General features: G+C 58.5%; 5 protein-coding genes across 5 annotated transcripts; 3 read left to right on the forward strand and 2 right to left on the reverse strand.

Moving 5' to 3' along the window:
• Positions 1 to 19,465: 19,465 nt before the first annotated feature.
• UPP1 (uridine phosphorylase 1) lies at positions 19,466 to 31,014 on the reverse strand. Its single transcript, XM_081147388.1, has 8 exons — positions 30,877 to 31,014; positions 28,125 to 28,188; positions 24,188 to 24,305; positions 22,576 to 22,734; positions 22,177 to 22,291; positions 20,889 to 21,098; positions 20,539 to 20,685; positions 19,466 to 19,937 (listed from the first exon to the last, which is right to left on the reverse strand). The coding sequence occupies exons 2-8, from the start codon at positions 28,166 to 28,168 to the stop codon at positions 19,798 to 19,800; spliced, it is 933 nt and encodes a 310-aa protein (XP_081003514.1). The 5' UTR covers positions 28,169 to 28,188; positions 30,877 to 31,014; the 3' UTR covers positions 19,466 to 19,797.
• An 879-nt stretch (positions 31,015 to 31,893) lies between these two features.
• LOC308561585 (uncharacterized protein C7orf57 homolog) lies at positions 31,894 to 40,412 on the reverse strand. The gene is made up of 8 exons (XM_081146941.1): positions 40,342 to 40,412; positions 40,019 to 40,198; positions 37,253 to 37,441; positions 35,473 to 35,581; positions 35,052 to 35,205; positions 34,324 to 34,421; positions 33,723 to 33,946; positions 31,894 to 33,058 (listed from the first exon to the last, which is right to left on the reverse strand). Exons 2-8 carry the CDS (start codon positions 40,071 to 40,073, stop codon positions 33,012 to 33,014), a joined length of 876 nt encoding a protein of 291 aa, XP_081003067.1. The 5' UTR covers positions 40,074 to 40,198; positions 40,342 to 40,412; the 3' UTR covers positions 31,894 to 33,011.
• A 5,799-nt stretch (positions 40,413 to 46,211) lies between these two features.
• Positions 46,212 to 56,040, forward strand: SUN3 (Sad1 and UNC84 domain containing 3; the record flags this gene model as incomplete). Its single annotated transcript, XM_081146989.1, has 9 exons — positions 46,212 to 46,254; positions 46,352 to 46,455; positions 47,826 to 47,866; positions 49,120 to 49,291; positions 50,426 to 50,510; positions 51,299 to 51,414; positions 53,538 to 53,705; positions 54,725 to 54,817; positions 55,921 to 56,040. 9 exons carry the CDS (start codon positions 46,212 to 46,214, stop codon positions 56,038 to 56,040), a joined length of 942 nt encoding a protein of 313 aa, XP_081003115.1.
• A 2,097-nt stretch (positions 56,041 to 58,137) lies between these two features.
• Positions 58,138 to 65,764, forward strand: HUS1 (HUS1 checkpoint clamp component). Its single transcript, XM_081146515.1, has 8 exons — positions 58,138 to 58,358; positions 59,352 to 59,479; positions 59,555 to 59,731; positions 59,996 to 60,103; positions 60,971 to 61,045; positions 62,698 to 62,797; positions 64,234 to 64,353; positions 65,448 to 65,764. The coding sequence occupies exons 1-8, from the start codon at positions 58,307 to 58,309 to the stop codon at positions 65,528 to 65,530; spliced, it is 843 nt and encodes a 280-aa protein (XP_081002641.1). The 5' UTR covers positions 58,138 to 58,306; the 3' UTR covers positions 65,531 to 65,764.
• Positions 65,765 to 69,256: 3,492 nt separating this feature from the next.
• Positions 69,257 to 113,558, forward strand: PKD1L1 (polycystin 1 like 1, transient receptor potential channel interacting; the record flags this gene model as incomplete). Its single annotated transcript, XM_081146990.1, has 48 exons — positions 69,257 to 69,359; positions 69,625 to 69,744; positions 70,144 to 70,312; positions 70,768 to 71,007; positions 71,626 to 71,758; positions 73,677 to 73,883; positions 74,421 to 74,602; positions 75,140 to 75,361; positions 76,234 to 76,394; positions 77,003 to 77,209; positions 78,025 to 78,090; positions 78,305 to 78,481; positions 78,663 to 78,740; positions 79,715 to 79,857; positions 80,391 to 80,511; positions 81,147 to 81,258; positions 81,639 to 81,834; positions 82,104 to 82,160; positions 82,597 to 82,794; positions 83,116 to 83,343; positions 83,971 to 84,081; positions 84,182 to 84,339; positions 84,930 to 85,030; positions 85,184 to 85,376; positions 85,999 to 86,082; positions 87,552 to 87,759; positions 88,037 to 88,143; positions 88,463 to 88,682; positions 90,193 to 90,366; positions 91,492 to 91,628; positions 91,692 to 91,761; positions 93,092 to 93,263; positions 93,795 to 93,933; positions 94,447 to 94,531; positions 94,833 to 95,006; positions 95,794 to 95,912; positions 96,662 to 96,772; positions 98,732 to 98,855; positions 99,624 to 99,707; positions 100,285 to 100,436; positions 100,725 to 100,959; positions 102,893 to 102,997; positions 103,107 to 103,349; positions 103,577 to 103,711; positions 104,465 to 104,695; positions 106,631 to 106,792; positions 107,301 to 107,447; positions 113,526 to 113,558. The coding sequence occupies 48 exons, from the start codon at positions 69,257 to 69,259 to the stop codon at positions 113,556 to 113,558; spliced, it is 7,134 nt and encodes a 2,377-aa protein (XP_081003116.1).
• Between the last annotated feature and the right edge of the window lie 942 nt (positions 113,559 to 114,500).

Below are 114,500 nucleotides of genomic sequence, written 5' to 3' on the forward strand. Positions count from 1 at the left end.
GTTACGTTCCCGGCCGCGCCTGGAGAGCCGCTGATGGAATTAATCTGGACGCTTTCCAGAAGCGACGGCGCAGCTGAGGAATCCGCCGGCTGCTCTTGGTTTACCGGCCGAGCCAGGAGGCAGGCTTGAGAATCGCCTTCTCCGGAGACGCTGTTGATTCGCCCCATGAAGGCGGCGATACCTTCAGCGAGGGCCCGCGGGCAGCTCCGGGGGATTCCCGCCTCCATCCCCAGGTCACGCAGAAGCTGGGTGAGGCCCACGCGAAGGGCCGTGAAGACGTCCGTGTCCAGCTCCAGCGCCTGGGCTGCTCTTGCCCAGATTTCCGTCCACGCCCGAAGCCACGAAATGGAGCAGTGAAGGGCCCTCCGACCGCTGGACACGCCGCCGTCCGCAGAGAGGTTTGAAAGAATCTGCGCCCACGGGGGAGTAATCGGGGGCCCCCCACCTACTGAGCAATTCACAGGAGAGGAGCCGTTATCACCCCAAGCGAGGGACCCGTCACCCACGGGCGCTTCGGCCGAGCTGTTGAGGAGCCGGTTCAGGTGCTGAAACAATGACCTGCGGGCACCTCTGTCCACGCGGAGCAGCCGCTTGAGGCCGGTCAGGGCAGCGGGGACCACGTCCAACCCTGGGCCCTCCGAGGGCACCGGGGACCCGGCCTGAAGCTCCACGAAGCTGAAAACGGGGAGCAGCTGTTGGCAGTGAGACGCCTCAGGAAGCCCCGCGAGGAGCTCCGCCGTCTCGTGTGAAAACGCAAATGCTCTGCTGGTGTTTTGAGCGTTAAACTGCGTCGCGATCTCCAGGACGTGCTGCGAGATTTGAGCGACGAAAGACAGCAGAGAACCGCCGCTCGGGGTGCCCGAGGATCCCCCGACGGACTGGTAATAGGAAGAACAAACCTGCAGAAGAAAAGCCGGATCTCGGCCTTTAAAGACATTTCGATATATGTCGGTCAAAATGTCATCAAAGTCTTGCCTTTGGGGTCCAGGGAGGGCTGAGAAAAGGCCGGAGGCGTTCCTCACGGCGGCGACCGCGCCCAGGGCGCCCGAGGCCTGCTCCGGCCGCAGAAGCCCCAGGTCACAGAGGCCCCGGATTACAGCTTCGCTCAGATGAACAAAGCCCGTCGTCACAGCCGGGGACTCGGGCCGATGCGGGCGGAACACCCGGGAGAAGCTCCAGGTTTCCCCCAGGCTCCTCTCATGGCGCAGGAGAGACGGGTTTGCAGGCGCAGGCGGGGGCTCCGGGGGCGCGCGCTCCCCTTTGGAAATGCCGCCGGCCCGCACCGCCAGGAGCCGGGGGCTGACCGCAGAAAGCGCCGTGTCTGCAAATCTCGAAATAGCGCCCGACGCCTCCTCCCCGAGGGTCTGCGTGTGTTCGGTCGTCTCTCTGCCAAGTTCCCGAAGCTCCTGAGGGTCAGCGCCGGGCGGCTCCCTCTCTGAACCCCTCGAGCGGTGGTCCCCCGAACGACCCGCGTTCAGAACGGTCTCCGTGGGGTCGCCGGGGGAGCGGAGAGGGTCAGGCAGCAACGGCTTCCCCAGAAAGTCCACGGAGAACAGGAGAAAGTCCACTTGCCCGACCTCGAGGGCCTGCGACCTTCCCCCCGCCGCTGGACGGCCCCTCGGGGAGCTGAAGACCCTACGGCCGTAGCAGAGCTGTTAGCGTCAGGAAGGAACAAACAAACTCAAGGAAAGTTCCACCTACCCATTTTCAGAATAATACTCAGATTTATTTAGAGGAAAAGCTGTGAAATGTTTGCGAGACGACGTGTCTTCCCAACAGGGATTAAGTGAACGTGGGCGTTTGGAGGGTGTCGGGGCCCAGTGGAGGCACATGCGCCCCTGCCCCCCGCAGAGCTCGCCTTCCTCCCACGAGCACCTGCGTTTGCCACGGTCGCCCGCGTGAGCCGTCAAGTTCCTCTCGCCAAACGCAAAACCCTAAAACACTCAGTGCGTCCTCTCACTAAAATAAAATTAGAAATCAGCGTTTTTCAAGGAACTCGAAAAGCCCCCAAATGTCCGTGGAAATTGCGCAATTTGCTTCTAAACAACGACCAGTCGAAGGAGAAATCACAGTGAGTGCGAGAAGACTTTCGAGTTAGAAAATCTTAGAAACTGCTGACAAAGCTGCGACTATGACCCTGGCGGAGGGAACCCAGGGCTCCGTGTCGCGGGGACGCCGGGGCCTTGGAAGCATCTATTAAAAAGGAAGAAAATCTGAAAACCAAGAAGCTAGAAGATCCAACTAAATTTAGTAGAAGGAAGGAAATAATACAGATAAAAGGAGAAATTCATGAAATAAGAAAAAAATGAAACAGAAAACGCATAAATGAATTTGTCTGTCTTGAAGCAAACGTCAAAGGCGTAAAACCTAAAATCCGGGATGCTGGCCCTTCAGGCATCGTCCCCACTAGCGGGCCCTCCGCCCACGTGGTTCCACGTGGAATATTACGCAGCCGTAAACACGACCACTGGAGGCTGTGGGGGCCCATGAACTGTTCACGGCCTCACGTTAAACGACTTAAATCGAGGAGACCGTGCTCCGAACAACATTGGCTCAGGGGCAAGAGGGCCGAGGGCCCCGTGGAGACGCAGGAGCTGCGGCCACCTCAGGACGACCTCCTTCTGCACTTTTTCTGGCATCAAACAACTGCTCAGACGCATACATTTCCCAGTAAAAAGTGAGGCGGAAACGCCCGCACCCCCACCCTCAGTCCCGCTTTCCTTGCGTCTTACTTGAGGGCTGCCTGGAGGAGGCGCTCTGCACCCCGGGGGCCCTCCTCCGCGCCGGCGCCGTTTGCGTGGAGCCTGGGCAGTGAGAGTAGAAAGTCCCAGACCCGGGGCTGGCGGTGGAGGCTTTCCAACGTCGAAATCACCTCCTCCGTCGTGCTGAGGTCTGCCTGGCGGAAAAACACCAGGGGTTCCCCTCTTCCGTGTTGTTGATCAATTAAATGATGGGGGGGGTCGCCGCAAAGGTGCAAGAAACTAGAGCCCCTGGGGGGAGGCTGCCTGATACGCCCGTCGGGTGGACAGACAAGATTTTTAAAATGCTTCTGCGAGGCTGGGTTTTAAGTGCTGCGAAAGCTCAGACAGGGACGGAGACGCGGCCGTCTGCGTTCGTAATTTTGGTATTTTTTGTGGGGTTTTTTCTGTTCTAGCAGCTGAACCGAACCCTGAGCGACGCCGTGTCGGTAACTGAATGCTTCCTGCACACACACGGCCCCACCACCCACCCGAAGAGCTGGTTTTGGTGGCACAACCACTAAAATTTCAGTCTGGAGAAACGTTCATAAAACACGACGCCTAAGCGAGTGCTTTGCCAACACATCCTCGGAATAGGAAAGGTCAGGCCAGGTTTTCTTTGCCTAGGGGGGCGGGGAGGGAATGAGACTCGGAGAAGCAGAGATGCCCCTTCTAATGGCCACGGGGCGCGGGTGGCGGTGGCAGGACCCGCTGGCCGAGGGCAGGACCCCTGGCCGAGGCCACGGAGCTGCTGCTCCCAGCCCGTCTCGTCTCCCCGGGGCGTGCGCCCCCCCAGGCTCAGGGCCCGTCTGCTGCTTCGGAAGATAAACCAGGAGCTGAAACCTGTTTCCCGCCTCTGATGACCACGCTTCAAGCCTCCGTGACAATACTTACCGACAAGAAACCGGAGCCATGAGGAGAGCCTACGATAAAGAAGATTTCGGGCACGTTAGTTCCGCCGGCAGCCAGAACGCGTCCGCCGGGTGCCTGTTTCAGCTCCGAAATCAAACGGCTGGACACGGGGTCCCCGCCCCGTCGGACGACAGGCCGGCCGGGCGTCAACAGCCTCTCTCCTTCCAGAGCGCGTTGGTACTGAGAGAAGTCCTGGGGGAAACCGGCGACCCAGATTCCCGCAATTTGGAGGAAAATTATACTTCGATGAATCTCTCATTCCACCGGCACTGTGACCGCTCGGGGCGGACGGAGAACGTGAAGGGAAAAGACAGGAAAGCAAAGGGAGGAAGAAGCTGAAGGGGCAAAAGCGAAATTGTGATTTTTCAGCCCCGGGGGTGTCTGCGGAGAACCGGAGTCGCTTAGTGTAGAAAACGCAGGCGCGTGTTGTGAGTAGAGGAGATTTTCTCTCACACCGAGCACGGGAACTGGCTCGAATGGTGAAAACAAAAATCAAATGAGCCCGGCCGGCGTGGCTCAGCGGCTGAGCGTCGACGTAGGGTCTGGGAGATCGGGGTTCGATTCCCGTCAGGGCACAGGCCCGGGTTGGGGGCTCGATGCCCAGTGGGGGGCCTGCAGGAGGCGGCCGATCAATGACTCTCATCACTGATGATTCTCTCTCTCCCTCTCCCTTCCTCTCTCTGAAATCAATAAAACATATTTTCTTTAAAAAATCAAGTGAGATTGGCTCTCAAAACATTACTCCCCCTTTAATAGGATGCAGAAAATCTCATATGAAAATCAAATTTTATCAAACATTTCGTGTTTGAAGCTAGTCCGGTCTTTGGGAAACGCATCTGGCCCATCGTGGAGTCGGCCGGCCCCACTGCACCCTGGACAGAGGTGCCCATTTCTCCCTCAGAGATAACATATAACGTCACCTCCTTCCTTTTCCTGCCAAACTTTCTATTTCTTGTATTTCTCCATAAGAGGAAAACAAAATTTTGTAAAAAAAAAAAAATTGGAAGGGGGTTCTCAGGGTTTCCAGATTGAGCAAATAAAAACATACTCATGCTAAAGAAGTATTTGTTGTTTCCCTGAAATTCAAAGTTAACTGAATGTCCTATAGTTTACCTGGCAACCCTGGATGGGGTTGTGCTTAAAAAGGTAGAGGGGACAGGGTCACTGTGACCCCAACGCAGGGACGGAGTCTGCAGGCAGCAACCGAGCCATGTGAAGAGAGGCAACGACCTGCCCCCCTCGAGGCCCCAGCATCAAAGAGCACAAAGTGCTGCTCACACAGAAAGACCCACCCGCGTCTACAGGAGTCAAGTGATCAGCCTGCGTGTGCATGTGTGTGCGTGTGTGTGCATGTGTGCATGCGTGCACGCATCTGTGTACATGTGTGTGCATATGTGTGTGCATGCGTGCACGCATCTGTGTGCATGCACGTGTGTGTGCATGTGTGTGCACGTGTGTATGCATGTGCGCGTGTGCGTGTGTGTGTGTGTGCAAGGCGGGGTCAGATTTAAAAACAGAGGGAGAGGGAATGAGGAAGGAAGCTGGCAACAGAGGAAGGGAGGGCAGAGTGGAGGGGGCCCTGCCCAGATGAGCAGGGATGGGCTGCAGCCCCGGAGGCTGTGCCCCAGGTGCCACCTGGGGGAGGTGGCGGGAGTCCAGCCCCGCCCCCCACAAACCCCCTCCGCGCTGGGCCTCACACGTGGAGGGTGCGCCTTCTCTAGGCCCTACGAGGACAGCCTGGGCCACCCTGTCAACAGGACTTTAAGGACACTGTGGGTCCCCACAGCCCAAGCCTGTGTCCGGGTGAGGGGCTGACAGTGGGAGACATTCACTTGCCTGGAGCCTCGGGTGTTTCCACCCAAAGTTTTTTCAGGTGAGTTGCCTTGTCCATCGTCTCACAAATCTCATCGGCCAGGTCCTGCATCTCTTGTAAGAAGTCCACGTCCTCGATCTTGTGATGGGCGGCGGTGGCTTGGAACCTAGAAGAACTTAAAGCAAACAGAAGAAACGTCGCCAGCAGAACTCCTGATGGGAATAGGCGTCCTCGGCGTTTTTAAGACTCTTGACACCAAATATCAAGTTGTCTTCCATTAAACTTGCAGAAATGAGGCCCAGAGAACCCAAGAGAATGTTCTAAAAGCCACAGGATGGATACGGCCGGGCCAGGGCCAGGCCGAGAGAGCCGAGCACGGGGCCGTCCCCTTGCGCCAGGCTCCACCCAAACCAAACCTTTGAAAGTGCGCGGCCTTCGCCTGGAGGGGTCGGGATTCCAGAAGCACAATGAAAACGTCAGTCATTACGTCTGTAATGTTCAAAATAACCATTTCATAAAGGACCCCCGGGAGCCGCGGACGGAAACGCAGGCCCTGCTGCTTCACCCACATGCGGGACTCCCCTGGAGCCACGGAATTATCAGAGTCCAGACGGGAGGCCCCTCGAAGGGAGGTTTCCTGTCAAAGGAACTGGTTTCATGTTCCTTTTCCAATTATTATGTCAGGAGGCCCTTCATTTGTCCCGAAGATGGGATTAAGAACTATTATTACTAAAATGAAGACAGTGGCAGAAAAAATACACAGGAAATCCAGGGTTAAACACTGACGCGTGAGAGACTGTGAACCGGAGAAATTCCAGGGCCGTAATCGGATTTGGAGGGAGATCATTTCCTCCTTCCCAGGCCCGGGTCTTTGGTCTTTCGCTGGGCAATGAAAGGAGTTGTAAAGAAGAGGCAGGGCGAGGAGATTAGGGTGAACAGAGGCAAGAAAAGGCCCCCGGGCCGTGCCCACACTTCCTCCTGGGCCCCGGGCCTCGCAGCGAAACCTCACGGGGCGGGATCCAAATGCAGACGAACCAGTCAACTCGAAATAAGAGAAGGAAACGCACCCAGGCCCAGAGGAGGCGGCGAGACTGTCTCTCCCGTGAGGTATCGCGAACGTGAGAAACCCTCAGGGGTGCACTAAAAACCACTAGGCCTGGTTGTGCATATTTAAAATTTTTTAAAACAAATACCAGGACACAGGAACCACTTAGACGTAGATTTAACAAACTGTAAAAGTAGAAAATGAATCCCGAAAGGCAGGAAAACGTAATTAAATGGAGAGCTACGTCGTGCTCATGGCCTAGAAGGCCCGAGGCTGTGCCCCGGCCGGTGTTGCTCAGGTGGTTAGAGCGTCGCCCTGATACTCAGGGGCCGCAGGTTCAGTCCCCGGTCAGGGCACAGGCAAGAATCAACCAATAAATGGGAGGGACACCAAACCCATGTGGTCCCCCCCCTCCCCGTCCTCTCTGTCCCTCAAATCAATAAGTTTAAAAAAATGTAAAAGACTCAACGTTGTTAAAATATCAATTATTTCCCAACTCATCTGTACATTAAATGTAGTCCCCGGGGAACGCTGGACGCCCACAGGCCAAAGAATGGGCCCCCCCCCCTCACGCCACCCCCAGAGGACAACTCACGGGGACCCCAGGCCCAGATGTGGAATCCAAAGGGCAAAGCCGTTAGAAGAAAACGGGGGTAAACCTTCACGGTTGGGGGTCAGGCGAAGCCTTTTCGAGACGACGCCGAAACACGGGCAACCAAAGGAAACACATGCCTGAGGCTTCCTCAGAATTAAAAACCGTGCGCTTCAGGGGCAACAAGAAAGAAAGTGGGGAGACAACCCAAACGCGGGGAAAACACACGCAAATCGTTCATCTGGTGCGGGAAGAACCCCTTGAAGAAAACTGGCCTAAATACAAATTTTATTGGGGGGAAATCTACAAATAAAAAATATATAGCAGAACACACCGGATCCCCCATGTTCTCATAATGTGCCAAGAGGGAGGCAGCTGAGACTCGGCTTCGGGGGAGAGGCCGGCCCCGCGGAGCTGGGCGCTGGGGGAGGCAGCCTGGGCGGCCTGCTGTGCGTCACGCACACCTGTGGGTCCCTCCCAATTCCGTCTCCACGGTCAGTCCCAAGGTCAGTGGCCCCCGATGTCAGAAAAGCCTTTCACGGAGCCAGAAGCCACCCCAGCCGGTGTTGCTCAGGTGGTTAGAGCACCGTTCTGTGCACCCAAAGGCGCTGCTGGGCTTGACTCCCGGTCAGGGCACGTCCCCGGGTTGCGGGACTGGTCCCCAGTTGGGGTGCCTGGGGGGACACCCATGTCTCTCTATCTCCCTTCCTCTCTCTAAATCGAAACCAGATGAGTAAATAAATACATAAGGAACAAGGAACACGTTCTTTGCTGCTTTGGGTGCAGAGAGAGGATTCTGCTACCTGTAAAGAAGCCGGTCCCTGGAATCGGGAAAATTATAAAACAGAGACTGAGCAAGAGGGTGAGAAATAAAACGGGGCCGCCGTCAAACTAAATTCCTCAGATCCCGTGGGCTGGGCTGTGCGCGGCCGCTCTGCTCAGGGAGCTTCGGCGCCTGGACCCTCCGGTCCTGCATCGAGGCCTGTGCTTCCACCGACCCTCAGACACCCCCCGTGAGTCACGTCTGAGCTCAACCCCACCAGAGCCGGGGGGGGGGGGGGGGGGGGGGAAGCTCCGCCGCAAAACCAGGAAGGAGGAAGCGGATTTTCACAGCCGCGCCCAGGCCGGGTGAAATCTGGGACTCCTGCGAACCTTCCCGGGGGGTTATGGAGGGCGAGGCGCTCACAGGCCTAACTAACTGTGAAAATGCTTCAATGGACTTGGACGGAGACCGGCCTTCACACACCTGTCGCCCAGACACAGGAATCAGAAGCGGGCGTTTGCTTCAGGCCTTGAGGGTCAACTGAGCCAACACGAGAGCAGGTGGGAAAGGCTGGGGGGCAGGGTCAGAGCCAGAGGCCAGCTGGCCCCTGCGCGAGCCCCGCTCCTTCCTGGCCCTTCTTTCTCTCCCTCGGTCCTCGGTCTTCAGTCCTTGGTCCTCGGTCCTCGGTCCTCGGTCCTCGGTCCTGGGCCCTCACAGGTTTTCGCTGTTTCACCCGGCATTTCTCACACCCGGGCCTCAGGCACTGCGAGGCCCCGGGGGAGCACGGCTGTGCCATTCCCTTCCCCCCTCTTCCCTCCGAGGGGACCCCGCAAGGCGTGCAACCAGGGGAGCAATGGGCAGCAGCAGCTCGTCCCGGGCTCACCCCCGAGCCTGTCTCCCAGGCCCCTTCTCCCCGGCTTCCCAGTGGCCAGAGCCGCCCAGCCCGGCTCTCCCGTTGCCTCCTCTGTGACCTTCCTTGTGTCACGGTCCCGAGTGCACTTCTGCTGCCATCCTGGACCCAGTGCCCTCGGGCTCAGGGCTGGGTAGCCCTTCCCTTTGGATGCCCCATCCCCTTTTCTTTAAGTAAATTCAATTTTTCTTTTTTATTTTATTTTTTAATCCTTACTCGAGATTGTTTCCATTACTCTTCAGAGACGGAGAGAGAGAAACATCGATGTGAGACAGACACATCCGTTGGTTGCCTCCCGCACGTGCCCCGACCAGGGCCAGGGATCGAGCCTGCAACTGAGGTGCAAGCCCTGACGGGAAATTAACCCATGACCCTTCGGTCAGCTGGCGGGTTCTCCAACCCCTGGGGCACAGCGGCAATGCCCCTTTATTCTGGCTTTTCTTACATAAAATACCTCCCACTCTTTCTCTTGTTGGTCTTTGATCCCAACTGATGCCACAGGCAACCCCGGGTGTGGCTTAGATGGAGAGTCAGAGCTGGACGCCTGTCCCCTAGGGCACCAGGAGTGGCCAGACCGAAAAGAAAGAGCTAAACGATCCCTGTTTTCATTTTATCTCAGCTGCGGAACAATAGGATTGAGGCCAAAAACAACACAGTAGGAAAACCCCAGTGGGTGGCCCCAACAAATACTTGGCACCAACATGAACAGTTGGCTAAACAAGCCATTCTGAAGTCAGATTCTTAACCTAAGAAAACAAACCATTATATGCAACTAGTATCTACTAGTCAGCAACTGCTTTTTGGTCCTTAAACAGTAGAAAGACACTATCATATGAGTCTGAATTTAATAAAACTGATTCCTTGTAACTCTACGTCTGTACCTCTCATGGCTTCCGACCCGTCCCAAATGATAGAGGCGTTACTAAAAGCATCGCTCCTGTTCTATGCCCTGGCTTCCCACGGATTCTGAAAGGTGTTTGTGCTTCTTACTGGAAGTGGTGCTCCTTGGGCCCCGCATAGCTTGTGTTCCGGCACCTCGCCCCGGTGTTGCAGAGAAGGCCTTGGATGAAGGGGAAAACGCCCCCGCTGGGCAGGTCCCGGGGCTGCAAGTAACCTGGATGCAGGTGCAAGGAGGAAATGAGTCCATACACCTGGCCGCAGGAAAGCAGTACCTACTGAGTTAGAGCAAGAACGGTAACGTGGGTGTCACGCTATTGTATCACTAATCCTCTCTTATGTGTTCACATGGTCCCCCATGGGTGCCCCACCATGACACTTCTCCCGCTGTGTTGTCATAATCCGGCCTTACGATAAGTTCTGTGAGGACAGAGAAAACACCTGTCTGCCACTCTATTCTCAGCAAGGCCCGGGACACAGAAGGCACTCGATACGTATTTGCCAACTGAATAAGTAAATTAATTCACCATTTGGGATAGTGACATACTGTTTTAGATGAAGCCCGCCCCTTAATAATCCTTCATTCGTGTCACATTTTCAGAATCAGCCATATCTATAGTTCAAGGGGCATAAGTCTGATAGAAACAAAACAGGCCTTCATTTCTCAAGGAGTGATGCAGCTGAGGTTGCAAACCAGAAACACAAAATGGTCTTTCTGAGAAGCCCCTGGAGCAGAGGAATTTATCAATAATGGTTTATCAGTTACATCACCATCATCATCACCATCTTCACCATCACCATCATCATCAACATCTTCACCATCACTGTCATCATCACCAGCATCACCCCATTATCAACATTATCATCAATATTACTATCATCCTAACCACCATCATCTCCATCATCACCATCATCACCATCATCACCATCACCATCACCATCACCATCATCTCATCATCATCTCATCACCATCATCACCATCACCATCATCATCACCATCATCATCACCATCTTCACCATCACCATCATCATCACCATCATCATCACCATCTTCACCATCACCATCATCATCAACATCTTCACCATCACTGTCATCATCACCAGCATCATCCCATTATCAACATTATCATCAATATTACTATCATCCTAACCACCATCATCTCCATCATCATCTCATCATCACCATCACCATCATCATCTCCATCATCTCCATCATCACCATCACCATCTCCATCACCATCATCATCTCCATCATCTCCATCATCACCATCACCATCTCCATCACCATCATCACCATCATCACTGTCACCTTCATCACCACCATCACCATCATCTCCATCATCTCCATCATCACCATCACCATCATCTCTATCATCTCCATCATCACCATCATCATCATCTCCATCATCACCATCATCTCCATCATCTCCATCATCTCCATCATCACCATCACCATCATCTCCATCATCACCATCACCATCATCTCCATCATCACCATCACCATCATCATTGTCATCACCATCACCATCACCCTCATCACATTATCACACCATCATCACCTTTTCCTTCATCACCACCATCAGTACCAGGTGGGTGAGCTGATGTGCATCCACCTTTTACCTCTTCCTCTGCTCTTTCTGTCCCTATAAATGGCACACATACCGGTGCCCACGTTGAGGCAACTTTTTAGGAGAATAAATCTACCTTTGAATATTATTCCTAAAAGGAAAAAATGTAAATCGATGCTCACAGACACGTGCCCCAGAGCTACAGCCATCGTGATATTACAGCGGAACCCTGCCCAGGCCTCCCACTCAGAACTCAGCGTTTCTAAAGGACAGAAGAAAGAGTGCTGCACTTTTCCTCTGGAGGTTTGTCATCAAAGTGACACTTACAGTTGTCCCTATGTCTGGGAGGTTCTTGAACACGAAGGACTATCAGAATCGTGAACAGGATACATGGCCACAAGAATTCAGCGAGGGAAAGGACCTGGGGAAGTTGTCCAAAAATAATTAGTGCTTGAATAAATCACAAAGCATTACTGTCTCTCCATCTGTTAAAAACTGGCACACTGGCCAGGCCGAGCCTCCTCTACCAGAGGTCATTGCCATCCCTACCATGGGGCTCTGAGAACAATTGTGGGAGACGGGGGCCCACAGAGGAGGTCACTCATGGAAGGAAAGGAAGCAGAGCCCGGAGGCAGGCTCCCCTCAGGATGCACAGGCCCCCTCGTTTACAAGCTCTCGCTCATCCACTGCTCCACCCTCCCGACGGGCAGGGAGGGGCCAGCTCTGCACACTGGCCTCCAGGGACCCGGCTAGTTTGCCCCGTATCCTTGATCCAGCTGTGAGGGAGCCTGGACTGAATCTCAGGCCTGCAGACGAAATGAGTGAGTTTCCATCCACTCAAACAGAGCATCGTACACACTGAGTTCAAACCCATTTTTTAAAAATATGTCTTCATTAATTTTAGAGAGAGAGGAAGTGAGAGAGAGACGCATCCATGAGAAACGTCAACATCGATCGGCCTTCTCCTGCACGCCCCCTACGGGGCATCGAGCCCGAAACCCTGGCATGTGCCCCGGCGGGGAATCCAACCCGGGACCTCTTGGTTCCTGGGTCGACATTCGACCAACTGAGCCACGCTGACCGGGCTGAAACCCACTTTTTAATCCTCTGAGTTGCTCAGGTAGCACGTGGTTTGGGTTGCAACTGAAAACCACAAAAAATAAAACATTCGATACCCAAAAACAATAAAATTGTAAACGAGTGAAGAAGAAAAGGAGCTCTTTGGAGGGAGGAGCTGGTGCGGAGCCTCACTGGCGGCGAGAGAAGGAAAAGCTGTGGTGGGTTTGGAACATCCAGGGAGCCGGGGGAACCCGTGTAGTTAGCCCGTGGCCCCGGGTCCGTGGAAACAAGGGCTTTGCGCTCAGCCTGAAAGTCTGTTGTGTCCTCAGGGCTCTGTGGATGCCGACCTCGCCCGGGAAGAGACTTTCCCAGAGTATTATGAAGCACGAACTTCATACTATGGCAAGAAAAGGGGTTCGAACAACATGAGTCTGACCCGAGAGCCGTGAACCTACGGCTCAGCCTCCCTGACGGGGGAAGGGGTGCGGGGGCAGGTTACAGCTGACCCCACGCTGAGCACAGGAGGTAACGTGATCTTAGGAGGCCTTCGGGGGGTTCCCTTCAGTTGACTCAAGTGACACAAGCAGCGTATTTCTCCCTGGGCTCGGGGTGGCCCCTGGGGTCCAAGCCACCCGGGAGAGCTGTGCCATTTAAACGTCCCAAGCGGCCGGCCGGTGTGGCTCAGTGGTTGAGCATCAACCCAGGAACCCGGAGGTTGAAGGTTCGATTCCCGGTCAGGGCACAGGCCCAGGTTGCGGGCTCGATCCCCAGCCGGGGGCCTGCAGGGGGCAGCCGATCAATGACTCTCATCATTGATGTTTCTCTCTCTCTCTCCCTTCCTCTCTCCAAAATCAATAAAGATATATATATTTTTTTTAATTGAGGGGACATGAGAATTCAGCAAAATGGAATTCAATGTCAATTCCAGAATTTCTTCACACAGGGGAACCGGTCGGCAGAAACCCCCGTGTGCTAAGCGTGGACCTGAGTCAGAAATTATGTGCACGCCACGCAGATCTGCCTCCCCGGAAAGGCGGCGTTTTCAGGGGTTCGTTTCAGCCCAGCAGCCTCGGAAATGAAGGCCGGCCCGTCGTCATCATTCGTAAGCACTGACTGCCCCCTGGTTGGGGCGCACGCTTGCGGGGGGGGTTCACCTCGCGCTAGCCCGAGCTTGGCCTGAGCGACCCCCCTGCACTGAGGAGGGTGCTGCCCCTCACCTGGTACAGTGTCCACAGGAGGTGAACCAACGCTAACGATGGGACAGGAAAGAGCAACCCCGGGGCCCTGCCACCCTCCCTGGGGACCCACACGGCAGCCTCAGGCGCTGGGGTGGGCGCCCAGGACGCCCGTCTACGCGCTAATCTCAGACCTTGTCCTTTCGGCCGAAGGCACAGTTTTCACAAGGAGCCGAGAACAGCCACTAGAGCTGATTTTCCCACCTTTATTTTTATAAAGAGTTTTTCTGAATCAGCTCTTTTCTGACGATGCCACAGCCCCAGTCTCGCTCTGGTCCCGCGGTTCGGCTGCTTTGGCCCCGAGGGACCCGGCCTCCCCGTACCCTGCAGGGTGGGGCGCAGCCCCAGCCACCCCGAGGGCCCACCCCGAGGACCCACCCCAAGGGCCCACCCTGAGGACCCACCCCGAGGTCCCTCCCCGAGGACCCACCCCGAGGACCCACCCCGAGGGCCCACCCCGAGGTCCCTCCCCGAGGGCCCACCCCGAGGGCCCACCCCGAGGGCCCACCCCGAGGTCCCTCCCCGAGGACCCACCCCGAGGACCCTCCCCGAGGGCCCCCCCCGAGGGCCCACCCCGAGGGCCCCCCCCGAGGACCCACCCCGAGGGCCCACCCCGAGGGCCCACCCCGAGGGCCCACCCCGAGGTCCCTCCCCGAGGGCCCACCCCGAGGGCCCACCCCGAGGGCCCACCCCGAGGGCCCACCCCGAGGTCCCTCCCCGAGGGCCCACCCCGAGGTCCCTCCCCGAGGGCCCACCCCGAGGGCCCACCCTGAGGACCCACCCCGAGGTCCCTCCCCGAGGACCCACCCCGAGGACCCACCCCGAGGGCCCACCCCGAGGTCCCTCCCCGAGGGCCCACCCCGAGGGCCCACCCCGAGGGCCCACCCCGAGGGCCCCCCCCGAGGGCCCACCCCGAGGATCCACCCCGAGGGCCCGGGGACAGGCGGCCTCGCTCACCGGGTGCCTGCGTCGGCACAGCCAGTCCTTCCAGAGCAGGGCTCCCAGCTGGCGCCCGGCCGGCCCCATGCCTCTGCCTCTGGGTGGGGAAGCCGGAGCCGGGGTTTATATGCCCAGGCCCGGCCCGGCGCCCGCGCTCATTGGTCAACCCCAACGACGGCAAGTGATGCGAGAAGGATCGCTGGCCTCTGCAGGCCGCGGATCGGGTGTCCCTCCTGCTGAGCTCGGGAGAAACCTCACCTCCCAGCCGTCCAGGGTGGAGGCTGAGCCCGGGCGCACAGAGCACACACCGCTGAGCCTGCGGGGAGGCACTGCCCTCGGCCCGCCCTCTCCCGCGATGCTGACCGAGCGGAGTCACCCCCCCCCCCCCGCTGGACCCTCGGCCACTTCGGACGAGGTCCCCTGGCCAAGAAGGGCTGGAAAGGAGAGGGAAACCGTGTTGGTCTGGGGGAGACAGAGGGCCCGTGGGTCAAGGTCACAGTCAAGGTCGTGGTGCTGCTGCACCCTCCCCCCTCCCCTCCTGCACCCATTTCTCCCAAAGGGCTGGGACCCGTGCTCAGGGACCGGAGGGTGCAGCGGGCGGAGCCGGCGTCTGAGCAAACCCAGCCCCTCTCCCCTCTGCAGCTCGCCAGCGGCATCCGCGAGCCTGTGGGCCCCAGGGGCGGGTGATTACCGCGCGCGGTCACCTGGTCACCGGCCTGATGGCCTCAGCTGGGCAGCTGGGGCTGCACCATCCCCACGGCTGGGCTCGGGGTTCCTGTCGCCCCCCAGCTGTGGTCGGGGGCCCTCAGGCGACCAAGCCCCTGGTCTCCGCGTCAGAGCAATTTCCACAGCTGCCAGGCCCCCTCGGTGGCTTTCGCAGTGGGAAGTGGGGCCCAGGCTCCAGCAGAGGAACGGCCCCAATTACCCAGCCAGCCTGGTTTTTACGAGAACGTCATTTTTACATTTTATTTTCTTTTGTGTTACATGCAGGGCATCCCAAAAAATGCACACACACTATAAAGGCAGTGTTTCTTAAAATACATTTCATGCCCGGCCGGGTGTGGCTCAGCGGTTGAGCATCGACCTGGGATCCAGGCGATCGGGGTTCGATTCCTGGTCGGGGCACATGCGGGGGTTGCGGGCTGCAGCCGATCAATGACTCTCATCATTGATGTTTCTCTCTCTCTCTCCCTCTCCTTTCCTCTCTCTGAAATCAATAAAGATATATTTAAAAAAATAAAATAAAATACATTTCATTTTCAAAATGTAATAGAATCTACAGCGACCAGCTGTTAAAGTGTGTGTGGTTTTTGGGGGTCACCTATACGTACAGTGCTTCACCTCGTGGGAGACTGTCATTATTTCTGAAAGCTCCTGGATTAGGAAAACCCCAGCGTGGGGTGTCCCCCTCTCATTCCTGTAGCAGCCAGCTTGCGCGCGTGTGGTTTTACCCGTCAGAATCCAACTCTGCTGACGGCTCGGCCTCGGACGTCCGGCCCCCGGAACGGTGGGGACACAGACGTCCTGTTGAAGCCCAGCCTGCAGGGCTGGAGCGTGGCCGCCCCGGGAACTGATTCCACGGCCGACAAAGGGGAGCCCAGCTGCCAAACCGGCTTGTGAGCACCTGCAGGGGAGGCTGCGGCTGGGCAGGAAACGTGCAGCCAGCAGGCAGGTGTTGGTATAAAGGGATCCTGAGACTGGAGCTCCCTGGGGCTCAGCTCTGACGTGGACGCTGCCCCAGAGGAGAGGGGGCCCCTCCACGTTGACCGTGGTCTCCCCGATGCTCTGCGCAGGGCAGGCGGTCAGAGCCCCAGAGCTCCTGGCCTGTGGGCTAGGACGTCCCGTTCGGGTTCATAAGGGGTCACGGGCTGGCCCGTGTCTGCTCCTGGCTGCCCTCCCACCCCGTCCGCACTCCCCGGGCACTCAGCCCGATCCCCGGACTTCAGGTTGTTTTCCTTCAAGAGGTGGCCAGGAGGAGGGGGATGGAGGGGACTGAAGCCAGAACAGTAAGGCCTGTCCGGCCGGCGAGGCTCAGTGGTTGAGCATCGGACCGTGAACCAGCAGGTCCCTGATTGGATTCTGGGTCGGGGCACGTGCCCGGGTTGTGGGCTCGACCCCCAGTCGGGGGCGAGCAGGAGGCAGCCGATCAATGACTCTCATCATGGATGTTTCTCTCTCCCTCTCCCTTCCTTTCTCTGAAATCAGTAAAAACATTTAAAAAAAAAAAAGGCCTGAGGACCACGGCCCTCCGAGGGCCCCGCCCCGGCCCCACCCAGGTCCAGCCCCCCTCGGATGCGTCCCCACATAACTTGCCTCACTCAGAGCTGAGTCCCTCAGGTGCAGAAACTTGAAGGCAGGTTATGACACACACTCGGCGGGTCCCTCTGGGAGGCTATGCTAATGCCGTTTGAAAGTCATAATGTAATTATTCATTAAGTTCAGGTAAAACGGCCTCGGATTCTGTTTAAAGTCTTTATTAAAATTAGGGGCAATAAGCAATTGGACGCTTTATAGTTAAAAGAACATTCATGACCCGAATGTTTCTTATTTGTCATTTATAAAAGCTGAGAAATAATCTCTTGGGTGATTTAAATACGTTACTTTCTCTGACACCGAAATTCCACCTCGCTAATTTCCATAATTTCTCACAAATCTGAATGAGTCTCTCTTCTCTCTCTAATGGAAAACCATAATTCCAACTCGCAGCTCAAGCGTATTTGCTCAAAAGACAATAAATGGATAGAAACATGTGGTTCCATCTTCTAACGCTGTCTGCTGCCCACGGAGCTGAGAAAATTAAAGGAAACCCCCACAAATCTACTGAGAATGTGGACAGCGGGTGGGTAGGAGGCGGCGAGGACCCGGCTGCCCTTCCCTCTGGGCACTGAGGCGGGCATCCCGCCCTCGGGCCTCCCGTTTTTGTTGAATTGTTTCTCCGGGTGAAAACATAAAATGTAATTTGTTTACTCCAAAGCCAGGGCTCGCGTCTGATGTGGAAGCGAAGGGCAGCAGACCCAAGTGCAACGCCCCACGTTCAGGTGGGCGGCCGGACTCAGGGGTGACCACGTGTTAGAGGACGTTTTCCAGGTCACCTCCCAAGTCATCTTAGAAACCAAACTAAATTCTGAGCTCAGTTGTCACGATAGACGTGCAATTATTTTCCCATCAGAACCACCCCCTTGGCTCAGAGGGTGTTCCCTGCGCTGGGCCCCGTCCAGCCCCTCAAGGTCATCCCTGGGGAGGGGTCACCGACGCAGGGGAGGGTCACCCGACACAGAAGCAGCACCCGCCGGGCGCGTGACGTGCAGTCCCGCCCGTGGCCAGCAGAGGGCGGCGCAGGCCCAGCCGGGAGCCTCAGCATCCCGGGAAACCTGGCCTAGGGGAGGCCCTGGCCCCTACCCCCGGGGTCCCCCCAGGTTCTGCAAGGACGTAGCTGAGGGACCCGGCCCCTCTATGGCTGGTAGCGGCCTCTGCAGCCTAAATGCTGCGTTGCCGGTGCCCTCAGGAAGCAGCGGGGTACCCCAGCAGCCACGCTTGCCAGGGAGGGGTACGAGGCCCTCCCCTCCCACCCCCGGCAGGCCGGGTGATGAGCCCCTCACCCCCTCCCAGGCTGGGGCCTGGCGAGAGCACCCACAGACAGGAGCCTCTGTCCCTGGCACACTGGCCCCAGGGCCCACATGGCGGCCTGGCCAGCTCAGAGATCCAGAGGCCTAAGTGACTCTGGGCCTGAGCTGAGGTTTGAGAGGCAAAAATGCCCCCAGAGGGGCCCGGCGACGACGTCCAGCTGAAGTCGCAAAACTCAGGAATTGGGGGACAGACGGGAGTGCAGGTGAGCAGCCTGCGGACAGAGCAGAGCCCAGGTCCTGCTCCGTGTGCTGGGTTGTAAGCCTCCTCCGGGGGGGCTCTGGTCGGGCCCCTGCCCTCCTGGGCCCTTCCTCCCGGTCAGCCTCCTGCTCGGTGCCTCAGGCCCAGCAAACAGCCACTGGAGGGAGCTGAGGGAAGGACCTCGGGGGACTGACTCCGCAGGACGGCCTCCAGGTCTGAGAAGGGGGTGGGGCTCCTCTCAGCACCCGGGGGTGACCTGATTCTGACCCTCAGTGGCCTTCTGAAGGGGATGAACCGCACCCATAACTCCATGGGGTCCCTACACTGCCCTGCCCTCGGTCACAGCTGCCCGAGCTGAGCACTGCACAGGGTGGGGGTGGGGGCGGGGGGCTCGGTGCACGACCAGGGAACACCCCTCGGGTGCTCACAGCAGGATCCAACACCAGAGGACGGCCCCTTTGCTGTAGGAGACTTCCCAGAGTGGGCCACTCCAGTCCACGGGCGAGGACCCAGCTCCCTCTGGCCGGCCGTGTGGAGAACAGACGGGACTATGGCCGTGTCACTGGGCTGACACAGAAGGTTCCAGAAGCGTGGCTGTGTCTGTGTAACTAGGGAACCGTGTGCACAGCGGTGGGCCCGGGACCAGCCCCCGGTCGGGGGCACCGACCTCCCACAAAGTTGAAGATCTGCGTGAGCTACAGCCGGCCCTCCACAGACACAGTCCCGGCCCCCGGTTACCCTGAACGACGTGGGATTGAGCTGCGTGGACAACTGAGCTGTGATCCATGGAAAAAAATCTGCGCCTGGCCCTGGCCGGGGGCTCGGTTGGTTAGAGCATTGTCCCAACATCCCAAGGTTGTAGGTTCAAAGCCCGGGCAGAGCACATACAGGCAGCAACCGGTAAGTAAGTGGACCAGCAAATGGATGTTTCTCTGTCTCTGTCCCTTCCTCTCACCCTCTAAAAATCAATTTTTAAAAATTCTTTAAAAAATAAAAGAAATGCTCTGCCTCCGAATGGACCACGCAGCTCAAGCCCCTGCCGCTCAGGGTCAGCTGTAACACGCGTGTGCTCGCGGTGCATTCACGCCTCCGTCTCCCGTACCCGCCTCCCGTGTCCGTGGCCGCCTGTCACGGGCGTGTGCAGAGGATCTAAAACTACCCCAGGGGGTAAATTTTCTGCCATTATAATCAGGTTCCTTTCTCAGTGATGTGAAATGTGACAACCATTAGAATTTAAACATCTGAAATTTTTTTCCCCAGAAATATTTCCATTTTCAGAGGAACATCTGTTCAGAAAACCCACATCAGGCTGGTCCAGGCAGACGGGCCCCACTGGAGCTCAACAGGTAAGCTCCGCGGGCTGAGTGCGGGCTCAGCCTCGGAAACGCAGTCCACCGCCGCCTGCCTCGGCTCCCAGCTGTCACCAACGCGCGGGCCACACGGGGACTCGCACGTGGCCTCATCTGCAGCCACGACCACGCTCGTCTCCGGACGCAGGGGCTCAGGCCCCGGCGAGGCGCTTCTTGATGAAGCAGCCGACCAGCCTCTGCGGCCGCTGCTGGTACTCGGCCAGCACCTCGTGGGGGCTGCCAATCTGGTCCCCTTGCAGGCGGTTGAGGAGGGTGACACACACCACGGCAGCTGCAGAGGGAAAAGGCGAGACGAGAGGAGCTGGCCCCTGCCGCCCAGTGACCACGGGCCTGCGGACAGGCAGAGAGCACCGGAGGCCGAGGCCCCTGCTCCCGCCACCCCGCCCTGCCCTCTCCTCCTCCCAGCAGGGCCCCCGGCACATCCTGGGACCTGCTAGGGGCCTGCACGAGCTTGAAGGCAACTGAGGTGACAGGGACGCAGAATCCTGGGTGGCAGAGCGGGCCCTGCAGGGAGGCCAGGAACGTGGGGCAGATAAAGCCTGACTCGAACTGAAATCTGGGAGCCAGGCCCAGCGCAGGGCTGGTGGCAGCCACGCCCGAGTGGAGCTGGTGGCCCTCAGTGACCACCTGGTGGCCCGGGACTCACGGCAGGGACACAGAGACACTGAGAACCCTGCGCTCGGCCACGTGGCAATCACAGGTCTGAGCACGGGGTGGGCAATGCCACCCCATCCAGAGCGGGCCTCGGGGACAGGGTGGGCGGAAGGCAGACGCTGGGGGTGGGGACCCGGGAGGCCCCGGAGGAGGTGCCGAGGTTGGGCCAGCCGGGGGTGCCGGAGAACGGGGGGAGTGACGACCCAGCACCTGCCTACCTGGGAGGCCACAGGCGCTGCACATGGCGGCGAAGACGGACGACTCCATCTCGATGTTGCGGACGCCGGCCTCGTGGGCCGCCCGCAGGTACTCCTGCTTGTCCTGCTCCGTGTAGCAGCACAGAGCCCCGTCCAGGCGGCCTTGCCCTGAGGACACGAGGAGAGGAGCCCGCCTGACGCAGGTGCGCTGGCCCCGGGCACGGGAACGCTGCCGACCCCTGCAGCCCACAGGCCCGGGGCCAGACGCTCCCCCGCAGGCCTGTGTTACAACCGACGTGGAAACGCCGCCGGGACAGGAGGCGGGCACCCACCGCCCCGCCCGCCCCGGCAGGGCGCCAGCCGCCCGTCACCTTCGTAGAAGTCCAGGGTACACATGGTGTTGCCCACCACCGTGGGGAACTCGTTCAGGTCCGCGGCGCACTGCGCCAGCTCCCCCACCAGCCGCGCGTCCAGGTCGGTGCTGCGGGTGACGCGCTTGCCCAGGACCAGCTGCTCGAACTCGGGCCTGAAGCAGGCGTCCACCGCCTGTCGGGTGATGACCACAGAGCCGGGCTCCAGACCTGAGGACAGAAGTGGAGTCGCAGCCGCCGGGCCAGCGGGAGGCCGCGGCCCAGCACGTGCGGGAAACGCCCATCTGCCCACAAAACGCTGACGCCCCAGTGACATCCTAAAGGGAACGGCAAAGGGCCCGTCGCCTCCATCAGATGCGTTTTTCCTGAGAGTAGAAGTGACTGATGCGGACACACGGCAGGGAACACGGACAAGAAAATGCAAAGCAGCCGGAGCGCCTGGACCCCCCAGCCACCTGTCCCCTGGTCGGTTCCATCTTCACCTGTGGGCCACGCGGGGCCGGAGAGCGTTTCACAGATCCCTGACCTGCACCTTTTTCTTACAAAACATTTCAAACAAATACACAAGTGGTCGCGGGTTCGAATCCCGGTCAGGGCACAGGCCCGGGGTGCAGGCTCCTCGGTCCCCAGCAGGGGGCGAGCAGGAGGCGGCTGATCCAGGGCTCTCATCACTGACGTTTCTCTCTCCCCCTCTCCCCTCCTCCCTCTGACATCAATGTTTTTAAAAACCATATTTATTAAAGAGCCACGTCGTGAGCCCCGGGCACCCGGCCCAGCTCCACCCATGGCCAGCTCCAGGCCCGTGTGTCACCCCTCGGGGCTGAGCCATTCTTATCTTAACTCTGCACCCACCCCCCCTGAAGGCTTATTTAAAATTGTATTGATTGATTTTTGGAGACAGAGGAAGGGAGAGAAACGACGATTTGTTGCTCCACTTACGAGGCACCACTGGTCACTCCCTGCACGTGCCCAGCCGGGGCGGGACCCGCAGCCTTGGCGAATGGGGACAGCGCTCTAACCACCCCAGCGCCCGGCCAGGGCTCCTGCAGGTTTTCTCACAAGTGCCTCGGACCCTCCCAGGAAGGGGGGGCAGAGGAAAGGAGAGGCCGAGCGGGGGTAGGAGGACTAAGGGGAAACGGAGCCCGCGGGGGTCCCAGCGTGAGCAGCGTGGGGCCGGGGCCGCTCCGCGGTCTCTGGACCGGTGCCGGGAGGGGCCGGGCCGAGCGACGGCAGGCTCTTCCCACGCCTGCGCCAAGCCTGCCCTCGCCGCGGCCACCCGGGGACTCACCGATGCCGCCGGATGTGCCGATGCGGATGACGGTGACGCCGGAGCAGCGGGCGTGGAACAGCAGCTTGAGGAGCTCGTGCAGCATGATTGCAATCGAGGGGATGCCCATCCCGTGCTGGCGGGAAACCCGCGTTAGCTGGGCACCGCCGTGCCACGGACCCTCCCGCCAGCGGTCAGAGCGCGAGCGTCACATAAACGGACAGCCGGGCCACCTCGGGAGGCGTGAAGGCTGGCAGAGCCGTCCCATTGGGGCCACACGTCTGTGACAAAGCCGCGAGGACCGGGGATGGCAGGGGAGCGGCCGCCGCTGGGCGCCCGGAGCCCACCAGCCCTGCGCACCCGCCGGCTTCTCTCTCTCACGTTCCTCCCCCTCCCCGCTGGTCACGGGCAGGAACTCACACTGACGGACAGCACGGGCCCCACTTTGAACATGGCGTAGCGGTCGGTCCCCGAGCAGATGTTGGGGTAGTCCTCGCCCGGGCGGCCCAGGCCCAGCTCCACGGCCACGTACTGGATGAAGGATTTCATCCTCGAGGGGCTGCCCCCAACACACACGAACTGTGGACAGAGGACGGCGCCCATCAGCGCAGGGGCCCCGGCAGCACACACGCTCCTCCTAGAGCCGCTGGGAATGCCAGGTCCCGGGCCCACCCGGACAGGCCCGTCTGGGGAGCCCTGCTGGTGACAACGCTCACTGGAGTCTGGGAGGACCTGGCGCGTGGAGTCACCGCTCAGGGCAGGGGGCCGGGCAGGACAGAGCCATGGGCCCCCAGACACAGGGGCCCGGGCCTCTCCCCTGGGGGTCAGCTCGGGGTCCCCAGCCTGCGGCCTCCGTCCAGCTCGCGGACAGCAGCTCTGGGGGCGCCGGCTCCTGGCTGTGCAACCCGGGCCCCCAGCCCACCTGCACAACGGGCTTGAACCACCACCTGTCGCCGGCCATGGGACGTCCAATGGCCAACGCGTGGGGGCGCCTGGGGGCCGTGGGGCGCAGGGAGTGGGGGTGCGCAGCTCAGAGAGCCAAACCTTTCATCTGCAGAGCAGTGTGTATAAAAAACTCACTTTCCATTTTGTTCCGCACAAGAAAAGCAAGTAAACACGACAGCTTAAGGGAGCTGGGTGATCAGAGAAGCATTAGTTTCTAAAGATGAGAAAAAAAATTAAGCGTAATAGAACAGGAACTGAGTGCGTGGAGAGCGCTGAAAGGGAAACAAGAGGAGAGGCCGCGGCCCCGGGCCGGAGCTCCGTGTTTCACGGCGAGTCCGCGAAGCAGCCACGTATTCCCGCGTCACTGGTGGGTTCTGTTTTCACTTCTACACATTTGTCCGTTTTTTACCCAGGGGATTAGACATTTTAGAGAACAGACAGGCAGCACGGGGGCTGGGGGCAGAGGCTTGGGGGGCAGAGGGATTGAGCCAAAGAAAGGGGGAAACGGGGGAGAGAGGGGGGCTCATGTACTCAGACACCAGTGTGGTGACTGTGGGGTGCAGGGGGAGGGGGGAGGGGGCAGAGGACACAGTGGGGATAAAAGGTGCTGGGAGAAAATAAAATAATATTTAAAAATAGAAAGAATTAAAAAAGAAAAAAAGCCCTGTGCTAGGATAAGTCAGAGCTGAGAACTTAGGCTCTGTAGGGAAACGGGCCCGAGGCTACGTTCAGCAAGTAAACCGTCAAAGGCGACGGACTGATCAGTGCCAGCGGGCGTGTTACTTCCAAACCACACGCCAGGCCTGTTACCAAGTCTCCGGGCTCCCTGACACTGCTGCTGTCTCCTTCCTTCTCAGTGAAGCATCAGGAAGTTTCAAGATTAAGGAGGGACCAATAGACGGTACCTGTGACAGTTTCCTTTTACTCGTTCGTTCCTGTACTTGAAAGTAGCAATTTGCGAAGCTCTGACAAGCCTATCGCTGCGAGGACGTGCCCCGTCCCCTCGGCCCTCCGGGAGGGGTCTGCTCGGGCCACCGCCCGATGAGGCCGACCAGAGGACAGAGCCCGGGAAAGCCCAGCTTCTCACCTTCACATCCCCAAACATGGCCGGGAGGTCGTGCGTGCGGGTGCTGAGGCTGAAGTGGTACAGGATGTCTTCCTTCATCGCCGCTATGTTTGGGTTGCAAAGCTGGACGAAGCCGTCGCTGTGCCGGGCCGGGAAAGCACAAGGTTAGCAGAGCCCCGGCGGCCCCGGGGTGGCAGCCGGTGTGGTAGTGAGGAGCCTGACGTTAGCGTGTGGCGCGTGGTGGGAAGGACAGGCCCCCACTGCGACAGACACCCCACCGCAGGGCTCCCGCCTCCTGTCTGCTGTCTCCCCCTCCCGCTCCCCACACCCAGGGCCCTGTCTGGAGGGCGGATTGAGCACAACTCCAGGAAACCGAAAAGCACAAGACTGAAAGGCTTAATCACATGACTCAAGTTCACGCAACACATAAACTTGACCTAATTTTCAAAATAATACATTCACCGCGGACAGAAACAGAAGGAAAAACCTGCCAGACGTCAAGTATTTTTGGTTTGCAAGCCATCTGAGCTTTGCCACAACTACTCAGCTCCGCCACCGTCACAGGAAAGGGACCACAGAGAACACGCCAACCACTGTGGTTGCTCCAATAAGACTTTACTCACAAAAGCAGGTGCCCACGTCCAAAGTGTATCTTCGCCTGAGAAATCCCTGAGAACAAACCCTACACGCCTCCTTCCACTTGTGCCTCCCTGACGCCCACAGACAGGTGTGCTCCCCAAAACCCGGAGCCAGGAGCACAGAGGGAGACAGATGTGGACCCCTGGCTACAGCAACCGGGACCTTCTTTCTCTCCCTTCAGAGTCTAACTTCCTGCCCAAAACCCACTGATGACAGAAAGAAAAAAAAACATGCAGGAGAAGGTCTCAGCTGCCTGTGACCTGGAAACCCCACTGCAGGACTTCCCACGGCCGGGCCGCACATTCTCCCCGTGAAAACCATGCCCAGCAGGCCCGTCCGGCACGGAGCTCCACCGCCCCATCTGGGAGACGCTGCTCGTGACTCAGGTCCCTACGGCAGCGGCCTCTCCCTAGGGGTACAAGTGTTTGGAGGTTTGTCCAATATTTTCCTACCAAACAGATGTTCTGGACAGCTACAATGCCAATTTTTATTTCCGTTTATTTATTTTTGCTTCAGGCATGAAAACGGGTTATTTCCCAGGAAAACACGTTCTGTGTAGACTCTTAATAACTGAGACACAAGTCACACCTGCACTGAATACCTGCTCTGCTCCAGTCACTCTGACAACATTTACATAATGAATGTAATCATTTTAATTCTCTCCAGTAACAAGAAGTCCTGGGGGCCATGACCAGCTCTTATTTATTGGTGAATCCCTGCAGGATACAGCAGACACACAAACAGGCCAAGCCATGTGCCCTGCTTCATCCATCTTATCACTGCATCTGCGTCCTATTTTATCCGTCCCCAGTTTATCTTATCCATCATTTTATCTCTCCTGGTTCTGATTTATCTAATATTGTATCTATGTCCTATTCTAATCTATCACTGTATCTGTGTCCACTTCTGTCTTATGTAACATTGTATCTAAGCCCCAGTTCATCTTATGTAACATTGTATCTAAGCCCCAGTCTGTCTTATATAACATTGTATCTAAGCCCCAGTCCGTCTTGTATAACATTGTATTCATGTTCTGTTCTAATCATCACTGTATCCGTCCCTAGTCTATCTCACCTCTCACTCTCCCTGGTCTCCTCCACCATCTTATCTAGTCTCTACCTGGCTTGGGCATCAACAACAGTTCACAACCCCGCTCCCACTCCCATGTCCCCTCCCATTGCCCTAGAAGGGCATCCACATTAACTCACACCTGGGCATTCTCAAAAGGCTGGTATAGAAAAGCTGAGCACAAAATATTAAAGAGAGACAGAAGGACCTTTTTATAAAGGGAACCTGCCAGCTGCCACGGGCAGGTGCTAGACATCAGACGCCTGTGGGCTCATCGTGGTCATCACAGACGGAGCTGCTTGCACCCGGGGCAGAGGCGCTACAAACCTCACTCGGGAAGGGCCCAGAGCCACGCTCCTCTGTCCCACCCCCTGCCTGGTCCTGAGCAGGTTCCCTGGGGCCCCAGATTCAGGGTGTATTTCTCCCTCCTGGGGCAGGGAGGCCACTTTCAAGAGACTGAATCACTAGGACCATCCCTGTTGATCTCTAGGCCAAGCGGACATTCTGACTCCACGCCACTGCCACAGCATCCTACGCTCCTTAGTGACAACTGTTGATGTGCCCGTGGTCCTGTGAGGAGGCCTCAGGGTTCTGTGCACCCAGAGCTCCAACAGCAGGACCCACTGCCAGCCTCCGGAACTGATACAACAGGCTGTGACTGCAACAACGTGGTCACACATTGCAACACAGAAACCCTTCCCTTTCTCTCTGATTCTAGGAAGAAGAGACGGCAACAGGGTGTGACTGACAACCAGCAATGATTTTAAAATAGATGAAGTGGACTCGGACCACAATGGACTGGATGTGCTCACACCTATAACCTAAAGGATTTAAAACAAGTCAAGGACACCTTACTTGGAAAACCAGGTCTCCAGCCCACACACAGTCAAGTAATTTCATTCTGCTCTGTGCCATCAGTTCTTTCAATTAACAAATATGACTGAGCCCCCACTTCGTAAAAAAAGAAAAAAAAAAGTGAGGCACAAATAAATGAAAACTGGCTTCTGATTCCAGCTGATCAGCAGGGAGGGCAAAGCACTCCCCACTCCTGACTCCCATGCATACTGGCCGCTGGGTTTGAGCAGCTGGGGACCAGGGAGAGGAGGGAGGGGCTGGGGGGCTCAGGGAGCCTGGGCTGAGTCTAACAATTAAGAAACACACACAAGGCCTCGTAAGACAGAAGGCATTCGACTTTGTGGTGGAGATGATGTCACTAATATCTGGGACCTAATAATTCATTTAATGCTCAGAAGCTGAGTTCTAGGAGGACCCCCATTTCAAAGGTTTGCAGTCTCATCTTTAGTAAGAGGTGGCACTCAGAGGTCCTGAGCAGGTGGCCATAAAACTACTGAGGGAGGGTAAACAATTACTGAGCGAGGGAAGGGGTGAGTCACACAAGTGGCACTTGAGCCCAGCACCCCCCCCCACAACTTTGTTTCAACCACTCCCCTCCCCCAGCCCCAGGGTTCTCAACCTAAGAGGGGCTCAGAAATCGGGGACAGGGCATCTTGGTTGACTGAAAGCAGCAGGGATTCTATCAATTCAATAAGAAAGTCATCTCTGCATGTAACGTCCACAAGGCCACCTGACACAGGAAAAACCTTTGGGGGGGGGGGGTGCGTGTGGAATTACAACCTGGACATGTGACCCGCAGGTGAGAGCCTCCAGAGGGGCCTCGAGTCACAGAGGAGTCCTGAGAATCCTGGAAGAGGGGGCTCCCAGAGGCCCTAGGTCACAGGTCACCAGGACCAGGAGGCCACTGCAGCAGGGTGAGATCTCCCGGGTCACCCCGGGTTACCCCACAGAGGTGGGGGCAGTGGGTATCCAGGAAACTAGAAAACTCAGTGGATTTGATGTCCACCTAGGAATCGGGATTAGGACAAGAAATTCATGCTTTTCCAGCAAATAAACATAAAAGAGGTGCCAGGAGAATCACGAAAAACTGCGAAGAAACCAGGAAAGTATTTAAGGTTCAGGACCAAGGGAGAGCTGGGGAGAAGAGGGGCTGAGTTTCAGCAGAGAGTCCGGGTGTCCGATAAAGCCCAGGGGAGGAGGGTCTGAGCTCTGAGCACCTGGCCCCCAAGAACACGCCTCCCGAGGGCTGAGCCCAAACCAGACCAGACCAGACCAGAGGGGGCCGGGCCTCCACCCCAGGGCTGAGCCCGCCCCCAGCCCGTCGGAGCATCAGGGGCTCACACAGTCCACTCTCACGAGGAAACCCCGGCCAGGAACACGGCCCGCGGAGCCTCACCTGTGTCTCTCATGCTCCTCAGCGCTGGCCCCTGGGACGGCCATTCTCTCAGCTGCAGAGGACCCTGGGGAGCAACACAGAGCAGTGAGAAACGGTAAACTGAGGCAGGGGAACAGCTGCAGGAATCAGCACAGCCCTGGCTGGTGCTGCTCAGGAGTTAGAGCATCAGCCTGTGCACCAGAGGGTCGAGGGTTCAATTCCCGGTCAAGGGCATGTGCCTGGGTTGCAGGTTCCATCCCCGGCCGGGTCGGAGCTCATGTGAGAGGCAACCAATCAATATTTCTCCATCTCTCCCCCTCCTTTCCACTCTTAAAAAAAAAAAAAAAAAGGAAAAAATATATATATGAAAGAGTTTATTGGAGGCAAACTAAGGATGATTTCTGGGAAGTGAAATCTCAACTGACTGAGAAAATGCTTGAGAAGAGCAGTTTTGCAGCTCACTTTGTGCACTAAGACCCACAGTTAGGAATTTCTGTGTTCACTCCACCCCATGGGGTTACTTTGGTCTCTGAGTTTGTAAGGCCGCCACGCTGGCCTCCCCTGAGCTCATCGGGTTTAGCCTGTGGCCCCTTTTCCATCCACAGTATGTAAATGTCGATAATGTTTTAAATGAACATATTTCATATTTCAACAGTGTGTGTGTGAGAAAGAGAAAGAGGAGGGGGGTGAGGTTCACCTTCACGGAGCAGAAGCTGGAAGTTTCACTTTCTGTCACTTTTTTTTTGTTTTTACAATAAACTTTTACAATGAGTATCGTGAACGGAAAGGGGCCCCATGCTGACCCGACAAGCTCAGGGGAGGCCTGCGAGGCAGCCTTGCAAACTCAGAGACCTAAAGCAGCCACACAGGATTGGTGTCCAACTAAAAGCAGTTCAGGGCAGGTAGTCACATCCTAGGCTGGCCTTTTTCCTTCACAAAGGTTAACTTTCAAGCTAAGCCCGTGCGTGGTCTTTTGCATCTGAGAGGACACAGCTGATTGACATACTTTTGCAAAACAGAGTCATTTCCGCTTTTAATGGGCCCTCAAGGCTTAGAGTGGAAACCACAAGCCCCTCATTATCACTGTTGTCCTGTTAATTGCTGACTCTGAATATCCTGCACCCACCTAAGTAAAAGAAGTGTGTCTATCACTGTATTTTCATCCAAACCCAGAGGTTCCCCCCACCCTCCCGGCCCCGACCCCCAGCTTTGCTCCCTCCGGTTCCCGTCACCTGTCAGCAATGGCTTTCTCGTAACCCACTCCCGTCTCCTCTTGATTGTAACCTATAAAACAAAGTGCGAAACTGCCATTCCCCAAGGAGCATCCCCTCAATCCGTGAGATTCTGTTTCACATGTGTCGACAGTTTGGCTCAAATAAACTCAGAAAAATTCGTCACAGGTTTGAATGTTTCTTACGTTAACAATATTAATTTTACAGTCAGTAAAGACAAAAAAAAAAAGTCCACTTGGACAAAAAGCAATGTAAAGAAAAGTTAATGTATCCTTTTAAACTGAAATGCGCTAAACGTAAGGGAACCAAGACTATAACTTGTGTCCAATAAACCTGGGCCGGATGAAAGCCCGGAGCAGTGGCTACTCCCGCAGGAAGGGAAAGGGGTCCAACTGGGCCCCAGAGGACGGGAGATCCCCTGGGGTTAACTGAGAAGAGCTGGGCCCAGTGCTGAAGGACCTGGAAAGCGAAAGCGAGACCTCTGGGGGGACGGCCAGGGCACAGAAACCCAGACAATTCAAGGAAATCGCAAGTACTTCTAAAGCGGAGCTCACAGCCAGTGGATGGAACCAAAGGTCTCCTTAGCCCAGGTGCCAGGAAGGGAGTTAAGGAGCCAAAGAGCACCAGACGGACAGGGCGGGCGGGCGGGGTGGGTGTGTGAGGACTTTTAAGAACAACACAGCGGGGGGAGTGCCCAGGGAAAGGTCGGGGTCACCTGGACTCCGCCACTGCCTGCGGAAACACCGGCACTCGCCTGTAGCTTCGGACAGGACTTCTCTGGAACTCGCCCTGGAGGGGCAGGGCCTGGCCGGGGGCCCAAGACAGACCAGTGGGAGGCAGCCCGAGTCCGGCCGGAGGTGACCATGAGTCACCTGGCCAAACCCTGACCTGGGAGGGAGAGATCTGGGGACAGCCAGTGAGGCTCTCCCAGGCCCAAGGCCAGCCTGCCGCACAGGGTTGTAAAAGGATCGTAAAAGGACCCACCCCCCATGCCGGTTACATTTGTGTCATAAAATTTATGACAAGTTTCTCTTTTGAGCTGTCAGTGTGTTACATTGTGACACTGTTCACTGTGGGTTCGGCACACACTGGAGCCCATGAGAGCCCTGCAGGGTTGCTAACAACCATGGTCCCAAATGGAACTATGCTCCCCGCACCCCCTTCCCGCGGGGGTTTGGAAAGCGCCGGGGTGGGGGGTGGGGTCTCTTTGTGGGAGCCCAACCTGCCGGCTCGGTCCCCACCAGGGGGAACCCGGCCGGGGGCCCACACCCCGCTGAGCTCCAGGAGAGGCCGCTGTGTGCGGAGCCGAGGAAGCCCACCCTCCCCGCGCGCCCCGCGCGCCCCGCGCACCCCGCGCACCCCGCGCACCCCGCGCACCCCGCGCACCCCGCTCCCGGCGTCCCTCCCGCGCGCCCTCTGACTTCTGCGACCCGCTCCCGGCACATCCTTCCAGCAAACGGCCGAGGGCGGCGCGAGCTCGAGTCACCTCGCCGGAGGGTCCGTGGCCCCCGAAAGCGGGACCCCAGCCCAGGGCCACTCACCGCGCAGGAGCCGCTGCACCCGCCGCGCCGCCCGCGCCGAGCACCTTCCGGAGGCGGAGGAACCGGTGAGTCTCGGGGCCGCGCTGGGCAGGAGCTGCGCCGGGACTGGTCGCGGGAGGTAACCGCGGGCTCCGGGAATTGCGGGTCTGAGTCTACGGCCGGCGCGCCCCGCCCCCCGGCCGCGCCCCGCCGCCCCGCCCTCTCCACCCGCCTCTGTTTCCTCCCGGGGGCGGGCGCGGTGGGGATGACTCGGGGACGCCCTGAGTCACTGCGCCGCCCGCCGAGCCTGTCGCCCGCTGTTCGCCTCCGCCTCTGGCGGCGGGGACACCTCGGGGGAGACTGACAGCCCGCGGCCAGGGGCCTGGAGGCGCCGCGCCCCGACGCGCGACGGGGGCTGCGCGGGGAGAGAGCGCCGGAGGGGAAGACGGTGGAGCCGGCCCGAGGGCGGGGCCTCGCCCGCCGCGTTCGGCTGAGCGCCCGGCCTCGGTGTCCCGTTTGGGGCGCGCTTCTGAGACCTGCGGGCCGGGAGTCCCCGGGGGAAGCCCGGAGCCGCGGGCGCCGAGAGAGGAAGTGACTCATCCGCTCGGTCACCGCCGAGGCCTCCCGACGGCGCGCTGACCCTGCAGCCGGGCACGTACCCGCTGGGGGCGCGCTGACCCTGCAGCCGGGCACGTGCCCGCCGGGGGCGCGCTAAACCCCTGTGCGCGGCGCGTACCCGCTGGGGGCGCGCTGACCCTGCAGCCGGGCACGTGCCCGCCGGGGGCGCGCTAAACCCCTGTGCGCGGCATGTACCCGCTGGGGGTGCGCTGACCCCCTGCAGCCGGGCACGTGCCCGCCGGGGGCGCGCTGACCCCCTGCAGCCGGGCACGTACCTGCCGGGGGCGCGGGGAGGGGTGGGGCAGGAGCGCCCTCTGCCGGCGACTCTGGGGACCTGACGGCAGAGGCCCCGATTCTTTTCCTTTGGTTTCCAGGGGTCTGCGCAGGAGCCGGAAAATCAGACGCTGAGGACTCATTTGTCAAGTTAAAACTTTTTAAATGTGCCGGGCTGGAAACAAAATTGTCTGGACTTTTTTTTTTTTTTTTTTTGGTAATCCTCAGCCCAGGATATTTTTTCCATTGATTTTTAGGGAGAGTGGAAGGGGGGGGGAGAAACAAGGGCCCGCTGCGGGCTCCAGGCCCCATTCAGTCCGCGCTGCCCCAGCGAACCCGCCCCCGCGAACCCACCCCGCGAACAGCCGGTGCTGTGCTCAGTCTCTCATCCGAAGCAGGACTTTGAAACTTCTAAACTCTCGGTGAGCTGGGGCAGGACAGGCTCACCCTGGGAAAGCAGCTAGAATACCTGTGACCTCCTTTGTCCTTCTGGCAATCTTCCATCGGTAAATTATTATTTTACTAACGAATTAAATGTACAGAATATAAAACTGTATCTTCATGCTGATAACATACAAACGATAACATTTATAAGAGAATTCAGTCTATTAAAAAATTTTTGTGAAGACTTCTAAATTAATATTATAATTAAACATTTTTACCTCAAGGAAAAAATATAATAAGTAATAGGATGGATTTCAGTTTATTGAAAAATTAGCAAGCATTTAAAATTAGCAAGTGCTCCAATGTTTCTATAATAAATTGTTTAAAACTTCAAGGCCTGATAAGTCTTTTTCTGAATATAAACTAGAGCCTCATATTCCAGAATTTTTTTTTTTTTTTTAACAGAAACATTCCTTCTGCAGAGATTACAGGACCAGATCATGGGAAAGGCTGTGAGTTTCTTCTAGTTAAAGTCTGAGCCGTGGACTCCAGTGAGAATGTCACCGCCGGAGGTGCACATGACGGGGCGATGTCAGCTGGTGATGGGGAGGAATTGGGTCCAAGATGCCTGAACTCCCCAGGCCAGCGAGGCCCAGCGTCCATAAGGCCACCCCTTTTAACATCCCAGAGAAATTCAAGAAGCAAAACCCGAGCCTCGCACCATCTACAAGACAGTGACATCAGATCTGCTCTAAGACAAGTTATTTCATGAGAATCTATATTCATATAGTATAACAGGAGCTGTGTAAATACAACTGTGACACGGTCAGGTCATATTTAGCCATCGGAAAACGGGGTCCTGGGTGCAGCTCGTGTCGGGGCTACTGGAGCTCCGCGGGCGCTGGTGTGGACGGAGGTGTGGCTGGACCTGCAACGCAGAGCAGAGCAAAGCGGTGAGCTGATGGGAAGTGGAAACAGGTGGCCATTAATTTAATTCCGTATTTTTTTGTTAATCTCCACCTGAGGATATTTTTCCATTGATTTTTAGAGAGAGTGGAAAGGAGGGAGGGAGGGGGAGGGAGAGAGAAACATCGATTGGTGGGTGGCATCCGGCCTGTGTCCTGGCTGGGACTGGGAATCGAGCCACCACCCTTCGGTGCGCAGGCCAAGCTCCAACTGCTCTGTGTCCGTAGCTCCGGAACTACTGACCATTTGCCTGGAGGTGACTCTATTTTTTTTTTTAGAGAACTAAGGGACCAGCTGCTTATGGAGTTCAAGCACTGCAGCTCGGAACCCTCGCGACCCGGAGACTAACGTGGATATTATTTGGTATGTGATTTGCTTGCTACACCAAAGGAAGTATTAGCATTTGGGACAATTAAAAAGAAATGTCAGGCCACAGAAAGCATGACCTCGGCTATTCGCCTGCATAGAGGGAAATGCAAAACACAGGCTCTCCACGTGCACCTGTCGCCTCGGCACCCCTGTGGGTTTGTACATGGTTCTTAGGAGACATGTAATGAGACGAGAGTCACTGGCGCCATCTCAATGGACACGGGCCTCGGGGCCGCGGCTGGCAGGGGGCACCTCACCTGGAGCCTCCGCAGAGCCCTCAGGAGCCTCAGGAGCCGCCGCCTCGGGCTGCCGCTCGGCCTCCTGCCCCTCCAGGTCCTTCGGGGACGGGGCAGGCGGGGACGCCGTGGGCGGCTCTGGGGCACTCTTGTCGGCTTCGGCTCGCTGCTGCAGCCACTCGTCCCTGTAGCCGTTGCTGATGAGCTTGGAGAAGTTTGTGGGTGAACTGGTTTTGTAACCAGGCCTCAAGAGGACAAAAATTAATGACAAGCGTTAAGTACAGAGGTCTGTGGGAGTCCAGCGAGATCACGGTAAACACACTAATAATGGATTCGGTGCCACTCGTTTCTCAAAACATGACAGACTCTCTCTCTCTCTCTGAAGACAACTGGCCACATTAATTCCAGCACAAACTAGGATTTGGGGAAAGTAAAGGGGGGCAGCAGGCCAGGTGACGGGAAGTTGCCACATCGGAGTCTCACTGCCACGCGTGGCGGGGAAGTCACTATCCTCAGGCCACGGGAGCACAGCACGTTGTTGCCTCACGGTCACCACGGTCACTTGGACCAGAGACCAAACCCCCCTGAACCCGGAGGGCATTGGGGCTGCCCCATCACTTACATGGGGGGGAAGGAGAGTCTACTTCCTGCAGGGTCTCTGGGGCCTGGTGGGGTCCCGGCTTTGCTTGGGTTCCTGGAGTTAATGGCGGGGAGCCTCACCTGTGCGGAGAAACACACGAAACTCTGGTTTAGTGAAAAGCGCTCAGCACCTGACGCTAAGGGAGAAGGCAGCTGGCAGCTGGCGGCGAACGTCTCACACACACACACGGGACCACGGCGTGGCTGGCATGTCACTCGTGAACAGCCATGGTACCACGCGGTGTGGCAATTCCCCGCCCAACACCACGGGGACAGAGACCACCGGCAAGGCCCAGCATTGCTGCATCTGCACAAGGATGCGTCCCCTCGGGAAGAGAAACGGAACAGCTCGCTGTGGAACGCTGAGAGGACCCCCGCCGGCTGTGGCCTGCCCCTGACACCCTGCGGGCCTGGCCCCCAGCTACGAGAAAGCCCTTGGGTGGGGGGTGCGGGGAACAGGCTATGCCACCGGGGACCTTTGGGTTCAGGACCACATAGGGTGCGGGCTACTGAGCGGGCCCCGAAGAGGAAGACGGAATGACCGGAACCCCCCCCTGCTCGCCAAGGGCTGGGCGGCCTCTGGCCTCCCCGGCAGGTCCAGATTTCCAGGTCAGAGGCCCTGCTGACGTCATGGACAGCCAGAGACCTGCCACAGGCAACGTCACGTCGCCATTCAGGGAGCCACAGCGCACGGAGGAAGACGCCTGTCACCTTTTTCTTCTCATCGAGCTCCTCGGCCTCCCTCTGCCAAACCGTCTTCATGTCAAAGTCGAACGGCCCCCTTCTGGACTCATAGTTCCCGCTGGACAAATCGGGGTTAAACTCTTCATGAACCATGTAGTCGGGCATGTAGGCAGCAAGCACCCTGCAGAAACGGGGGGAGCCTCCCATCAGCTGCCCGCTGCTTCCTGATCCGCCCCCCTCCCTCAATCTTCCCTTTCACCACCCCCCCTCCGCCTCCCTCCGCCTGCCTTCAGCCCTTCCCCCCAGGGCCTCTGAGTGAGCACATGGCCCTCCCCAGGGCCTGCTTCCCGGTCTCCTGGAGGCCAGGCCACAAATCACAGGCATGTTTAGAAGTCAGTTCGCCCTTTCCCCCCGTGAAGATGGGCGGCAGGAAGCGCCGGGTACTCACTGCCTCTGGCTGGCCGCGGACGGCTTGCTGTGGTGCACGTACCAGTCCGGCAGGGAGTAGGTTACCGGGGAACCTTTCCTGGTCCCGGGGGCCAAGTGCATCAGCAGATCTCAAAACCAAAGAGAGGCCCGGTGAGCGGTCTCCGCCCACCCGGGGAAGGGGCCTGACCCGCAGGCCGCTCACCATTTACAAGGGACACTGATTTCTCCCGGGGTCGGCTCTGGGCTCCGAAGCTACAGGAGTCAGGGCGGCCTGGTCCTCAGCCCCCTGTGCACATGCTGAGGGGCGGGTCCCGCGTGGTGCTGGGGAGGGACCCCCCCCCGCTCCCCCACCCGCCCCGGTCCTGGCTGCCATCTGTGCCCGTCCACACCCACCCATCCCTGTGGGTGGTTCATGCTCCAGGCTGACGTTTGAGGGAGCAGAGCCCCTCCGGTCTCCAGGGGGCTGCTGGCTGGCTGCCCTCTCAGCTGCCCCCAGGCCGACCCTGTGACCTGGGTCAGCCTGACTGTTCTCTGCCACCGTGGGGCTGTCCCTGACCCCGCAGCACTTTAGGGGGAAGTTGTCCCATCCAGCGCCATCCAGCCCCAATCCACCTGCCTCCTCTCTGGAGTCTCTGGCTTTTACTACCTCTCCCCCCCCCCCCACCCAAGTGCTTTCTCATCCTTGGGGGCCGGGCGGGTGTCAAGGACGGGTGACGGGCCGCAAAGTGACAAGAACAGTAAATGCTGGCTGCCAGCGTTTACTGACTTCTTGCCATCAGGAAGAAAAGTTTAACTTTTATTTTTAAATATTTCTGACTTAGCAATTGCAAGAATACTGTGAGTTCTCTCGGGCTGTACCTTCAGCCAGACCCCCAGCTCCGGCCCTCGGTTCACCCCCACCTGCCTTACCTCCCGCACGCGGTCTAATCGCTGCCTCACCGCCGTCTCCGCCTCCACCCCCTCTGTCTGTGTCTCCACCGTCCTCTCCCTCTCATCTCTGCCCCCCTGGTCAGCACTGTCACTGCCATCGCTGAAAATTAGCTCTTTTATCTAATCTCAGGTCTCGACCGTATTTGCCAGCTGCCTGCTCTTCCCTTTCACCACGGCCGGGAGCGGGGGCCGGGGCCCTCTGCCCTGTGCTCTGTGTGGACTGAACCCGACGGTTTGCTCTGGGCCCTAACCCTGCAGCCCAGACGATTCACTCCCCGCGACGACCTTCTCGGGGACGGTGGCGGCCGGAAAGAAAGGATCGTATCCCCAGCGCCACTAGTGACAAGAGACATTCTGGACGGGACTCCTTCGCCCGCTCAGCGATTTCTATCAGCACCGGTGCTTTCTCAGTTAAATCACAAGGTCGGAGGCTCGTCAGCGTCGCCGCTGGAACTCACCCGGGGCCCACGGTTCAGAACACGTGAGTGCTCAGGACAAGGCAGCGAGACCGGCCACAGGGAGAAAGGCTTCGCGAGCGGGCGGCCAGGCCAGCAGACTCCAAGACGGACTCTGCCCCCAGAGCAGTCTCCCGAGACTCTGCCATCGGAGCGTGAGACCGCGAATCACGGCCAAGCTGCCGCCTGGAAGCAAGTCCTCCGGGGCCAGTTCTGTGAACCTGCCTACAGAGCCTAATTCTCAGGGGCAGCGTGTCCCTGAGGGGTATACACCGCCCCCCAGGTGACCATTAGCCGCCATCTCCGGCAGCCTGCGCAACACCCAGCTCTGTGCAGTGACACTTTGACAGGAAGGGACGACGACAGCCTTACTGCTGCCCCCATAGGGCGGGGACCCCGGCGCAGGGCGCTCACCGGGCCGGCCGCCTTGCTTGGCCAGCTTGACGTACTCCGAGTCCGTGTCCTTGATCCAGTACCTCCGCGTGGCCAGCGTGTGCCTGCTGGGCGGGTCCCCCCGAAGCTCGCTGAGGCCTGGGATCTGGGACACGGGCGGGGCGTCCACGGCCTTCTCCGAGCGCCTCACAGGGAGGTGGTAATACCAGTCTAGGGAGAGGAGGGGCCAAGGCTGAGTTGCCACAGGGAGGCCCAGGTTGGTTCAGTCCCCTGCCCGGAAGACTGGCTGTGCCGGGAGGGGTCTCACTGCCGTGGGATGTGGGGATGGGGAAAGCCCACGGGACACATGCTGCGAAGGTACCTTCAGATGAGGTGGACCCTGAGGGAAGCTGATGACCCTCGACTGTGTGGTTCAAGGGCTTAGGAGAAAAGACTGAGGTCCCGCCCTAGCTGGCCTTGCTCAATGGTTAGAGCATTGGCCCGAGGACTGAAGGGTCCTGGGTTCAGTTCCGGCCAAGGGTATGTACCTCGGTTTCAGGCTCAATCCCTGACCCTGTCGGGCGTGTGCGAGAGGCAACCAATCCATGTGTTTCACATCAATGTTTCTCTCTCTCTCCCTTCCACTCTCTCTGAAAAGCAATGGAAAAAATATCCCCAGGTGAAGATTAAAAAAAAAAGACTGAGGTCCCCCAGGAGGAAGGAACTCAGCCTCCAGATGCCTTCAGACCCAGGACGACAGCATCAGCTCTGCCCTGGGGCCCAGGCCGCCTGCCCGCCCTGCAGGTTGTGGACCTGCCTGCTTCACAACGGTGTGAGCCCGTCCTTAAAATCAATCCCCCCCCCATGTGTATATACACGTACACACATCCTGTGGCTCCCTGGCTCTGGGGAGCCCCGCCCGATAAGGGGGTGCCCAGGAAAACGGTGCTGAATGGACTGATTTACGTAAGTGGACAGGGGGCCCCTGAGCAAGAGGTAATGGTCCCCTGAGCTGAAAGCTCAGATGTCCAATTTCTACTCAGAACCAAAGCTGGGTTCACTACACGCAAGTAAATATTTAACACAGCAGATCTTTCAACGTCTAAGGACAGGCATGAGCTGAATCAACGCTACAGTTTTGAAAAGGAGGGGAAAAAACGCACCGGGGAAGGTATAAGGCGTTGTGCAGAGGCTCACAGAGAATCAAATTAGGAATTAAGAGTTTACGAGCTTCACACTCTGCTCTTCCTCGGGTCGAACCATCTCACTTCGAGGGACGGCGCTCAGCTCTGGCTTTAGTTTTCCTCTGTGTTTCGATTACTAATTAATCCACAGAGAACACTGCCCTCTCCTCGTTACGCCGTTTATCACGGCACAAAGGTGCCCAGAGAGCCGGGGCCCCAACACGGAGACCCCTGTCAGCACCACGCACACGGGGCGAAAGGGGGCCAGAGTCGCCCTGCGGCTTCTATCACTCCGAAGGGTATCAGTCCTGCGTGGCCCCAGGTCGCGGACTCTTGTGTCCATCGCCCTGTGGTCACTGTTGTATCAGGAAGGAGGCGGCTGAGGAGCAGCGAGGACCCACCCCCGCGGCCCTCTGTTCTCTAAGCACAGGGCTGAGGCTCAGCCACACCCCACAGGGGACCCAAAGACGCCGCCCACCGGCCATCACCCTGGCTGCCCAGGGAGGCCTCAGAGAACAGGGGTCAAAGCCTGGGAGGAGCTTCCTGGGAGGGCCGTGACCTCCAGCAGTGCCCTCAAACTCTGCGCCTCCGTCTCCACCTATAAATGGGGTTAACGTTACCTTGCCCTGCTGTTTTGAGGTTCACTGTGAGCGTATAAATGTGCTTAGAACAGTGTTTCATACAGGGGAGGCCGCTCAGAGGCACGGAGGGGTCACACGCAGGAGGAGAGCCCGGCAGAGAAGGGGAAACCGCCCCGCTCCCTGCACCCCTGTCCCCCACCGAAGTGTCCCCCACAGTGGTCACAGTCTGAGCTCCCTGCACCCCTGTCCCCCACCAAAGTGTCCCCCACAGTGGTCACAGTCTGAGCTCCCTGCACCCCTGTCCCCCACCGAAGTGTCCCCCACAGTGGTCACAGTCTGAGCTCCCTGCACCCCTGTCCCCCACCAAAGTGTCCCCCAGTGGTCACAGTCCGAGCTCCGGACGAGAAGCCCTATTAGATCACGGGAAGGCCACGCTCTGTTCCACTTCTGAGCAAGGCGAGGGCCCAGGCTGCCTGCCGGCCCCTCCCTGCGGCTCCCAGCCGGCTCCTGGACCCCCCTCCACCCCCTCCAGCCCTCCCAGGAGGGGAGCAATGAAACAAAGGCAAGGACAGCCCACCCCCTACCCAGCCCCAGGCCCAGCCCCGTGGGAACCCACACGCACCTCCACGGAACCCTGGGGGCCGTGTCCAGGCACTTGGGGGGGGGGGGCATAGTTAAATGGGTTGGGGCCTAAATGAGGGGGGGGGCGTCAATGAAGGACACTGGCTGCAGCTGAAGGAAGAAGAGACCTCACCACTCAGAGAAAGGAGCCCTGAGAGGTGCAGCGAGAGCAGCAGAGGAGATTTCGGAGAGGCTTTGCCCCGACAGCCGGGGCAGCAGCAGGCAGCTGGGCGCTTGTTCTCTGAGAAGAGAGGGAGAAGGGACTACCCCCCCCCCATATTTCCCTTTACGCCTTGCTTTGACCCCGGGGCACAGGAACGGCGGCCCTTTCTTTGGGGTATCGCGGGCTCCTCCATCTGCACGCGCGGGGCGGGGCGCGGAGCTGTCCGGCGCAGGGGCTGACCGCGCCCCCGGTCACTCACCGCAGGGGGCGTAGCGGCTGGCGGCGCCGTGCACCTCCTTGCTCGCGTTCCTCATGCCGGGGGTGCGCTGGGCCGGGGTTCGCGGGGAGCGGGGGAGCGGGGAGCCGCGCCGGGCTGAGTGCGGAGGCCGCGTCCGCGCCCCTGCTCTGCCTGTCCGTCCGCCCGTCCGTCCGCCTCCGCCTGACCCGAATGCAGGCGTGTCATCCCTCGGGAAGGGCGTGCGCGCCCCAACAGGTGGACGCGGCGGGGGACGGCAGGTTCCCGGGCCCCCCGGGGACAGGTGGCCCGCTCCCGGCCAGGCCCCCGGCGCCCGCCCCGCTCACCTGCTCGCCCGGCGCGTCTGCGGGTCCCTCCAGCAGCGCCGGGGGCCAAAGTCCACCTGGAGAGCCGCGGGCCAATCACGAACGCCCGGCGCGGCGCGGAACCACAACAACTCGCGTCGCCCGGGCAACGGCCGGGTGGCCAACCGGCGGGCGCGGCTGGAGCGCCTACAGCCAATCGGAGCAGCCGTGGGGCAGCAGCAGACCAATCAGGACCAGGAGCGGAGCGCGTACTCTGCCAGTCAACCGCCAGGGACCCGAGCGGGGCAGGGCCGCGGAAGGGGGCGGGGCGGGGCGGGGCGGGGCGGGGAGGGGAGGGTCGGGTCCCCGAGCCCCCCTCCTGCCCCCTCACCTCCCTCCCCGGGTCCCCCGAGTCTCCCCAACGCAGTCCAGGAAAACTCCCGTTTATTTAATGCATTTTTAAAAGAACGAATAAATACCTGGGAAAACTCCGAAAGGAGACATTTCTGCCAGTTGTGCATCAGCAGTAAAACTGTCCTGTAAACGTCCTTCCTCGCACCTTGATTTTCAGGACTATTTCTGGCCTGTGAGTTGAGACACTTTTAAAAAGCCTTTGGCCCTGTTTCTACGGCACAGCGCTCAGCGTCCCAACCTGGGCTTCTTCAGCGCGACCTTGTGGCCCGGTTGGATTTGGGGTCCGCACAGGTAGGGGGTTGCGGCGTGCATCCTGCTCCCCACACTGGACGTCATCCCTGCCCGCTGCTCGGTGGCTCCAACCCGCAGCAACAGCCGGGAAAACTCCGCGCAGCCCTGGCCACTGAGACAAGACAGGTGTTGACCAGGTGTGAGCCCGACAAGCTGAGCTGGGGCAGGACACCGTGAGAAATCCTGTTCCAGTGACTGGGCAACAGGAAGGAGCTTTGATCTTCTCTTGTTGAAAGTTTTTAAAAATCGACACATTCTAACGGTGGTCATTTGGCAACTTTAGTGAAACAAGGTGTCTCTTTTATCAAACAAGTAAAACCTTAGAAGTCTAGCAGGAGGCAGGTGACATGGGAAAGTGTGAGATTACTGGTGTCCCGGACTAGCCCTGCCTCCGGCTGTGGTCCACCCGGCTCTCACATAATATTATGATGGATTTTCAGGGCCTACAGCTGGCCTCTCCTGAGGCAATCACACTTCCCATTGCAGCCTCCAGTGCTGGTCCTGCTGTATGTAAAGGTACTCAGCTCGTCACCAAAATAAAGGGATTTTCTTTCGCCCAAGTCACAGCACCCTCCGCCTAGGGGAATGTACCCTTGAGAGAAGGCTGTTTTTAAAAATAATTGATCTCAGTAACTGGAGACAGGCGACTAGAGAGAGTCTCTTTCTAGTTCCAAACTGGGGTGATAGGAGAGCGCAGAACGTGCCCCAGCTGACCACCTCCCTTACTAATCAAAGTCGGTATCTGAGTGATAGTGAAGCAATCGTGCCCTAGAAAAAAGTTTTGACGTTTGGGGTAGGATGGAAACTACAAAGGTTTGCAGGTTCCAGGTCACCTTAGACTCTAGGTGAGGGGCCCAGCAAATGGAAACACAAACAATAATCTATTTAGAATGAGACTAGCTCGATGTCTTCATTTCCTACCTCTTGTCACCTGTGGTCTTTGTCACATAACAGCTCTCGGTGTTTAGAAGGATCCACATGTCCTCACACATGACCTCACTTCGTGCACAATTTTATTCCGTTTTATTAGTTGATGTTTAGATAAATAGAAATATCTTATATACCTATCTATATAGAGATATCTATATATATATCAATATATCTCATTTTACCTTATATATCTATGTTATAGATATCTTATATATAAACATCTTATTATAAGTATGCAACATGTAAGTAAATTTTTAAATGATATTGATCTAAGAAAAGAAAGCACAGACTCCCCCATCAGAACACAAAAGGGAACTATTGTGAGGTACCATTTTTTAGAATGTACTTGATTGGCAAAGATAAGAAGTGTAATAACACACTGTGTCAGTGACTAGGAATAAAGTCTCATAAGCTCCCCGGGGAAAGTTACACTGGTCAAGTCTCTGCTGAGGACAAAGACAGTATTATAAAAATAACACACAGGCCGCTGGCCTCAGCTCACAGGCCCCACGGCCTCAGCATGAGGCTATGTTTTGTGCGGTGTCTTCGGCAGGCACCACGCCCGCACACTGAGACTCGACGCAGCCTCGAGAGCTGGAGGGAGGGGGTCTCGGTCGTGATGAATATCTTCATTCCGGGTCAGCGTTCTGAAACCGGCCAAGGTGATAGGGTGTGCGTCATCCGGTGTTTCTGGGACCTAATTGATCAGCCTCCGCATTCCTGGTTTCCAGGCCTGGAATTTCAGGGCCTGAAAGTCTCTTTGTTCTTGCCTGGTCATCTGAGAACTGCAACAAAATCTTAGCCTGAACATGAGGTTAAACATGTACCATTGATTAATCAGTTACACATTCTGTTAGTAAAAAGGAGAGAAAGGAAAAAGAAAGGAAGAAAAATTTAAAAAATCATATATTTATGTTACCCTTGTACACTTGTCAGGGTCTGGGGCCTTCACTTACATGGCACATCAGGAAGGTGCTGCAGTAAACCACTGTCAGCGTCATCAGGGAGTGACCACGGGTGGAGCAGGGCCCAGGCACCCCCTGACCCTGCCATTGTGACGTGTCACAGAAGGGTGACTCCACAGAGGGGCCCAGGCACATCAGGATCAGCTCACTCCCAGTTGCCCCCTGACTGAGAAACTCCAAGAAGCAAGAAGACAAAGAACCAGCCCAGCCCACTATGTGTGTGTCCTGTTTCCAATGAGAGAAAGACAGAAGACAAGTGGGACTCTCCCTCCTGCCGGCCATCTGTCACATCTGTCACCTGGGATGAGTGGCAGGCCGGAGCCGATGCCACAGGGCCCTCAGGGCCCGTCGGAAGAAGCCAACAGGAGCTCCAGCGTTCACGCTCTGGTCCAGGGGCATGAGAACCCGGATGCCCACAGGTGTGTAACTTTGCAGAACGAGTCCCATCAGATCTTGTCATACCTGCTGCGTCCTAGGGCTTCTGTTTACTTGGAAAGTAACCCAGTAAGAACTTTTCTCCTTTTCAGAGATGATTTCCTAACGTTTGCTCTGAAGGCTTCCCTCGACCACAGAGCTGTCTGTGGTAGGCCGGCTTTCTGTAGGCCGGAGGTGTTCAGATGAATTACAGAGGGCCGGAGACAGGGACGATGAAGGAGAAGCCACCCGTTTAAAAGACTGAACCTCTTGTCTTTCTCTGACTGGCTTATTTAACTCAGAATAATACCAAGACAAATACCATATGATTTCACTTACATGTGGAATCTAATGAACAGAATAAACGAAATAGAAAGAGACCCACAGATACAGAGAACAGACTGACAGCTGTCAGAGGGGTGGGGGCTGCATGAAAAAGTGAAGGGATTAAACAGTACAAATTGGTAGTTGCAGAATAGCCACAGAGATGTGGATCACAGCACAGGGAATATGGTCCCTAATCAAGATAAATAGGTATAGGGCTAGGTGGGTACTTGAAGCAATGGGGGACCACTCTGTAAAGTACATGATTTTCTAACCACTTTGGTGTACATCTGAAACTAATACAGAATAATACTGAATGTAGACTGTAATTGAAAAATAAATACAAGAATGAACCTCAGCAGCAGGGAGAGGAGGATTCTAATTTACAGTTTACAGATGCTCCTTCCTCACCGCTCGCAGTCTCCGAGGTCTGCAGTGCTCAGTGGCAGAGGGACTCCAGACTCGGGGGTTTCCCACATCCCTGGGTGGGCCTTGACCACACGGTGTTAAAGGGGACACAGTTTGAGCCAACAGCTGTTGTTTGTCTCATTGGAACTGGTTGCAGGGAGGCCCTGTTGTGCACCTGGGTGGGCTAAGGACCCAAGGCCCCTTTCCCTGCCCCCTCTGTGCTGCCTGCTGGGGAAGCAAACAAGGTAAAGAACAAAGTAGCCATCCCACTGGGAACAGTGAAGCACCAGTCAGAAACGGCCCTTACATAATAAAAGGAGTGCTACAAAGTAGTTGAACTAGAAAAGCTACAAAGCAATTGCGCAAGAGGAGCATCCCCCGCAATAGCAACTGTGTGACAGTCACCAGGTGGCCACAGTAGCAAAGCAGCTCCCTGGAGGCAGAATCCCGCAGGTGGGCCAGGCACGGAGTTGCTTTGCAAAGCCCAGCCTGACACGGGGTTTGATCCAAAACTTAATGAACCTTTGGTGACTATAGCAATGTGGGAATTTTCATTTAACTCAGACAATCTGGGGGGCTCTCCCAGCTGTAATGACCTACGGATACCATCCTGAAAACGATTTTCTCTCAGTTTCAGAGATAATGGGTTAGGAATTAATTCACAAATTCAGCCTAGAATAGGCACACTTGTTGACTTGGTGGTGGTGGTTGAAATGAAAGGTCCGTGGTGATGTATTGTCGAATTCCTTCTGTGGTTTTTATTCTCTTTCAGGTTGACTCCATCATGGAAAATTGTCCTAAGTGTGGTGTTTATGTTGACTTTTCTTCTTGTAGGTAAGTCTTACCAAGTCATGATCCTTACAGCCACTTCGAGGGATGTCTCTGTGGTGAGGAAAGACCACAGTGGGATGACCTAATGTGTCATGGAAGTCGCTGGAAGTCACTGCACATTCCTGAAGCTATTTCTTTTCTTTTTTTTTTTTTTTTTTTTTGGCTTTTATTTCTGATTGTAAAAATAACAGTCTTCTTTATTGAAAACTTAGAAAGCCATTTTTTCCTCTTAGAATCATGGATTAAAAACACAGAAGTTGTTTTGAAGTTAAGGCTTAAAATTTTTATTGCAGACACATACAGTCCACCTTTTCTAACTCAAGGTGACTCAGCCTGGGGGGGTTTGACACCCAAAGACTCACTCATCACCCGATTCTGGATGAAATGGCCATGGGCGTCCCATGAGCAGTTTTCTGGGTGCCTGTCTCTCACATCGCCCCCGCCCCCCATGCACTGGAAGATTGCTCTTTATGATATGTGGGCAACGTGAAGAGAGAATGCCCATGAAAGCCAAGGCTTCAACCCAGTTACTGTCAGGAAATACCATTTGATAGCCCCAGCTCTCAGGGTGCCGTTGGCTGTGGCTGCAAGCCCAGGGTCTCCCGGGATCTTTCCTGAGCATGCGCACTGGGCACTCCCTGCACTTGCCAAGCCCTCGTTCCCACAGGAGACTCTCTCCTCCGCTCCTGTGTCTGCCACTCGCCTCATCCACCGTCCCTTGCCCAGTGGGCATAGCCAGTTTATGACTTGAAATCCTTCAAGAGACATTGCAGCCTCCCTCCCAGAAACCATCTGGCCCAAGGGGGTGGGAGGGAACCACGGTTGGCCTCTGCACCAGCCGATCAGGGGACACTGGCCAACTCAGAGCTCAGTCACGGCAGGTCTGTGTTAGCCGCTGGCACCAGCAGCTGCACCCTCCCATGGCCATTGCCACCACGTGGGGCACGGGAGGTGGCAGGCGGGTGAGCAAAAGGCCATCCTGCCCGCTCACCAAAAAGAATTGGTTCTTTTCTTTTAATATATTTTTATCGATTTCAGACAGAGGGAGGAAGAGGGAAAGAGAAATAGAAACATCAATGATGAGAGAGTCATTGATTGATTGGCTACCTCCTGATCGCCCCCAGCTGGGGATCGAGCCCGAAACCCGGGCATGTGCCCTGACCAGGAATCGAACCGTGACCTCCTGGTTCATGGGGTGACACTCAGCCACCGGCCACCCCAGCCGGGCAAATCTCCTCTTTCCTTCAGCCTTCCGTTACCTGTGAATTTTGGATTAGATTCCAGAATTCAAAAAAGGCTGACCCTGTTCCCCTCGGCCGGCTACTGGCTGCTTCGATGGAGGACTGGTTTTTTGAGCACCTTGTGTTGTCGCCCAAGGGTCTGGTAGGCTCTCTGAGAGCGTGTCTGTCTCTGTGCAGGCAGAATATCACTGTGCCCAGGTAGACTGTCATCAGGCTTGCTCTCTTCTTTGACAGGGTTTAGAAGTCGCACGTGGCTGAAAGAAAGAGAACCTCCTCAGAAGCCCCAGCGATTTTACGCTGCAATCGCAGAATATGGCTCCCGGCTGTACAATTACCAGGTGACGAGCTGTTAAATCTCTGTGTGCCGCTCCCTGAGGTTTAACGTGCGCCCGGTGAGTGTAACGCGCAGCGTTCTCCGTGTTGCGCACGTGAATATCTGACAGAAGTAAAGCGGGACCAGAGCCCTGTTCAGCGGCTTCCCCAGGCCAGGGCTTCCAGCAGGACGGGCACCTCGCCGGTCAGATTCGGTTGCGCCCCGTCAGCGACCACCTGAGACTGACGGGGGCTGTTTCCATGGGACTCTTCCTAGATCCCGCGCTATGTGCAAAGGAGCTGTTTATGCCTCGTTTTCATCCAATTAACGATGGATTTTAAACACGTTCCCTTGTCTTTAAATGTTACCTTATAACAGCATTTCACGGCTGACTAATAATGCGATAAATGATATATTCGATGAATACTTCCATATAATTGAATTGTTGGCAATTTTCCAATATTATAAACATAAACATCCCTGTTGCTGCATCTTTTCACCCACCTGGATTTTATTTGGGACCCACTACGAAAAGGGAGAGCCCGGCCGGTGTGGCTCAGCGGCTGAGCGTCAGCCTATGAACCAGGAGGTCAGGGCTCGATTCCGGGTCAGGGCACAGGCCCGGGTTTCGGGCTCGAACCCCAGTCGGGGGCGTGCAGGAGGCAGCCGGTCCATGACTCTCTCTCATCATTGATGTTTCCATCTCCCTCTCCCTCTCCCTTCCTCTCTCTGAAATCAGTAAAAACATATTTTTAAAAAACAGAAGTAAACAAAGAATAGTCTCGGTTTTCAGGTGACCGTTTATAAGGAGTCGTAGGGACTCAATACTGCTCTTCAAGAGCCAGGTGTTCCCATGGCCACCGGGACAATGACAGCCGTGCCCCAGGGGGAATTTAAGCAAATTTAGCCCGTCGCTCATCTCACCCGCAAAGTGGTCCTTCAGCGAGAGTATCCCGAAATGCGCTCATGGGCGAGTCGGAGCCACCGGGCGGTGCTGTGAGTGCGAAAGGAGCACAGCTGGAGCCCGGAGCTGAAACCCACCCCGCCCCTCTCGGAGCCTGGCCCTGGCCGGCCGGTCCGACCTGTCTGCTGCTCATGCTGAGGGCGCAGCCTTATTGTCACACAATGTGCAGCCTCAGCAGCCACATCATCACGGTCACAATGAGGAGCTGAAGGCGGATGACGGCAAACTACTGGCTGAAAACACGTGAAGCGCGTTGTTGGTTTACAGCCAAAACCCTACGGGGAGCAGCCGGCTTAACCGCGTCCGGGGTCGGCACCGCGATGTCGCCGAGGATGCCCCTGGAACTCACAGGGTTTAAAATGCGATCTCTTGTGGGGGTTTGGGGAAGAAACAGGCAGGATTGAAGGCGATTTTTTTTTTTTTTTCCCCAGGCCCGGCTTCGGATGCCAACGGAGCAAGTGAAACTTTTCAAGTGAGTGAGATTCTCTGACGCGGGGCCTTTCTGACGTGGTCCCAAACGCAGACGCGGTTTTGTAAAGTTTTGTATAGAACTACACGCACTTGTACTTCTATAGACACTTGTTTAACAAAAGATACAATGGGAGGCGCTGTGAATATTAGTTATGATTCAAACGGGGGGAACGACCTATGTAAGAAACACCGGCTCGTGGGTGAATAGGCCAGAGCCCATCCCAGCCCCTGAGGATCAGGCAGCCATTCAAATTATTCTGAAATAGACTTAAGAATTTGGGAAGTGTGATGGGACACAAAATATAAGTATGATCTCTATTTTGATACTATTTTACTATATATTTTTTTTTGGCATAGAATAAAAACTGTCATAAACACCCTAAAATGTAAAAGTGTGCATTTCCTCAAAGTTTGTGTTTTCCAAACTGTGAACATGTGGTGAAAAAAAATAAAAATACTAGATTAGGGCTTACCTTTTTTCAACATAAAGAAATACCTATTGCCCTGGCCAGTGTGGCTCAGGGGTTAGAGCGTCGGCCCGGGTACCAAACGGCCCAGGTTCAAGTCCCAGTCAGGGGCACGCACCTGGGCCGGAGCTTTGGGGTGTGTGTCGGAGGCAACCAATCGATGTGCCTCTGTCCCATCGATCTCTCTCTGTCTCTCCACCCCTCTCCCTTCCACTCTCTAAAAATCGATGCAAAAAATATCCTCGGGGAGGATTAGAGAAAGAAATACCCATTGGCTTGACGTGACCAGTAACTTTCAGGCTGTAAGGCAGCAGAACCTGGTCTTCTAAAGTCAAACCTCCCCCTGGGCTGGGCCCCACCACCTCTTGCCCGGGGCTGGTCTGCAGACCCCCAGGCTCAGATTGAAATCGGCTGCCCCGTTCCACACTCAGGTGCCAGGCACTACGATTGGAAGGGGTGAGAGCAGGGGCGTCACCCAGCCTCAGGTCAGGGCGGCAGAGCCCCCGAGGGACAAGAAACCGCAAGGCCGGCTGAGCCCCACTTGCCTTCTCTGAGCACCGCCCCCTCCCAGGCCCTCGGACGCCCCCGGGAAGGCCGCCCGGATGCCCTTGCCTTGCGCAGCATCCTGACCAGCCGCCCTCCCTGGGCTCCCCTCACTCTCAGGCTCATTTCTTCTGCCCTCCGCTGCCCAAGCCCAGCTCCGGCTCCAGCTCCGGCTCCAGCTCCAGCTCCAGCGGATGCCGGGAGCTGCCTCTCCCTCCTTTCACACCGGGGTCTCCGTTCACAGGAAGGAAAGCCAGACTTTGGAAAACAGCCTGCGTGAAATTCTGCTTTTAATGGAGCAAATCGACGTTCTGAAGGCGCTACTCAGAGACATGCAGGCCGGTCTGCACAATTACAGCTGGACGGCCGATGGGGACCCCGCGGAGGCCCAGGACCACGCGGAGGTCATCGACAAGGTGAGGCGGGCTGGGGCGGACACGGGCAGAGTCCCCTCCGGCGACACCTTGCACCACCCCTGAGAGGAGACGTCGGGGCTGATGGATATGTGGCTGCACCCCCCCCCCAAGTCCTCACTGCAGCTTCTGTCCCTGAGCTGGTCCCGGGGCCACTTCACGGCTCGTCAGAGAGAAGACTGTGTGGCAAACGACACACGTCCCACCCGAATAACTAACTAATCCTGCTTTATTTTCCTGCAAACAAACAAAGGCCAGTCGGAAACGGCAGGCTCTGAGGTCCGCACACAGGATGCCTTTATTCCGGCCCTAAAGGTGGTGCGTTGGCTGGAACTTGCACCAGGTTAGGCCACCAGGTGGTGAAGAGAGTGGCCTGGTTCTGCTTCTCCTCCCTCTGCGGGCACCGGCTGCTTTCCTTTTATTTTTTAATCCCCACCTGAGGATATTTTTTCCATTGAGTTTTTTAGAGAGAGTGTAGGGGGGGGAGAGAGAGAAACATGGGTGTGAGAGAGGCACATCGATTGGTTGCCTCCCGGAGGAACCCCGACCGGGACTGTGGATCGAGCCTGCAGCCCACGTACATGCCCTCGACGTGGAATCAAACCCACGACCCTCCAGCCCGAGGGCTGACGCTCTAACCGGCCACTGAGTCAAACCAGCTGGGCAGGGCATGGGCTGCTTCCCCGGCGTCTGTGTTTTGAGGGCCCAGGACTCTGACCGGCCACCCCTGCCTCCCGGCCCCACTTGTCCCTGGTTTCCTCGCCAGGAAAAAATCAAAGGAGACAAGTAAGTTGTACAATCAGAACATCCTCAAGAAACCCACACTAATTCGAACTAATGAATTTCTAACATGAGCAACCAGGTGGGCGGTCACTGGGGCCTCGGAAGGGGCCTTCGGTCCGACCTTGCTCTTGACCTTGGGGAGTGAGGGAAACAGATTAGTTACCTGAGAAGCGCCGAGCCCTCCCAGCTGTGCAAGTGACGCCAGAAGTCCGTGCGCAGCGCCTCTAATAAGTAAACACTCCTATTAGTATTTTGCAGGGTAGGGAACTTGGGTCCAAACCCACAACGCGGATGGTCAGCACTTCAGCAGCTGGCAGGGACTGTTAACAGAGACTATTTTTTAAACCTGTACAGGAAACGTCCAACTTGGTAAATTATGTGCTTAAGAAGCTGAGAGAAGACCAAGTGCAGATGGCCGATTATGCCCTGAAGTCGGCGGGTGCGTAAGGAAGTGAAACTTCTCCCGGGGTGTCCCGCTCTGTGTATCTCTCTATATTTATTAGGGGAACACTTTTATCTCCCTGGTAATTTGAGACAAGCGGCGTGAACAAGCCCAGACAGTGAAGGAGAGAGACGGTCGTGTAGCCGACTGCTCGGGTTGGTGCCAATCCCGGCGCATCGGCCGAGCCCCTTGGTTAGCGCCCAGCAGCGGGCTCCACGGCGACCCCTGGAGGCAGCGGTTAGCTTAGCATCACGTGCAGAAGTACATTTTGCTTCCGAAACAAAGTAACCTGGTGGGATAACAGTTGATGAGTAGGTTTTATGTATCTCTGATTAAAGCTAAAGCTCATGAATATGAGCTTTATGTAACCTGTTAGTGCATCTATGACATTGTTTTAATCGCTTTTTGTTTTTGAGTGACCTGGGCTGGCATAAGCCTCACCTGTCACATGAGTTGTTAAAAACGGGGTCCCTATGTCTCCGGGTAATAAATACAAGGCACCTAATGCTTCCATCTCTAAACCAGTTGCTTCCAAATTTAGTATTTGGTCATAATACCAGTTTCGGAAATGCGAAACTACACAGAATACACATGGCTTCATCAAAGTGATAGCCTGCAGAGCTGAAGACACTGCAAGTCAGGCTTTTCCTACCAAATCCCGAGCATGAATTTTATCTTATTTATAATTTGCCCAGTAATTCTTTTCCAACAACATTATTAAAACCTACATGAGGTGTTCTGAGTTCTATAATTTTTTTATTTTAAAAACTATCGGATAACTTTAGGCGCCTCCATCATTGAAGCTGGGACCTCAGAAAGTTATAAAAGTGATAAAGCAAAACTGCACTGGCACGGGATCGGGTTCCTGAATTATGAAATGCCTCCAGACAGCATCCTGCAGGTAAAGCTAGATTAAGAGTAGCTTGTTTATATTTTAGGATTTTGTTCACTTTTTTTTTTATCATGAAAACATTAATATCTAAAATGGAAGCAGCTCTGAACCTGTCACAGAACCAGACCCCACCTCCTTGTGTATTCATAGTCATCAAACAACATGAATTTGTTCTTATTTTATGGTCAGGAAACTATGATTGATAAAATATTAATGTGTTATTTGAAGACCAGTAAACTAGATTATTTACTTCTCACATAGGACACACAGCCCACATCTTTGTGTGGATCCTGTGACTCCCTTTCTCTTTCTTTCTTTCTCTTTCTTTCTTTCTTTCTTTCTTTCTTTCTTTCTTTCTTTCTTTCCTTCCTTCCTTCCTTCCTTCCTTCCTTCCTTCCTTCCTTCCTTCTTTCTTTCTTTCTTTCTTTCTTTCTTTCTTTCATTGTTGTTAATTCTTACCCAAGGATATTTTTTCCATTGATTTTTAGAGAGACTGGAAGGGAGTGAGAGAGAGAAACATCGATGTGAGAGAGACACACCAACTGGTTGCCTCCTGCTCCTGCCCCAACCAGGGCTGGGGATCGAACTTGCAACCGAGGTGTGTGCCCTTGACTGGGAATCAAACCGGGACCCTTCCGTGTGTGGGATGGTGCTCTAACCACTGAGCAACACCAGCCAGGGCTGTGGCTCCCTTTCCACGAGCAAGTTCAGCCCCTCAGCACATTGTTGAAGGTCTGTGCTCCCTCAGTGCCTGTGGTGTTCAGGCCAGCACGTTCTCAGAAAGTCCACTAATAACCAGAGAAACTTCCAAATAAGATTTCCACTGACATTTCACTTCAATTCAAAAGGCACTAGATATCAACAGATGGAGCTCACTAGAGCCTACACACCTGAAGTTAGTTTCCAGTGTAGAAATACCTTCAGGGCCAAACTACATTTCAGAGTAGAGTCTAAATCTAGAAAATGGTACATTTTTTTCCCCTTAACGCCAGCACCAGAAGCAGCATTATTATCACTATCACCACCATCACCATCACCATCACCACCATCACCATCACCACCATCACCATCACCACCATCACCACCATCATCACCGTCACCATCACCACCACCATCACCATCCTCACCACCACCACCATCACCATCCTCACCACCACCACCATCACCATCCTCACCATCACCACCATCACCATCCTCACCACCACCACCATCACCATCCTCACCACCATCACCATCACCACCATCACCATCACCACCATCACCACCATCATCACCGTCACCATCACCACCACCACCATCACCATCCTCACCACCACCACCATCACCATCCTCACCATCACCACCATCACCACCATCATCACCGTCACCATCACCACCACCATCACCATCCTCACCACCACCACCATCACCATCCTCACCATCACCACCATCACCATCCTCACCACCACCACCATCACCATCCTCACCACCATCACCATCACCACCATCACCATCACCACCATCACCACCATCACCACCATCATCACCGTCACCATCACCACCACCATCATCACCATCCTCACCACCACCACCATCACCATCCTCACCATCACCACCATCACCATCCTCACCACCATCACCATCACCACCATTACCATCCTCACCATCACCACCATCACCATCCTCACCATCACCACCATCACCATCCTCACCACCATCACCATCACCACCATTACCATCCTCACCATCACCACCATCACCATCACCACCATCATCACCATCACCACCACCACCACCTCCATCCCTTCCATCACCATCACAGTGATCGCTGCCACCGCCATCACTCTCTCCTCCATCCCTAGCACCACCAGCACCCCACCATACTAACTGCCTTCTAGTAGCTTCTAGTCGTCAGAACGCTGAAAGTAAAGATTCTCACCTAACAAAGGGCTGTAACAGATGTAAGCATAATGTGAGCTGGAAGAACAACCAACCCTACGGGTGTCTGAAGTTTTCCCGTTTGATACGCAGCCCATCCAGGGCCTTCATATTAGAGGCATAAGCGAGATCTGAGGTCAGCAGTGATGAGCTGGCCAGTACTTGGGGGTGGACTTACATAACCAGGTAGGAGACGAACTCTGTTTTCTTTCCAGCCAGATGTTCACCCTGGCAGGTGCTGGGCCTTTCCAGGTTCCCAGGGCCACGCCCTCATCAAGCTCGTGGGGAAGATCATACCCACCGCTGTCACCATGGAGCACATCTCGGAGAAGGTTTCTCCCTCAGGAAGCATCTCCAGCGCACCCAAGGAGTTTTCTGTCCACGTGAGACGCTGCCTAAACCTCGGTTCAGAGAGGGTGGTGGTAGAAGGGGGTGGCTGGGAGGTAGGAGCCGGGCTCTCAGCTGCGCTGTGCAGCTGGCCAGTTGCATCACTGTGAGAAAGTCATTTGTTTCCTGGGCTCCGCTTTGTCATGTACCAAGTGCGGGAGTTGGGCCAGATGATTTGTATTACTTCATTTTACTTTTACCGAAGTCATACACGTATAATGAAAACATGGAACATCGCCACATGTTTATAATGAAACATGGCTTGTCTCTGTCCCACCTCTTCTGCCCCTGATTCTTACTCTCTGGAAGCTTCATTTGTAACAGGTTTAGCTGAAAATAATTATTTGGGTTCTTGCCTTCGTGTGTGCTTTTACTAATTTCTTAATTGTTTTCAGTTTTGGTTGTTATCTACTGACGTTTTCTAATGGGAAATGAAGCTTAGCTCCCTTCTATGGTTTCCCAGCCTCAGCATGTGTGTGTCTTTATTGTTGAGACATAATTCACACACCATGAAGTTCATCCATTTAAAATGCACACTTCAGTGGCTCAGTATAGTCACAGAGCTGTGCATCCATCACCATAATCTATTTTAGCATATATTTATCACTCCTCGGAGAAACCCTGTACCTCTTAGCTGCCACCTCCCACCCCCTCTCTCAGCCCCCTGCTGTGGGCAGCCACCGATATTCTGTGTCTGTAAAGCTCGGCCTTCTGGACACTTCATATAAATGGAGTCACCTGCGTGGTCGTTTGTGAATGGCTTTTCTCACCTGGCATTGTGCTTTCAAGATTCATTATGTTACATAAAGGGTCAATATTTTGTTTTTGTTTTAAACCGCATTTTATTTTATCCACTCATCGTTTGACGGCCCTTTGAGTTGTTTCCACGTGTCTGGCTACTGTGCCCTGTGCCCCGGGGGTCTGGAGAGTGGTCGCTAATTGAACACACAGCTGCCCCACTTACTCTGATGGAGGGTCCACTCCTTACAGCCTCTGTCCGTCACTTTCTCCGCAGGGCGTCTCCAAGGAGTGTGAAGGGGAGGAGGCTCTCCTAGGTCAGTTCGTATATAACAGAACAGGAACCACCGTGCAAACGTTTGAGCTCCAGGTAAGGAGTGCGGGGCAGGGTGCGCGGGGCTCCGTCCCGGGAGGGGTGGCCGGGGCTGCATGATGCAGACTCGGGATTAACGGTGACAAAGCGGGAGGTCAGCAGGCCCCTCTGAACCTCGGTCCTTAGCGCCAAGGGCTTGTGTGCGTTTCAAGGCAGAAGACAGGCAAATACCAAAGGGTGTCCAAGCCGGATCCTTCATTCGCTCTCACATTTTAAAATATGCAGGGTGCCCCCCAAAATGTATATGCACTTTAACAGCTGAGAGCTCAGTTTCGAAAATGAAATGTGTTTTAATAAACACTGCCTTTATAATTATTCGGTGCCTGCGTGCATCTTGGGTGGCGGACGCCCAGTGTATTTACCTTCTCAGTCCTGACCTCACCTTGCTGTTAGGTGAGCGAGTCTCTGCCTCACCTTCCACGTGCCATGCTAGAGGCAGAGTGGAACTCAGAGGAAGGGACAATAAATATTTAATAACTCAGTGAGGAAAAGTACCAGCTGTTAATACGTAATTCCTTAATGACCTTAATTCCTGAAGGTCGTGAAACATTTTCACTTTTCTCAGCAGCCACAGGAAGTGGTGAGGCGCAGAGGGCGTCTCGTATCGTGCGAAAACAAGGGTTTTAGGGCACTGCTTGGCCAGTGGTGAGAAAGCAAAACGTTAGAAATGAACGTACCTGTGGAGTTTCATATTTGGTTGAATATCCGCGTCTCTCCCTCCCACCCTGGGGCGGCCAGCAGGCAGCACTGGGGGGCGTGGCGGTGGCCACGGGAGCACGTGGCTGTCCGGGCCACCTTGGCGTCTCCCTCCCCCGGCATTTGTCTTAGAGGGGCTCACTTCTCCCCCGTCAAAGCTTGTTAGATTATACTTAAGGCAGGGAAGAGTTCCTTTCCCATCATGGCCACATTGCTTAGGGTTCTGCAAGATAGATTAAAAAAATTTTTTTTTTTAGAGACAGGAAGGGAGAGAGAGAAAAAAAATCCATTTATTGTTTCACTTACTGATGCATTCATTGGTGGATTCTTGCATGTGCCCTGACCGGGGATAGTGAGATGGATTTCCTGATAAGGCATTAATTTCATCTTTTCTTTATTTCTAGCATGAAGTTTCTGAACCCTTACAATGTGTGAAACTTAAAATCCTCAGCAACTGGGGGCATCCGAAATACACATGTTTATACAGGTTTAGGGTCCACGGCAGCCCCGAGGGCCACAGCTAGAGGGTCTGGTGCCAACGGCCACAAGCCCGGGTCTGGAATTCTCGCGCTCTCACCCCTTAGGCTTCCTGCACTCGTAGGAATTGAATATCGGGTTGACGCTCCCCAATAAAAAGTGAATGAATTTTACTAATAAAAACTGTGAAAGCAATTTCAATCTCCTTGCGGTGGTTTAGTTTTTTGAGGAGGAACCATGTTGTTGCAGCACCGACAAAGGAATTTGTCTAGGAGAAGATGTGTGATTCAGCCTTTCTCCTAACAGCCGCGTCGCCTTCGTCGGTTCATTCACGCCAGGCATGGCTGTCTGCTGTGGCCACGGACCAGGAGGCACTGGTCGGCGCAATTAAGTTAGCCCAAGAAATCAGAGGTTAAAGTTAGTGAGGAAGTCTGAAAACAAGTATTTTCAGATGATTTGATGAATTCCTTCAAGTGCAGTAAAGTCGATTTAAAAACGCATTACAAACCAGGAAAAACTGCAATAGGTTAGTGGATGCAAAGTGATCAATGTCACTCATCAATACCAACAACAACCAGTGAGAGGGTATCATCTACAGAAGCCACAGCAAAGATGTTTAAAAATCGGGTAAAAGAAGAAATAAAGCTACCCATTCGAAGAAACTTTTAAACGGTGGGCGATGCCTAGACAAAGCCCTCAGTAAATGGAAAGACAGCCCTTGGTAGCTCACGGTCTCTGCAGCTGTGAGGACGTTTCACCCGTATTTCCAGCTCCACCCCCGAGTGCCTTTTGAGCACAAGATGAAGACCCTTCTTGCACAATAAACAAGCATAAGAGCATCGGCACAGTTCCCCTGATCACTGTGTGGCTGAATTTCTAGCCCCTGAGCCTTGGCCTGTTTTAAATCAGAAGGGGATTCGCTGGCTACACCCACAGCATTTGAACGCACATCCCATTGGAAAGCTCAGTCCCATTCAGGCTCCACCAGGTGAGCTCCATCCTTGCCTCAGAATCATTTGAAAAAACATAGGAAAGCCCAGCCGGTGCGGCTCAGTGGTTGAGCATCGACCTAGGATCCAGGAGATGGAGGTTCAATTCCCCGTCGGGGCACATGCCCGGGTTGTGGGCTCCATCCCCAGTCGGGAGCGTGCAGGAGGCAGCCGATCAATGACTCTCATCATTGATGTTTCTCTCTCTCTCCCTCTCCCTTCCTCTCTCTGAAATCAATAAAGACATATTTTTTAAATGTAGGAAAGTAGTGGGAATATATTATCAATACTGGAATACTGAATTATTCATCTGCTAAATTTAAAATTTAAATTTAAGACAACTAAGAGTGCATAAGATTCCTTTTGTCTGTCAAGAAAGGATCATTACAGCTTAATTTTATATTTATTGGGTCAAAATTCCTTATATTATTTGGGCCTTTGTCTAGGCAGAAAGTATAACCACACAAGTCAGGAAGTTTTTAAAAAATGTTTTAACTTTTTATGGAATAAAATGATCTAAAGTAAAGGTCGATTTATTATGAAACATTGTTTACAAAGCTTATTTAAATACATTTTAAAATCATATTCATGATCTCTATAGCAAACACCTCATTTAATAATTTATCTCACTTTTTAAGTCAGTTTACAAAGTAGCATGACATATCACTCTAACAATGTGGCCTGGAATTTAGCTTCATCCTATAGTCTTGAAACAGAGCTGTCTGTAGCTTTTATAGTTCTCACTTTTATAAAATCTGAGTTATTTTTATATCTAGAGTCCACGTGAGGTTAAAAACGGTCGCAGGCTCCTGTTTGCAAAGCAATTAAAAATAACACATTGTTAACACTGACGATCTTGTCTTGGAAAAAACAAATTGGATACAATTTTGTTCTGTTCCCCTCCCCTCCGTTTTGAAGTCTACATAATTATGTTGTAAGAATTTTAACAGGGCCCGGAGACATTCATCATGCGGGAAAATTGTGTTTGGCACCATTTAAGCTTCAAAGGCGTGAAAGCCGGAGCCCAGCGGAGGGTGCGCCCGAGCATTTTGCTTGGCCCAGTGCAGAGCGGCGGTCGGTTCTATTTTTGCTGTTTTAGCAGAATCGGCGACGGACGTCGCACGTCCTCCCGCCCGGGCCCCGCGTCCCCCGCCTGGGGCCGGGCATCCCCGCGGCGCTGAGCGCAGGCGCCGCCCCCGCGCCGGGGGAGGTGGGGCGGGAGAGCCGGGCGGAACCAGCGGGCGCGCGGCCGCGTTTCCGCCGGGACGCTGAGGGCGGGGCTCCAGTCCGCGCCGACAGGTCTCCGGCGCGGGGCGCGGCCGTCATGAAGTTTCGCGCCAAGATCGTGGACGCGGGCTGTCTGAACCACTTCACGCGTGAGCGGGTCGCGGCCGCCCGGGGGTGTGGAGGGGAGCGAGGGGAGCGTGGCCCGAAGGCGGAGGGGCGCGCGGCGGGCTGCCCGCCGGGGTGACGGCCGCGCCTGACGGGTCTCGCGGGGCCGAGTTGCTGAGGGACTGAGGGGCGGGACCTACGAGAGGGGCTGGGGCGGGGCCTAAGTGAGGACTGCGGGGCGGGGCCGAGTTGCTGAGGGACTGAGGGGCGGGGCCTAGGTGAGGGCTGAGGGGCGGGGCCTAAGTGAGGGGCTGGGGTGGGGCCTAGGTGAGGGCTGCGGGGCGGGGCCTAGGTGAGGGCTGAGGGGCGGGGCCGAGTTGCTGAGGGACTGAGGGGCGGGGCCTAGGTGAGGGCTGCGGGGCGGGGCCTAGGTGAGGGCTGAGGGGCGGGGCCGAGTTGCTGAGGGACTGAGGGGCGGGGCCTAGGTGAGGGCTGAGGGGCGGGGCCTAGGTGAGGGCTGAGGGGCGGGGCCTAGGTAGGGGATGAGGGGGCGGAGCCTAGGTGAGGGCTGAGGGGCGGGGCCGAGTTGCTGAGGGACTGAGGGGCGGGGCCTAGGTGGGGCTGAGGGGCGGGGTCTGGGTGAGGGCTGAGGGGGCGGGGCCGAGTTGCTAAGGGGCTGAGGGGCGGGGTCTGGGTGAGGGCTGAGGGGCGGGGCCTAGGTGGGGCTGAGGGGCGGGGCCTAGTGAGGGGCTGCGGGCGGGGCCGAGGGGCGGGGCCTAGGGTGGGGACAGACCGAGGGCGGCGAACGCCGCAGGGGCGGCTGGACCCCGACTCCTGCCCTGGCCCCCGACCCTCGCGGGCGCAGGTGGTGCTCGGGGCGGAGACCTCCCCGGGCGGGCGTGGAGGGCGGTGCTGCGGCCCCGGCGGTGAGCGGAGGCCCCACGGGACCTGCGGCCTCGGCGTCCTCGCCTGCCCCCGGGGCGCCCGCGCTGGGCTCCGGCCGCCGCCCGCCCGGTGACCCCGCGCTCTGGCCGCAGGCGTCAGCTGCATGGTGGCCAAGCTCGCCCGCGCCTGCACGCTGCGCATCCGCCCGCACCAGCTCAACTTCATCCTCGCCGACTCCGCGGCCGGCGGCGGCGTCAGCATGTGGTGCGAGCTGCCCCAGGTGAGCCGAGCGCGCCTGGGGCCCGTGACCCTGTGGCCCCGTGACCCCGGTGACCCCGTGACCCCTGCCCCCCAGGAGAACTTCTTCAGCGAGTTCCAGATGGAGGGCGTCTCCGAGGAAAACAATGAGATCTGCGTGGAGCTCACGTCGGAAAACCTCTCTCGAGCCTTGAAGACCGCGCCCAACGCCAGGGCCCTGAAGGTCAAGCTGACCAACAAGCACTTCCCCTGCCTGACCGTCTCCATAGAGCTGGTGAGCAGCAGGCGGCCCAGCTCCGGACCGGGTGGGCTACGGGGGGGGGGGGGGGGCTTTGGGGGGTGACAGACCCGGTAAACAGGGTCCCCCTGAGTCAGTTCCCGTGACCTCAGCGCAAGGTAACTGCACCTGGTTTCCAGAACGGAGAACATCCCACTTAGATTCTGGAATTTTAGCTTTATTGTCTGTCCTTCAGGTCTTCTGTCTTGTTTCCTTTAATGCCGACGTTACAAAAACATTTCTCAATTCCTCTCTTGGCAGTTGTCGGTGTCCAGCAGTAGTCGCATGGTGACCCACGACATCCCCATAAAGGTCATTCCTAGGAAACTGTGGAAGAATTTACAAGAGCCGACAGTCCCGGACTCTGACGTGAGTGACGCCCGCGGCCCTGGTGCTCGTCGAGTGTTGGTGGTGTCATTTGAATTCCTGATTTCAGCTGCGGTCTTGGTGGTGTGTTTTATTAGAAAGCAATGCTCATTGTTAAACGATGCTCCAGGAAGACTGGAATACTTGCCTTTGGCGGTTTACGTAAAGACCCTAAAGCAGCGGCTGTGTGTGGCAGGAACACCGCGTGCCGCAGGTGGCGCGAACGCCCGCCCAGTGACTGCACTAGGGAAGCCCTCTGCCGCCATGGTTCCTGTAGGAGTGGTGGCCTTAGGCAGCAGTGTGGGCCTCACAGGAGATTATTCCTGTAGTTCCAGGACGTGGGACAGCCGAGGGCAGAGGCTACTCCAGGGCGATGGGAAATAAAGATGATGCTGAGGGTCCTCCGCCTTTGCTCACCGTTTGTTGAGGGAGCCATGAGCAAATGGAGTTGAATTTTACCAGAGGGCGTCGGCGCCCCGGGGGGGGGGGGGGGGGGGCAGCAGTGTCTCTCGCACTGTCGGAGTCTGCCCAACGCTGGTGCAGGGACTTCCTCAGCTGCTTTTTCTGGTAGAAAGGCCTGAGTCTTGGGTGCACCCTCAGAGGGGCCTCTAGCTGGAGGGCGTCAGCCCCGGAACCAGAAGCGCCCACAGGGACCTGGTCCCCAAGGTCCCCAGAAGCAGGTGGGAGTTAGTGCAATGGTTTAATTGTTTCTCTTTCCATGTTTTAAAAGGAAGTTTATCAGACAGTTTAAAAGCACGAGATTCCAGGGCTTTTAAGCAGACGCGCATCCAAACCCAGGCAGTGCGAGCACCTGTCGGCACTTGACTGTCTAACGATTTCATGCTCTGACTTTTCTCATTGGCCGTGTAGGTCAGTATTTATCTGCCAGCCTTGAAGACTATGAAGAGCGTTGTGGAAAAAATGAAAAATCTCAGCAACCACCTTGTAAGTCAAACTTCCTCCCCGAGGTGTGGGCGCCCCGATGCTGCTGCGCTGGGTCCCCGCACCGCCTGTAGCTGGGAGCTTCGGCCCTCCAGGTGCCCTAGGAAACCGGCCCGGGTACTCTCCAGCGCCTTGCTGGGGAGAGTGGTTGTATTTGCCCTAACGCCTCATGTTCATACTTACAGTGTATTCAGTGCGTTCAGCAGTCTGGCTTCCTTTCCTTACGTTAGGACAGGACACTGTACTTTATCCGCAGTGAGTTGAATGTCCTATGAGCCCAAGATGAAGCTCCCCGAGGCCACACGTCTCACTCTAAGCATTCTTGTGCCAAGCAGATGGCGCGTCGCTTTTCTCTTTGGTGGCTGTCCGTCCACAGCAGTGTCGGGACAGCACAGCTCGGGGCAGTTGTGGGGCACTGTGTGGATGATCCCCATTTACAGCTGGGTTCCCCTGAATTCCCCCTGCACTCAGCCAAAACACATTTCATTATGCTCTTGAAGCTTTTAAAAACCACTGTCCACCTGATGAGGCGGAAACTTCTGATTTTCACCCTCTGCCAGGCCTGGTCCCCTGTCTCACAGCCACACCCTCCCTGCAGGACCACCCTGGCTGCTGGTCCTTCCCCACAGGGCCATTTCCTTCCCTCACCACCTTCCCCTGGGAAGCACTTCACCTTCTTTCCATGACCCCCAGGCCTTCTCCCTCTGCCAGTGTCCTTCAGACCCTCCTCCTCTGAGCCACTCAGTGCTGCCTAAGTTACCTGCTAGTGTCTCAGGACCGCTGCTGACGTGTCAGCTTCTGGGAAAGGGAACCTGTCTCAGTGTCTTTGAGTCCCAGCCCCCACTGTGGGACTGCCCCTCAGTGGGCTGTTCACGAGTCATACCATGGTCCTGGAGTGAAGTTTGGTTTTCATAGATTTTTGGAATTGCAGAGGTTTTCTGAAGCCGAGAAAATGTTTATGGGCCATTTCATCTCTGCAGGTGTGCTTACTTAATTGTCTTTCCCGGCTTAGCCTCCTGGAGCTCATTTTAGTTTATAATTGGCTCCCGGTGAGGCTGTGAGAGCAGTGCCTGCATCAGGCTCCCTCGTCTGCCTTGGTGCTGGTCCGTTGTCAGCCTGGGAGCTTCCTCTGGGGACACCCTGGAGACGTGGGGAGAGCTTCAGAGCCCAGAAGGAGGGCAGGGCAGGGCAGTCATCTTAGGCCCTTGTTTGTTCTCTGTGCAGGGCTGAGTCAGCAGGGAGCCTGGGTGGAGGCCCACTGCGCCCCGTAGCCTCTGTGGGACTTCTGAGCCCACTCCCTCGTCCCCTCCCCTCATAAACCCAGGGTGCCCTCCTCTTCTGGGTGGCCTCTCCGACGTTTCTCCTGTGAGGGAGCCAGGCCTTCTGGCAGAGCCCCTGTCCCACCTGTCTCCAGGTGTCCCTGCCGAGCTCTCCGCCCTGAGGGCTCCTCTTCTGCGGGGCTTTCTGAGCCCCTGGTCCTCAGGCCTCTCTTCTCTCTCTTGATGACGCCTCGTGGGTCTCGGTGCCGTCAGGAGGGTGCTGGGGGTCTGTGGGCTCCCTGGTCACCTGGTCTGCTGGAAGCTGATGTCTGTGGTGGGTTTTTTATTTTTCTTTCCTTTTCTTTCTTAAGAGCGTGTGAAATACTCCATTTGCAGATTGTTGAAGCCAACCTCAATGGAGACTTGAACTTGAAAATAGAGTCGGAACTAGTGTGTGTTACAACTCACTTTAAGGATCTTGGGAATCCTCCCCTGGGTAAGTTTTCTGTGGGTTAATTGTCTTACAGCTGCTGAGGCCGAGTGGGAAGAGGCCACACTCCGGGCTACTGCTGTGTGCTTGGGAGAGGGCAGGCCCCAGGGTGCTCACCTGCCGCCGCTGTGGACAGCGACATGGGAAGGTGGCCTCCTGGGCATGAGGACTGGGGCTGCAGGCTGGGCCCAGGGTCTGGAACCCTGGGGTCCCCCCAGCTCTTAACTCCCCATTTCTGCTACTAAAGATCACAAGTTCTCACCTGGAGGGCAGTCGGGAAGGTAGATGACATGTCTTCTACTTTGGCCTCTCTAACACGTGCAGAATTAGATTAGCAAATGCAGACTTTTCTCACGTGATCAGGTTGCTGTCTCACACGAGGTGAGAGGGACCACGGAATCAGTTCAGCGAGGTGAACAAGCCTGTGCTGCAGTCACAGTGGGGGTGGGGGCGGCAGAGGGGAGCAGGCTGAGGACCTGGGGCAAGTGCTTGCTAGTGACGTGAAAACCCTTCCAGTCACGCACGTGTCCCCAGCAGATGCGCTAGGCCCCTGTCCTTTCAGAATCCGCGTGTCTCCCTCCAGGGTTGCTGTGCACATTTAGCGTTGCTGTGGGGGCCCGGACTTCACAGTGGAGGGGGTGCTTTGGGCAAAGTGAGGTCCGTGTGGTCGAGGCTTTGATAATGCTGAGCGAGAGGACTCATTCTGATCTCACTCATTTTCTGTTTTAATAAACAACAAAAAGGGTCTTACCCTGATGCTTTTCTAGAGTTGAAAGGACATTTTCTGCCCAGCCAGCGTGGCTCAGTGGTTGAGCATTGAACCATGGACCAGGAGATCATGGTTGGATTCCTGGTGAGGGCACAAGCCCAGGTTCGGGTTTGATCCCCAGTGGGGGGCGTGCAGGAGGCAGCTGATCAAAGGCTCTCGTCACTGATGTTTCTCTCCCTCTCCCTCTCCCTCTCCCTCTCCCTCTCCCTCTCCCTCTCCCTCTCCCTCTCCCTCTCCCCCTCCCCCCTCCCCCTCCCCCTCCCCCTCCCCCTCCCCCTCCCCCTCCCCCTCCCCCTCCCCCTGAAATCAATAAAAAATTTTTTCAAGAAAGACACTTTCTTTCCACTCTGGAACGAGAGGCTTTGCATTAACCATATGTAAGCAGACTAAGCGTTAAGCATATATAAGCAGACTAAGGGATGCCACTTTTGACCTGATAAAGAGGGAGGTTGGGCCATATATCAGGTCCTTGGAAATGAACGTTTCCTGGAAAAGGTGTATTATTTCAGAGCCAGGACTTATAAATTCTTGCTTAACAAATGATTATATCTCTCTCCATCTGGCACTATTTTTCCAGGTGGTAACATCAGGGTGACACAACTCATTTATTTAAGGAAACAGTCATGTGCTGCCTTAGGTCCCCTGTTACATCGAAGGTGTCCTGTCATTTCAGCCTCTGACAGCGTGTCTCAGGACCACAGCCCCGAGCAGATGGCGGAGGTGCACGTGGACATCAAGAAGTTCCTGCAGTTTCTTGCTGGACAGCAAGTGAACCCCACCAGGGGCGTCTGCAGTGAGTGTGCACCCAGTGTTCTCAGGTTTCGCATGCTGAGTCAGCTGTGGTCTCACAGGTGGTGTGTGGTCTCGCGAGTGCGTGGCAGCTCGGCCACGTGGCCTCGGGTTTCCAGGATGGGCAGGCATATGCTTGGATTTTCCTGGGTTCAGAGGTGCCGGAGGTGGGCGTGCCCTGCCTCACCAGGCATCCCGCATGGTCTGCGCCCGGAGAGGGGCTGTGGGAGGGTGCGCTGACCGTCCCGCCCTCTCTTCATCTGACCCGACGTCCTTGGAGCCCAGACACCATCGGCTCAGATTTAGGTCCCCTCATGATTCCTCTGTTTCCTTCCTGTGTCTCAACCTGATGTCTGTGTCCTGGTCTCCTTGCTTGTCTCTGGTCAGTTGTTCTCAGCTACACAACTGCCTGAGCTCCGTGCTCACTGACCACACCCGAGGAAGGGCTAACTGGTCTCCGTGCTGCTGAGACCACAGCCCCTGACACTGAGCCACCTGTGAGCAGAGTTGAGGAGGAGGCCCGGGGTGTGCCTAGTGACCAGCACTCCGTAGAGAAGTAGTAGAAAATTCTAGAAGGTTGCATAAGGACCAGCCCTTTTGAATGAGAGGCTGGAGGAGAGATCACGGGGGCATCCTGGGTGCAGTGGGAGCCTGGGGTGGTGATGGCCGGCAGAGTGGGGTCCTCAGTGTCCACCTGGGCTATATCTGCAGAGCCATCGGACTCTGGCCCGACCTGGGGCTGAGGGTGGTGGGAGCCTCCACAAGAGGGTGACAGTGCTCTGTCACTGGGTGTCCTCCCCGCCTGCCTCTCTGGCCTCAGCAGTTTCCTTCAGAGCAGCCGCCCTCTGCTCCCCCTGCAGCTCCTGTCCTCTGCCTCGTGGTCCTGGGTCCTGGCTACTGAGCCCTGTCGCTCTGTGGTCACTCCTCTGGGTCTACCTGCATGTGTCTCCTTGTGGAGTTTGCCCTTCACCTGGCAGTGCCTGACCTTGGTTTTGCAGACCATCCCCGTGGGGGCTGGGCCCTCTGGGAGCAGACAGCACCTTCAGTGGGGCGGGTCTGTGTGGGAGGCTCCACAGTAACCACGTTTCCTGTCCCCAGATGTCGTGAGTCACAAGATGCTGCACTTCGACCTGCTCCACGAGGACGTGTCCCTGCAGTATTTCATCCCAGCCCTGTCCTAGCGCTGCAACTGGTTACCTGTTTGGATTTGTCAGCGCACCCTCCCACAGCCCCTCCCCTGGCACGGGAGCCAGGCCTCTGCTGTGGCCAGAGAGGCCACAGTGACGTGTCCAGTCACTGGTCTGTGTCCTCAGCAGCACACATTCCGAACGTTTCCCTTATCTTTCCCTCTATAGTGTTTTAACTAGAAATTGAATTAATGAAACACAATTGCATAAAAGTGTTACTTTGTATTACTACTTTGTTCTCATGTCTGTTTTATTTTGCTGTTAAGACATTGGAAAGAGAATTTATTTATTTATTTTAATACCTCAACAGCAGACTGACAATCCATTCACCGGTTTTTGGAATGTTCTTTCCCATTTGGGTACATTTTTCCTAGTTTACAGAAAGCACCTAACTTAGGGTCATCTCTGAGAGCCATAAAGGCTTCATATGAACCCCTGTTTCCCTTGGGAATGATAAAACAGGTCCTAGCTGCAAGATAGTATTAAAATTAATGGTGCCATTGGCCTGATTTGCTTCTGGACCCAGGGCTTGGAAAAGCAGTTCTTGGTGCCCATCTTGGTCCTGTCCAAACACCCAGACCCAGCAGAGGGAACCACAAGCTGTGGAGTGTGGAAAACTTCATACAGGGTTCTCAGGGCCAGTCATAAACAGCGTCTGACGTTTGCCTGCACCAGAGACTATCCAAAAGACTGGGAGTCCTGGCAGATCTACCTAATACATAGAAACAAATCCAAACAGGTAACCAAAATGGGGAGACAAAAAACAAGCCCCAAGTGAAAGAAAAAGAGAATTCTCCAGAAGAAGAGCTAAATGAAATGGAGATAAGTAATCAGATACAGAGTTCAGAACACTGATCATAAAGATGCTCAACAGCATGACAAAAGATACGGAAACTATGAAGGAAAAGAAGAGTGACAGAAATTAAAAAAACAACATTGGAAGGAATGAACAGATTAGGAGAAGCTGAGGATCAGATCAGGGAATTAGAAGACAGGGTAGAAAAAAATCAGAGATCCAAAAAGAAAAAACAATTGAAAAACAGGAGGACAGTCTGAGGGAGCTGTGGGACATGAAACTTAATATTCACATCATAGGCGTGTCAGAGGATTTAGGAAGAAAGCAAGGGTTAGAGAACCTGTTTGAAGAAATAACGGCAGTAGACTTCCCTAACCTGGTCAAGGAAAAAGTCACACAAGCTCAGGAGGCCCAGAGAGTCCCAAGCACGAAGAACCCGCAAGGCTGCAGGGAGGGGGGGATGAGGGAACAGTTAGGGGCCAGAACTCATCCTACTCTCTCAGTGACCAAAGGACCAGACGCCCTTATTCCAAAGCCAGTGGGGAGAGGGGGGATTTCAGAAGACCTCATGCCGGTTGTCAATTCAACAATTAATTACGAGTTGTACCAGACAGAGTGGCTCCTCTCAGTCCTAGGTGTGGCAAACTTGTGTTTTCGGTGTCCCGTGATGGACGGAGCACCAGCTGTGTGTCACCAGCCACCCCGGGTGGGGAACAGGTTGACTTTAGTGCAGCTGTGTTGAGCCTCACGGAGGGAGGGCTCACGCCAGCATCACTCAGGACACTTTGATCTGCGGGAAGCAGCCCCGCGGGCGGGGTGGGGGAGACCCGGCTCTGGCGGGGGAGCGTCTCCCAGGGGACTCGCAGTTGGCTGATGGTCCGCAGGTGCTGACCGGGGTGGGGGGAGGGAGGCTGCCTGTAGCTCCGGGAGCGGTCATTTAAGCGTTCTGCCCCCACGGCTCCGCCCGGGGCTGAGAGCTGGTGCGAGCAGGAGCCATGGGGCCGAGGTCCAGGCTGCTGGTCCCAGCCCTGGCCCTGCTGTCCTTGCTGGCCCCCGTTCCCCGGAGCTGCTCAGAGGAAGGTAAGTGGGCGTCTGCCTGGATCTACAGTTGCCCCTTGTTTTCACCTGAGTTCAGTTAGTTACCCGAATGCGCCCGGGCGCTGCTCCGCGTGCTGGGGGGAGGACTGGGTGCGCGTGATGCGGTGAGGGCTCAGGTGCCAGCCTGCCAGGTGCCCCCAGGTAAGCTCCGGTTAGGGCAGGGACGCCAGGCAGTGGTCCTGCGTCACAGCAGGCAGAGGCTGGACTCGCACCGGGACCTGAGCGTGAGGCCGATTTCACGCGGACGTCGCTGTCGTGTGGTGTTGCTCCGGGCGCACCCACGACGCCGGGAGACGAGCCTGGGAGGACCGTCCCCGGGCTCCCTGCTGCCTTAGGCGGAGGTGCGGTGGCTGCCTTCATCCCCAGCGCTGAGCACCTGGGGGCCCTTCTGCGCCGCCCGCTGCAGCCTCAGTTTCCCCTTGACCGGTGTCCGTTAGGTACCCGGGTCCTGTGGAGTCAGGAGGAGCAGAACCCAAGCCTGGGTGTTAAACCTGAAAAAGAGAATTTATGGTTTAAAAATCCAAAGAGTGGGCTTCCGTTCATCTAAACTTGGTGAAAACAAGGGGCAGCTGGGAGCCGGGGCCGTGCTTTCCTTCCCGAAGGCTCCCGGCTCCTGCCAGCCAGGCTCTGTCCTTGGATGGTGGCCGCCCAGCCACCCAGGCCTCAGGGACCCGTCACATCCCGACGAGCCTGACGTTCCCAAGGGGGGGCTTGGAGGGGAATTTCCTAAAAGAAACCATTTTCAAAGCCATTTAACTACTTGCATTCGGAACATTTGTACTTGGAGTGGCCTTGAAAGCTCCGTGACACCGCCCAGGCCGCTGCGGACAGTCCCCGTCTCACTTTACACCAGTCCCCCGTCCTCAGCGGTGGCACGGAGTTCACGGTCCTGCTGTGCTGGCGACAGTGGGGACCAGGCCCAGGAGAGGGACAAGGGGGCGCCCTCAGCCCCGCCCGCCCAGCGCCGGCCTCCGGGACACTCAGGGTGATGGGCGCCCGGCATCCGGCCGCAGAGCCCTCGCGGTGGCTGATGCGCCAGAGAAACTGCCCCTAACCCCGAACGAGCATCAGTTCTCTGAACGAAACTCAGGCAGCCGGGGGGAGGGGCCACACTTTCCCTCGGCGGCGTCACCTCCTCGCTCTTTGTCACCTGCTGGCACCTCGGGTTGGTCCTGTGGCCTCCGCGCACCCCCCTCCCGGGCGAGCCGAGTGTGCCCGTCTCCCCGGGAAGGAGCAGGAGGCCGGCCGGTCCCTCCGACTGCAGTGGGCGCTGCTCAGGGGGCCGGTGGCGCTGAGCCGGGCTTCCCGTCTCCACGGGGGGGGGGGGGGGGGAGTGACCAACGCGCTTCCTCCAGGCCAGAGGGCACCGCGGCCGCAGAGGGCACTTTGTCTGCGGTGGCCCTTCCTGTAGGCGCGAGGACGTTTAAAAGAAAGTACACATTCCCTGAGGCGTCTGGGGTGTGCCCCCCACAGACACAGCGGGAAGGGGCCAGAGGGCTGGCGGCTGGGGGGGCCGGGCCGCAGCAGGAGGCTGTGAGTCAGGCCCCCCGGCGGCCTTCACGCTCTGCAGGGGCCCGGCTCTGCTGACCCACCAGCCGGGCAGCGTCCCCCAACCGGCAGAGTCGTGGGAAACGGGGTTCACACAAACCCCGAGCCCGAGCCCCGCGGGGGGCCCTTCCCAGCTCCCCCCAAACCCCCCCCCAGCCTCAGTCACAGCCGCCCTGCCCTCTGGGCCCGTTACACCGTCCTGGGGCAAGAGAGGGATCCCAGTGAAACACCAAATGACACGGCCGGGCGGGAGCCGCCAGGGCACCCGTGGCGTCCCCATGTCCTTGCCCACCGTGGTCAGCCCTCCTCAGCGGCCCCCACGGTCCCGCCGGAGCAGTGGCCTGTCCCAGGCCGACACGCGGCCCCCGCAAAGCGCACTTGGTCAGGGCAGCCTCAGTCGTGGGGAGAGCGTGCTTGTGGTTAGGAAACAGTGTCAGGCGTCCTTTTGTCCCCCGGGGGTGACGTGTGTCCTGATACAAGGAGCTCACGGGGCAGGAGCGGCCGTTTCACTGTCTTCTGGGGGACTTCGGAGGAAGCCGGCCGGTGGCCGCCGGCCGTGACCGGCCAACCCCGGGAAACACGGCGCGTGTGGGACGGGGGCGGCAGCTCGGACGCTGTCCCCTCTGACCTCCCGCTGTCGTTCCAGGCGCCCCCGGCTCGCACCGTTTCCCGCCCACGGGCGTCTGTAACGGGTCCTCTGCCTCTCGGGCCCGCGGGGGGCAGGGGCAGCCCGGGTCCAGCAAGGCCGCTCGGTACCGGATGCAGCGTACGTTCTACTCTAGCTCGAGGTCTGACGACACCTCCTCGCGGTCAGTTGAGGTTAAAGGCCACGGGGGGCTCCAGGTCTGCGGCCAGCTCTGCCGGGGCCCCGCTTGCCCTGAAGGAGCGAGCGCTCGCCTGCGGATGGCCGAGGGCTTTTCCGGGAACCACAGCCCTGAGGGCGTCGGCAGGGGGTGGGTTCCGGGCAGAGTCGGCGGAGGGGCCGGGCTCATGATGAGCTCCGGCCAAGTGCCCCCCAGGTTCCCACGGCTGCCCCGAGTAGGACCCCGCGTTCAGGCTCACAGCGCCTGGCCCACTCCCAGCCATGACCACGCCGGACGGGGGGGACTCGACTTCCCCGGCCGATCCCAGGCTCCCAGCTGTCCCTCCCTCCTTCCCCCTTCAGCCATCTCTGTCCACACGAACGGAACTGTGTTCGCCACCGACGCCGACATCACTTTCGTGGCTGTTACCAAGGAAACCACTCCCCTGGAGTTCACGTGGTTCTTCGGAGAAGACCCCCCAGTGAGGACCACCCGCAGCAGCATCAGGAGGAGACTCCGCGTCCCCGGGTGGTGCGTGCACGGTGGTGACCACGGGCAGTGGCCGTGGCTCAGGCCCAGCACCATCTCGAGATGTCAGCTGCCCCTGAAATGATGTAGTGTCACCCTCACTCTTAGTGCCACCTGGCACTCCTGTGGGTTGGACACAAACGTGGATCTAAAGGACGTGGCAGGGTGGTGGCGGAACCAGGCAGTCCCAGGTCAGGTGCCATTCCGTGGCCGCCGTGGCCTAAGCAAGTTCCTCCTGTGAGGAAGGGTGACGGCGCTCGCCGCGGCTGGGAGGGGTGCACTACACAGTGAAGGGGGAGGTCACAGTACCACCCCCTGTCCCCAGCAAGCTGTGAATCCCTGGGCACTCTGGTAATTCCTGCAGATGGACGCCAGCCCCCCCTTTCTGGAAAGTACTGCGGAGTCTCTGAGCTGGCCCTGGTCACCACCTGTCCCTCTTGTCCCCGGCCCGGCTGCAGGTACCGCGTGGTGGTCCAGGCTTCCAACGGGATCAGCTGTGTGGCCTCGGAGCCCCTCCACGTCCAGGTGCAGAGCAGGGTGGTCCCCAGCCGGCTCGCGGCTGTCCCCTCGGCTCTGGTGAACACCACCGTGGCCTTCGAGTGCAGAATCAACTTCGGCACCGACGTTGCTTACCTGTGGGACTTCGGGGATGGCGCCGGTGGCCTGGGGAACAGCTCTGCCAGCCACGTGTACAGCAGGTGAGTGCCGGTCAGCAGGATCTGCCTTCTCACGCTCCAGGATGCAGGTGACCCTCGTGGTCCCCCCATGCTCGACTGAGGTCCTCTGATGGGCTGCCCTGCTCCAAGCCCAGCTGTCCTGAACCCCTGTCCACCTGTCCACGTGCATCATCCGCAGAACAAACATGCGTTTCCGTAGCAAACATGACCTGCCCGGCCAGGGCCTGCCGGCCACACCCATCCCAGGCCTTCCATCTCCCACAGCCGGACCCCTCCCCCGCCCTGGGCCGGCCTCACCTCCCCAGACGGGAAACAGCGGGAAGGGCCTGTCCAGAGGCCCCCGTCACGGGTCTGGGTGCCCATCAGTCAGGGACCGGAGGACACCCCTGAGGCGGACAGAGGGCCAGGCTGTGCTGCCAGGAGGGCCCCGGAGAGGGAGGTAGTGTGTCCCCCGTGGGTGCCTGCTTCTCGCACAGCAGGTGACGTCTGGCTGGGGTTCGGTGCCTGTCCTGGCCTGTGCTGGGGTGACAGTGGCCTCTGTGGAGATGGCCTCACGCTGTGAGAAACGGACGGTGTGACGATGAAGGGCCCGCTGACCCTGGCGGAATCAGGTCTCATGTCTGTGCCTGTCTCTTCCAGGGAAGGAGACTTCATGGTTGAGGTCCTGGCCTTCAACGCCGTCAGCGCCGCCTCCCTAAGGAAGCGCCTCTTCGTGGTCCACAGGCCCTGCCAGCCGCCCCCGGTGAAGAACATGGGGCCTGGGAGGGTGCAGGTAAGGCCTGGGTCACTGCACACCTGTCAGCCTTCCTCCCAGGTGGAGCCTGCGGAGGGGCACTTCGTCCAGGTCGCCCCTGCATCTGTCACGAGGGGCACCTGGGAGGGCTCCAGAGGTCCTGGAGGTGATGAACCCCAGGAAGGGACACGCCTACACCAGGGAGGGACACCCCCGTTTCTGGTCTTTGAGTCTGTCCTTTACTCGCCTGTTACCCTGAGTTCAGCTCTGTCCGCCTTGAGAAGCTTCTTATAAATTGCTCGTGCCGAGAACTGTAGTGTTTTCAGGAGGAGGGGATGTTCGAATATATGTGATATCAAAATAAAAAGAGATTGTCAGTTATTTAGTGAGCACCTACTATGGGTTACAAAAACAGGGTTGCTTTCTATTTCTTTTATTCCTTTGAGGTTTCTGATTTAGGGCAACTTTGCCTCTTTAGGGTGAAAGTGCCCAAATGGCACATGGGTGTGAACACCTGGGACGGAGCTGCCTTTGCCAGCCGCTCTCTGTGGCTCTCCAGCCTGGAGGGCGGTCGCTGGGCCCACGTGGCCGTGGAGATGAGGGAGCACAGGACAAGCCAGGGCCATGTGGGGTCTGTGGCATTTCCATAGGATCATCCCTCCAAGTCCGGAGCCACAGGACCCAACAATTTCCTCCGTCCACGAGAAGCCTGGGCCCATAAGTCAGCATCTCAGAGCCGACTCTCCCCCGCCCCAGGCATTTCATAGTTTTGTCTGTTTGTTGTTATTAACGGGTTGAGAATTGACATCTCAGTGTTAAAATGAGCTCATAAATCTGGGACGTTTCGTGAAGAATGCTAGCACGCCTTCATATTCAGAGTGGAAACAATACAAATAATCTTAAAGTAGCTTAAATCATGACTAAAGAAAGCCAAAGGTAAAATTCCATTTGTAACAAATACCAGTGTGTTTTAAAATCCTATCCCCCAAACCCTAGAGGGTTTCCCTTCCTCATTTTTTACGGGAGCTCTTCATTAAAAGTCCTCCAGGGGGCGCCGTGCACCTGTGATCCGCTCAGACCGTCTAAGTCAATATTTTGTTACATTGTTTCACTGGCTATAGACATTGTCTCTAAATACTCCAGGACCCCAGGGCCAGGTCTTGGGAAACTCCCGCCTGCCCTGCCGACAGCCCCTCAGTTCTGCAAGTATTTATCAGAATTTTTCTAATAAATATGTAAAATACTTTCAGAGTAACAATACCAACATTAGCACCGGAAATAAAACTTTTCAGTGAGCTTTCAGCTTTATCTGAAGTTCTTGTTGCCCTCAGACTAGGTCCTCAAAATACTGTATATTAAGGACACTTGAAATACATCTTTATTCTGTGTTACTTGTTTGAAATATGGTTGTGTTCTTTGTTTCCAGTGGTCAGATATTGTGCGTTTTTCTCTTTGCTTCCATTGAAGTTTTGAATATATAAAACATTTACATAATTTCATGGTCAAAACCATACAATAAGGTAGGAATTTATATTGTCGACTTGCTGATTCGTGGCTGTTTGGTTTTTCTATGGGGGACTTTGAAGATTTTCTATTGATTTTCAATTATATTAACCCTGTCATGCACTTTGCACACGACTCTCCTTTTTCCCTGATTGCTTTCTAAATTATATTTTTGATATTCAGAAGTTTAAAACTTTTATGTGATCAAACCTATTAACCTTTTCCCTTGATATTTTCTCATATGAGTTTAAGTCTCTTCTTCCTCCTCACTGACCCTACATTCTGCCCTTTTACTTTTCTCGTCTTCATTTCAGTGCTTTGGTTCCAGCCCGGAGGCCCCCGTCCTGTGATCACACAGACAGAGTTGGGGTTCTGCGTGGAGCACACGTCTGTCGTCACTTCCTCTGGGACAGGCTGACTCACATCTAACGAGAACCTTTCTCTCAATGCGCAGGTGTGGAGGTCTCAGCCTGTGACCCTGGGGGTGACCTTTGACGGGGCCGTTCTCTGCGACATCTCCCAAGGCCTTTCCTACACCTGGAGCCTCACGGACTCCACGGGGTCGCAGGTGCCCCTGCCCCCTGCCGCCAGCACTCACAGGCGGACCGTCACCATCCCCGGCTACTTCTTGGAGCCCGGGAACTACACTGCGCTGGCCAAGGTGGGGGGACCACGGCACCTGAGCGAGCAAACCCTCCCTTCCCACCAGCCTCTGAGACCCCTGAGGCCCCCCACCTGTCTGCTCCAGGGAAGGGGCTCGCTTAAATCCCTCTGGCATGTCTCTAAGTCCATAATCGGTTTGGGGTCCAGAAAGGGAGCTTAAACAAGGGAAAGCTAAACAAAATTTGAGACCATGGAAAAATTTACCACTGACAGCAGGTTACGGGCCCGGGAATATTGAGGTGGTGTCATGTCCACAGACCAGAACCCCAGCCTTGTGCTGACACAGACGTGGATAGAAAATGCTCCTGCTCCCGTTAGCTCCAGCCCCTCTGTCCCCAGCGGGCACCCAGTAGGTGCTTATATTGCCTGGCTGGGGGCTGAGAAGAAAGAAGCCTCTCTGTGCAGCACCTGAGCCCCTGGTGGGAGCTGCTGACACATGTGGACTCACCAGTTTCCTTCTGGTGTTAAGACAAGTGTCCAGCCCCGGCCAGCACCCTGCTGCCCTCACTGACACCCTCTGTCGTCGGCGTTCCAGGTGCAGGTGGAAGGCAGCCCCGTGCACAGCAACTACTGCGTGGCCGTGGAGGTGCGAGCCCGGGCCCCCGTCAGCGTGATCTCCGAGGGCACACACCTGTTCATCCCCAGGACCCCCTCGTCCACTGTCCTCCTCAGGGGGTCCCTGTCCTATGACCCCGACAGGCCTGGGGCGGCTCTCAGGTGAGCATCCGGGGCTCTGCGGGGTCTTTCTGAGGACAGGAGTCCCCTTCGTGACGCCTTCCCCTTCATGACCTACTCACCACCCAAAGGCCCCGCCTCCTCCCAGCGTCCCTGCGGGGTCAGGATTTCACACGTGAACTTGGGGGACACCGGCATTCAGTCCACAGCAAATATGCTATTTTCTGCTAAAACACCTGGTCTGTGAGGTTGTTGGCGGTGCAGGAGGCTGGGTTCCCGAGGATAGCGCGTCTCTTTGGGGCTGGTCCCTCGACACTGGATCTCTGGCTCAGGCCCTGGTCTTGTCTCCACCCACTCCCCCCGGGTGGCCTAACCCAGTGTCCCGATGTGGACACTGTCCACACCCCATTAACCCCAAGCACGGGCCCTCCATGGACGCTGTCCCCACTCATAACCTGGAACATGCATGTGCGAAAACCGTCCACGTGCTCCCTGGCAGCACCCCCAGGAAAGCCACTGGGTGACATCATGGCCACTGACCGGAGCAGGCGGGTCAGCCCCTCCAATGCTGCCCCGCAGGTATCACTGGACGTGCACCCCAGCCAGCACCCCCGGGCGCCTCTGCTTCTCCGGGCCCTCTGCACGCAGCCTGGACACTGGGGCTCCCACCCTGTCCTTCCCGGCGGACTCTCTCAGCAGCGGCTATGACCAGTTTCTCGTGACGCTGACAGTGTCCAGCCACGGCCGGAACTCTTCGGAGGCACAGGTGTTCCTGTCCACCCTCCACGACCCGGAGCGCAGGTACCACCTGCCCTGTCGGCCCCAAAGTGCCCGTCCGGGGGCTCCTCCTGGGTGCCCCACGCTGGCTGGGGCTGGGAGCCACCAAAGAAACCCGCCGTGCGCGCAGTTCATGGGCTCAGGCCCTGACCCTGCCGCACTGACAGTGGGGCCCCTCACGTCATAGCAGCTGCCTGCGATGGGGTCAGCTCCAGGGCCCAGGGCCGGGGCCAGGAGGAGTCCACGTGTTTCAGGGCCTCTGCCCGTGACCTCTAGGTGCCTCTGGGCAGACGGGCCCACAGGTGGGAGGCACCTGTCCTCCAAGAGTGACGTTGAGACTGGGCAAGGCTGAGGGAGCTCGGACCACAGAGGCCACAGTCGTACCCGAGGGCCACACCCAGCCCCAGACCCCGAACGCAGGCTGGCATGTGCCACAGCTGCTCTGCCCCCCGCCCCCCCGTGGGTGGGGATTGCTGCCTCTGAGTGCCCACAGCTCCGCAGGACACCTGGCAGGCCCCGGGCGGGCAGGGCTGCCTCCATCAGCGGACCCTGAGAGGGTCTGGGCAGTTCTGTCGTCTTGTATAAAAACAAGTGGTCACGGCCTGGGCTGGGTGAGCCCCGGAAGGCTTCCTGGAGGAAGCCTCACAGCCTCCTGAGCTCCGTGGGGTGTGGTGGTGCGTCCGCCCCCTGTTCTAGGCGGTGTCACAGGAGGCCCTGCTGGGTGGAGTGGGTGCAGGCTGGGCCACCCGGGGGTGCTGGGCCCTGTGGGCTGTTATTCTGCTGTTGATCCGCATAACAAAGGCCCGACGGAGGGCAATCTGAGCAAACCTGACCCGGAAGACGGGCCGGAGAGCCGCAGCTGCGTCCCTGAACCCGTGTCCCGTGTGCGGTTGCAGGCTCGTGAGCATCTCCTGGGTCACCTTCAGAGGCCTCCCTGTGAACTGGAACGAGGGTCTCTCGCTCCGGGCGGCCTGCGAGGACTGCGGGGAGGCCGCCCGGCTCTCTTACTCCTGGGACCTCTTTTTGGTCAACGCGACGGGAAGGGACGCAGAGGAAGGTACCGGCCGCAGTGCTTCGTTTTGTGGGGCTGAGCAAACAGTTCTTATGAGATGCTAAAAGTCTGCTGAACCTAATTTTTTGGCCCAGTGTATCTGGTCTTGGCCGGGAGCTGTCAGGTCCCGGGCCCCTCCTGGTCTCACGCTCAGGTTGTGACGACAGAGAAGACGCGGCTCAGAGGCTGCCCTCAGCCGGGGGCTGCGCCGTACCCGCCGGGGCGGGTTTACAAACGCACCGAGCGCTTTGGAATAACCTAGGCCAGGGCCGCTCTCCTGGGCCATGGTCCTGCCGGTTCGCTGTCCTCGGGCCACACGGTGGGACTCAGGAGAGTAGCCGCGGAAGGTGGTCCTCCCTCCGCACACCAGCTGTGACTGGAGCGCGTCTCCAAGACTCCACTTTCTTGGGTAGAAAATGTGGGTCCTGAGACTTCGCAGGGAGGTGAGGTCCTGTGCACTCTGAGGAACCAAGCGTATTTCTTTGTCCGAGTTTTAATGCTGTGAAATCTTTGTTAAGTTCCTTTTTGCAGAGCTGTGGGGCTCCTGGGCTCCTCGGGATTGGCGGCCACGTCGAAGTTATCAGAGTCTTACCCACTGTCCCCGGGGCCACTAGGGGCTGAGCCCCGTGTCACACCTGTGCCGTCCTTGTGGGAGCCGTGGCCAGGGACCCTGGGCCGGGCTGACCTCTCAGCCACGGGGAGAACCTCCAGGGAGTCCACGGTCACCGTGCACCACATTCCTGCTGCTGGTGACACCAAGGCCCCAGACGGCGATCCCTGGGACGAGGGGTCCCCGGGGAGCCCGACCCATCACCCCCCTGGTAAGTGCTGCCCCCAGTGGTTTAGGGGTGAAACCGCCTCGGCGTGGTCCTCACCGGGCACCCACCCTTGCTCGTGGGGGTGCCCACTGAGCCTCTCTCCTCTCTCTGACCCGGGACACGGGGCAGCTGGGCTGCAGCCAGGCTCTGTGCCCAGCACCCTCCTTGCCCTTCCTTCCCCGATGACCGTGGAGGCTGTGTCGTCAGTTTTCAGGTGGGACAGAAGCTATTTCTGTGCCTAAATGTTGAGAGACGTCCACTGTCAGTGATCTAGGCTCCGGCCCAGCACCCACCCGCCCCTCTTGCTGTCCCTCCCCCTGAGGCCCTTCGACTTGGCTGCTCACAGCCACGGGCAGGTGACGGTGCTGTCTGAGCCCTGAGCCCCGGCAAAGGCCACTGCACCCCAGAGTCCCAGCCTCGGGGCGTCCCTGGCAGGAGGGCCTCCATGAATCCCTCAGACACGGGGAGGGAAGAGCCTGGGGACAGAAAGGTGACAGTGGCAGCAGACGCTCCTGTTGGTTTTTCCTGTGAGAGACGAGAGCGAAGCCTGTCCCCAGGAGGACAGTCCCGGGCCTTGGTGTCCCCCCCCGCTAACCACGTGGAGCCCCAGCGGTTCGGGGGTGGGGGTCAGTGGCACTTCTCTCCCCGCAGCCTCCCCTCTGTCTGGATGCACCGAGCACACCTCCGAGGGGTTTGTGTCCACAGAGCGAGGCTCGGGCCCCGAGCCAGCCCAGGGCCGACGCGTGTGCTCCCTCGGGGGCCATGGGGCGCTCAGGGGAGTCTGGTTTCCATGCAGGCTCTCGCTCTGTCCTGTGCAGGTGTTGAAGCTGATTACGGTGACATCCAAGAAGCAGTGTCGTCGGGAGGCCGGCAGCCGGGTGACTGTGAGTCTGGGGTGTGGCCTCTCTCCTGGAGCCCGAGTCCCATCCCCGCTCCCGTCTGCTCGCCCGCCCCCCCTCGGCCACGTGTAGCCGGAGACGTTTAGACAAGCGGGGCGCAGAGATGGCGGAAATAGTACTGATCCCGCCCCGAGCCATGACCGCTTCTAGACCATGACCACTCTCGTCTTACCCGTGATCGGCCTGGCCTGTCTCCCAGGGACCAGCTTCCACCTCCCAGGGCCAGGACAAAGTGCCGGAGCGGACGAGAGCCGTGGTGATGGGGACAACCTGGTGGGCCCCTTCCTCCCCACGGCCGGCGCCGGGCCCACGCTCCTGGTCGACTGGCCCAAGTCCCCCGTGAGCCGAGCCGTCTTCCGTGGCTACACGTCGTCCGGTATGAGCCCCCCTTGCCCTGGACCCCAAGCTGTTCCAGAGGCTCAGACACCAGCCCCTCCCTGTGTCCTGCACCTGCTCCTGGACTGGAGGACCTCGGCCGCCGCCCTGAAGGGGTGTGTCTGGCCCACCGTCCTTCGGGTGCCCTGACCAGGGGTCTCTGCCGCCCTCCTTTTCGGTAGGGGTCACGGGACAGACGCTGACGGTGAAGCCGTACTCACTGAGCCCCGGAGGGACGTACGTCCTGCAGGCCGCGGTGGGTACGTGGCGCCCGGGGAGGGGCCTGCTGTCAGGGTGAGCGCCAGCCCCGGCGACGTGTTAGTTTAACTCTCGTAACTCATGCCGGTAATTTATCCCAAGGAAAAGACATCGAAAGTGAAAAACAGCTTCATGTATGAGGATCGTCACTGTGGGTAGTTAACAGCAGCAGAAAATGGAAAATAAAACCTTAGTCGTTAGGAACAGTTACGCGTTTTAGAGAACACTTATTATTTATTTATTACTATTTTAAAAAATCCTCAACAAGGATATTTTCCCACTGATTCTCCGAGAGAGTGGGAGGGAGGGAGGGATGGAGAGAGAGAGACATCGACTGGCTGCCTCCTGCAGGCGCCCCGGCCGGGCTGGGGTGGAGCCAGAATCGGACCCGGGACCTTCCGTCTCTGGGCTGACGCTCGAACCACTGGACAAATGCGGCCAGGGCTAGGGAATATTTATTTTCGACACTGATTTTGAACGCTGTGTGGAATCACAGGGAATATTTGCAATGTTAGCGCAGCTAATAGAAGCCTAATACGAGACCCTGTCAGAGCCGTGGAGTCAGCCGGGCGGCCCTCGCGTGGTCCCCGACCCGGCTCTGCCCAGCGGGAGCGGACGGGTTCGATTTGCTGAGTGCGGGCTCTGCCGGCGAGGCCGCCGCCTGGCTCCCAGGTGGGGACCGGGTCTGTCTCGTCCACCCGCGGCCTCGGGCATGGCCACCCCAGTGAGGGAGCACCCAGAAAACGGCGCTACCTCCGTGGGTGCCCCACGGCAGGGGTCCTGGACCCAGGTGCCACCAAGTCCCCCGGAGGACCTCCTGACGCAGGTGCCTGGCCCCCCACGTCTGACCCAGGGGTCAGGTGGGCCCAGGGGTCACAGTTCTCGCGCGTTCTCAGGGACGCCGGCTCTGCAGGTCTGGGGACCACAAGGGTCTGCTGTCGCCCCAGGGGGGTGTCGCCCTCTCTCTTCCCTGCAGCTTCGGGGCCCAGCCTTCTAGGGAAAGCTCAGCTGTACGTGACCGTGAACCCTGCCCCGGAGAACATGGCCTGCCAGGTGCAGCCCCCCCGCGGCCTCGAGGCCGACACCATCTTCGGCGTGTTCTGCATGGCGGGGAGACCGGTGAGGACGGGAGCCCCGAGTCCGTCCCGAGGACGGAGGTCACACGGGCTCTGCGATGAAGTGCTTGGGGCGCACACGTCCTCCTGGGGACGGGGCCAGCCTGTCAGTGTGGACAGACGCCTGCTCCTCTCCCACATCCTGGGGGGCGGCCCCCTAGAGTCCCCCCCGTGTGCATCCTCAGGAGGCCTGGCCCTGGCCCTCCCTGCTGCCCCCTCAGATGCCCCGTCTGAGGCCAAGTGTTTCCCACAAGTGCCCCCGTCCCAACCCCGTCCCCCACCCAAGGAAGCATCTGTGATGGTCCCAGGTCCCGGCCGGGAGAGCCCACAACCCCGAGTGACCGGTGCGGCCGCGGGGCGTCCTCTGGGCTCCATGGACAAGAGGGGCCCTGGGGCGGGGGGTCACCACCTGCGTGCGCACTGGGGGGGCCTGTTGTACCCCCCGGAGCCCGTCTGCAGCCAGCCCGCAGGCGGGGTGAGGACTGGGTGTGAACACTTGTCGGGGTGATAAATTTGTCCCCTGTGGGGCGATCGCAGGACTTCCGCTATGAATTCAGTTACCGGATAGGAGGCGGCCCCCAGCACACCCTCTACCGCGGGACCGACGCCCAGCACTACTTCTCGCTGCCGGCTGGGGAGCCCGGGGATGGCTACCAGGGTGAGTCACCCGCCGACCTGGGCGCGGGCGACGCTCACTTACGGCTCCAAACATTTCCCCTGGTTTCCAAAAATTAAAACCACAAATTATTATGTACTCATCCAACAAGTTTAACACTTTTCAGTTCGATTGCCTACTTTTCGGTGCAGAAAGAATATTATTAATGTCAATAAATTCTGACGTCTGAAGTATGTAAGTGATAAAACGCCAGGGCCGTTCTGTGTGTATGGAGACCAGGCTGTCCTTCCTCGCGGATGAAACTCGCGTTTGTAGAGGAGCCGAATCTCGGTCTCCCGCCGAGAGGAGCGGGGAGGGCGGGCGTTGCCCTCGGTCCTCACTCGCGTCTGGTCCAAGTAGAGCCGCGGGGACCCTGCACCTCAGGGCCTGTGTCCCCTCCCTCTCTGGGCCGCAGGCCTGGCTTTGCTCTCGTAACGTTTCTAACGTGACTGGACTCGCGAGCGGGCAGGGAGGTTGAGGCAGGGCCAGTTCTGGTCACTGTGGCCTCTTGGCCACCCAGGCACACAGACAGGCCAGCAGAGGTCTGTCCCCCGACCTCCCATCTCCGTTGCCATTGGCGCTCGGAGACGCGTCTCCGCCAACACGGGCGCTGACCCTCCCCGCCCCGTCCCTTCCAGTCCTGGTGTCCACCGTGATCAGCGACAGCGAAGGCTCCCGGACGCAGCCCTGCACCGTGGCCGTGACGGTGCTGCCCCGTGTCCGTGGGGACCCCTGCCCCGGCGAGGACGTGTGAGTGAGGCCCGTCTGTGTCCCCGGTGGGGCCCGGGCCCTGCCGCCGGGTCCCCGACGTCTGCTCGGGCTTCACGCTCGTGCTCGGGGCCGCTGTGTCTCCTTGCCGAGCTCGGCACCGCCTCCCTTCACCTGCCGTTTCTGCGTCACTCTGTGGCTCCCGGTCCCCGCGCGGTTCTGATAAAGGCGTTTCATGGGATCTCGATGTCCCTCCTCCCTGTGCCTTTTCATTTCCTCTGCACAGACCGGCTCTTCTCTGAGTCGTTCCCTTTCCGCCCCGACCCACCCAGAGGAGTTCCCGTGGCGCAGACCACGCTCGGGCGGACGGGCCGAAGCGTCCCGAGTGTGCTGGGCGACCCTGGCACCTCTGTCCCCTTCAGGTACAATTCCAGCCTGAGACACCTCTCCAGCCTGCAGCTGATGGGCGGCGAGGCGGAAATCAGGAACTACGTCGCCGTGACCGCCGCGGCCCTGAGCCGCTGGGCCGAGGGGGGCGGGGGTCCCTCCTGCGGCCAGTGGGCGCGCTTCCAGGACGCGCTCATTTCTTCAGTGTGCGGATTAGCTTCCCGGGACCAGGTACGGCCGGGATCCCCCGAGCGGGGCGAGTTCTGTGTCCGTAAGTCTGTCTGTGCAGCAGGGACTGAGACTCGCTAGCCGGCCGCCCGGCCTGTGACACACAATCACCCGGCGCTGAGACCGGGTGTCCGGCCGCGCTCCTCGCATGCGTGGCCCTGGCCTGCTCCCGAGGCTCCCGGACCAGCCCGGCCGGTTCACTCGACAGACGGACGCGCTGACTCCCTCTCTCCCGCCTGTCTTTTCCCGGGTTTGCCGTTTCCGCGGGTCAGGAGGAAGTGGCCGACTCTGTCCGCGTGCTGCGGGGCCTCCTGCGCTTCCCCAGCAGGGTGAGTCCCCGCCCAGGGCTCCCCTGCATTTGGGGACCTCGGTCAGCCGGGAGGAGCGAGCCCCGCGGGCAGGTTTGACGCTCGGGCTGGAGACAGGACTTGCCCTAGGAACTCGCCCGCGTCCCCGGGAGGGACTTCCCGGCTCGGCAGCCTGGACACCGCAGCGGGTTCGGTTTAGACAGAAGATCACGCTCGCAGTTCCGAGCGACTTTCTTCAGCAAGTGGCCCCGGCAGGTTGACTGAGGGAGGTTACTTTGCAGAGACCGTTTGTTCTTCTCGGGTCATTTCACGGGTCAGGGGACTGACTCGGGAGTGAATTGTCCCCCGTGAGGTTGGACTCGAACCCGGAGCCCTGGCTCGTGGTTTCACTCCCCAGAGGCGACGGGAGGGGCGGCCGAGCCCGAGAACCGCCTCATCGCCCGCTGTCTCCACGCAGCTGAGCCTCGCGAGCGCCTCCCTCATCCTCGGACACGCCCGCTCGCTGCTGGCCCCGCGCCGGCTCCCCACGTGCGCCGTGGTGCGGGGACTGGTCCTCCTCGCGTCCGGGGTCCTGGAGGTCACGGGCCACCATCCGTGGAGGAGCTGGGGCCGCTTGCTGGAGGAAGGGGCCCAGGTCATCTCGGACGCGCTGGGGGTACACTGCCCTCCTGGGAAACACGGGCTTGGGTGGGTTTCCGTGCGGGACGTGGAAACTGCCCCCGAGGAACGTGGGAGTCACACGGCCGGTCGCTCACATGTCAGCGCGAAGAGCAGCTGCTGGCGGGTCCCTGCTGCGGGAACGGCGGTTACTTCGTGTGTTTCCGCTGCAGGGACCATGGGGGTTAAATGGGTTCCTTCCAGAAGCGTCCGTGTCTCCTCCGTCCCCGCTTATCCCCCTCCCGGGGCCTTCCCAGCCCTTTCCGCCTGACCCGGAGGCTGACCCCGCCCGTCAGCGCCTGGCCCGGGGCTGTTGCAGGGCTGCCCACCCCCCGGGGGCCAGCACCAGCTCCACCTGAGCACAGGGCGGACGCAGGTCCACGCGCGGCTCCATCGCCACCCTCGGAGCTCCCTGCAGAGCCTGGGCGCCGTCCGGGTGCGCTTCCCCGCAGACCTGGCCGGGCCGGAGCCGCGGAGCCCCTGCTACGTCAGCCAGCTCCTGCTCCTGAGCAGCCGCTCCTCCCCGCGGGGCCGCGCCCCCCGCCAGGTACCCCAGGGCAGGTGCCCCCCGCCAGGTACCCCAGGGCAGGTGCCCCCCGCCCTCCCCCCCCGCCCGGCGCCACCTCTCAGGCCCAGCGGCTGTGCCTTGGTGGTGAAGGGGGACCAGGGGCGCCTCTGCTGTGGGCGGAGGGTCAGCCCACCGGTTACTGGAATGAATCCAGAGAATCCAGGCGTAGCCCATGAGTCGTGCCCATCGGGGGGTTTTAGTGGCGCTGGGAGATCTCGCACAGGAAGAAACGCAGAGCAGTTACTGTCCGTTCAGTGTGTCCAGACGTCCGGGAGCGGCCCAGGCCCGGCCCGGCCCCCGGCGGGCGTTCTTGCATGACACTCACAGCCCGCCGCTCGGCGGTGCCCGCGGGCCCCTGGGCACCTCTCAGCCCGTCATCCCTCCGCAGCTCCATCTCTCATACGAGCTTTTAGAGCAAAAAATAAAATAGTTTAACAAACTTTAAGAATAATTAACTTGATAAGAGCGGTGCAAACGAAGCCTCACCCCGGCCCCGGCCCCCGCCCGCCCCAAGTCCTGCCCTCGGACCGGGGAGCCGCTGTGTTTGCCCGATGGGGCAGCAGCGGCCTGGCGGGCGTCACCGCTGTGCGCGGCCCCTGTCCCCAGGCCGACGCTCTGCTGGCCCTGTCCCTTCACTGCTGCTCCAGCCGGAGGCCCCTCGGCAGACGGCGGCTGCGGACGCCCCTGACCGTGGAGTTTGGGGAGGAAGGCGGCCCGGTAAGGACGGCCCTGCCCGGTCCCCTCGGCTGGGTCAGGCGACGGGTGACGCCCGAGCTCTTCCAAAGGCCGGCGTCGCTTGCCCTCCGCGTGCCCACAGGGTGACGGGAGGGACCGCACGGCGTCGGTGCTGCTCCGGGGCAGAGTGAACGTCCACCGCTTCGCCGGGCTCTCTGCGGCGCCCCCGGAGTCCCTGCAGATCCGGGTGGAGTTCTCCCAGCCCCTCGCCAGAGCTTTCCCGGTGCTGCTGCTGGTGAGGTGCGTGGGCCGGGGGGCCGGTCGAGCGGGGACGCGCCCGGGAGAGCGTCTCCTGAGTGAAATCGCACTTTTTTTTTAATCATCGCCTAGGATATGTTTTATTGATTTCACAGAGAGAGCGAGGGGGAGAGAGAGACATTAAAGTGAGAGAGAAACATCGATCGGCTGCCTCCCGTTCGCCCCCAGGCCGGGGATGGAGCCCGCGGCCTTTTGGGGTGCAGGATGGCCCTGCCCCGACCAGGGCTCAGTGTTTATTCTTTTTAAAAAATATATCTTTATTGATCTCAGAGAGAGGAAAGGAGAGGGAGAGAGAGAGACAGAAACATCCATGATGAGAGAGTCACTGACCGAGCCCACAACCCGGGCCTGTGCCCCGACGGGGAACCGAACCCCGATCCCCTGGATCCCAGGTCGACGCTCACCCGCTGAGCCCCGCCCGGCCGGGCTCGGCGTTGATTCTTAGTGAACTGGGGCGTGACTGTCACAGGGCCGGGGAGGCCCCGCCGCCTCCCTGCGCAGAATCGCCTGGCGGAGTCTCTGAGAGGAGAACCCGGCAGGAGGCGACGTCACGGCCTCGCGCTTGTCCCCAGGTTCCGGGAGAAGCCGACGCCCACGGACTTCCTGGTGAAGCAGGTGCACGTCTGGGCGGGGCTCACGGCACACGTCTCCGTGCCGGCTGCGACGCCGGAAGGTCGGTGTCCGCGTGCCGGGGCCTCGGCCGGGACGCGCGGGCCTCGCGGTGCCGCTGTGCCCAGCCCTGAGCCCGCTGCCCCGCCGCCTGGGGGTGGGCTGTGGCTCTTTGTGAACTTCAGGTGGAGACGCCTGGGTTGGTTTCTACCCTCAGGCCCCGCCTGGGGGTACCTCTCCCTGCTGGACGCCGACTTTGACAGGGTCCCGCCGAACAAGCACCTGGCCGAGGCCGTGAACTACACGGTGCGTCTGCAGGGGGCCCGCTGCCTGCTGTGGGACACGCGGCGCCGGGGGCCCGAGAGCTTCTCGCCGCAGCCGGGAGCCGCCCCGGGAAAGGTGAACTGCAGGTAGGCGCGGGGCGGAGACGGACGTGGGGGCGCAGTGACTGCGTGTCTCCCCCGTCTGGCCCGGCCCTGGCGCCGGCCTGGCCTTGTCCCCTGTGAGACGGAGCCGTCGGTGTGCCCCCGGCGGTGTGTCTGTCCCTGCGAGCGGCAGCCTCCAGGGAGTGGGGTCGGGAGGTTCCCAGCCCTCCCCAGGGGACGTGGGTCCCGCTCGGTGACTGGGACACACGAGGTGATGGGGGAATGGTAGACCCCTGTGGGTCCGCTCTGTGCCCCCGATGGTCTCTGCAGCCGGGCGGGGCCTCTGCTCCCCCCGCCTCCCCCTGCGACCCCTGTGCCCGCCCCTCAATGTGGTTGTGGGGGGTGTCGCGGCAATGTCTGCACCAGGCCCCCCAGGTCCGTGGCGAGGACAGCGGCGCCCGTGGCCTCGAAGCCGTGGCACAGACGCAGATGGGAGGCGTCCGCTGCGTCCTCGGGGCCCACGTGTCTCTCTCGTTAGCTGACCCTTTAAACTGGGTCTGGGTGAGAACTGTAACCACTGGGACGGGTCGCCTCCGCCCGCCCTTACCCAGCGCGGCGCCCTGTGACGCCCGCGGCACTCACCCGCCTCTCCCTCCAGCTACCACAGCCTGGGCCGCCTTACCGCCTTCTCTGTCTCGAGGAGAGACCTGAACACCAGCTTCGAGACGGGCGACCTGTCCCAGTTCCAGGGGTGAGTCCCGCTCCCTAAACCCAGGTCAGCCCGACCGCTCAGCTGCCCAGGTGTGTCGGCAGGTGCTCGGACCCGTTTCAGGGGACACGCCTAAAACGCCCTCTGTTGCCACTGTGTGGACAGAACAAGTATATTCAGGTTTGAACTGTGGGTAAGCAGAGCATGAACGCCATGGCAGGAGCTCGGCTGCCTCATCCGTCCACCGTCCATCCGCCCGTCCCTCCACCCGCAGTCCATCATCTGTCCGTCCATCACCCACACGGCTGCCAGGCTGCTGAGCCGTATGGGGTCCCCCCGTGAGCGTCGGTCAGTCTGCTGTGCTGGTGTCGAGTTCTGCTCCCTCCCACTTATGTCCCAGGGACTCCGCCTGATGATTTAATCCATCGTATTTAGTGCTGCGTAGACGAGTGCGCGGGTCCGATAGCGATAAGTTAGCTAAGCGAGTCGCTGAGGCTCCGATGCTGGTAGTGCCCAGGCCTCCAGGGGTCCAGGGACCGGGCTCAGAGGACAGCAGGTTCTAGGGGCTTTCAGATACCCCTGGGGGGTCTCCCTCCTGCAGGTGTGTGCGCATGTGTTAGCCCTGTGTGCATGTGTGTGCACATATCTGTGAGCCATGTGTGTGCGTGACTGCACGTGTGTATTAGTCAGTGTGTGTGAATTAGTGTGTGTGCATGTGAGTGTGCATGTGTGTGTTAGCCGTGTGCGTGTGTACATGTGCATGCGTGTGAGCCAGTGTGTGTGTGTGGGGGTGAGCCAGTGTGTGCATATGTGCATGCGTGTGAGCCAGTGTGTGGGGGGTGTGAGCCAGTGTGTGCATATGTGCATGCGTGTGAGCCAGTGTGTGGGGGGTGTGAGCCAGTGTGTGCATATGTGCATGCGTGTGAGCCAGTGTGTGGGGGGTGTGAGCCAGTGTGTGCATATGTGCATGCGTGTGAGCCAGTGTGTGGGGGGTGTGAGCCAGTGTGTGCATATGTGCATGCGTGTGAGCCAGTGTGTGGGGGGTGTGAGCCAGTGTGTGCATATGTGCATGCATGTGAGCCAGTGTGTGGGGGGTGTGAGCCAGTGTGTGCATATGTGCATGCGTGTGAGCCAGTGTGTGGGGGGTGTGAGCCAGTGTGTGCATATGTGCATGCATGTGAGCCAGTGTGTGGGGGGTGTGAGCCAGTGTGTGCATATGTGCATGCGTGTGAGCCAGTGTGTGGGGGGTGTGAGCCAGTGTGTGCATATGTGCCTGCGTGTGAGCCAGTGTGTGGGGGGTGTGAGCCAGTGTGTGCATATGTGCATGCGTGTGAGCCAGTGTGTGGGGGGTGTGAGCCAGTGTGTGCTTATGTGCATGCGTGTGAGCCAGCGTGTGGGGGGTGTGAGCCAGTGTGTGCATATGTGCCTGCGTGTGAGCCAGCGTGTGGGGCATTGGTCGGCCTCTGACTACATGTTTGTTTTCACCCTTCATTCCTCTCCTTTATTTGCAGACCCCCGGAAAACCTGCTCCCCAGTATTTTCATCGTGGCTTTTACGATTCTTTATGCACTTTTGGTGACTAAAAGCAATCGTGTGGATCGTCGTGAGAAGAATAAAGCTGGTTACATTTTTCTGCAAGAGAACACGCCGCCCGGCCACCAGCTGTACGCAGTTGTCGTGGACACAGGCTTCCGGGCTCCCGCCCACTTTACTGCCAAGGTGACCGGGTGGGTGTCCTGGGAGACGCACATTGCGAGTGGCCGGGCCCCACTCGTGAGACGACCACGTGCCTGGTGAATCGAGGGGCATCTGGCCTTTCCTGACCCAGCCCGGCAGGGTCTGCCCCGGACAGGCCGAGGGGCCCACGTGGGGCGCAGCTTTGGGGATGGAGGTGTCGGGGGGATGGCTGGGAGGAAGGCTCAGGGAGACCCCGCCCAGCACTGTTGGGGTGACAGGTTCAGAACTTGGGCTCTTACCCCTGTGCCTTTGTTTCGAGGTCTATGTTGTTCTGTGTGGTGAGCGTGGCCTTTCGGACCCCAGGGAGCTCTCCTGTCCCAAGAAGCCGCTGTTTGAACGGAACTCCAGACACACCTTCATCCTGAGGTTTCGGACTGTTCCCCCCGCACCGTCCGGGAAGCAGGCCGGTGGGGCCGGGTGGGGCCGGTCACAGCCCAGCTTTCTAGCGGGACCAGCGGTGACATAGGGACAGGCTCCGTGTCTTCACAGTGTCTGAGGTCGAGTAAGCGGCACGTTCACGTGAGGGACGGACAGAGGGATGGAGGGACTGGAAGGACGAATGGACTCCACATGCCAGGAAATTCCCACTGACTGTGTTTTCTGTCACTAAACGTGGATGAGCCAGGGTGCGAGGGTGAGAATCAGGCTCCGGGCCCGTGGCTGATGACCTGCCATGTGTCCCCAGCACCCCGGCCCCGCTGGGCCAGCTCCGGAAGATCCGCCTGTGGCACGACAGCCATGGGGCCTCTCCCGCCTGGTTCGTCAGCCACGTGATGGTGCGGGAGCTACGCGGGGGCTCCAGAGGCTGGTTCTTCCCCGCCGAGTGCTGGCTGGCCGCGGGCAGGCGGGACGGCCGCGTGGAGCGGGAGCTGGTCTGCCTGCGCGGGGGCCTCGGCTTCCGGAAGGTATGTGGCATCTGTGTCCCCAGGGGGCGCCCCGGCCACGGCAGGACGTGGTGCCTGGCTCTGCTTCTCTGGGCCGTGGCCTCCTCCCAGAGCTTGGCGTTGGTTCTGTCCTGGTTGACATGAGACAGGTCTCCGCAGCGGGGCCGACCGCCTGCCTCCCGCTGCCGGTCATCGCAGTCCCACTTCCCCTTTCATTGTACCTGTAACGACATCTGCAGGCTGTACGGTTGCCTGTGGTCCGCGGTGTCCAGGCGGGTGCTCGGGGAGGACTTTTCAGTATATCCTGGGAAACCGAGGCAGCCGATAAACAGAGGAGCGGAGGGGTCAGGGAAAGAAAAGTCACCGAGAATCCCCAACCTGTGGGACAGGCGGGTCCCAGGCCCGCGTGATGCGCAGCTGTGACGATGCCGTGAACGCCACCCTCCGATTCTCAGAGTCAGGTCTTCACGAAGCTTCCCACCGTCATCATCGGAAGGCCACACGTGACTCACCGTGCCCTGTTTTTTATTTTTATTTCATTTGTTTCCATAGCAGAAAATGGCGTAGAAGCCCTTGGACAGTGGCTCTGTGTATCTGGGGTCACACGGGCGCAGGGGGCTGAGAGCTGACCCTTCCCCAACATGTCCCCGGCGTGTCCCCACCGCCCCGCCGCAGGTGACAGCCCGGCCTCACCATCTCGGTGTTCTCGGGCTGACATCACTAGTTCAGTGAGAAAGTGTTTATGACAAACTTGAAAAGGGTTTTCAATCGGCCGCAGCACCCAGATCGATGCCTGGTCCAGGGGTGAGGTCCCAGAGGCCGTCGTTCCCACGTGAGCGTAGCAGCCACGCAGCCACAGTGCGATTCTCGCTGCTCCTCGAGAGCTTTGGAGAGACACCTGTCCTGTGAGTCAGTCCCAAGGAAGCGTGGTGCTTGTGGCCGGACCCTCCTCCAGCCCGGACAGCCAGCCCGCGGCAGATTCTCACCCAGTTAAACCCGGGTGTCCGTGTTTGTCCTTCTGCGCTTTCGAGAGCGACTGAGCACCAGCCGTTATGTGAGCTGGACTCTGGGGTCCGTGTGGTTCCCTGAGCGGCGTGGCACCCACCGCGTGGCTGTGCTGCAGGGCGATGAGGACCCTGGGGGGGCCCCTCCTGGCTCTCAGGGCGCTCAGAGCCCATGAGGTTTACCTGTGCTGGGAAAGGGCTGAGCCTGAGGGGTTTAGAGTCTGTTAGGACCACCAAGGAGAGAGGTGACCTGTCACCAGCCAGGGTCTGTAAACCAGCCTGGAGAGAAGGGCGTGGAGACACTCGAGGGTGACACAGGCCAGGCGGAGACAGGGTCCCAGCGCTCCAGGGCCTGGTGGGAGGTGGGGCCGGGCGCGTCCAGGCTCTGAGAGCGCGGTGGGTGGAGGGGCTGTGGAGGGGCAGGGACCGGAGAGGCAGGAAGCCAGCTCCCGCTCAGATCGTCTGCCTGGATTCTGTGCAGTTTGTACAAACGCCAGGTGCCCTGAGCCTCCCGTGGTTTGTTTCAGCTGCTGTTTTCCAAGTTCACGGAGCTCCTGGAGGACCTGCACGTGTGGGCCTCCGCGCACAGCCGGCCCTCGGGCAGGGGCCTCCTGCACACTCCGCGCCTCAGCGTGGCCTTCGCCCTGCTGTGCGCCTACGCCTGCCTCGCCGCCCTGGCCACCGCCGCGGGGCACGAGCAGGTGGGACGCCCTTTCCTTAAAGAGGCTCCCGGGTCCCAACCTGCAGGTGACGCCCTCCTGACTCAGGCGCTAGTGAGGTTCACGGTGCTCAGAGGGGGTTACAGCCGGGAAGGGACCCGGGTGCTCAAGGCCAGTGGCGACGTGGGCTTGGCGGGAGCTGAGGTCCACGGGGCAGCCGCTGGCTGACACCATGTGGACGTCCTGGGCCACTGGCCGCCTGGCACTCCAGGGGCAGCAGCCTGGGGTGTCCTATGAAAATGCTCTGGCTTCTTGTATGTTGGCAATTAGTTCAAAATTTTAAACACCTCTGACGATAAAACAGAACAGTCCTGATGACCACACCTGGCTGAGGGATGCCAGTTTGCAACGGCAGCTCTGGTCTAAGGGTCCCCACGAGACAGACGAATCCTAAGTCAGGGCTCGCAGTTAGCACGGAGCCCCTGCCTCCCCGAGGGCAGGTCCCAGCACCACTGTGGGGTGGAGAGAATAGTCACGTTTGCTTCTGTGACAACCTCACAGCCGTTCATGGGCCCCAGGGCTGGGAACGTGGTGCAGGGCCGTCTCGCAGGTGGGCTTGGCGGTGCGTCCACAGGGGGCGCCAGAGTTCAGCGTTCACTGGAACAGTAGGGGGTCAGGAGATTCTTTTTTAAAAAGAACAAGTGTGTAGAATTTGTAAGAAGGTAAAGAAGTCTCACCGAGTAGCAGGAAGGGGACGGCTGTGTCCACCCTGTATGAAGCCACGGCCACGAAACCTAAGGTCGGCCGCTCCTCCAAGGTCGACCAGTTGTCTGATCTTCTCTCTGCTTCTCTCTGTGTTAAGGACACTTTGGGGACATTGATGGCTTCTTGTCGGGTTGTAATGAGGATTAGACCAGCTTTACTAGCAACGTACCTAGTGTCAAGCGGGCAGGCGGCAAACCTTTGTTCCATCCAGAAGGATCTGTGCAAGAGAGAAGCAGGATGTCCAGCGATTTCTCTTTTTTCTCCTGAGGGGGGAGGCCCGAGGTCAGGGAGAATCAGGTGGAGCAGGACACACGCGTTCACAGGGACTGCACGTGTGATTAAAACCACCCCGCCTTCTGAGTCCCGCTGACTTCAGGTTACATTTCACTGTCGTCACTGCAGCTCCCTCTGGGTGTTGGCCCCGCCAGCATCCCCCTTGGGTCCTTCAGGACGGGCTTCCTGTGCACCCTCCTGGCTTCTCCGGGGGCACAGCTCTTGTCGCTGCTCTTCAGGCTCAGCCAGGTACCTGTGTCCCACCTGTATGGCCCTGTCCTGGGCAGGACCCAGGGACACCCACCCTGAACCATGTCTTCACCCTGCAGGATGACCACGGGCCCCGCCAAGCGCAGCCACGCCTGCCCCTGGGAGCCACGCCAGCCGGAGCAGCGCAGGGTGAGCCTGCACCTGAAGACCTGGGCACATGTTCTATTTGGTTGAGAATCACAGCAGCAGGAAAGCGGTGACGTCAGATAGGAGGGTCAGACACTGTCCCACCAGGCTGACCCTTTCTGGCCAGCCCATGGGGTGGACGCTGTAGTGTGTCTGCTGCTTCCCATTTGCTCGGTTCATACGAGGATGTCCAACTTTAATCCATATGTTTACAGGACATTTATTTTAAGGGCATCCAGGCCCCCCCCACACACACACACACCGTGGCAGTGTCCTTGCAGCCCGTCCTGTGTCCCAGGAAGGCCCGTCCAGGGGAGTCACCGGACAGGAGAGTGTTTCCTGAGGAGGGCTCTCTCCCCAGGAGCCCCCACTCCCCACCTTGAGGTTATAGTTGGCTTTTTTCCAATCAGGCCCTGAGTCCCATAGAAGGACGCCAGGCTCACAGACAACACACAAGGTAAACACAGTGAAGCAGCTCATTCTGAAAATCCTAATGGTGAGGCCTCCTAAGCATCCCCTCTCGGCTGTGGTCTGGCCACGATGGTCGGGTACAGGTGGGAGGGAGCTGAGGAGCCACCATGCTCCCAGGCGGCAAGTACACATGGGCCCGTGGGTACAGAAGGCTGCCTCCCAGGACCCGGGACCCGGGGCAGCTGTCCAGGAATCTCAGTGGGGACCAGAAGGGAAGGGGTGCAGCTGGTAGAACTGGAAGCCACATGTGGATGGGGGTGATATTCTAGGAGCTGGGCCGAGGGCCAGGGCAGGTGGGCAGGTCCAGCGGGAGAGACTCTGGGCAGCGAGGGGTGTGAATGGACAGGAGAATCTGCCCTTGCTGGGTGCCCATCATTCAGGCCTCAGTCACACTGTAGCACCAGTGGGACTCTTGTCTGTGGCAGTGTGGTGAGCACACGTGGTTCCTGTGGCCTCTGGTCTCTAACTCCCTGCTCAGAGCCCCACTCCTGAGTGTGGCGCTTGTCCCCAGCCTGTGTTCCCGGCCACTCTTGCCTCCAGTCCTGTCCAGAGCTGTCCTGTCCCCACACCAAGCTGACTGCCTGCCCTTCGCCCGCACCCCACCCAGCCCACTGCTCTGGGCCAGCAGTCCTTCAGCAGGTCCTGGTGGCCACCCGGAGGCAGGTGCATAGTCACTCTCGGCTGCGAGGACCCTGTTCATAATTAGTGCCCTGAGCTGCCCTGCTCTTCCCCGGAGCCCATCCCCTGTCTAAGGCTTGATGAGGTCAGCCAGGCCACTCCGTCCCGAGAGGCTCACAGGGTATTGCTGTGGAAGGCACCGTATTCCATGGGCACAACCTCATCCTGACCTTGTCTTTTCTAGCAAAACACATCGGCCGTTCTCTCTGGGAGAGCCCAGGCCCAGAACTCAACCAGGGGCGATGGGGCAGCCCATCCATCCTCCCAGCCGGAGGCCCATGAGGCTGACCTGGTCCAGCCACCTCCAAGGGAGAAGTGCGACCACTGCGTTCCCAGTTTACGAGGTGACAGTGGTGGTGGGTGTGCCACGCCCGGCCCTTCCTGCCATGTCCTGCATGGCGTGGACACAAGCAGAGTGTTCTCACAGCTCCAGGTTGCCCAGGCCCTCAAGCACCAGGTTTGGGCACTGGCCATGTCACTGCTCTGTGGACAGGGGTTGCCAAGGCCTGTGCTGGTGGCCTGAGGGAGAACCCCAGGTTCCAGTTTATGTCCAAAGACAGGAAAAGTGGATGTCTCAGTTCAAAAACCACCAGACAGTGGGATTCTCTCTTACTCAGGGAAAGTCGACTTTTTGTTCTGGTCAGACTTACTTCACCTGATTGGATGAGGCCCACCACTTTGGGGAGGGCAATCTGCTTTACTCAGTGCACTGATTCATGTGTTAAGCTCATCCAGAAACCCCCTCCCAGACACCCTCAGATAATGTCAATTAAATGTCTGGGTCCCCGTGTGACCCAGTCAAGGTGACACAAAATTAGTGACCACTCTGGGTATGGTTGGAAATGGCGAGGTCTGTTCACACACTTGCTTCTTTCTCTCTTCCTTAGGCCCCGGCCATGCGTTTGAAGGACTCGCCACATCCCGGTGGCCAAGGGTGTGGCTGCCGTGGTTGCGCTCTGCAGCATGGGCCATTTGTGGGACGATCTCCGTGGCCTGCGGCTTGGGGACAGGATTTATAGGATACAGGTGAGCTGTAAGATATCCTTAGGCCTTTGGACAGCAAGTCTGCTCTTTATAAGAAAACCCCTGCATTTCTGAGAACTTGTAAGGTGTGGCCCAAATGTGGCTCCTGCTGTCTCATCCTAAACCATGGCGAGAGTTATTTATGGCTGATGATGCCAATTTCGTAGGGTTTTAGCAGGAGCAAATGCCGTCCTTTGTGCGAGCCTGCTCGCTTGGGGCCTGGGCCTGCTCGGGCTCAGCAGATGTGAAGTCCACTGTTATTGCTGTTACTGCCCCCCCCACCCCCCCAGCCATCTCCACTCCCCGTCTGTATGGGTCTCCTTTCTCTTTCCCACTGAGCAGCTGCAGGGTGGCTGACGTCCCCTCTGAGCAGGAAGAGACCTCACCCCCTCCATGGGGCAGAATGAGCCCCCCCACTGCTCCTTCCCCAGCACCCCCACCTCCATCCACAGTCACCCGTCCAGCCCAGGGCCCTGAGCACAGGCAGGTGAGGTGATGGCTTGTGTCCCTGGGCAGGTTCGGCCCCACGCAGTGTGCGCAGTGGCTGTGCCTGCTGACCGTCTCTGTGACCTGCTGCGTCTTCGTCACCCAGCCACTCATGGTGGGCAGCCCTCGGGTGGAGCGAGGCCGGGAGGGGGGTGACGACCTGTTGGGGACTATAGCATTTTTCACAGCCTGACGAGAGAGAGGGAAGTGGGGCTGAACTGCGGGTGAGTCAGACTCACACAGCCCTCGGCACCCACTGCTTTCTCGACACTGCGCCTTGGAGAGGCCACTCGGCAGCGGGTGGGCCGGGAGCTGAAGGCAGGTGGCCTGTGCACCTGAGCTGGGCCTCAGGGTCCTGGCAGGAGCAGGCACCTCCGTGGGGCAGACAGGACTGTGGTGTCCTGTGTCCCCTGCAGGTGGGCCTGGCAGCCCTGGGCATCGCTTGGAGGAGGAGGGACGATGAAAGCTTCTTCATGGAGTCTTTACGAGAGGCCACCGAGGGCCTGGACGCGGACCTGGAGGGGCTCTCCTCCCAGGCGGCCCACGACCCCCGCTGCGGCGATCCCCACGGCACAGGCACCTTTGAGAGAGTGAGGACGGGTCTGGGATCCATGCTGGTCACTGAGCGCAGAGAGCCCCCGTGGCCTCGGCGTGGTGTCTGAATCACACTCCGAATCCACATTCAGCCACATCTGTGGGGACCTGGGGGTGCGCTCGTTTCTTAGGCTCCTTTACACACAGGTGACAGGTGAACTCGTGAGGTCCACTCCCTCACCTCACCCCAGACCCATGGAGCCAGACCCCCAATAAAACAGCTTATTTTAAAATACTGGAGCAAATGAGAACTGGGGTTCTTGGCTACGATTTTGGAGAACTTGAGGCCATTTGCATTTCAGTGGGCTCACAGAAAACTCCCTCCTTCCCCCCTCCTTCCCCCCTCTTTCCTCCCTCCTTTCATACCATTTGTCCCCATCATGTGCAGTGTTGTCCTGACCATGTGAATGACAGAAAGGAGAGGAAGGTGTAAGGGCCCCAGGAGGACGTGCCCGTGGCCTGCGTGGGCCTCCTGTGCTCTGTGGAATGACTAGCAGGCAGCTATGGCCACGGAAAACAAAGGTCATTTCTTGCTAAGTCCACACTTTCAAATGGCTTTCCCCCCTTTGAGGGTCAGGGAGAGAACTGCCCTAGAGCTGGACGTGGCCGAGACTGTGAGGGCCCAGCTGGTCCCTGCCGACGAGGCCACGGGCACGGGACAGAGTGGTAAACAGTCTCCCCCCCTCCCGCCAGCTGCCCCGCAGCCTGGTGTGCGGGGCCCAACCCCAGGCCGAGTGCAAAGGCTGTGACACTGCCCCAGGCTCACGGTTCTCTCGCCCCCAGGTCCTGGCTGAACGACAGCGAGCTCGCCGCCTGCGCCGGGCGCGTCCACCATCTTCGGCCCGGCTCAGGGTCACCCGGGAGAGGATGAGAAGACGGACGCGCACCCGGGCGGCGCTGAGGTGGGCGGGGGCCCCGAGCTCTGGGCAGCTGCCCCTTCAGAGCAAGCGACTGGTGGCGAGAAGGGCGGAAATGTTCACTCCTGGCCGGGGCTCCTGGGTCAGGGCAGCACCTAAGAAATGAGGCAAATATAAGTCAAAGAAAACGTGGAGCTCATGTGCTGAAAACCACAAAACACTGATGACAGAAACCAAAGCTCTAAAGAAGTGGAGACACTGAGTTCACTGATGGGAGACTCGGTATCCTCAGGTGTCAGTTCTTTCCAGCTTGACCTATAGATTCAGCACAACCCCGACCGAAACCCGGAAGCTTTTTCTGTAGATACTGACAAACTGATTCCAAAACATACGTGGAAAGCAAGGAACTGGACGAGCCAAAGCAATCCTGAGAAAGAACAGTCAGCGGGCCCACACCGCCCCACCTCAGGACTCGGCATAAAGCCCCGTAACCCAGACACCGTGGACTCGGGGATGGACGGACACGCAGACCAGGACACGACAGGAGCCCAGAAACAGACCCACACAAACGCGCCCAGCTGATTCTTTTGACAGAAGCCCAGAGGCAATTCATTTAACAAATGGAGCCAGAACAGTTGGATGTCAGTGTGTAAAAAAGAATGAGCCTCAACACATACTTCACCCCTTTACAAACATCCCCACCCAGGGGTGTAAGAGCCTCTCCCACCAGAAGCCTCCGGCTGGGTCTGCACGTGCGGCTGTGAAAATGCTCATTTTAAATGTCTTTCTTACAGAGACACTGGCATGTGCATCCTCATGTTGCTCCTGCACCTGCTCATAGTCCGCGGGACAGCCTCCCGGGGCGCACACTCCCTCCGCCAGGCCGTCCGGGACGCGTTCACCAGGTGGGGCGGGGGGTAAGCCCTCGGACCCGGGGCAACTGCGAGGAGCCCTGCGCTCACGGCCGGGGGTGCCCATGGAGGGGCCGTGGGTCGGGGCTCCAGGCGGGGTCACCGAGCTGTTACTGAGCAAATGGAGAGGAAGGGACACACCGGGCCCCCTAATCCACATTCTAGAGACGTGTCACCCAGGCAAGGCTCTTGTTCACGCCTCCCACAGGAAGTGGAGAGGCTGTCAGATCCCCCGGACACGTGTCCCCGCTGGTCCTGGGAGGCCTCCTTTCCCAGACTTTGGGCACCTGCATAGCATCTCATTTGGGTAAATAGTGAAACTGGTATTTCAAGGCAGTGGGAGCCGAGATGCGGAGGCAAAACAGGGTGTCGCCGCCGTTCCGTTTGGGGGAAACAGCTGAGCTTTTGTCACAGGCTGTCGATTCGCAGTAAATGACTCCACATCGAGTATTGTCAGACCCACGCCCACCCAGCAACTTCTCAGGTGTTCACTGTTTCCTTCTGTTAAATGAGTAGATGTTCATGGCAGGCAGACACGGAAGAACCTACAAACAGGAGCAGTCTCCGCACGCTCCCCCCACAGGCCACCTTTGCACCACCGTGTCTCCTCTCCGCTCCCAGCCTACACGCGGTGCTCCTCTCCCTGACCACGGCCACGGGATTGGTGGTCCGGCCAGATTTTCACCTGTAGAACAGGTTTAGCGCAGGAGCCCTTTGAGGCCGTTTGAGTCCAGGCTCTGAAGTGTGTGACGTGAGTTCACAGTGGTTCTTCCCTGTGGCCTCGGTGGTGGGACGTGAGGTGCCGCCCGGCTCACTTTTCCTGGAGGAGATTCACACACATCCTTGCAGCTCCTCTGGGAACAGGTTGCCTTGGACTCAGCCATTTATTTTGATGTAAATTATTTTCGTTGACTTTTTTTGGCACAGGTAGGTGGCTGGCAAATCTATTTATTGTTATCTGTTATTTAAGGGCATTTATTTTATCTTCTGTGAGAGAGGGTGATTGACACCCAACCAGATGATGGGGGTGATGTAGATTTAAGACCCGCTAGTCGGGCTGGACCTGGCACCCAGATCACGAGCCCGCGTCTCCATAGCTCAGTGGTCCCCCTGTCACAGGCAAGCGTCCCAGCAGTGAGAGGAAATGGGGTTTCTGGCTCCCCCTTTGCAGAAACAGCAGGGATTCCACTAGCCCCCCCTTCTCAGCCCTGCCCTGCGCAGGGCGGTTCCTGCCAGCAGGTGGCGCTGTGTGTCCCTGGAGGCGGAACCTGGCCTGAGGCGAGTCTGCCTTTGCTGGTTTACTTGCCTCCCGCTCGAGAAGCCCCGACGCGTGTCCCCCGTGAACGTGGCCTCCGCAGTGGGGCAGCAGAGCTCACTCCTGTGCGGTGGCCCCGTGTGCCCGGGTGCTTGCACCGCAGGCTCAGAGCCACAACCTGGGCGTGGAACACGTTCCCCCAGGATGCGCAGCCTCACTGGGACCCTCCCCTGCCTCAGCCGCCTCCACCCCCCTCACCCCCGCGGGTGCCCGTCCAGGCCTCCGCCTCGCCTTCCCCCCAGAACGTCTCCCTCAGGCGTCCCTGTGGTCGCCTCCGTTGCCTTCCGTCCGGCTGAAACGTCCGTGTCCCCTGCTCAGTTTCCTCTCCTGGATGCTTGTCACCAACATGTTTTGCTTATTTGTTTGTGGTGTTTCCCCACGAGGGCAGGGGTCTGACTCTCCTCACACCCCCCTCCGCCCGGAGGAGAGCCCGGCAGGCAGGGGTCCCCAGTGACGCTGGCTCAGTGGGTGACCGAGTGCGTGAACCTTCGGAGGAACGAGTCCACCTGTCCCCTTGCTGGGCGCTCGGGGGCCACGTGCTCGTGTTCTGTGCCTCACACTGCGACAGCTTCTGCGTAATGACTGCAGGCTGCCCGACATTTGTGTCAGAGAAAGTGACTTTTGTTTCTGTTATTAAGAGGTACCAGGAGCGCCTCCAGCAGCCCGAGCGGTGTGGACACCTGGTGGGACTGGAGCCTGACCACGCTGCTGGACGGCCTGTACCGGGACGGCTCACCCACCGCCGGCTCACCGGGCGCTCAGGTGGGCTTCCCTCTGCTCCCGACCCCTTGCGGTGGGCAAGTCGTCAGAAGTACTGAGGGCCACACCGTAGGTTCTAGAATGCCTGGGCTGAGGGCCAGCGCTGTCCACAGTGGGTGCCCGTGGCCCAGCACATCCTGTCCCCTCTGTACCCAGCACACCTTCGCCCCAGCCCTCACCCTCGCCCCGCGAGCCTCCCCAGATCCCTGCGTTCGCCAGGCGGCGGTGGACGCAGGGCGTGGCCAGTCCACAGAGCCCGTGGCCGGCAGGGGTGGGAGGCTGTTTCAGAGTGCCACGTGCCGTGACAGGGCCACGGGCACCTCGGGAACAGGAGAGAGGAAACAGCTAAGATGGGAGCACCAGGAACCTTCCAGAAAGAAGCGAGCTTGTCCCACATTCTAAAGGAAAAGTTACAGTGAACATGCATTTTGTAGAATAACCTGATCCTTGCTTGTCTTATTTTCTACCTTAAAAAAATGACTTAGTCCTGCATCCCCCAAACCCAGTTCTCGCTCTACCGTGGCTGCAGTCCGTGTGGCTGCCGGGCCAAGGGGGAAACTTTAGGGAAAGGTCAAAGGAGCTCACTTGGATGTAGTGCGGAGACTGGGAGGCAGCTGCTGTCTCCTGAGGGTGCTGGTTGGACCCTTAGAGTGCTGTGAGAGGGAAGGACCATTCTGGCTTCTGACTCTGACGTGGAGGCCGGGCCGTGCTGTCGGTCTGCCGGGGCGGGTGCTCCAGGCTCACGGTGTGGCCGGTTCTTCCTTCCTGCAGCCCGGGGCTCTCGGGGGAACGTGCTACCTGATAGGCCCGCCCGTCCTCAAACAGCTGAAGCTCCCTCGTGGCCGTGCGTGCGAGGTAAGCAGCTCCCAGGTGAGAAGCTCTCTTTACTTCTAAAAACACCGAATGAGAAAACTCTGGGCAACCCACGTGCAGGAAACCGCAGGCCATTGGCACCGCCTCTGGGAGCCTGTCTGTGATGAGTCCTGGGTGCTGGCTCGGGAGAGCTGATGGCCTTTGCCTCCCTCTCCCCTCCGGCCCAGCTGCTCCCCGAATGGGCCCCCCGCCCCGGTTCTCTGTGCAAATCCAGGGACTTCTATCTAAAACATGTAAAACTAGAATGCCTCATATCTTGTCCTAGCGGGAGAGGGTGTGAGGATGGCATGTCCTCTGCACCGGCTGTGACAGAAACTCTCCTGACGTACCAGCTCAGACTGGGGATCCCGCAGGTGCAGACTTTCCCAGGGGGTCTGGTCACTGGGGCTCAGGATGGAGCCCAGGGGTCAAACTGGGGATTGAGGGGCTGAAGCCACGTTTCAGGTCAGTGTGTGTGCCCAGGAGCAGCCTGGCTCGGACACCCCAGGACACCCCAGGGTGCAGGGTGGATGTGGAAACGTGCACCTGAGTCCTGCTCTGGTTCTGGTTTGTTCTGTAGCTTCCCGGGCCACTCTCAGCACTTACTGAAGACTCTCTGCCTACGTGTGACCCCAAAATCCCCTCCATGAGAGACGCAGAAATTCAAAAAGTGGCCCCAAGTGACCCTGAGGCCTGCAGGGAGGACTGTGAGCTCATCCTGGGCAGGACAAGGTCAGTGTGAGCGGAGGTCAGTGTCACCCACGGCTGCCGGTCCATCCCTCCCGCAGGGCCTGTGGCAAGAGGTGGCGATCCCTCCTGAGCTGGACCCTGGGAAACGGAAGGCTGCCTCTCTCTAGGACCCCCTCGGCCTGGGGTCCCTCCCGGGCAGGGAGGGAGAGGAGTGGACAGTGAAGAGTCACCGCCTGTAAAGTCCCGTGAATGCAGGGCCACGTCAGAGGCTGGCAGGGCCCAGCTGGAGCCTCTCTGCACGGCCTCCCCTCTGACTCGCGTGCTTTGCAGGTCCACAGCCCGCACAGCCCTGACCGGGCTCCGGGCCCGCCGCTGGGTGGACGGCAGCACCAGGGCCGTGTCCGTGCACTTTCTCCTCTACAACCCGCCCACCCGCCTCTTCTCCAGCGTGTCCCTGCGCTCAGAGATGCTCCCGGCCCGGGGCCTCGCCCTCTCCTCCCTGGTACAGTTGGTCACCGTCTTCCATGGAGACTCAGCCCCAAGGTGCCACCTCTGGCTTCCCCAGGTGAGCTCACCGGCCACTCGGCCACTCGTGGAGCACAGGGCTTCACCGGGCCAGCGCCTCCACCAGGCAGGCCTCAGGCCTGCTGCTCACCCGCCCTCCACCCTGACCCCAGCCACATCCCCTCACACAGCGGGTGGCCCGCTGGGTGTGGGCACAGGACAGGAAGAGCCCGAGGGGAGCCAGCCTGTGTGGCTGGTGCGAATGCAGAGCTCTCGGGGTACAGGGGTCACATGGGAGGCTCGGGACCGAGGCCCAGGTCCTGTCAGGTCTCAGCTCCGGCTGCCACGACTCGTGCCATCCACGGGGCCTCAGCTCAAACAGTGACACCCACACCCTGCAGGCGGAAGGCCAGGTCAGGGGCGGCCAGGGTGCTGCTGAGGCCCCGCCCCTGGTTCACAGGAGCCACCTATTCCGTGTCCTCACCTGGGGACAGAGGGGCTCTCCCTCTTCTCACAAGGACACTAATCCCATCACCGGGGCCCCACCCTTAGGACCTCATTTGACCTTAATCGCTTCCTTAGAGGCCCCATCTCCAGAGCAGCCACGCTGGGGGTTAGGGCTTCCGGGTGCGAGTCTGGGGGACACAGACCTTGAGCGCGTGGGTCTTGGGGAGACGCAGTGTGTTCCTGTGGCTTCTAACCATGGAAGGCACCAGAAATCACTCCGAGCTTTTCCTCGAGCTTTGCTGACTTTGCTGTGTTCTCTCCTGACTGGAGCGAGGCCTGCAGATGCCCCAGGTGGAGCAGGAGGCCCTGGGGTGCACGACTCCAGGGGCTCAAAGTGGGTGGAGCCTGAGAGCGGGTGTGTGGGGACGGGACAGGGAGGGTGGGGCGGCCAGGAGGAGGGGCTGCTCCCAGGCCAGGCGCTCACCTCAGCCGTCAGGCAGGTCATGTTCCAGGGAAATGGTTCTGAAAACCAAAATTCAGGCAAAAAAAACTCATAGTGGACAAAATACAGCATTTTCAGCACCCAGGCTTGGGGCGCAGCGCACGTGACTCCCAGGAAGCCAGACCGGAGCCTGCGGGGCCGCTCTGCGCTCCAGGTCCTCCTAGCTCATGACCAGCCTGGGACTGGGGAGCGCTCGGCCCTGGGCTGGTGTGTGGGCAGGAAGGTGGGCACGCAGGGCAGCTGGCGGCTGGTCGTGGGAACCGGAGATCGGTGTCCGAAGTGCGGTGGCCGTGGGTCACAACGCTGTCCACACCGGCCGCCTCGTCTCAGTCTGTCTTCTGTGACGTGGCTGCTACTGGGCTTGTTCTTGTCCTGGGGCCGATGCCCCCGATACGGGGCAGCTCCAGAGGGAGGAGGGACCCGAAAGAGGCTTTTAGCTTTAAAGTGTTAACCGGCAGGTCCCCAGGGGCTCCGCAGGGCGGCTGTGACCTCAGACGGGTCAGTTCCACTGTCGCTGAGCACTGGCCGGTGCTGTTCTCAGTGAGTGAATGTAAATAAGTGAGTGAGCGAGGGAGGGAGGGAGTCCAGGTGAACAGGTAACTCACCAGTGGTGAGACGACCATCAGCAGAACTTTAAGAAATTTACATACAGGACCTTTCAAAGGTTTTACTTGTCGAGGAAACTGATAATACGTTTCATACATTCTCCAAATCCAAGAAAGCTCTTTCTCTTGAGCATCGTGGGGAAGGACTCGGGGCTGGCGTGGTGGCCAGGAGGCCCGCTGGGCACTGGGCGACACTCACTGGGCAGGGTTTCCGTGAGGGCACCCCCATCTCGAGCTCACGTGCATCCCCGTCGCCCTCGGGTGGGGTCTCCGAGTGCTGGTGGGTGGAGAGGTGCAAACTGCCCAGGGGCCAGCAAACACCAAGTTCATCTCATGCGCCACATGCCCAGGAACTAGCTCGAATGGCGCCCACTCCAGGGTGCTGGCCCGGAGTCTCCGTCTCCGCACAGCGATTCACGAGAACTGGTTCTGCCCCCCAGCTGGCCTTCTTGGTGCTCACCCTGACCCACCTGAGCCTCCAGCTCTTCTGCCTGGCTGACAAGGGCGTCCGCAGCTACTGGCGAAAACCCGGGAACTGGCTGGAGGTAGCCCCTCTGTCGTGTCCGTCACAGATTTAGAACAATAGTCGTGGCAGGAAACCGACCATGGGCGGGCCAGCTGCTCCAGCTTTAGTGCCGTTTCCCATTGAGTTAGCCCCTGAAGGGCACCGAGGTCAGCGTCCCTCCCGCGGCACCAGGGCTCGGGCACCGCAGCCCTGCCCGGAGCCGGCTGACGCCCTCCCTCTGCCCCCGGCAGCTGCCCATCGCCGGAGCCGGCCTCGCCTGGTGCGCAGCCTCTGGCCACCTGCTGTCTCTGGCTGCGGAGGTGGCCGACCAGCTCCACAGGGGGTTTCTGCAGAGGGCCGTGGACCTCAGTCACGTGGCCTTGTGGAGTCAGGTAGGACGGGTGTCGGGGGCCACGCAGGGAGGGCCCAGCTCCCCTCCTAGCTCCTTCCCCTCCGGGGACACCCGGCACTCGGTCTCTCTCACATCGGCAGCTGCGGTTCCCTCACTCCCAGGGCACACCTGGGCCGCTCCCCTCGCGCACACGCCCGCAGGTGTGACTGATCCCGTGCGCACCCTGGGGCGGCCGGGACGCACTGACCCCCGTGTCCTTCTGCACAGAGGGCCAGGTGGCTGCAGGGGACCCTCTCCTTCCTCCTGACGCTGAAGTGCCTCCGCCTGCTTGGCTCCCACAGCGCAGTGGCCTCCTGCACCCTGGTGACCCGCCGCTCTCTTTCGGGCGTCCTCGCGCCAGTGGTGAGGATTCTTTGTTGGGTGATTGCCCGGCAAACCAACAGAACCGGGGTGTTCTGCTCAGGGAGCCCTTTCTCGGGGCGGGGGGAGGGAGCCCCATCCAGCATCGAGCCTCTGCGGCTGGTCTTAGGTCTCCAGCATCAGCAGTCAGGTAATGAGTTGTGGGGGTTACACTGGCTCTGCTCCGTATTCTCCACGGTGTGTTATTATTATTATTACGATGTTCGTGGTTGTTGCCACCTCCTGGGCTCTTGCTCGGTGCTGGGCGGGGGCCTCGGGCCTGTTCGGGTGGATGGAGGGAGCAGTGTATGTCCTGGGCCCAGGTGCTGGTCTGTTACCACCACCAGACAGCGGACGCCCACCCGAGCTAAACTCTGCGCGAGATTGCTCTTCCCTGCCTCCCTAAGTGCTCGGTTCCTGAGCCCCCTAGGGTGCCAGGAGCCGAGATGGTGAGACAGGTGCCCCTGGCAGCAAGTGTGGGCTCCTGCGGCTCAGGGAGCCGCTGGCAGGGAGGAGGGGGCGCTGGCGGGAAGGGGACCAGAGAGGAGGTGCTGGGGCTGAGCACTGGGGTGGGGGGGCAGACCTGGCCAGGGCGGGGGGGCCTTCAGGGCTACGTTCTTACACCCAGGTGATGTGACCCACAATCCAAAAACTGCCTCTCCGAGCTTTTCCTTATTTTAACGCGTTTAGAAGCCCCACCTGAGTCTGGGCTCCGCAACCCCGTGCTCAGGTCAGTGTGTCGGGTTTGCTCTGCAGCTGGCGGGGGTCCTGGTACTGGCCGCTGACGCCCACCTGCGTGGAATTCCGCTCTTCCCCGAGGCTCCCCCACCCGGCACCTTCACAGACGCCGTCCACCGGCTGCTCTTCCGTGTTCCGGGCAGCGGCCGAAGGGGCGCGTCCCCCAGCCTCGCCCGGCCTGAGGGGCGGGCCAGGGCCGGGTGCTACGCCCTCCTCCTCGCGGCGGCCGCCGCTCTGTGGTTAGGGACGGTACGTGCGCCACCTGGGCCCTGAGGTCAGGCTTTGTAAACATTCTGGCCGCTGTGGGGGTGAAACTCCATCTGCGGCCAAACGCCAAGGTCATGAGTCCTCGAGGCCCATCTCTCCTGCGGGGCAGGGTGAGCCCGTCCAGTCGGCTTCACAGTTTCAGCGAGATGACCGATCTCTCCAGGGAGCCTTCCAGCCTGAGCCACACCCCTTCTCTCACCGAATTTCTCGCCGTCTCTCACGTAGACTTTGCAGGCTGTCCCTTGTCCTGTGACCTCAATTCTCCATCCTCTGAAGCGTCGCTCAGCCAGTCTGCATGGGACGTGCTCCCTGGGCTCGGGGCTGAGCTAGGAATGGGGCTCCCCGCGTCCCACCCTCCTGCTGACCCGCCGCTTGCACCCCTAGTCCTGTCACACGCCACGTGAACACACGCCACGTAAACACACGCACACACACACATGCACAGCCACAGCCACAGCCACAGCCACAGCCACAGCCACAGCCACAGCCACTGGCTTCAACTCCTGCAGTGGTTCCCACGACTCTCCCCTGCTGTCCCCGCTCAGGGCTAACAGGTTTACAAATAAAAATACAGGGCGTCCAGCTAAGAGTTAAGTCTCGGGGAACAGCGAATGCGCTTGGAGTGCTGCTTTGCCCCCGCAGTAGCTCAGACACACCTGTGTTGAACCACTTTTCATGGCTCACCGGCTAGTAAAGCACAGGTGGGCCTCCTGCGCGTCACCGGCCGCCCTGTCCCTCCCCAGCCCGCCCTGCCCTGCGCCCGGGTCGCAGGCTCTCAGCTGGGCCCCCGGCTCCTCCCCAGGTCTGCTGCCTCCTTTCCCCGGGGTGGGGCCCGGCTCTGGGATGCTCATAAAACTCTCCAGGTGCCCTTTGCAGACTCCGCGTTAGAGACCTTGCTCTGTGTCCCACCAGGCACAGCGCCCCGGGAGCCTGAGGGCCTGTGGGCCCCGTAGCTGCTCGCCCACCTCGCCGCTTCCCTCCACCCCACCTAGTGTAAATCCTACGATTCTCAGTGTGGGGTCACCCTCGGAGTTTCCCTGGCTCACCCCCCAGGCCCCAGCTAGCTCTCCTACCCCCCAGACTCCCAGAGGAAGCTGCCCGTGGGCACCGTGGGCACAGGTGTGCGTGTGGACGTCCCTCACACCACGAGACCGTCAAAGGCTGTGTCGTGGGGGGAAGGGAGGGCAGCCTCGGGGGGCTCCTCCATGTGTGGCATGTCCCCCAGCGACTGCGGGAAGGAAGTCTCGGGTCAGAGCTCCCCAGGCAGTGAGTGGCATTCAGGGCTCACACCTGCAGGGCCCCCTCTTTCCGGTGGTGACAGCTGTCTGGTGAGGTTTTGTGGGCCACACAAAGCAGGCTCTGAATGGATATAACTTGGCTTGTTTGGGCTCTTAAAACAACCCGGTGCGCCCGCAGGCTTTTGAGCTAACAGGCCTCAGCCTGCGGTGAAGATGCAAAGAACCTGGGACCAGTGTGCAGGGACCTGGCTCATTTACGCAGCTCGGGGCCAGCTGCGCCCACGGCCCTTTTGGCTCCCCCGTGATCACGTGGTGGGGCGGGGCCCGCGCACAGCCCACGGGGCCCACGGAGCCCACGGGGGGGGGGGGCGCCAAGTGGAGCCGCGGATCTGCCCGTGGAACCGATTCCAGCTCCGAATCTCAGCCCCCCGCTGCGGGCGCCGAGACCACGCTCAGAGCAGGGTTGGCGTCCGTCGCCGCGTTCACCTTGCTGCCCTTCAGCTCCGCTCCTGAGGGAGCTCCCTGGCTCCCTTGCTGAGCAATGACTGTCCTATTGGCAGGGAATAAAATAGCATCAGATTTAATCTCCATTTTATCACCGAACAAATTGACCAAGCTATTTTTTTTTTTTTTTTGCTTAATGACATGAAGTTTGTCTTTATTTTTTCATTTTTCCCAGCTGAGAGGTTCCCTCGTGGCTTTTGCCCCCAAAAGGAAATCTTTTCAAAGCCCCTCTCTGGTGGGACCGGGAGACGTTACGGCCTACGTGTGGGGGAAGGTCTGCTCCGCGCTGGGGCGGGAGCGGCCGGCGCCCGAGGAGTCTGAGCCGGCCAGGGGCCAGGTAAGCTCCGGGCTGGGTCAGTGAGCACGCCCAAGGCGACAGTGTCGTTGCACAATTTTGCTTCAGTTATAAAAGTGTGACCGTCCCTCTGGCCCCAAATCCCTGCAGAGCCACAGAATTTCACCTACAGTTCAAAGACTTCAGCGGGCCAAGCCCAGGCTCCTTTACCCTCAGGGTGACCCCGAGGGCCGGCAAGGGGGACGTGAGGGTTCCCCCCAACACCCCCCCACTCCGTCCCTGTAGTCGCTGCGTGTTGTCACCCGAGGCCCGAGTCCAACCAATCAAAGCAGGTGTGTGCACACCTGTGTACGGCTTGGCGGGTGAGGGACAGGTGTGCACACCTGTGTGCGGTGAGGGAACTGAGATGTGAAATTCAGGCCCCCCGGCCCCCCGATCTAGGTCCCGCGTGTCTCTAAAGCCGGTGCCACAGAATGCTTCAGATGGTGAGGGAGGAAGGGGGAAGCTCAGGTTCTGGAAGGCATTTGCTAATCTGGTTTTCTCCCCCCAGACCCCCTCCCTGGATGAATTTGCCGACCTGGTAGATGAACTGCTGTTGAAGGTCAACGGTTTGTCCGACCGCCTGCAGCTCCCGCATCCAGAGCCGCAGCCCTGGGACTCGGTGCCGGCCGGGCCTTCTGAGGACCGAGCTGCCGGGGTAAGCAAAGGAAAGTGTGTTCTTATCACTCTTAGTCTTAGAGGAGGTTTGAACAGCTGCTGTTCCGAGGCCCGAGGCCCGTGTGGGCGCCTGCCCCGTGCGCGTAGGTAACACCGGCCGTGAGACGCGCTCCGGCCGGAACTGAGGACTGTGGGGTGTGTGACGTGTGACTGGCATCGTACATGGTGACACAAGTGACTGTCTGCTCCCTCGCTTCTGATTAACCTGGAGGCAGCAGAGAGGCTGAGGACAGACGTGGGCTCCATTCTCTCAGACCCTGAGAGATGCCCGTGGCCCAGAACGTGGCCAGAATCCCCAGTGGCAGCCAAGCACAGTAAGAATTAGCCCGAAGGCAGAGAGGACACGGCCGTGGCCAGGGCCACACAGGGGTCTCCGCCTCGACCGAGGACACGAGGGGCCACCAAACACCCTGGTCTGGGAGAAGAGATATTAGAACCAAAAAGCGCTAACGGGGTCTCCCTGGGCCCCACACCACAGAGCCTGGGGACCGGGCCTGAGGGGAAGCCACGCTGGTCAGCAGCTGCCGGTGTGGCCGCCAGAGGAGGGTGTGGGTGGCACCGTCGCCTGGTTTTCCCCAAGGCTGCGCTTGATATAATCAGTATCTAATTTTTAAAAACATCCTGTAATATCGCGTCTCGGCCTTTTGGCTAAGATCAAGCGTAAAACAGATCACAATGAAAAAGGAACTGTTGTGATTATTAAAAGGACCACCTCTCGTGAAAAGCCAGCACTGGGCCTAATGGTGCCACGTGCAAACCATCCCCGCGGCACCCGGGACGAGACCGTTCAGCTCGAGCCCCGTAATCGCACTTCTGGGGCAGAGCCCGTCTCCTTCCCGCGGGCACACTCCTGCCGACACGCTGAACGCTTCCGGCCGGAGGGAACTTGGGCTTAAACCTACGACGCGGAGGGCGGTCTGTCACGTGCACGTCCCGCAGTCGCAGGACCGTGGTCACTGAGGCTCAAGCCGCGGCCTAGGAGGCACTCAGGTGGCCCCGCGGCTCCCGCCTGTTCTCGGTCAGGACGTGGGGGCCGTCGGCAGCCGCGGGGCAGCCTCCACCCTGAGTGCTCTTCCCCGGGAAACGCGCCCTCCTGGGCCCGCCGCTGTCCGAGGCCTCGGCCCACAGGTTCCCACAGCCGCCGGCTCCGCCGGGGGGGCCTCACCTGGCCCCAGGGGTGCGGGGACGGGGGCTCCTCAGGGGTGTCCCTGGCACGGCAGCCGGCTGGGCCTGGCACAGGCCTGCCTGTGTGTGCGGGACCTCAGGAAGCCACCCTCTGAATTTCCTAACTCGGGGCAGCTGTTTGTGTCTGAGCCGCCCGCCCGCCCGGCCGTGGTGAGATGTGTATCTACGAAGCGGGGGAGGACCGGGCGCCTGCAGCTACGCAGAACCACCTGCAGATCAAACCGTTCCCTGTGACTCATGGTCGCATTGCTCCCCTGTTCTCCGGGTGACTCACGGGAGGGAAATGCCACGGCCGCCAGTCCCCTCTCCTGTAACTTTCCTGGGCCCTCCTCCCTCCTCCTGTGCGACCCCGAGTCCCAGCGGGAGGGGAGCCACACGCAGTGGCCTCTGCCGGACCAGAGGGACCGTCCCGGGCGGCTGCCTCCCGGGGTCCGGGCCCAGCTCTGCCCGAGCCGCAGGCCTCGGAGAGCGGCCCTCGTTCGAGGTGCCAGCAGGGCTTTTCCTCATGGCTTCCTCCCGACGCGCTCGGGTGACCGCCACTGAGTCGGGAGGGACCGTCCAGAAGGCCAGCGGCCGCCCTCAGGTTCCACAGTCTACCTGGGCAGGTTTGGGTCTGTTTTTTTGGTTTTTGTTAATCCTTACCTGAGGATATTTTTATCATTGCTTTTCAGAGTGGAAAGGGGAGAGAGAGAGAGATCGATTGGTTTCCTCCTGCACAAGCCCCAACCGGGGGCCCCGGGCACCAAACCTGCAACCCAGGTACCTGCCCTTGACCAGGAATCGAACCCAAGTCCCTTCGGTCATCCGGCTGACGCTCTAATCACTGAGCAAACTGGCTCGGGCCGTTTTTTTGCCTTTTAATTTATTTCTGCGGGTAGCTAAGGCTGGGAAACCATCTGCGTGTGTATTATTGCTTGACGCGTGCCAGACAGGGACCCAAGTTCTTCAGAAGCGTTAGCCAGTGGAGCCATCACACGCCCTGCAGGTCAGGTTTCCTAGCACCTCCTCTGCAGTGATGCACAGAGAGGTCAGGTAACTTGTCCCGGGTCACACAGCTGGGAGGTCACACGGCAGGAGAGGCTCCGCCGGTCGCACAGGGCCCCACACCTGAGTGCGCACGAGGACCGGCGGCTTCCGTCCCACGGCCTGCACGCCGGGTGCGCGTGGTCCTGATCTGTTCTTCCTTCGGCCGCTTCTACCGGGTTGATTTGTGTTTGTTTCTTTCCAGCCCTCAGGCACGGAGGGACCTCTGAGGCCTGGGCGGTGGGAGGGTGCTAACCACACGGATCGCCCTGAAACGTGGTGACCAACCGGAGCAGGGCCGGCTTCACACACGAGGAAAGCGGGGCCCCGGCGGAGCCAGCTGTGCCGGTTCGCACGCCTGGTGAGAGGCCGCGGTGGAAATCAGGCTTACGGCTCGTGGCACCGTTTGCTCAGGTCGGGGGACCCACCGCGCCCTTCCCCGCGGCTCCTCTCCAGTTGCCCGGAGCTACATGTGGAAGACGTGTCCGTGTGTCTGCCTGACTCACCGTCTCGGCATCAAAGACTAAAATCTTATTTTGAGGAATTTCTATTCCGTCTGTTGAGTCTGTTCCTGCAAGTTGTCTCAGAAATCTAATAAATGCAATGAAATGGCCCGGGGTAGAGTTCTCATGGTTCAACGAGATTTGAAACCAAGTGCTCACTTTGTAAAGTGAACAATTGAATCTTGCCGATTAATAACTCGCTTTCCCTGACTCGCTAACTCAGTGTGAACCGGTTGCTCAGACGGAAGCTTTGAGGTTGGCTGGGAAGATGCGTGAGGCCCTTCACAGGCCTGCAGGCTCCGGTCAGCGCTCGCTAAGGGTGTTATTGAATTTGGAGCATGTGCTCATATTTTTGGATTCAAAATAGGCTCAAATGCCTGGTTTAGCCCTGGCTGCGGTGGGTCGGTGGCTAGAGCGTCGGCCTGCACGCTGAAGGGTCGTGGGTTCAGTTCCCAGTCAGGGCACGTGCCTGGTTTGCAGGTCAGATCCTGGTCCTGGTCAGGGCGCATGTGGGCCTCAACACCTCCCTCCCTCCCTCTCCCCCCCTTTCCCTTCCACTCTCTCTCAAATCAACAAAAAACAAAAAACAAAACCCTGGGTGAGAATCCTGGGTGAAGGCCGGACGGGACCCGCTCCGCCCCGTCTGCAGCCCTGGGGCTGGATCTGCCCTTCTCCTGCCCTGTGTCTGCCACTGAGTCCTGCCGGCCTCGACCTGGAGATGGGAGGCCCCAGAGCCCGGACGCTGCCCCCTGCCCTCCTGGGGGGACAGACGAGAGACGGCCGTTCGTTTCCCACTTTAAAAACCAGAGCCCGGCATCCTCGCCTGCAGGGGAAAGACTGGAAATGGGCTCAGGGTTACTCTCTGGTCCTCCCGGCCTGGCCCAGAGAGATTCACCTTGTCTCTCTCAGGGGCCAAGGGTCAGAGGTCACAGGGCTGCTCCAGGCCCCGCACGGAGAGGCTGTTTACATGGGATTCCTTTCACCCGGCGTAAGAGCCCCGGGTCACCATCGAGCGTCCGAGGGGCCCCTGCGGTGGTCCTGCCTCTCGGGACAGGGGACACGGCAGGTTCCGAGCGGGAGGAAGGCGCCTGTGCCCGGGGGGTGGGGGTGCCCCTCTGTCCACTTCTGAGGGGCTGGGGCTAGGACGTCAACATGAGGATTTTAGGGGCACAGTTCAGCCCAGAATAATTGCAAATCGCTTTTCAGAGAGACGAAGGCTGTCAGCCCCTCACGGCAGCGCCTCAGGCCAGTCCCCCCCCCCCCCCGGGCGACTGCTGTCTGTCTGCAAAACCGCTTGTCGGTGGGTTTTCTAAACGGGTGACCCCCTCCCCAGGAAGCCGGCCGCCTGTGGATGAGCTGTGGTCCCCCGTAAACTGAGCCCTTCTCCCCGCGCGGGCAGGACTCGGACCAGGCGCCCACAAGGAGGAGAGCGGCCGGTGCTGGGAGCTCAGAGGCTGACCCCGGTCCCCGCGGGGCTCCTGGTCGTCCCCCAGGGAAGCTCCTTCCAGAATTGACCTGAGTGCTGCCGTCCCAGCCCCGGCACTTTCTAAATTGGTTCCCTCCCGGCCTGCGGTCTCGCTGTCTCAGAGGCAAAGCGGAGACAGTCTGCCCTCGGGGGGCTTGAGGGTTGCATGGGACAGTTTCCTGGGACGTCCGAGGATCCCACACGACCGGGTTCTGCCCGTGGAGCGAGCAGGTCACGTGTCCCTCGGAACCAGGGGGCCGCCAGCACCGGCCCATTTCCGCGGATGTGCGGTGTCTGCGCGGAAGGACAGGCCTGGTCCTCTCGTGGCTCGGTCCACGTGTCAGAATCGAATCACACTGGAGCATCCACGGGCCCAAAATTCAATCACTGGTCCTGTCCCTCATCTCACTGCTTCCTCCCATCCTGGGTGAATCTAATTTTCCCTTCATCCTAATGAAGCTCCCGGGGAAATCGAATCACGGCCTCATTTTCATCTGAGTGATTAAGCCGTGACGGACGAGGGTCTGCGGGGAGGGGCTCCCGTGAGCGCGTGGGGCAGGGCTGGCTTCTCCGACCGTCCCGGTGACCGCAGGGTCGTCCCCACACCCCCGGGCCTGTCACCTCAGCTGTGACCCCCTGGGTGAGACCATGAAAGTCTACCAGCCACCCCACCGTCCTCTCGGAGCCGCAGGACAACCTGAGCTCATGCACAGCCGTCCGTGTGTCTGTGCGCAGAGATTAGGGGAAACTATTTATAGAACGTGTGCTATGATGAATTTATCCGCATAGAGCAGGTCATTTCGAATCAGCTCACTTACAAGCGGGGAAGGGGTCTGACTTCCTTTCCAGGCGGCGTCTGGGTCCCTGGGCATCTCCACCCCGACCCGTGTGGGTCCCGGTCACGCCAGTGGGCGCGCCAGGCCCGGGCTGTCCAGGGCCCCGTGTGCTGCTCTTGTCATCCCAGACGCCCGTCCTCACGGTCCCGCCCGCCAGCTCTCCCGTCGCTGGGCTCCCCCGTCTACGGCCCTGAGCTCCCGGTCGCTCGGTCCCCAGAGGCAACTCGGCGGCTTCGGCTCTGGGATATTTGCTGCAGCGCGAGGCTCGCGAAGGAATTTTCCATCTGCTCCCCGTCCCGCTGAAGTGATTTTCCTGAAGCCTGAGATAATTCACATTTCACGAAGCCAGGGCACTCCGACCCAGACACAAGTCCTTAGCAACTAAGAACATTTTTCCTTCTTAAAACTATTCTGTTTTGCCTGAAACTTGGAGGACGCACCCGGAGTGATCCGCACACAGAGTGAAAGTAACTTCAACTTTCCACCCGCTCGTGGCGAAACCACCCCAAGTGCTGTTTTGCGTTTTCCGAACCGGGGTGGGTGTGGATGAGCCCCGGGCACATCTGGGTGGGTGGGTGGCTGTGTCCCTGGACTCCCTGCACCCCGAAGTCAGCAGTCACCCAGGAAGGGCAGACGCTGAAGTTTCCCTGTCTGGTTGGTAACAGGAAGAGGGCCACTCACCTTCATTTTTGGGAGAATATGAAACATGGAGCTTTTTTTTTTTCCAACCCTCACCCTAGGATATTTTTTCCATTGCTTTTCAGAGAGCATGGAAGGGGGAGAGAGACATTGATGTGACAGAGACACACAGATTAGTTGCCCCCCACACGCGTCCCGACCAGGGAAGGGGTTGGAACCTGCAACGCAGATAAGTGCCCTTGACCGGGAATCGGACCCGAGACCCTCCAGTCGGCCGGCAGATGCTCTAACCACTGAGCAGCACCGGCCACGGCTCCTTCCCATGTTTTAACTGAAAGCTTGGACTTCCGTTTGCTGGGAGGTTTGGTCGCTGACTCAGTCTCCTTCCCCGTCACGGGTCTGTTCAGGTTTCCCGCTTCGTCCCGATCGTGCCTCGATAGGCTGGGTGTTTCAGGAGTTTGATAACTTCCTCCAGGTTGCCCAGTGTGTCGGCCCGTCGCTGTTCGCACCAGGCCCGGGTGACCCTTGGCATCTCCGCAATACCAGTCGTGGCATCTCCCCTTTCGTGTCTGATTCTGCTCATTTGGGCCCAATGTCTGTTTTCTTGCTGAGTCTGGCTGAGGGCTCCCGCACGTGGTTTATCTTTTCCCAGAACCGGCTCTCGTCTCGGCTCCTTTGGTCGTCCCGGTCGCCTTTCCTGTCTGCACCCCACTCACTTCTTCTCTGGTCTTTATTGTTTCCTTCCTCCTACTAGCTTTGGGCTTTGTCTGTCCCTCCTTCTCTGGTTCCTCGCGGTGTGGCGCTCAGTTGGTCGTCTGAGTCATGTTTCTGGGGGCCGGCGTTTGTCTCTGTGATCGTACGACTGCTTCGGGGGCACCCCCCACATCTGGGTGTGTCCTGGTCCCATTTGTGTTTGTCTCCAGGTGTTTTTTCATTCCCCTCCCAAGTTGTTCTTTGACCCATTGCGGTTGATTCCGCAGCATGTTGTTTGATCTTCACATATTTGTGATTTTTACAGTTTTCTCCTTGTAATTAATTTTTGGTTTCATACCATTATGATTGAAAAAGTTGGTTCATATGAGTTCAGTCTTCTCAAATTTATTAAGACTCGCCCGGCCAGTGTGGCTCGGTGGTTGAGCGTCGACCTATGAACCAGGAGGTCACCGGTTCGATTCCCGGTCAGGGCACAGGCCCGGGGTGCAGGCTCGATCCCCAGCAGGGGGCATGTAGGAGGCAGCCGATCAATGACTCATCATTGATGTTTCTCTCTCTCCCTCTCCCTTCCTCTCTCTGAAATCAATAAAAAAAATTTTTTAAAAAAAGAAAATTACTCAGAATGACGTTAAATTTTACACGTAAAAGTACCATTAATATTATGCTGT

Source organism: Miniopterus schreibersii (assembly GCF_964146895.1).
Source record: "Miniopterus schreibersii genome assembly, chromosome: 9".
Taxonomy (NCBI): domain Eukaryota; kingdom Metazoa; phylum Chordata; class Mammalia; order Chiroptera; family Miniopteridae; genus Miniopterus; species Miniopterus schreibersii.

Coding starts and splice junctions, on each gene's coding strand:
- UPP1 (XM_081147388.1), bottom strand. CDS start 28,168: ATGGCCGTCCCAGGGGCCAGCGCTGAGGAGCATGAGAGACACAG. Junction 22,735..24,187: donor CCATGTTTGGGGATGTGAAG/GTGAGAAGCTGG, acceptor CTCTGTCCACAG/TTCGTGTGTGTTGGGGGCAG. Junction 21,099..22,176: donor CGGCACATCCGGCGGCATCG/GTGAGTCCCCGG, acceptor TTCTGTCCTCAG/GTCTGGAGCCCGGCTCTGTG.
- LOC308561585 (XM_081146941.1), bottom strand. CDS start 40,073: ATGAGGAACGCGAGCAAGGAGGTGCACGGCGCCGCCAGCCGCTACGCC. Junction 35,582..37,252: donor CAAGCAAGGCGGCCGGCCCG/GTGAGCGCCCTG, acceptor TTTGGTTTTGAG/ATCTGCTGATGCACTTGGCC. Junction 35,206..35,472: donor TCCGCGGCCAGCCAGAGGCA/GTGAGTACCCGG, acceptor CCGTTTCTGCAG/GGTGCTTGCTGCCTACATGC.
- HUS1 (XM_081146515.1), top strand. CDS start 58,307: ATGAAGTTTCGCGCCAAGATCGTGGACGCGGGCTGTCTGAACCACTTC. Junction 61,046..62,697: donor AAAATCTCAGCAACCACCTT/GTAAGTCAAACT, acceptor CTCCATTTGCAG/ATTGTTGAAGCCAACCTCAA. Junction 62,798..64,233: donor TCTTGGGAATCCTCCCCTGG/GTAAGTTTTCTG, acceptor CTGTCATTTCAG/CCTCTGACAGCGTGTCTCAG.